The sequence below is a fragment of the Phyllostomus discolor genome, chromosome 11 (assembly GCF_004126475.2).
Source record: "Phyllostomus discolor isolate MPI-MPIP mPhyDis1 chromosome 11, mPhyDis1.pri.v3, whole genome shotgun sequence".
Lineage (NCBI taxonomy): Eukaryota > Metazoa > Chordata > Mammalia > Chiroptera > Phyllostomidae > Phyllostomus > Phyllostomus discolor.
In genome coordinates, this window is record NC_040913.2 from 40021518 (window position 1) to 40165696 (window position 144179).

Consider the following 144179-nt stretch of genomic DNA (forward strand, 5'->3'; position numbering starts at 1 on the left):
GCTCATTTTATAAGGCCATTTTATATAGGAAATTTTATCCTAATTTGAAAGCCAGATTAAGACACTACCACAAATTATAGGTCAATATTCCTGACAAACATAAGTACTAAAATTTTCAACACAGTATTAGTAAACTGGATCCAGTAATACATAAAAAAGGTCACACAATATGATCAAGTAGAATTCATTCCTAGGATACAATTTTGGTACAATATCAGCAAATCACAAATATGATATATCACATAAAATATAAAGGATAAAAATAATATGACTATATCAATAGATATAGAAAAAGCATTTGATAATATCCAACAATTTGTGATAAAAACTCTCAGCAAAGTGGAAATAAAAGGAGCGTACCTCAACATGAAAAAGACAATATATGATAAACCTACAGCTAACATTATATACAGTGGGCAAAACCAAAAGTATTTCCCTTAAGTTAGGGAACAAGACAGTGATGATTGCTTTCAGCACTATTATTAAACATAGTAATGGAAGTCCTAGCCACACAAATCAGACATTAAAAGTGAATCAAAGCATTCAAATTAGAAAGAAAGAAATAAACTGTCATCCTTTTAAGATGACATGAAAATGTATGTGGAGAACTCTAAACATTCCATAAAAATGCTAGAAATGATAACCGAATTCAGTGAAGTAGCAGGGTAAAAAAAATAGATATTCAAGAGTTGGTTGTACTTTTATACACCAATAATTATTTATCAAAAAGGGAAACTAAGAAAACTATCCCATTTGCATTTGCATAAAAAAAGAAGTAGTGAGGTATAATTTTCACCAATGATGTAAAAATGTGTACTTGGAAAATTATGACATTGAAAAAAGAAAACAAAGAAGATACAAATATGTAGAAGCATATGCCATGTTAATTGGTAAAAAGAATTAACATCATTAGAAGATCCATACTACCCCTCAAAAAATCTATAAGTTCATACAATTCCTATGAAGATACCAATGTCATATATCACGGAACTAGAAAAAATATCCAAACATTTATGTGGAACCACAATAGACCTTGAATAGCAACTGCAATCTAGTTGAGAAAGAAGGACAAAGATGGAGGAATCACACTGCCTGATATCAAACTATACTATAAGATCATAGTGTTCAAGACAGCATGGTACTGACATAAAAAAGACATACAAATCAGTGGAACAAAATAGATAGTCTAGAAATAAACTCATACCTTTATGTTCTATTAATATTTGACAAAGTAGGCAAAACATACAATGAGGCAAAAAGAGTCTACTCAAATGTTGGAAAAAACTTCACAGATACATGCAAAAAATAAACAAATATACTACATCAAATTAAAAAAAGTTATTTATAGAAAAGGACACAAGCTTCTGAATGAGAGAATATATTTGCCAATGATATATATGATAAGGGGTAAATATCCAAAATTAATAAGGAACTTGACAACACCAAAAAAACAAACAATATAATAAATGGGCATAGGACCTGAATAGGCTCTCCAAAGAAGACATACAGGTTGCAATAGACATATGAAAAAAATGCTCAGCATCCATAATCACCAGGAAAGTGCAAATTAAATCACAAGAAGCTATTACCTGACACCTGTTAGAATGGCTATATCAACATATCAACAAACAAGTGTTGGCAAGGGTGTAGAAAAAAGGGAAGCCTCATGCACTGTTGGGGGTACTGCAGACCAGTGAAGCCACTGTTGGAAACAGTATGGAGTTTCCTCAAAAAACTAAAAAATTGGAAGTACCTTATGGCACAGTGATTCCATTTCTGGAAATATATGTGAAGAAACCCAAAACACTAAATGAAAAGAATATGTGCACCCCTATATTCACTGCAACATTATTTATAATAGCCAGGACATGGAAGCAACTCAAGTGGATCAATGGAATGTTACTCAGCTGTAAAATGAAAGAAATATTATTTTTTGCAACAGCATCGATGGACCTAGATAGTGTTGTGTTAAGTGAAATAAATCAGTGAGAGAAAGACAGGTACCATATGATTTGACCTATATGTGGAATCTAATGTGAAAAATAAACAAACAAAATAGAAACAGATTCAAAGATACAGAGAACAAACAGGCTGACAACTGACAAAGTGGAGGGAAGTTGGGAGATTAAGAGAAAAATGAAGGAATTAAGCAAGAAAAAATAAACACAGAAAAAAAGCAGCATGGTATTGGCATAAAACCCAACACACCAACCAACGGAACAGAATTGAGAGCATAGAAAACAACTCACATCACATGGGGAAATAATATATGTAAGGGGAATGAAAATATACACTGGAGAAAAGAAAACCTCTTCAATAAATGGTGCTAGGAACATTGAAAGGACACATGCAAAAGACTGAAACTAGACTGCTGTTGGTCCCCATGTACAAAAATTAATGCAAAGTGGATCAAGACCTAAATATATGTCCTGAAAGAATAAATTACAGAGAAGTAAATATAGGTACTAAATTTATGGACCTTCACCTGGAGAAGATTTTATGAATTTGACTTCAACGGCAAGGAAAATAAAGGAAAAATAAATGAATGTGACTATATCAAACTAAAAAGCTTCTGCACAGAAAAATAAACTTCCAACAAAACAAAAGGCAACAATAAAATGGGAGAAGATATTTTCAAACAACAGCATAAACTAGGGGTTACTATCCAAATTATATAAAGAACTGATACAACTCAACTGCAAACAATTAAAAATGGGCAGAGGACCTGAGCACATACATCTCCCCCAAACATGCAAACAACCAACAGATACATAAAAAGATGCTCAACATCACTAGATATTAGAGAAATGCAAGTCAAAACTACAATGAGATACCACCTTACACCTCTTAGAATAACTATTAATAAGATAAGTGATATCAAGTGTTGGAGGGGTTGTGGAGAGAAAGGAACCTTCATTCTGCTGCTGGGGGGAGGTAAACTGGTACAGCCACTATGGAAATCACTATGGAGGTTCCTCAAAAATTAAGAATAGATTCACCATAAGACACACCAACCCCTCATCTGGGTATCCACTAAAAAATTTTTTAAACATTTGTGTGCAAATATGAGGTCTGTCCAGAAAACTTCCAGCCATTGTTATTATAATGAGAATGGTTTGTGCAACATTGATGTAACCTGGCAGCCAAGGAGAGAGGACTGGAATGTGCACATATGAACAATGACAACTTTACAGCATTAGTCAGTATGTGCAGTAGACACCACTGAGTGAGCATGTGTACTGTGTAGCAATTGCATTAAAAATGACTGATGAGTAGAGCAATGAATCTGCATCAAATTTTATATCAAGCTTGAACATTCCTCCATGGAAACTATTTGGATGATTCAGAAGGCTTTTGGGCAAGATGCAATGAGTACACCACAAATAAAAGGGTGGCACAAATGCTTCAAAGATGGGAGAGAATCTGTTGAAAGTGATCCACATTCTGGAAGGCCTGTAACAAGCAGAACACCTGAGAACGCTGAATGTGTACGGGCTGCAATCAACAAAGATTGGCGACTGATAGTGCAAGAACTAAAAGCTGATCTGGAGCCACCAAAAACTATTGTGTCTGAAATATTGATTCAGGACCTTGGCATGAACCATGTCATGGCAAAATTGCAAAATTCATTCTTAGACTTTTGCTACCAGAGCAGAAGGAATATTGTGCTACAGTTGCTACTGACTTGATTGAAAACTCTACCAACAAACCATATTTCCTTAAGAAAGTCATAACTTTGAAGGGGACTGAGGCATCATTGTCCTATGTACAATTTTTATTGTATCTTGGATCTTCTTTGATAATTGTCTCTATTTTTCATCTGATATGGCTAGATACATCCTGATAGGCTTCAGTATATGTGGCAAAATTGATGTGGAGCCTGTATTGTTTTTTCTTTTAAACAAAAGAAAGCAAATTATTTCTGAACTTATTGGGAAATTACCATAATTATGGCAAAAAGAAATAAATAAAAATTTTAAAAAGAGACTGAGATTAAAAAAATAGAAAAGTCCCCCCAAAAGAGAAAATTTAATTGTTTCTTTTTAACAATGATACTATATTTTCTTTCTTTTATAGTTTATCTTTACTGTATTTTTTTCCATTACCATATATCCCTGTTATACCTGCTTCCATCTCTACTCACTTCCCTTCTTCTCGTAATCACCACAATGTTGTCTTTGTTCATAGTCCTTTTTCTTTTTTGGCTTGATCCCTCCACTCCCAACCCCCTACAAGAGCTGCTTTATCAGTCTGTCTCTATTTTGCCAGCCTGCTCTATGAGTCTGTCTCTAGTTTGCTTGTTTTCCCAGTGTGTTCATTAGATTTCACATATGAATGAAATCATATAATACTTCTCTTTCTCTGACTTATTTCACTTAGCATAATGTGATCCCAGTCCATCTGTGCTGTTGTAAAAGGTAAAATTTTCAAACCAAGAAATAAATTAAATGTAAGAAATTAAGTTATATTAAGAAAATGTATACATATCATAGAATTTATCTTTAAACAGTTGTTTCTAAAATCATCTTTGGGTGTATTACTTGCAGTGTAGTTATTATTTTGTTAAAGGATATATAATGCTTTTGGTAAAGAGTAACTATGGGGCAAGATGGGTACTAGACTCATGGTGATCACCTTGTGAGGCATATGATTGCCTAATTACTATGATGTACACTGCAAACTAAAACAATACTGGAGATCAACTATTAAAAAATTTTACATGCATCCTAAAGTCTAACACCTTGGGACCTATTCACCACCATACAGTGTCAGTAGGTCAAGTTGTAATAACAGCCACTTAGATAAACATATTTTACCTCCTAAGAGATGAAATTACAAAGTACGATATGCAAGGAGACAAGTTAAAGATTAAACATTCTAGCACACTCAAAAGTATTACAAATTTAAGCAAAGACAAATTGTTTTCTTGTGGTGCTCTGCAATGAGGCACCAGTTCAATGAAGTAATATGCTATTGAAATGTAGTGGCACAGTAAATCCTACTCATTACCAATAAACTGAAGATGAAAACAATCAACTAAGCTTCACTGGTAATAAATTGAAAGTCAGTGGAGCATGAAAAGTATTACTGGTAGAATTAATTTTGGCACAAACCATTGTTGAGTTTTCACCTTTTCTTAACACAAATCAACCCCATGCGAAGAGTTAATAAATTGTTCGAAGGTAAACTCAGTGTGCTCATAGTATACCGAAGGAATTTTATATTTGATCTTTAGCAGAACATAATTACTTAGGCTCCATTTTATATGTATTTTGAATAATTTTTATGATAGTTTCATGATTAAAGTATATCCTAAAAAGTTTTATGGGAGGGAAGATAGCAGCATGGTAGGAGGGAGTAGATTCCACTTCTCCCTACACATGGGAGAAAAATGTAACCAATCTACAGAGGAACAGAGCAAACAGCCAACAGCACCACAGCATATATGAAAATAGGAGATCAAAAATTGCAGCAGACATCAAAAAACCAGACAGTAAGGAGAGTGCTTCAAGACAATAAGGGCCCAGGGATCAGCACGGGGACCAGGGAGGCTGCAGTCCCAGGTCCCACATTCCCTGGATCTGACACAGAGCTATTGGGAGAGATCTGGGTCAACCGCTCCCTTCCCAGCCAAATAAGGTTTGAGCAGCACCGGGGGAGGCCTGATTGCTTGAAGGCGCAGAGAAGGGAGTGAGGACTGAGTGGCAATATACAGGGGTTGTAAGCACCAACACATAGCCCTAGGAAGAGTGTGTGCCAGAGCCTATGTGACCAAGGGCAGTCTGACCCGCGCCCACACCCCCAAAACAAGGAGAGTTTCCGTTGTGGAACACCCGGAGCTGCCACCCATAAACATGGGGAAAACGTGGGCTCTCCACAGGAACCCTCGAGCCCACAACCATAAACCTGGGGAAGGTGCACGCTCAGCAAGAGACCTGCAGCTTTCACCCATTAACCTGGGGAGGTGTGGTTGGGAGGGCCAGGATCCCACATCCAGGGCCCTGCAAAGAGGCTCTGCACTGGCTCTGGGGAGAGTATGGACCAGGCAGACGGAGTGCTTAACAGGAAGGGAGAAAAGTGAAATCAATTGCCCCTCAGCCTGTTGCAGCCAGCAAGACCAGAAAAACTGGTTTATCCAGTTTGAAACCAACAGGGTTTTTTTGTTTGTTTTACTGATTGATTTTTTAAAAGTAATTTTTTATTTTTAATATCTATTATTTTTATATCTCTCAATTCCTTTTGCTTCTCTTTCCTTCTCTCTAGTTTTATTCCTTCTTACTGTCTTTCCAATTTTATCTCTTTTTCCTTTCCCTTTCTACTTATTTTTTTCTTTTTAAATACCCACAAGTGACAAAAAAACCCCCCAAACTGTAAAAAGATCAGAGTTGGACCCAAATAGGGGAATCCCAACAGCTGAGACAGTGGGACAGAACTCACTTTACTATTACAGAGAATCTGCAAGTTATTGCATATTTGTATTATTATTTTTTCATTATTCTTACATCTTTTATTTTAAGAGTATTTTTGTATTCCTCCTCTTTCTGTATAGTTTTCTTTGCTTGGCCAGTTATATTGTCTGGTTTGACAGTTTTCCCCTGTTATCTCATTCACAGTGTCTTGCTAATTTACTGTCCTTCACTTCATTTGTGTTCCATTAGTACACTACTCAGGGTTCTATATTCCCTATTCTTGTTATCTAGATCTCATAGATTCGGTTAAATGATTCTTGCTCTACTATTACTGTAAATAATAGCTATTCCACACAATTGTAAATACTACACAACACCCCCTCCAAACTTAGCCCACATCACAATTTATTAAAATTTATTACTGTAGTGACTCTGTTCTCTCACACACTACACCTACTTATTATCCTTTACTCTCACCTTACCTCACCTTACTTTCAGAATCTGACCTCCCACAACCTCACTGCTTTCTAGATCCAATTCACAATCCTTCCCTCCCCACCAAGAGTCTTGTCTTCTTTCTATCCTTTCTAAAAAGTGGCTACTTGGGTGGAATATCACAGTTAAAACTATACATAGCCAAAGGATCTCCTATCTCTTCTCTACCGGATGCTACTGTAAATATCATAGAATACTCTCTTGCTGTCTTAAACCATTTTGCCTTATGCCTCCAACTGATCACAAAAAACAGTAGAGGGAAGCTGTGAACAACAGGATACATGAAAGACACTGTGACATTGAATATCACAGATATTCTACCACAGAAGTTCACACCATAAACTCAGGGATCCAGAACAGATCAACTTAAGAGGCAGAGGCTAACAAGAAGAGTCTCACAAACAATGGGAAGACAAAGAAACAATCCCCAAATGAAGGGAAAGGAGGAAGCCTCAAAAGAATGCTAAATGAAATAGAGGTAACTCAACTAACAGATATTGAGTTCAAAGCAATCAAGAAGCTCAATGAGCTCACAATGAACAACCAGAAACTACAGGGAAGCTGCAATGAACTCACTGAAAACTATATCAACATGAAAAAGGAAATAAAAACTATCAACAAGGGCCAAAAAGAAATGAAGATGACAATTTCTGAAGTGAAGAACAAAGTAGAAGGACTCAAAAGCAGGATGGATGAAGCAGAAGATCAGATCAGCGAGCTAGAGGACAAAGTAGAAGAAAACAGCCAGAAAGAGAAAGAAAAGGAAAAGAGGCTCAGAAAGAATGAAAAGGGTTTAAGAGAAAAAGAAGACAATATGAAATGTAATAATATGTGTATAATAGGGATACCAGAAGGAGAAGAGCAAAGGATAGAAAACCTATTTGAAAAAGTAATGATGGAAAATGTCCCTAATTTGATGACAGAAAAAGTGACACAAATCCAGGAAACACAGAGAGTCCCAATCAAGAGGAACCCAAAGAGGACCACTTCAAGACATATCATAATTAAAATGGCAAAATACCAAGACAAAGAGAGAATCTTAAAAGCAGCAAGGAAGAAACAGAAAGTAACGTACAAGGGAGCTCCAATAAGGTTAGCAGCTAAATTCTCAATGGAAACACTCCAAGACAGAAGAGATTGGCAAGAAATATTCCAAGTAATGAGAACCAGAGGCCTGCAACCAAGACTACTTTACTTAGGAAGGCTCTCAATTGAAATGGAAGGCCAAATAAGGGGCTTCCCAGACAAAAGAAGTCTAATAGAATACATATCCACCGAACCAGAACTGCAAGAGATGCTAAAGGGACTGATCTAAGGAAAGGAAGGAAAAGAGAGAGAGAGAGGAACATGGGTATGTAAATGACAATGAATAAGTACCTATCAATAATAAACTTAAACATAAATGGATTAAATGCTCCAATCAAAAGACATAGAATAGCTGAATGGATAAGAAAGCATGACCCACACATATGCTGCCTACAAGAGACCCACCTCAGGACAGAAGATCTACACAGACTAAAAGTGAAGCACTGGAAACAAATTTTCCAAGCAAACGAACAGGGGAAAAAAAGCTAGGGTAGCAATACTCATATCTGACAAAATAAACTTCCAAAAAAGGGCCATAAAAAGAGACCCAGAAGGTCACTTCATAATACTCAAGGGAAGAATCCACCAAGAAGACATAAACATTGTAAATCTATAGGCACCCAACTTAGGAACACCTAAATACATAAAGAAAATCTTGGAGGACTTCAAGAAAGATACTAACAGAAACACAATTATAGTAGGGGATTTCAAAAGCCCATTGTCAAAAATGGACAGATCTCCCAAACAAAATATCAACAAAGATATTGTGGCATCTGGCATTGAAGAATGTCCTAGATCAAATGGACTTAACTGATATATGGAGAAACTTTCATCCCAAAGAAGCTAAATATCCATTCTTTTCAAGTGCACATGGAACATTTTCAAAGATAGACCACATGATAGGACACAAAACAAGCCTCAACAAATTCAAGAAAATTGAAATCATACCAAGCACCTTCTCAGATCACAAGGGAATGAAACTACAAAACAACCCCAAGGGAAAAAAACCCAAACACTCAAAATGGTAGAGATTGAATAGCATGCTATTAAACAATGAATGGGTCAAGAATGAAATTAGGGAATGAATCAAAAAGTTTCTGGAAACAAATAAAAATGAACTCACAATAACCCGAAACTTAAGGGACACAGCGAAGACAGTACTGAGAGGGAAGTTCATAGCAATATAGGCCTTTGTAAAATAGACAGAAACATTTCAAACAAACAACCTAACCCTACATCTACAAGAACTCAAGGAACAACAACAAAGACAACCCAGAGCAAGCTGAAGGAAAGACATAACCAAGATCAGAGCAGAATTAAGTCACATAGAGATTAAAAGCACAATTCTAAGGATCAATGAGTCCAGGAGCTAGTTCTCTGAAAAGATAAACAAAATGAACAAGCCTTTAAGCAGGCTCATCAAGAAAACAATAGAAAAGACACAAATAAACACAATCAGAAATGAAAGAGGAGAGATTATAACTGATACCACAGAAATACAAAGAATTGTAAGAAATTACTATGAAGAACTGTATGCCAAGAAATTTGAAAACCAGGGTGAAATGGACAAATTTCTAGTAAAATATAATCTTCCAAAACTCAGTGAAGAAAAAGCAGAAGGCCTGAACAGACCAATAACAACTGATAAAATTAAAGCAGTAATCAAAAAACTCCCCCTACACAAAAGCCCAGGTCTGGATGGTTTCACAGGAGAATTCTACAAAGCATTTAAGGAAGAGCTAACCCTTATCTTTCACAGACTATTCCAAAAAATCCAAAATGATGGAAGACTCCCAAACTCTTTTTATGAAGCCAGCATCATCCTAATCCCAAAACCAGATAAAGACACAACAATGAAAGACAACTTCAGGCCAATATCACTGATGAACATAGATGCTAAAATTCTTAACAAAATATTGGCAAACCACATCCAACAATACAGTAAAAAGATCATACACCACGATGCAGTGGGATTCATCCCAGGGATGCAAGGATGGTACAATATTCAAAATCAGTATGTCCTAGGAAGTTGTTTAGATAGTGAGAGCATTTATAGACATACAACATGGTACCAAATGAAGTAGGCTGACATGTTTTAAAGGTACAGCAATGGAAGAGCTAAGCTCACACCTGGTGCTGAACGTAAAGATTCTAGGTGAGAATCTCAGAGCTGAGGCAAGTTAATAGCTCCTCTACTACAGGTTATCACCAAACACTACTTGTTTCTATTTTTTTTTCTGCTTTAAACTAACAGTTGAATAGTGTCAATTTTAAGAATTTTGTATTGTTCGACTGTTATAATAATAATTAACTATGTAGTCACTGATGAGGAGGGAATCCATCCATATTTAGGTGATAATATTCTTCTCCAATATGTAAGAGAATAAACATATTTTTAATATTTATTATTAATTAACAAAACCTGATCAAGCAATGTATAAAGAAGTTGCTTGGCCACATCTTTTTCTCAAAGGCTTTATACAAGTGTAGAGATTTCTAAGTACATAACTCAGTTTCCATTGACCCATGTTCCCTAGGCCATAAAAATCACATGAGACCATGTTTAAGGTTCATAAACATGCCGTAAGAGTCTTTGTGCATCTCACTATAACCACGGGATAAATCATGAGTCTCTCAGATGTTGTATGCTACACTGCCTGAGCAAGATTTGCATTTAACTATCAGTACAAAAAAAAAAGCCTTCAGCAATCAGAAAAAGTGTGCTTAATTTTTCTTATCATATCACTTTGGGAAATTAAGACTGTTATTGAAAAATTCTTAAACATTATACTGAGAGATTTTATTACAGAAGTGCATCGATTTTCATAATAAGAAATTTTCACTGAATAGCTCCCATCAGAATAAAGTAACTGCTTAAAATTATCTAGTGACAGAATCAGAATTGTGCCTCAAATCTCCTTAACTCATACAAAGGTTTCTTAGCTACAAAGCATCACTTATGTAGTAATGTTTATTTTAAGGTTATCTGAAACCTTTGATAGTACTTGCTTTTTCATAACAGATGTTTATAATACATAATTTGTCTTCAAATTAATTTTTTCTCGTCTATAAAGCTGAGTCTGTTGTCTATAAGGCTCAGAGAAACTTGCTATCATTAGGTAAATCCATTTGAAATCATTTATAATTTTGTTTATTATATCTACCAAGTTAAAGATGCTCCTTAATCCATGTAAAAGGTGACTTTCATAATTACATAAGGACATCATTTAGTAATAAAAGCATCACCCTTCTTAGAGATATAAAGTGAGGTTTATTCACTTATTAATAGTGGGTACCATAGTTAGTCATAAATAATCCTTACCAAAAGTATTCTGTAAAGGAAATAATATTCTTGGCTTTCCTCAGTATCTAAATGTTATGGCCCAATGAAATATGTAAAATTTACCTGCACCTATAAGAAATCATTAATCAGCAGCTTTGTTGAGTTGGTTTAAATTACCTTTTAAGAATGAGTCCACAATCTGGTGTTGGTAATGATACTAATGATAATAATAGCTATCAATAATAAGATTAATTTATCCTACTTATGTATAGATGGGTTTCCCTGTGTTCTGCTTGGTATAATTTTCAAGCAATCACTTTAACAAATAAATAAACACATATTCAAAAATCAAATAAATATATTCCTACTAATTAATAACTACTAAAAAATATTAGTAGGTAAGATTGTTTATACTAATTGTAGGTACTTCACAGCATTTTTGAATCATATATTTTAAGCAAGATATTAACATAGACTAATATATATTATTGTAATAACATATAATAATATATAATACATATAATTGTATAATATTATCAATCACAATAATCATAATTATATATTATATCAATACCTAATAATGATATATAATATTAGATATTATGGTATGCCTTCAGCATTTGGTAATTTTTATTTTTGTATTTGAGTCTTTATTTATTTAATCAAACTGTATTTTTTCATTTTTAATTGTTGTTAAAGTACAGTTGTCTCCATTTCCACCCCTCCACTCCCCTTCATCCCAGCCAACTCCACCTCCACCCTTGATCCTACCACCCTTTGGTGTTGTCCATGTATCCTTTATACATTTTCCTGAAACACCCCCTTTTTCCCCCTTTACCCCTCCCACCTCTCCTCTGGTTACTTTCAATTTATTCTTAATTTCATTGTCTCTGGTTATATCTTGACAAATACTGTATGATCTTACTTATAAGTGGAAACTAATCAACAAAACAAACAAGCAAGCAAAATATAAACAAACCATAAATGTTTTAGAGAGAGTGTAAATCATTGAAATAACTATAAGATTTTTAAAAAATCATATAAGTAATGCTAGCAAGGCATTAAGAGAAAGATCAAATTCACTACTATTGAAATGAAAGGCTAAAATGAGTGTATTTGAACAAAGAACAATAAAAATGAGATTAGAGATGAGATAAAGAGCAAAATGTGATAAGGTTAATCAAATGAAATACTTGATATTATAATCATATGTGGAAGCATGTAACATGTAAAAATGGTGTTATAACTGTGAATATTACAACAAACTACATCTTGTTCTAATAGTACATCCTCTTTATATTTTCATTGGACAAAAGTATGTGTATTGTATCGTATAGGCCATCAACACACCACTTTCATAGACTCTACTTGTGAATTTCTAAGCTAGTGTTTGATCACTTTGCTCTCTCGAGAGTGTGAAGAATGTACTCCATAAGTCTCAAGCTTGAAAAACAAATCAATGTGCCCCCAAAACAAAATTTATTATATTCTTAAAATTGTATAAGTAAGTACTCATTCAAATCCACAGAACATGTTACCACAGGTATAGTTGATTACACTAATACCAATCATAATCATGAATTAATACGTTTGTTAATAACATTGTTTGGTGTTCTGACTACACATTTCAGTTCCTCCTTACCTAACATTTGGTGATAGGAAATTATAGCATACCTTAACAAATGTAGTTAGGAAAAAATTACACATTCTGCAAATACCTTTCTCCAAAGTTCAGTAGATCTTCCTGATTGTACTTTACTACAGAGTAGGTACAAGGATAAGATGCATTTTTTATTTAGTGTCTTTATTTGGAAGAATCACCTAGTCATGTCATTTGTCATAGCTGTGTATGTTGTGAATGATACAAGGTAGCTTTTAGGTATGGTTTTAAACAAATTGTTTTTTATGAGCTTTGTTCTTATCCAATAAATAATGAAAAGGTTGACTTTCTTTATTAACCATGAAGGCACAATTTGCTTCTCTTTTTCCATAATATCTAAGAGTTCATTGTCTTATGTGCTATATCTGTGCTATTATCAATCAGCATCCTTTCAGGTGAAGAGCGCTTATCAACTCTTTCTTATTTTGAAATCACGAAATGCAATTTCATTGCTTGATCTTCTCAGTAGAAAGAGGTACACCCTAAGATCTCAGCTAAAAAGTGATGTTTGAATTGTTGATTGGCATATTTGTGCAATATGATATAACAAATCATACTGGTAACAGTATTTCAGTTATTATTATTATATTATTTTATGCTCAGTATCATGTGATCTGCACTTAGATACATCCCCTACATTTAATAGTTCTTAATGAAGGATATTTTAGCTTAAGCATGGCTCATAGTCTATTCAATAGTAGACACAAAATCCCTTGGAAGCATACAGAATACATATCTTACAATAAAATTCATTCATTCTGCAATTATGTATCTCATTCATTGGGTTCATGTACACATTTACACACATCCACTTATTCACATGCAAGAGAAGAAGAAACAGTAATAAACACATACAAACTGAGCAACATCTTAAATAAGTTCAATGAAAACACTAAAGAGAGTGATGTGGTAATGATTAAACAGAAAGTAATTTAAATTAAATTCTAAAGAAAGATTTTTGGGAAAGCTGCCATTTTGGTAGCTTAAGGTACCATAAGGCTGGTACCTTACAAAGAGGTCACTAAGATAAAAAAAAAAAAATCTTAAAGCAGAGCATTTCAGATTAAACAAATAATGTATAAATAAATATATATGTCAAATATATGTTTAAGCAAGTAATTAAATCAATATAACATAAATAATCGAGAGTAGGAGTTCTATCACTCTTTGGCTCTTAATCCATTTTACAAGGTATTTATCATTAAACCCATATGGCAATATAAATATTTTGTTAATCTATCTGGTGAAGGTAACAGCTCTCAGATGAGAGTCTGTTCTCTGATTTCTGATTTTGGTCTTTAGAGCTTTGGTTTTTCCCATCTTACTTAGATTGGTATAACTATGAATCAGGTCACCATTCTCTAAACACTATATATCCCTGGATGCACTCACAGCTGAAGAACTTTGCTTGTTGCAGTCACTTCCCTCCACTTCATTACAAGAAATTGTAGTGATATTTTATGGAATAAGATACAAAGTCTTTCATTTTAGCAACTACAAAAATGTAATATATATGCAAAATGCATCTTGATCAAGTGACAATCATCCAGCAAATGAAAGTTTTAAATGCTTGAAAATAAATAGAGGCACTTTACTATGTCAACACATGGTAGGGGGGAAGCATAATTATCCAATAAGAATAAAAAATGTGTTTGATAAAATTCACTAGTCATTTGTTATAGAATTTCTCAGTAAACAAATAATAGAGGAACATTTCTTTAAATTAATAAGGTAGTTTTATAAAACATGCGTAGGTTATATCATCTTTAATAGTTTAAGACTCAATGTTTTTCCCCCAAATCTGCATGTCTACTCTTAGCAATTCTATTCAACATTATGTGGAGATTCCATCCAGTGCAATAAAGAAAGAAAAAGAAATAATAGGTATACATACCGAAGTGACAGAAATAAAAATATGATTTTTTTACAAACAATATGATGCTCTACTTACAAAAAATGCTTAATAATCTAAAGAAAATCTACGGCATTTAGGAGGTTCAAGATGGTAGCATAGGTAAACACAGACTGCTTCCTCCCACAACTACATCAAAATTACAACTAAACTATAGAACAACCATCATTCAGAACTGTCAGAAATCAAGCTGAATAGAAGTCCTACAACTAGAAAATTAAAGAGGAAACTTCATCCACACTGCTAGGAGGGGTGGATATATGAAACAGGCAGGTCCAACACCTACATGTGGTGGATAAAAAATAGGAGCAAGGGGTCCTATCTCCACCCACCCCCAAGCCCAGGGTCCCAGTGCCAGAAAGGTAAATAACTTCTGGCTGTAAAAACCAGTGGGGACTGTGGTTGTGGAAGACAAATTGCTAGAGTCTCAACCAGTTCCTCTTCAAGGGCCCATGCACAGACTTACTCAGACTCACCCCTCTAAGCTCCAGCACAGGAGCAGAAACTTGAAATGCATCAGAGACATATAAAGAAGAACTGAGTTGTCTGGCACCAGGGAGAAAGATGGGGGTCATCTTTCTCACAGACAAATGTGCTAGCAGGTGCCATTGTTCCTTTTTTGAGCACTCTTCCCACCCCAAAGAACCATGGAGTAGACAGGTGGGTGCCTTATTTGACACTCCATCAACCTGGGTCATACTGTTTGCCCTGACAAACTGATTCTCTGAGGCTCTTCCCTACCCAACTTTTGGGACCACACAGGCTATTTCTGGTGGCTTTTCCATGCAAATGGCTTATGATTCAGATCTTCCTAACTCCTCTCAAACAAATAGCATCTGGCCTCAGTATGTTCCATACCTATTTTTAAGTGGCTCCAGGACCAGTAGCAGTAGCTAGCCTTGGTTTACAGCTTGGAATCATTTGGGCAACTCCAAGGCCAGCACAAATAAGAGCCATCTGAAGATTGCTTTGTAGCTTATTTGGGTGGCCAAAGGCAGAACACAGGGATGGCTGACCTTGGCATTCACCTCCCAGGAGGCTCCAAAGACTATACACCCAGTGGACAGCTACAGGCCATGTCAGAGCATCATCACTCAACCACCTCCACAAGAGACACACTCAAGGGGTAAATTCAGTGGGCACCAGAGCTCCACTAAAGTAAGGCCTGCTCTGTGGAGTACAGCCCTATACAGCTGATCATCCATGGGGTTCAGAGGTTGATGGTCAGTGGTCACTGCCAGTTCTTGCAGCTAATTGGCCCAGGTAAATCCTTCTGATTGACTGGCCACAAACAATCAGTCTCAGTTGCAGGAGTGGTGTATATGCAGCTGCAACACAGTAGTTGCAACTTGAGTATCCAGCTTGGGTGATTAGGGAGGCTGTGCAACTGAAACCTATGGGACACTTACTACATTAGGACACTCTTCCAAGCCAGGGAGTCATAATAGCTCTACCTAACACATGAAACCAAACACAAGGCACATGCCAAAATAAGCAGTCAATGAAACATGGCCCAAGTAAAGAAACAAAGCAAAACTCCAGAGGGAGAACTAAACACAATGAAAACAAACTGTTCTCTAGAGACAGAGTTTAAAATGCTGGTTATAAAGATGCTCAGTGAACTTAGGACCTCAACATAAAAATGATAATGGAAACCATTTAAAAATCCAGTCAAAAATGAAGGATACATTAACCTAAATGAAGAACAATTTTCAGGGACTCAACACTAGAGGGAATGGAGTCATTAATCAAATCAGAGGTTTAGAATATAAGGAAGAAAAAACAGCCATTCAGAATAACAAGAGAAAAAAGAATCTAAAAGAAATGAGGATAGTTTAAGGAGCCTCTGGGACAACTTCAAGTGTAGCAGAATTTGCATCGTGGTGATATGGAAGGAGAAGAAAGAAAGAAAAAAATGGAAATCTATTTAACAAAAATAATAACAGAATTGTTCCCTCATTTGGTGAAGGAAATAGACTTATAAGACCAGGAAGCAGAGGAAATCCCAGATAAGATGGATGCAAAGAAGCCTACACCAAGGCACATAATTAAAATGCCAAAGATTAAAGACAAAGAGAGAATCTTAAAAGCCACAAGAGAAATGCAGTTAGTTACTCACAAAGGAGTTGCCATAAGACTGTCAGCTGATTTTTCAAAAGAAACTTTGCAGGGTAAAATGAATTGCCAAGAAATATTCAAAGTGATGAAAAGCAAGGACTTAAAACCAAGCAAATCCAGCAAAAGCTATCTGGCCTCTATTCAGAAAAGCTATCATTTAGAATTTCAGAACAGATAAAAAGCTTCCAAGACAGGGGAAAAATGCTAAATAATTTTATCATCACCAAACCATTATTATACAAAGTGTTAAAAGTTCTTTAAAAAGAATAGGAAGATCAAAAATACAAACAATCGCCCTGGCTGGCATAGCTCTGTGGATTGAGTGTGGGCTGGGAACCAAAGTGTCCCAGGTTTGATTCCCAGCCAGGGTACATACCTTGGTTGCAGGCCATGACCCTCAGCAACCGCACTGATGTTTCTCTCTCTCTCTCTCTCTCTCTCTCTCTATCTCCCTCCCTTCTCTCTCTAAAATAAAATCTTAAAAAAATACAAACAATAAAATGATAATAAATATATATCTATCAATAATTGAACCTAAAAAAGCAAAATAAATGAACAAGCAGAACAGAAAAAAAAATCATAGATACAGAGAAATTTTTGATGTTTGCCAGATGGGAAAGGTGTTGTGGGGACAGGTGAAAATAGTATAGAGATTAAAAAATACAAATTGGTAGCTACAAAATAGTCATGGGGATGTAAAGTATACCATAGAGAATAGAGTAGCCAAAGAACATGTATGCATGACCCATGAATATGGGCAATTGGATGGGAATTGCCTGAAAGAATGGGGGTTCTGAGTAGAGGGTGGCAAAGGGGAAAAATCTGTGACAATTGTAATAGCATAAACATAAAAAAATAAAGAAAATCTACTCAGACTCAATAGCAAATTCAACAAATCATAAAATACTACATTAGTGTATATAAATCAACTATTTCCACATATTAACATTAAAATATTAAAAGTAAACTAAAACAAATATAATTTACAATACCATCAATACAATAAAAAACAGATAAAGAAAGGCAGAAGTTATATGTTGCAAGCTATAATAATCTTACTAGAGATTCAAAGACAACCTAAAAATCGGTGATACGTGCCATGTTTATTGGTTTATATAAAGATTTTTTATATGGGAGATCATGTTTCCTTAAAAAAGGAAATAATCAAAACTAAAAGCTGTGGTCTTTGTAACAGATTCTATAATTCTAAGATGTTATGTGTGTAATGTAAAACAAATGATTCATTATAGAACTTTCTAATTATACCATTTATTTCATTTAAATCAGAATTATATAGAAAAATGAAAAAGTATATGGAATAATAAAGTGGTTAAAGAAAAGCCTTCTAGTGCTGACTGTGAATGATTAGTTGCCAAATGAAACCATATTGTTTTTTAACCTATAAATGTGTTATTATGTATATGTATTGATTTATATATCTATATGTCTATGTATTTTTATCATATATAATATATATATGGATCCTAACTCTCTTTAACAGAGACTAGAGGAACACATGGACAGTGTTCTGTAATTACCTGCAAATTCTTATTTTTTACATGTAATTTATTGATTATGCTATTATAGTTGTCTCATTTTTTCTCGCTGTTATTCCCCTCTACCCTGCACCCACCTTCATTCAACATTTCCCCCACCCTTAGTTCACGTCCATGGGTCATATCTATAAATTCTTTGGCTTCTCCAAAATTCTTATTTCTTTTCATCTGGTTATAAGGGTGTTGGCCTTATAGGAACTCATAAAACTATATATTTGTTTTGTTTACTTTATTACATTTATATATTTTTTAATAGCAGGAATAAAAATGTCTAAGGTTTTCTACCATAGTGAATAAGCCATACTATCAATTACATGCTTCCAGTATTTTTATTACTTCATTTTTCCATTCTGACTTAATACTGAAATAATTCATGTGATTAACCTCTGAGCTGCAGAATATGTCCTGGTGTCGTGTCGACACTAGAGGAATCCACTTGAATAAGATCGTCAGAGGTTACACCAAAAGGTCACACTAAAACTAATGACATCTCAAAAGACACCATGATTTCTAAGCATAGTTGTCTTTATATATTGGAAAATATTTATTTTTAAATAATAACTGAGTACCTACTAATTTGGACTAATTTATTTTCTGTGAATTCTAAGAAAGAATTAAAACATCATTTCTCCTCTTTCTTCAGTGGCCTAATATTCATTAAGTTTTACTTTAGCCAACAAATAAACTTAGAAATTAGAAAACTGTCCAACCCCAAAGAAAAATAAAATCAAAGAAATACAAAAATGGACTGTGCCTAATAAATCCAAACCTGTATTGAGAGCCAATAAAGAAAACTAATTTTAACTATAAGCCCCTTTAACCAAACCAAACGTCCTTTAAAATTTATTTTTTAGATATGTTTTACTAAAAATTATACAAGTATAACAATGGCCTTAAAATAAAAGTATTATTTTTACAGTGATATGACCTACAATAATGTACAGTATAAAATGTGTAAAGTATTCAATGTCATGATTTGTCTGGATAATGGCAAATACCTTTAGAGCCATGAAATATAGGTCTAGAATCTGCAACTCTAGTAATTTGCCTTCTTTCCAGATACTGGAAAATATTCCTTGACCTAATAAGTCTTGCTAATATTAAGTCAGAGAGAAGCATTGCTTCAAAATAGAAATTGTTTTATATTCTTACAATAGATTAAATTTTGTAATACAGCAAATAGACATATTATTCAATTTATGAATTGATTTCTAAGCAAGTATCACAGTAGATTGAATTGTGGGGAATGGATTATAAAATATGACTCAATTTATAACACCAAAATGTGTATTTCTTATCCCATACTAGTTTTATTCTAAACTAGTAACTCATTTGAAGCTCATTAAAAAAAGGGGGGAGGGAAGCTGTCAGTGTTTTATAGCTGCATTTCCTTAAGGGATTAAATTTAGTTATAAAAAGCTGACTTGCTTAAATTTCTGATTTAAACATTTGAACAATTGTTAGCATAGCTTTGTCTTTTACCATTCCTGTCTTGCAGTGCTAATCTCAATTCTGGGACCCTTAACAATTTAACATTCCAAGTTCTATCAGTTGGTGAAATATATAATTAAGGATGGCAGCAATAAGAGTATCTCAGAAAGGACTTAGCAATGAATTGGAATTTTCTGAAACTTTATTAAACTTAACATGTATCTGTCCTAAAATATCTGCATACTTCAGAAAATGTAGACATAAGTTCTGTTAATATATTCACTTACAGCCAAATCAATCAAAAAACAGCAATTATTAAATAATGTGCTTTCTATGTAGGAACTATCATAAATGTAAATTCTCAATTTTAACATGTTTGTGTTTTGTAAGTCTCAAAAGCCTTTATATGTTTTCCAAGAAAGTTAAAACATTTATTTGTGGGAAGGTTAAAACATTTATTTATCAAATATAACTTTTCACTGAATCTTTTAACTATCATTCTTTGAGGGGATTTTATTAGTAATTTATAAAAAGAAAGCTCCTATTTAAGTTTCTGAGATCACAGATACTGCCTATCAGCTCTAAGCTCCATTAGAAAACTTGAAGGAAACATCAAAGTGAGAATTAGAAAAGTAGATTTGCAGGGGGGGCATTCACAGGCAAGATATATGGTCCCCAGGGATGGGTGCCACAGCAAGCACTGTATTTCAGGAATGTGATGAGTTAAAGAAAAGTTTGAATGGAGAAAAATGCACACAGACTATTGTTTCTACCAAGTCAAATATTCATTCAGACTGTGATTCTTAAAAATTCCAGCATTATGATGGATTTGGGGAGGGAAAAATACTTTTGTGTTTTGTGAAAAATACTTCACTTTGGCAAATAAAGGAGATAATAAGCTAAAAATTTCATGTCTAAATATGCTGAAGTCTTGCTATATCATGACCTATTAGAAGATGAATTTCTGTCTGAGGCATTTCTATCTCATATCTTTTCCAAAGGAATTCATTAGAGTAAGCAGCAACAGAATCTAGTTGTAACATTTTTTAACTTATAACAGAGTAATGTAGTGTTGACCATGCTGTAAACTACAAGGGCTTTAAAAAAAATAAGGTCAGTGGATTTTTAAAAATTATAGCCAAAGAAGTATTTATAAGATCAACATATAAGGTTTATTTATTAATATGTTCCTTATCCACTGGTCACATCACACAATTTTAGTTGCTATATGTATTTCACAAAACATAAAAAAAATAAAATTATAGTGAGAATCCTTAATGAAGGTATCTTTATAAACAAAGTGAAATAAAAAATGAAGAGAATGTTTTGTTCTTGTTTTGTTTTTTGTTCTTTTTTTAAACTTAAAAACATACACCGGAGAAAAGAATGCCTCTTCAATAAATGGTGCTAGGAAAATTTGAAATCCATATGCAAAAGAATGAAACTAGACTATGGTTTGTCCCCATGTACAAAAAATAACTCAAAATGAATCAGAGATCTAAATATAAGATCTGAAACAATAAATTATATAGAAGAAAACATAGGTACTAAAATTATGGACCTTTGAAGGAAACATTTTATGAATTTGACCCCAAAGGCAAGGAAACTATAGGCAAAAATAAATGAATGAGACTATATCAAACCATAAAGCCTCTGCACAGCAAATGAAACGCCAACAAAACAAAATTGCAAGCAACCTAATGGGAGAAGATATTTTCAAACAACATCTTCAACAAAGGATTAATATCCAAAATATATAAAGAACTCATACAGCTCAACACCAAACAAACTATCCGATTAAAAGAAAATGGGCGGAGGACTGAACAGACACTTCCTCCAAGACAAACAAATGACCATTGAATATGTAAAAAGATGCTCAACTGCACTATTAGAGAAATGCAAATCAAAACTACAAGACACCACCTCAAACATGTTAGGATGGCTAATATTAACAAGTATTACCAAGTGCTAAAGAGCTTGTGGAGAAAAGGGTGCCCTCATTCACTGCTCAAGAATGTAAATTGGTCAGCCACTATGGAATATAATATGGAAGTTCCTTAAAAAATTAAGAATAGAGTTACCATATGACCCAGCAACCTGTCTTCTGGATATCTACCCCCCAAAATTTGAAGACATCTGTTTACAAAGATATGTGCACTCCTATCTTCATTGCAGCATTATTCACAGTGACCAAGACATGGAGACAACTAAAGTGCCCTTCTATAGATGAATGAATAAAGAAGATGTGGTATGTATGTACAATAGAATACTACTCAGCCATAAGAAAAGATGAAATGCTGCCATTTGTGACAACACGGATACATCTTGAGAATTTCATGCTAAGTGAAATAACTCAGTCAGAAAAAGTTAAGAACAATGCAAATTAAAACCACAATAATATACCACTTCACACCAGTCAGAATGACCATCATAAACAAAGCAACAAACAACAAGTGTTGGAGAGGTTGTGGAGAAAAGGGAACACTAGTGCACTGTTGGTGGGATTGCAGACTGGTACAACCACTATGGAAAACAGTATGAAATTTCCTTAGAAAACTAAAAATGGAACTGCCTTTTGACCCAGCAATTCCATTGGTAGGATTATATCCTAAGAACCCTGAAACACCAATCTAAAAGAACCTATGCACCCCAATGTTCATAGCAGCACAACTGACAATAGCCAAGGGTTGGAAGCAACCTGGGTGCCCATCAGTAAATGAATGCATCAAGAAACTACAGTATATTTACACAATACAGCAAATAGAAAGGAATTCTATGCAGCAGAAAGAAAGAAGGAGCTCCTACCCTTTGAGACAGCATGGATAGAACTGGACAGCATCATGCTAAGCAAAATAAGCCAGGCAGTGAAAGATAAATACCATATGAGTTCACCTTTAACAGGAACCTAATCAACAAAACAAGCAAACAAGCAAAATATAACCAAAGACACTGAAATAGAAAACAGGCTGACAGTGACCATAGGGGAGAGGAGAGGGAATTTTAGGGTGAAAGGGGAAGGGTTTGCAGGAACAAGTATAAAGGACACATGGACAATAACAAAGGGGGTGGAAATGGGAGGAAGGTGGGGAGGGATGATAGAGTGAGCTGGGATGGGAGTAAAAGGGAGAAAACTGTACTTGGACAACAATTAAAATAAAATAAAATCTTAAAAAAGAAAAGAAAAGAAAAAGCTGAGAACCATATGATTTTACTCAGATGTGGGGTATAATACTGAAATTCATAGACACAGACAACAGTATGGTGGTTACTAGAGGACAAAAGGGTAGAGTGTAGTAAGGTTTACAGGAGGTCAAATAAATACTGAAGGAAAATGATTTGACTTTAGGTGGGGGGCACACAATGGAATATACAGATCATATATTATAGAAATGTACACTTGAAACCTATATATTCTTTAATGTCATCTCAATAAATTTATTTTCTTTGATTTAAAAAAATGAGCCACTTTTCATGAGTGCAGAGCTAATTAATCTTAGTTCTCAGTTATGCTCAAATCTTCAATGAATGAGGTAAATTGAACATATGTAAGGTGAGCAATTATTCTAGCAATATATAAAATTTTTAAAATATTCTTAATGAAAATTATAATATTGATGCTTAATACCTAAGATAGTTTTAGGAATGGAACATAGCATTCAGGCTTTCTCTTATGCAAAGTAAGAAAAAGAAATTAATGCTTATTTATACTGTACACAACAAAAAGAAAAAGCATGTGAGGTTTATGTAGATGACCTGTCAAAACCATTAAACAAATAAATACTTTGTAGAAAAATGTTATTTTTCAATGTTTTATTGTGAAATTTTTACAGAATGTACCCATGGGGTGGTGAATGATAAACTATTACCAAATGGACCCTTCCCTTATTCCCCTGGGGTCCCCCTGTACTAGGTCCACCTTGCCTGTCACCAGGGAATGATGTCTCTCAATGCCAGAGATTGGTGAAAAGGAAAGGAATTATTTATTCAAAGTTTATACAGATTTAAGAGTAATGACTTAATGTCTTCATTGAGTTCCCAAAGTCTCTTAGAATACCCACAAATTCACACAGTCCTTCCTTCCCCCTCTGCCCAGCTTGGGATAGAAATCCGTGGCACAGGTGGCCTCCAGTTCTATCCAGTAACCTGTGCTTGGCTGGCTGACTTCCCTCAGTTCTCAGCACCATCAGCTGTGTCACCTCCTTGATCTCCAGTTCTTAATCCAAACCCATGTGGCACCTTCTCAGGGCCCACCAGCAAGAGTCCTTTCATCCCTTTACTTCCCACAGTGCCTCTCCTGTGTTCTTCCAAACTGCTAAAAGAGAGCTCTGCATTGTTGTGGGTAGGGGTGGGGGCTCTTCCCATAGGATCTTCCAACCCCCTGTCTGCCACAGATAAGCATAAGTCTATCAAGACATGATCTACCTGGGGAGGAACGGTGGCCAAACTCTCAAAGGAGAAGGACTAGGGTCCTGTTCCTTAATGGGCTGTTATTGGGTTTAATTTGCATAGGAATACAGGGCATTTTTGTAAAGCTCCTCAATCATTGTCAGGCAGTAATGATCAAACAATAGATAACATTCAAAGAACTATGAGGGCTTATTTTGAGTCAGGGTCAGATAGCTAAAGGGCCATAAAACTTTGGGGAAACAAACTCATTTCATGGTTGGACCCTTATTATTTAAATTGAGGGTATTAGCAAAGCAGGTTTCATAGCATTTTATGCATTCTTTCTTAGGACTGATTGCCCTAGGGAACCCGCCCTTTCCAGCACAGAGTTGCACCCACCTCCTGCATTGTTTCAGGCTTACGGCATTTTTCAGGCTTAAGTTGGTAGGGGAAGTAAGGCAGCCAGGAGATTAGGAAACTTCTTGCAGACAGAATGAGGACTCGGGATGTGTCAAAGCTGAGGAGTGAGTGTCCATCAACCCCTTTTTCTATAACCCTCCACATCCTTCTCTGAGGGCCCCTTCAAGACCATGCCTGTCATAGGTCAGCCCTCCTTTGAGGCGTCTTACCCTTCATTGGCTAACCAGTCATCTACCTGGGGCCAAGCAAGGTGAAGCAAAAGGGGGCAGAGGTGGCACTCCAACAAGGAAGGTAAGTTTTGTCTCTTTAATGGCTTCTGGCCCCAAGGTCTTTTTAGTCAGCCTTAGCCACAGGGGATTACAGCTTTTGAAACCAGGCAGGGGGTTTCCAGCACATTGTTGCTGCTACATCTTGCTTTCCAGCTTTCTACCTGTGTCTCAAAGGGATCCCCCAAACCATGAGGTCCCTCCTACTCCAAGTTCTCAGGCAAGAGCTGTAACCAGGGTGAGTTGCCTCCGAGCTACATCATGGGTTGAAGTTATTCCCGTCTCTGTGACTCAAAGTATGGCCACAGCTATTTAACATATTCATGAAAACAGTTAAAACATATAGATATGCTAAATGACCATGCCAGAGGTTAGTTGCAAAACCATTGCTATGCAAAACAACCCTCAATGTCCTCGATCCATGTGTCCCATTCCCCAGTTCAGACTTGTGGTGGTGAGGACATCCTATATTTTTAAATATTTCCTGGACACCCTGAGGTCTGGACCCTATTACAAATCCTTATTTGGGGTTCCCCTGGCTGCAGCCTGTTACAAAATGAATGTCAATGATCATGCAATCTTTTTGGATAACTGTTTCTCAGATTCACCACAGTCCTGGCTCAGTAGTGCCATTCTGCTTAGTACTAAACTGTCGTCAGTTGTGGAACTAGTTCAGAGCCTCCTTGTATTAAAAAATGTGTGGCTACTTTCAAATTGTTTGCTGCATAAAGAAGCACCTATTCTGATGATAGGGGCTAAGATGGCGTCGGAGTAGGAAGGAGCAGATTCAGCTTTCCTCTGCTCAAGGGAGAAAATCCTGACCGATCTATGGAGTAGAGAGGCAAGCAACCAACATACTTCAGCATTTTTTAAAATAGGGGACCAAGGATTGTGGCAGAACCGAAAGACCAAAGAACAGATCCTAAGGGGAGTGCTGCAACAAGGTAGGGTCCCAGGACCAGCCTGTGGTCCCGGGGCTGCAGCCCCAGCCCTGGGGCCCGCTGCTGGGTTTGCCATAGGGTCCTTGGGAGAGAGCCACGTCAACTGCTCCCTCCCCAGCCAAACAAGGTCTGAGCGGCTCTGGGAGGAATCCAGGTGCTGGCAAACACACGGGGGCTGTGAGCACCTTTGGAGGCGGTGGACACTGGAGGGGCTGAGTCGCGCAGCGGACCCGGATCCCCATGGTCACCGGTCTGGCTGGAGCATTTGGCAGTGGGAGAAGCCAGGCCATGGTGGGAGAAGCCAGGCCACTGTGGGGAGCGGCAGGCTTGAACGGGAGGATTTCTCAAGAGGAAGGAGTGAATAGACACAGACACTGTTTGGGGAATTCTCCTAAAGTGATCAGTGGCTCCAGCCTCCCTGGTACCCAGCAGTGGGCATGCTGGTGCACCGGCGCACGGGCACATGGGCACAAGTGCAGGGAGAGCATCCCCGCATCCCAGTCCACAGCAGTAACCCTGGGGAAAGACCTGATTCCCACACCCAGGGCGCAAGGCTGAGGAGCCAGTGTGAGCTCCTCTGGCCGAGGAAGAAAAGCCAAACTAATCATCCTTCAGCCTGCCTCAGCCAGCAAGAGCAGAAAAACCAGTTTGGCCACTTTGAAACCAAGAGACTTTTTAATTTGATTCTATTTTTATTTTTTTAACAATTTTTAATTTTTTAATTTTTATTGTTTTTATTCTCTTTTGATTTCTTTTTCCTCTCTTACCTGATTTTTCGTTTTATTCCTTCCTCCTTCCTGTCCTCCAATTTTATCTCTTCTTCCTTCCTTCATCTGCCTTTTCTATTTTTACTTTTTAAAATTTTTTCTAAATACCTACAAGTGAGACAAAATCCTGAATCTGTGGAAAGACCAAAGTTGAACCCAAAGAAGGGGCATCACAACAGCTGGGACAGTGAGATAAATTTCACTCTGCTATTACAGAGAACCTGCAAGTTATTGCATATTTGTATTATTATTATTTTTCCAGTATTCCTACATCTTTTTTTTAAATAGTATTTTTATATCCCTCTTCTTTTTGTATAGTCTGCTTTCCTAGGCTGGATATATTGTAGGACCTGACAGCTTTCCCCTGATATCTCTTTCTATACTGTATTGCTAATCTACTGTCCTTTAACTCACCTGTGTCCCATTAGCACACTACTCCAGGTTCTGTACTCCCTATTCTTCTTACCTAGATCTCATAGACTCTGTCATATGATTGCTGCCATAATATTATTGTAAATAACTGCTGTTCCATGCAATTGTAATTACTTCACAACACCCCCTGCCCAGATCTTAGCCCATTTCAAAGTTTCCTGAACTCTATTACTGTAGTGGTTAACTCTATTCTCTCACACACTACACGTATTTACTATCCTTTACTCTCACCTTACACCAGAATCTGACTCCCACAACCTCCCTGCTTTATAGATCCAACTCACAATCCTTCCTTCCCCAACAAGAGTCTTATCTTCTTTCCATCCTTTCTAAAAATCAGCTAGCTGGGTGGAAGATCACAGTTAACACTATACATAGTCAAAGGATCTCCTATCTCTTCCCTACTTGCTACTACTGTAAATAGCATAGAATTCTCTGTTGCTGTCTTAAACCATTTTGCCTTCCCCTTCCAACTGATGACAAAAAATAATAGGTGGAGGAAGTGAACACCAGGATACCCACTGGAAGAGGAAACCCAACAATAAAGGAACCACTAACAGATAACAACAGAAGAAAGTGAAGGAGGGAGTAGTAACCACACAAACCTCAATCTAGGACCTATCTGGAAATACAACTAAACAGTGGAGACAGTACCCAATACAAACAACTGAACAAGATTTCTTTAAACCTTATACACACAGAAGAACGAGCTTCAACACAACCTGCCCTCACCAGCAAAACAAAATACAGGAAGTGGTGGACAGAGTGACTCTCACTTAACCAGCTGGTGGGAAGGAACCACCAAAGAAGGACTCAACAACAATCAAAACCAAAAGGCAAACACAAAGCCAACTTAAATGACAGCCCAAGACCAGTGAGCTTGGGAGTTCAAGGAAACTGTGCCACTGAAACTCACTGCTATTCTACTAAAGAAGTTCAAAACATAAACCCAGGGAGCCAGAACAGATCAATATAAGAAGCTGAGGCGAACAAGAAGAGTCTCACAAACAATGGGAAGACAAAGAAACAATCCCCAAATGAAAGGAAAGGAGGAAGCCTCAGAAAGAATGCTAAATGAAATAGAGCAATTCAACTATCAGATATTGAGTTCAAAGCAATGATTGTCAAGAAGCTCTATGAGCTCACAATGAGCTACCAGACTACAGGGAAGCTACAATGAACTCAATGAAAACTACATCAGCATGAAAAAGGAAATAGAAACTCTCAACAAGGGCCAAGAGGAAATGAAGAATACAATTTCTGAACTGAAGAACACAGTAGAAGGAATGAAAAGCAGGACCGATGAAGCAGAAGATCAGATCAGTGAGCTAGAGGACAAAGTAGAAGAAAACAGCTAGAAAGAGCAAGGAAAGGAAAAGAGGCTCAGAAAGAACAAAGAGAGCTTAAGAGAAATGCAAGACAATATGAAATGTAATATATCCATATAATCGGGATACCAGAAGGAGAAGAAGAAGAACAAGGGATAGAAAACCTATTTGAAAAAGTAATGATGGAAAACTTACCTAATTTGATGAGAGAAAAAGTCATACAAATCCAGGAAACACAGAGAGTCCCAATCAAGAGGAACCCAAAGAGGCCCACCTCAAGACACATCATAATTAAAATGGCAAAATTTCAAGACAAAGAGAGAATCTTAAAGGCAGCGAGGGGAAAACAGGAAGTAACTTACAAGGGAGCCCCAATAAGGCCAACAGCTGACTTCTCAATGGAAGTACTCCAAGCCAGAAGAGAATGGCAAGAAATAATCCAAGTAATGAGAACCAGAGGCCTGCAACCACGACTACTTTACCCAGCAAGCCTCTCAATCAAGATAGAAGGCCAAATAAGAAGCTTCTCAGACAAAAGAAGTCTGAAAGAATACACCTCCACTAAACCAGCTCTGCAAGAGATGCTAAAGGGACTGCTTTAAGGAAAGAAAGGAAAAGAGAGAGTGAGAGAGGAACACACGTACATAAAAGTCAAAGAATAAGTACCTATCAATAATAACCTTAAACGTAAATGGATTAAATGCTCCAATCAAAAGACATAGAATAGCTGATTGGATAAGAAAACAGGACACACACATATGCTGCCTACAAGAGACCCACCTCAGGATAAAAGATCTGCACAGGCTGAAAGCGAAGGGCTGGAAACAAATTTTCCAAGCAAATGGACAGGAAAAAAAAAAAAAAGCCGGGGTAGCAATACTCATATCTGACAAAATAGACTTCCAAAAAAAGACCAAAAAGAGTGACCCAGAAGGTCATTTCATAATACTCAAGGAAAGAATACACCAAGAAGACACAAATATTGTAAATATATATTCACCCAACATAGGAGCACGCAAATACATAAAGAAAATCTGAAAGGATTTCAAGAAAGATATTGACAGCAACAATTATTGTGGGGGATTTTAACACCCCACTCTCAAAAATGAACAGATCTTCCAAACAAAATATCAACGAAGATATTGTGGCACTGAACAATACCCTAGATGAAATGGGCTTTACTGATATATGCAGAACCCTCCATCCCAACGAAGCTAAATACACATTTTTTTTCAAATGTACATGGAACATTTTCAAAGACTGACCACATGATAGGACACAAAACAAGCCTCAACAATTTCAAAAAAATTGAAATCATACCAAGCATTTTCTCAGATCACAAGGGACTGAAACTAGAAACCAACCCCAAGGAAAAAAAACAAAAACACTTAAATTCATGGAGATTAAATAGCATGCTATTAAACAATGAATGGGTCAAGAATGATATTAGGGAAGAAATCAAAAGGTTTCTGGAAACAAATGAAAACGAACTCACAACAACCCAAAACTTATGGGACACAGCCAAGGCAGTCCTGAGAAGGAAGTTCATAGTGATACAGGCCCACCTAAAAAAGTTAGAAACATTTCAAACAAACAACCTAACCCTACGTTTACAAGAACTCAAGGAACAACAACAAAGACAGCCCAGAGCAAGCAGAAGGAAGGAAATAACCAAGATCAGAGCAGAATTAAATGACATAGACACTAAAAGCACAATTCTAAGCATTAATGAATCCAAGAGCTGGTTCTTTGAAAGGATAAACAAAATCAACAAGCCTTTAAGCAGACTCATCAAGAAAAAAAGAGAGAAGACCCAAGTAAACACAGTCAGAAATGAAAGAGGAGAGATTACAACAGATACCACAGAAATACAAAGGATTGTAAGAAATTACTATGAAGAACTGTATGCCAAGAAGTTTGAAAATCTAGATGAAATGGACAAATTTCTGGAAAAATATAATCTTCCAAAACTCAATAAAAAATAAGCAGAAAGCCTGAATAAACCAATAACAGCAAAAGAAATTGAAGCAGTAATCAAAAAACTCCCAACACACAAAAGCCCTAGACCAGATGGTTTCACAGGAGAATTCTACAAAGAATTTAAGGAAGAGCTAACCCCTATCCTTCACAGACTATTTCAAAAAATCCAAAAAGATGGGAGACTCCCAAACTCTTTTTATGAGGCCGACATCATCCTAATTCCAAAACCAGATAAAGACACAACAAAGAAAGAGAACTTCAGGCCAATATCACTGATGACCATTGACGCTACAATCCTCAACAAGATACTGGGAAAACACATCCAATAGTACATTAAGAAGATCATACACCATGACCAAGTGTGATTCATTGCAGGTATGCAAGGATGATACAATATTCACAAATCAGTAAATGTAATACATCACATAAACAAAAGCAAAACAAAAATCACATGATCATATCAATAGATGCAGAAAAAGCATTTGATAAGTTACAGCATATGATAAGAACACTCAGCAAAGTGGGAATAGAGGGAGCATTCCTCAACATAATAAAGGCCATGTATGAGAAACCTACAGCCAACATTATACACAATGGGCAAAAATTAAAATCTTTTCCACTAAGATCAGGAACAAGACAAGGATGTCCACTTTCACCACTTCTATTCAATACAGTACTGGAAGTTTTAGCCACAGCAATCAGACAAGAAAAAGAAATAAAAGGAATCCAAATCAGAAAGGAGGAAACAAAACTGTCACTGTTTGCAGATGACATGATAGTGTACATAGAAAATCCTATAGAATCCACCAAAAAACTGCTTGACCTAATAAATTAATTTGGCAAAACAGCGGGATACAAAGTCAATATCCAGAAATCAAAGGCATTTCTGCACACCAACAATGAAACAGCAGGAGCAGAAATCAAGAAAAAAATCCCATTTGAAATAGCAGAAAGAAAAATAAAATACCTAGGAATAAACCTAACCAAAGAGGTAAAAGACCTGTATTCAGAAAAACTACATAACACTGAGGAGAGAAATCAAGGAAGACACAAACAAATGGAAACATATACCGTGTTCATGGACTGGAAGAATTAATATCATCAAAATGTCCATACTACCAAAAGCAATTTACACATTCATTGCAATACTTATTAAAGTACCAATGGCATATTTCAGAGACATACAACAAACATTTCAACAATTTATATGGAACCATAAATGATCCTGAATAGCTGCTGCAATTTTGAGAAAGAAGAGTAAAGTAGGAGGGATAATAATACCTGACACTAAACTATACTACAAGGCCACTGTAATCAAAACAGCCTGGTACTGGCATAAAAACAGGCATATCGACCAATGGAACAGAACAGAGAACTCAGAAATAAACCCAAGTCTCTACGGGCAATTAATATTTGACAAAGGAAGCAGCAACATAAAATGTAATAAAAATAGCCTCTTCAGCAAATGGTGTTGGGAGAACTGGACAGCTACCTGCAAAAAAATGAAACTCGAGCACCAACTTACACCTTATACAAAAATAAATTCAAGGTGGATAAAAGACTTAAATATAAACCGTGACACCATTAAAGTCCTAGAAGAGAACATAGGCAGGAAAATCTCAGATATTTCACGCAGAAACTTTTTTACTGACATGTCTCCTAGAGCAAGGGACATAAAGGAAAGAATAAACAAATGGGGCCTCATCAAAATAACAAGCTTTTGCACAGCTAAAGAAAACAGTATCAAAATAAAAAGAGAACCAACTGTATGGGAAAACATATTTGCCAATGATACCTCAGAGAAGAGTTTAATCTCCAAAATATATAAAGAACTTACACGACTCCACTGTAAGAAGACAAGTAACCCAATTAAAAAGTGGGCAAAGGCCCTGGCTGGCGTAGCTCAGTGGATTGAGCGCGGGCTGGGAACCAAAGTGTCCCAGGTTCGATTCCCAGCCAGGGTACATTCCTGGGTTGCAGGCCATAACCCCCAGCAACCGCACATTGATGTTTCTCTCTCTCTCTCTCTCTCTCCCTCTCTCTCTTCCCTCTCTAAAAATAAATAAATAAAATCTTAAAAAAAAAAAAAAAGTGGGCAAAGGACTTGAACAGACACTTCTCCAAGGAGGACATACAGAAAATCCAAAGAAACATTAAACGATGCTCAATATCGCTAGCCATCAGAGAGATGCAGATTAAAGCCACAATGAGATACCACTTCACACCAGTCAGAATGGCCATCATAAACAAAGCAACAAACAACAAATGTTGGAGAGGTTGTGGAGAAATGGGACCCTAGTGCACTGTTGGTGGGACTGCAGACTGGTACAACCACTATGGAAAGCAGTATGGAACTTCCTCAGAAAACTAAAAATGGATCTGCCTTTTGACCCAGTGATTCCACTGCTGGGACTATATCCTAAGAACACTTAAACACCAATACAAAAGAACCTTTGCACCCCGATGTTCATAGCAGCACAATTTACAATAGCTAGGTGCTGGAAGTAACCTAGATGCCCATCAGTAAATGAATGGATCAAAAAACTATGGTACATTTACACAATGGAATTCTATGCAGCAGAAAGAAAGAAGGAGCTCCTACCCTTTGCAACAGCCTGGATGGAGCTGGAAAGCATTATGTTAAGCAAAATAAGCCAGGCAGTGAAAGACAAATACCACATGATATCACCTTTAAGAGGAACCTAAACAACAAAACAAAGAAAGAAGCAAAATATAACCAAAGACACTGAAACAGGGGACAGACTGACAGTGACCAGAGGGCAGAGATGAGGGCATTTCAGGGGGGAATTGGTAGGGTTTACAGGAACAAATTTGGAGGACACATGGACAAAATCTAGGGGTGGGGGGTAATGGGGGGAAGAAGGGAGGGTTGGGTGGGTGGGCTGGAATGGGAGTAAGTGGGAGAAAACTGTACTTGAACAATGATTAAAATAAAATAAAAAAAAGAAACACCTATTCCTAGATTTTATTTTTTTTATTGTTTTACAAAAAATGATTGAAATGTTATCTAGTGCATTTATTTGCAAAAGGTTGCATTACTGAAAAAAGTCATATTTTGTTTGTAATATTATGGTTTAAGGATTTAATGCATAAATTAGCAGATATTTTTATGTATTCCTACCTGAAACACTACCAGATGGTACTGTGCTTGTCTAGGTTAATAATTTTGTGAGAGACCTGGGCTCACAGCCAGGCGAACACACCATTGACTGAGAGAAAACAATGTAATGCTGAACCATACATAAAAATCACAATTGGCACTTTTGTAATTTAAACAGACATATGCTTTCTTATATCATGTTTATCTGATACACACACACATTTTTCTGATTTGATCTAGTTATAAAACTGTTACAGAACAAAAAAGGGGGAGCTGGGACGATATACTATTATTGAAAAAAAAAGGCCCCAGGTCTGTTATGTCCGCAGCCAGAGGAAAGACGTCTCTCAATGCCAGAGATTTGTGAAAAAGAAAGGAAATGTTTATTTAATGCTATACAGACTTAAAGTAGTGACCTAATGTCTTCACCAAAATCCCAAAGTCCCTTAAAACACCCACAAACAGACACAGTCCTTCCTTCCTTCCCCCTTTGCCCAGTCCAGAGTACCATATCTCAGGAAAGGAAATAGAAGTCCATGTCTCAGGCAGTCCTCTGGTTATTCCCAGTTAGTACTCCGTCATGACTGGGAGACCTCCCTGGGTTCCCGGCACCCTCAGCTGAGTCGCCGGGATCTCTGCTAAAACGAGGTGGGGGTCCCCCCTTCTAAAGCTGTGGGGGTCCCCACTCTGGCAAAGGCACGTGGTTCTCTATCCCAGGGCCATGGGAGTCTCCACTCAGCCAAAACCACGTGGTTCTCCCTTGCAGGGCTGCAGGAGTCTTCACTCTGTCAAGGCTGTGTGGTTCTCTCCCTCAGGACCACAGGAGTCTCCACTCTGCTAAAACTGTGTGGTTCTCTGTCTTTCAATGGCTGCCGCCTCTGGGTTTAAATCCCCACGCCAATCTTCCTCTGCAGCCCCATTTCCAACTCCTCCTACACTCAGCCTCACATGCCAGAACTCACACCCTTCCAGCTTTACTGGACTGCCATCATGAGTCTGGGCAGGTGTGGCCCCATGTCGTGGAGCCAATCTTCTCCAAGCTCCCATGCAGGCACTGTAACTCGGGGGACCTGTCCCCCAGTTACACCTTCATGGCGTAGTTACTTCCATTCCCCTGGCTCAGAGTACAGCCACAGCTATTTTACATATCTAAGCGACCAAGCAAAGTCTATAGATATGTTAAATGACTATGCCAGAGGTTAGCTAGAAGGCTGTTGCTATGCGAAACAGCTCTCAAAGGCCCTGCTCCATTTGTCCCTTCTCCCAACCCACACCTGGGGAGTGGGAGTGAGGACATCCAAAAATCCCCTGGACACCTTGAGTTCTGGACCCCATTTTAAATGCCCATTTAGGGTCCCCCCTCTTGGCTGCACCCTGTAACAAAACCGAAGGTAAGAGAGTAATTAAAAAATATGTGTAGTCGAGATATCTGATATGTGTATATATAAATACAAACATTATATAGATATTTATCAATTTAGATATCAGCTGTTCCTATATATGTGTGAATTTCTTATACACACACATACACATTTACCTATAATATACATTAGAGTACAAAAATTTTCAGCATTTCTCTGAGATCTCTCCATTTGTTTCTTACGCCTTCACTGATATTTCCTCAGCTTAACCAAGTCATCAACTAAATGCAATGCATGGGTCAGTACCCAGCTTTTCGACTGGGAGTTCTTTTATTTGCTCTGTGAAAAACATTTCCAAAGACAGTTTCTCATTTGCAAGTTTTTGAAAGTTCAAATGTTTGTATTTTACTAAATGAAAAGAAATTTGCTCTCTCTTTTTCTCTCCCTCTCTGTCTTTCCTCTCCCCCCTTTGTTGTTTTCCTCTATTTCCTCCCTCCCTCCTCCCTTCCCTCTCTCCTTCCCTCTCTTCTTTTCTTCTCTGTTCTTTTTCTTTCTTCTTTTTTTCTTTTCTTTTTTTCTGGGCTGCGGGAGTTGAATATATCCTCAATAGCATCTATGACTTTTTAAATTTCATTGGGCATAATTGTTATCCAGATCTTAAGCAGTACAGGCCTCAGGGATTTTGTTTTATGTCTTTCTCTTCTTCTACCCCTTCATCTTCAAGTCTCTCTTGAATTTTTGACCACTAATAATATAGATATGAGAACATAATAGTGTTAGTTAGTGTTCTACATAATAACTGCTGGCAGATTTTATAATTCATGGAAGACATTTTAACAAGAATACAAGCATCACAAGAAACTTTTTAACTTTATGTTAGTTAATTATGCGAAGTTCCTTTACTTTGCAAATATTACATAAGTGATTTGATTAACTTCATGGAACCTAAATTTCTCAAGTGCACATATTTTTTATTACCTTCTTAAGTTCAGTTTTGTGACTGGATCAAATAGAAAACAAGTATATATTATGAAGCTTTACAGAGGGCACAAAAATCATTTGTAGTGTTAAGTACTTAATATTTGCATGGTAATATAAGTACAACTTAAAAGGGGAATTAACCTTTAGGTAGATACAATCTTTTCTGAAGACTTTCAGCTTATGAGGGCTGGTTACAGGAACAAATAACCTAGGTTCCTTTTAGGATCTCTGCAATTATTAGTTTCTGCTTATGGTAGGTTAAACTAATAGGTTTTTATACACAAAAGCTTACATCATATTACACATATTACACCCTGCATACTATGTGCTCTAAATTATATATGTTCATATATGCACATATAGATAATCATGTGTATATGTGTGTTTGTGTATACATATATATAAATATCTTCTTACTTTCCTCCAGTCACATGAAGGTTTTAGTTATGATATGTGATAGAGAGAAAACAGTACTATGTATTAAAAACTTTTAGCTAGGTAGTTTTTTTTTTTTTTAAGGAGCCTTTAGAAAGTGACATGTATAAAGGACACATGGACAAAGCCAAAGGGGGGTAGGATTGGTGTGGGAGGTGGGGATGGCTGGGGTGGGTGGGAGTGGTGGAGGGAAAATGGAGTCAACAGTACTTGAACAGCAATAAAAAATTGTAAAAATAAATAAATAAATAAATAAAAAGAAAAAAGTGCTCTTTAAAAATGTTGTCTGAAGAACTTTCATTTTCTACAGTTAAGGTTCAAATTTATGCAATAAACAGAGGAAGTCTGTTTTAATAATTGAAAAATGACATTACTTTCAAGATTTAAAATTGTAATTGGAAACTCTAAAATTCAGAGACAAAATGGAAACAGCACTATATTTGTTAAATATTAGTTAATAGCTCTATTGTCTACTACTTGAAAGATCCGGCATGTCTTTTCTAGGGTATTGTTTCTACCTATTATTTAAAGAGCAGAAAATATATTTTGGAAATATTAATCTAGCATATACAAACTGGTTAACAGGGAATTGAGAAATTACTTTGGTTTTCCCATTTCTGTTTGAAAGCAAAAGAAAGCCCAAACACAATTGTTCAATAAATATTTCAAGTGGATGAATGACTAGAATAATGCAGCATATCACCCTTCAGAACTACTAAGGTACGTTTATTCTTATCTATGGTAATTTCTGCAAAATAAAAAATGCTGTAAAACACGGTGAAAGAAGATTATGGTGGAAAAAAGCTGATTTTGGACCACTTTGAAAATTGGAGGAAGATGACAATGTTAATTCTGACTTGATAAATCTCTTTAGTATTTTTGCATTGCTTGGGTATCTACTATACTAATATAATTAAAATCCCATAATAAAATACTATGTGGTTAATGCTGTCCTTATTACAATTTAATAAATGAGAACCTGAAATTACAAAAGGTCATGACATCACAGAACCTTTATCTAGCAAGGAAAATAGCCATGCTGAGAATACGGGTTACTTATTTTTTCTTTATTTCAAAGCCAGCATTCTTTTCTCCTTTCAAAGGTATTTATGGCTTTTACCTGAATTTATAAATAATCATCTTAAATATTTATTTTGTTTTTTAAAAGCATGGCATATTTTTAGAAATGAAGATTTAAAACCACTTAAATGTTTTTTTTTATTTCAAAATATATTTTATTGAAAAGCTTCTAAATATTGCATATGATGTTTAATTTTTGCATGACCAGTTCTTGGTGTCCCATTGCTTGTCCCTTCCCCTTCCCCTTCTTTCCCTGTTATCCCCTTCTCCCCTTGCCTCTGGTCACTGTTGGTTGGTTCATTATTTCCAAGTCTGGTTCTACTGTACTCATTTGTCTGTTTTGTTGATTAGGTTCTACTTATAGATGAGAACATATGGTATTTAACTTTCACTTAGCACAATTCTCTCCAGTTCCATCCATGTTGTTGAAGGGAAGGAGTTCCTTCTTTCTTTCTGCTATAGTATTCCATTGTGTAAACATACCATAGTTTTTTGATCCACTCATTTACTGATGCACACTTAGGCTGTTTCCAGCACTTGGGTACTGTAAAGAATGCTGCTATGAGCATTGGGGTGTATAGGTTCTTCTGAATTGGTGCTTCAGGATACTTAGGGTATAGTCCCAGCAGTGGGAACACTGTACCAAAAAGTAGTCCCATCTTTACTTTTCTGAGGAAATTCCATACTGTTTTCCATAGTGGCTGCCCCAGTCTGCATTCCCAGCAAAAGTATACTAGCATTCCTTTTCTCTCCAGCTTCACCAGCACTTGTTGCTTGTTCATTTGTTAATGATGGCCATTCTGACCAGCATGATGTAGTCTCATATGGTTTTAATCTGCATCTCTCTAATGGCTAGTGATGTTGAGCATTTTTTCATGTGTCTATGGGTCCTCTGTGTGTCCTCCTTGGAGAAATGTCTGTTCAGGTCCTTTGACCATTTTTTAAATTGAATTGCTTGTCTTCTTGGAGTGGAATCATATGAATTCGTTATATAACTTGGATATCAAATCCTTGTTTGAGGTATCTTTGGCAACTATGTTTCCCATGTGGTGGGGTCCCTTTTCATTTTGCTGTTTTTTTCTTTAGCTGTGCAGAAGCTTTTTAATTTGATATAGTCCCATTTGTTTATTATTTCCTTTATATACCTTGCCCTAGGGGAGGTATCAGTGAAAATATTGTTGTGTAGTATATTTGAAAATTTCTTGACTGTTTTTCCCTCTAGGATTTTTATGGTGCCACATGGGATTCATCCCAGAGATGCAAGGATGGTACAATATAATACACCACATAAACAATATAAAAGAATAAAACACATGATCATATCAATATATGCTGAAAAAGTATTTGATAAAGTACAGCACCCATTTATGATAAAAACACTCAGCAAAATGGGAATAGAGGGAGCATTCCTCAACATAATAAAGGTCATATACAAGAAACCTACAGCCAACGTCATATTCAATGGGCAAAAATTAACTGCTTTCTCCCTAAGATCAGGCACAAGACAAGGATGTCCACTTTCACCACTTCTGTTCAACATAGTATTGGAAGTTCTAGCCACAGCAATCAGACAATAAAAAGAAATAAAAGACATCCAGATTGGAAAGGAGGAAGTAAAGTTGTCATTGTTTGCAGATGACATCATGATATTTACAGAAAACCTTATAGAATTTACCAACAAACTAGTCAACTTAATAAATGAATTTAGCAAAACAGCAAGGTACAAAGTCAACATTCAGAAATAAAAAGCATTTTTGTATACCAACAATGACATATCAGAAACAGAAATTAGGGGAAAATACCATTTGCTATAGCAACAAGACAAATAAAGTACTTAGGAATAAACTTAACAAAGGAGGTAAAAGACCTGTACTCAGAAAACTTCAGAACACTGAAGAAAGAAATTAAGGAAGACACAAATAAATGGAAGCATATACCATATTCATGGATTGGGAGAATTAACATCATGAAAATGACCTTACTACCCAGAGCAATCTATTGACTCAATGCTATCCCTATCAAAATACCAATGACATATTTCTCAGATACAGGACAAGTATTTCAAGTATTTATATGGAACCATATATGATTCCAAATAATCTCCAAAATTTTGAGAAAGAAGAACAAAGTAAGAGGGATCACAATTTCTGATACCAAACTATATTACAATGCCATGGTAATCCAAACAGTCTGGTACTGGCATAAGAACAGACACACAGATCAATGGAACAGAATAGAGAGCCCATAAATAAACTCATGTCAATACAGTCAGTTAATATTTGACAAAGGGGGCAGGAACATAAAATGGAGTGAAAAAAAGCCTCTTCAATAAATGGTGTTGGGAGACCTGGACAAATACATGCAAAAAAATGAAACTAGACCATCAACCTATACTATACACCAAAGTAAAGATGGGTAAAAGACTTGAATATAAGGTGTGGCATCATAAAAATAATAGAACAGGTTTTATAAGCCTCTTTACTATACAGGAATTTGGTCTTTAGAAATGGGCCTTGTGATCATTATTTCCAGACTTTATTTATAAGTCCTCCTATAGTCCAAAATTTTTTTCTTAATTTATTAGATTTAAAGTGAAGGGATAATAGAACTAATTATAAATAGTAATAAAATGCTTATTTTCATTTTCTTAGGAGAATTGCAAATCATTCACAAGTAATATAAAGTCTTAGCTGCTGGGAGAGAGCTCTCAGTGATAAGGGTCCACTCTGGCAAGTTCCTTCACCAGGAATACTCAATTCTGTCCAGGCCAGCTCACCTCCATGAATTATCAGCTCCTTTGATTCTAAGTCACTCATTCCATTACACATGTTCCTCAATTTCAGCTGAATTTTTCCTGCCCTTCACAAAGCTATTCTTTCTCTTCACTACCTTTTCTCCCTAAACTAATGAATGGTGTTACTGATATACATACATACATACATACATATAGTATATCTGGGTTAGTGTTTATCCCTACATCATCTACACATGGTTGTTTCTGCCACAGTAACTCATTTCCTAAATCAATACTAAGCTAGATATTTCTAGCATAAATGTTTCTGAGGAAACACTCAAAATTCAAATGGTGGTAAATTTTGACTGTTGAAAAAGTATTTGTCTATGTGTTGATAAGTTTTATATCAGTTGGTAGTTTAAAAAATGACATATTATCTTCTGAAAGTTTTTTTTTAGAAATAAGACTCATGCTTGGAAATCATGTAAAAACAGTAGGTTCAAGGAAATAGTTCCTATTAAATGACAAGTTAAGTTTTCACTAGGAGGAATAGTTGAACCTGTCTTCTTAGATTGCTAAAAATAATAACTCTAAGTAGGAATATGGCAATTAGAAGCAGGTTGTTTTCCCTGTTTTAGTTTATGGGTTTAGGATGGAGAAAATGTATGGAATCTAATGAACAAAATAAACCAAATAAAACCAGAAGCATAGGTACAGGTAACAGGTTGACATGTCTCAGAGGGTATTGGGGTGGAGAGCACTGGATAAAAGAAGGTGAAAGGATTAGCCAAAGAACATACATGCATAGCCTGTGGGTACAGACAATAGTATGGTGAAGGCTGAGGAGGGGTGCAGGGGCTAGGTGGAGGTGGGAAAAAAAGGTGGAGGTTGGTAATAGGGAACAGCTATAATAGTGTCAACAGTGAAAAAAGTCAGTGAGAGATATTAAAAGTTTAAAGCACAGAAAAGAAGAAAGAATAAGAAAGTAAGATCCACAGATTCTGTTCTTTTATTTTAGTTGTTCTTCCAAATGTCATTACAATATTAATGCCATAGTCTTCAGGATCATGGAAACAAAAAATGTTATCTTAGATAATATGTAAAATATTTTATAGACAATTCAAATAAAATTCTGAGAAGTCTCCAGGATTAGCATCTTAATTACTGACAGAGCTTGCAGAGTTACATCAGAATCCAAGTTTAAGGTCTTTTTCATCATGACAGTCTTTTCATGTAACTCAAGTTCACTTTAATTTAAAAAAATAATTTTATTAATAAATAATTGTCTTTATTTCATTCTATATCTAACAAGTAGAATATTTTCTGAAAGAAATACAAATTTAGTGTTAGGTAGCTTCACTGTGAGGTTTCTATGCAAAAATATTAAATAAGAATTTGAATAGATTACTTTAATTTTATAATTGAGATCTTTCCCCAAAGTCCTTAACATGCCCATGATATTGAGAACCACAGACACTAATGAAGACATCTGAGGGTAGAGTTAATGTAAAGAGAGTGGCTAGAAGAATGTCATGAGGAACTCTTCTTTTAATTATTTTAGAACTCTAAATCACTAGGACCTAGAAGCATGTGTTATTGAATAATGAACCAATGGATGAAATAACTATAGTCCATTAAAAGAGGAAGACCCAGCATATGAAAATAAGCAGGAAGAGATGAAGGTAAAAAGAATACTAGTAGAGTCTAGTGTCACAGAATCCAAAGGAAGAAAGGCATTCAAGGGGAGAATGACAAGGCAAAGTGCTACTGAGATTCACATGGTGAACTTGAACAATTCACACTCAATATACTGACCTCCAGAACCCTTAGTAACATGTATATAGGTAAAATGGAGATTAAAAACAAGATTACAGAAATAAATAATTATCCTGGCCTGAAGGTATTTATACTACAATGGGAAAAGAAAAAATAGAAAACTAAATGAAATATAATAGATTGAGACAATGCTAAAAAGGTAAAACACAGGGTACTGTATGATTGATAAAAGGACTTCTTGGAGAAAGTGATGCCTGAGTTGAGTCTTAAAGACCAGAGAGATAAACAATGGTAGTACAGTTATAGATGAGTAATAAGAATGGTTACTAGTGCATTTCAGGTACTAGAGGTACATGCACAAAAACTGAAATATGAACTCAAGTGTTTCTTTGAAATACTAGTTTACATGAGTAATCATAGTGCCAAGAACTTTCTGGCTTTCTGGCTTACCTCTCACTATTCCAATCAATTTATTTAACTAAAATAAAAATGTGGCTTTATTTCTAAAGTTTCTGACTAACTTTGAGTTGTAGCTAATTAAAATTTTCTTTACATAGAAAATAAATTATATATAAAAAAGATTAGTGTCTTCCAAACTTACAGAAATAAATGTAAATAAACACATGCTTTATTTAGGCTCTTCATATATAGATATATAAAATCAGGCAAAGATAATGATCCTAATAGTAGAAAACACATACAAGAGCAACACTTGCACATTTTAGGAGTAGTTTCAGTGATACTTAGAGTATTTTTACTCATCTGTCAGAGTTTGTGTTAAATGGTTTTCCCATCAGTTTATAGTTACTGGCTAAAAAAAGAAAATTTAAGAATGACCCATAGTTATGAGGAGAGCTATTTTAGAAATGGTATCCTTATTATAGAATTGTGGGATACAACAGTGGAACAAACTTGCATTTATTTTAAGGTGAGGTATTAAAAAAATTTGTAGAAAAAAATTCATAAAAACTCATAAGTTGGTAATTGGTAGAGAAAAATGGACAAATATTTTTGTAATGGAAAATAAATAAAATGTAAGTTTAAAAATAAGTATCTTACAAAAATATATTATACAGCTAGATATCTTGGGCACATATTTAAGTATTTATATATTGAATTTGATATTAGAATTATAACTGTGGATTTGAAGATGGTATGCTTTACATATATTCAACAAGAATATGTAAATTTTATGTCCATCAGCTGTGCATTGCTTAAGGAAAGTAAATATTTGGCTGCATTTACAAAGAAAATCTTTGTGTAAACATTTGAAAGATAAACAAGCAATGAATATCTCTGAATATCTAAGCACAAAAATGGGAAACTGTGCCTCCCATGTTCTAAGCCAGTCACAAATTACTATATTATTTCCACTCCGATCTGACATTTAACAAAAACCCAGTATTCCAAGATCAAATGTTTATTTTAGAATACCTAATATATACAGCACTTTACAAAGCCAAATCAATGAAGTTAAACTCTTCACTGAGAGAAATTACATGTAGCCAATGAAAGAGACCACTCACCTCTAATAGAAATGATTGTAGATAATAGGTTTAGGTTTTGACTTTTGTAAGACAAATAAAGGACTTAAAACTTAGAAATATTTTAAGGGGAATAAAATAAAATAAAATAAAATAAAATAAAACAGAAAGTTATTATTATTTTGGTATGCTACTATAAGTGATACCAAGAAAAAACACACAGGGATGAATGGGTGGTATTAAATTTAATTTTTAGAAAATTGAGAAACATATGGTGAAAAGACATGAAAAAACATGGAAATAAAATCTGAGAATTTTACTTAACTGTGAGTAATGTAGCACCAATTAAAATATACTAAAAATTCTATATATTTATGTTATCTTTCTGTCAGTAAAAAATTATATACTTGAGGTTTTGAAGGGAGAAAATTATCCAATAGTGTCATGTAGTCATTAGATCTTAAGTGGAGTAACATGTTCACTTCTGGGTAACAGATGGTTTAAATGATTTAAAATTATACAAAAGTATTAAAAATTAAATTCAGTGATTGAGTTAAATTATCTGCTTTTCACTTAAGTAGATTAATTTTATTAGTTGCAAAGATGCATACAACAGAATCTTTATTCTTATAGAACTTTTTTAATGAGGGATGATAGATACACAGACAAATAACTCTTCAGCATGTGACCAATACTATAAAAGACGTATACGCTAATAGTGAGTGTACTTGACTCTGGAAAACACAACACACACAAAAGTAACTGAAGGTGTTACTATTACTAGACTTATCCTCTAATCTACTATATTTCTGATCTCCATGAAGTGCTGGAATAATGTCATGAGGACAAATAAAGCTCAGTTGGTATTATCAAGTCTTAGTAAATGAAAAGACTCTATAATGCTGATAGTACTAAGGAAGCAGGCAAAGCAAACATACCTATTCAAAAGAATAAGTTTATAGATAATTACATATGTTTTCTGAGAACACTGCATTATTTTTCTTAGTTCATAGTGGAAACTTACTTATTTTAAAAAATCATCAGGAATAATTAGAAGTGTCGTCCTACAAATGCAAACTTTGTCTCCAGTTTGGAGCTGTTTATTCTCAATAATTTCATTAAGTCAGTAATTTATAATCCTGTGGGATCTGGTATCTTGAAGCATGTCACCAGCACGAGAATTCTAAAATTCCTATTTTTTTCAAATTTAACAAGAAAACATATTTCCTACTTAATGTACAATGTCAGATAAATACAACCATTTTAAATGTATACAAATCTGTTTTATATAAATATCCACAAAGCATAAAAGTATTTAACATTTTAAAAAATCAAAGAAATAATTTATGAGTATTCTGTTTGAAGAATAGAGAGGAAATTAATAGAAGCAAAGCAGATATAGTCCATAACCCTGTCTCCTTATGGGGGCATCAAACGTGGTTCATCCTCATCCATTCGTTTACTTGTTATTTTAGAACTCTTGCCAATTGAGGGAATTGTATATATTTAAATTATAAAACATAAAGTCAAAATTTAATACTTTTCTTAAACTATTTGAAGATGTTCATCTTAAAAAGGGATGTTGCCCTGGCTGGCATAGCTCAGTGGATTGAGCACAGGCTGTGAACCAAAGCATCGCAGGTTCAATTCCCAGTCAGGGCACATGCCTGGGTTGTGGGTCAGGTCCCCATTGGGGACCACATGAGAGGCAACCACACATTGATGTTTCTCTCTCTCTCTCTGTCTCCCTCCCTTCACCTTTCTAAAAATAAATAAAATCTTAAAAAAGGGATGTTGATATATTTCATAATGGAATATATACCAAAATACAAAAAACTATAAAAATATTGCTTAGAGACAGATATCAGATTTTATAAGGTGGAACATAATAAGGATTACAATTGTATACCAAACATACTTTTTCCCCCAGAAACAATCAGCACCTGATCACTGGAAATATTCAAACACACATGGTCTACTTGCCATTTTAGAGTGGTTTAGAAAATATTTCCAAATTAGAGGAAAAGGCAGATAGACTCTAAGAGAACTTCTAAAAGGATATATGTATACATATATGCATGTGCACATATGTATATATGTATACATACACATATTTTTATATAAACATATAATGAATATATATAAATATATACATATATGTGTTATGTAGTATATATTCATGTATTGTATACATAGCACACATATAGTATATGGTATATGGCACAGCATACCTAGTATATATTTATATATAAATATATAATATATACACACACATATATATAAATAAATATGTTCATACACACACATACATATATATTTCCTTAAATACTGGATGAAGAAAATAAAGCAATGGATTTCCTTTATCAATGCTTCATTATTTCTAGAAACATGTGAAAATGTTATCTATTACTGTTATTGTTCTTTTTCAAACATGATGAAACAGTAAATTTTTAGTAATTTAACCTAACTAGAATGGTGTTTCAACTCAGTGAGATTGGCCTAAAAATTATGTAGAAGAGGTGAATAAAGAGTTATTAAAGAAAATTAATGGAATCATGAACTGCAAGAGAATAGTCATATTATTTGAGAAGCATATTCCTCTCAGAGCTGCTATTGCAATGGTTAGCAACCACGATCATAGACAGAACTCCTGACTCTACCCATTAGCCAGCTAAGAGACCTTGAACAAGCTTCTGAGTCTCTCTAGGGCTCAATTCTTTCATTTGTGGCTGAATAAATTTAATTAAGATAAACTCTAAGATTATTTTCATCCTTATGGCTTTGTTATTTAGGTATCACATAGAACCATAGCAAATGGAAGATAACATTTATTGATTTTGGTAGCTTTATTATAAATAATGAATTGCATTAAAATTTCTCTGTCATTAATTTTTTCATATTATCAAAAAAGATGAAAATACAACTCTATAAACCAGTTTGGTTTATAGGCTTTAGTGGGAGAAAGTATTTCATGAGAAGAGGTTATAACAGATATAAAGTTATATATTTTTAGATAGTTTCCATCCAATCTCAGCTATAAATGTCTTTATCACGTACAGTTATCTTTGGAATTAAATCTTTTGAAAGATGAATGCTGTGTAGACTATTTAATGCTTCAGCAGGTTTAGATGCTTGTAATTTGTGAAACCTTAACATATTTTTCCACTTATTGCATATCCATTCTAAATCTTCATTGTTGTTTTTTAAACAGATAATTTAGAAACCAAAAGGATTTGTCACATTTAAACTGGGATCACAAATTCTTTTTATCCCTCCCATCAAGAAGTGTTAGCTGGAACTTTCTCTCTTGAAGCTCTTAGGCACCCTGTGAGAAATGCCACCACATTGAGATGGTCGCCATACTGGAAAGGTCACCTGCATAAATTCTGGTGGATGAAGCCAAGCTTAAGCTTCCTATCACTCCCAAAGAAGCATTATGTGACTAAAGTTGTTTTGGACCCTCCATTCTAATTCGTCAGTCAGCTGAAAACTCCTGAAGGACTTTGTCAAACCTACATGAAAGAGAAAAATCACCCATTTGAATGTTTACAAATTACTGATTCATAAAATTATGAATAATTGTTATTTTAAGCTACTACATTTATTTTTTAATATAGCAGTAGATTAACAGAATTAAGCACCTGAAATTGAGGTGCTAACATTACAAAACCTAAATTGTGTGACATGATTTGGGAACAGGACAACAGGCAAAAGCCTGACAAACTTTGAAGTAACTAGTACAGAGGACCTGAAAGAGATAAAAAAACAAACAAACCAAAAACAAAAACATACATTGGGAGCTAGCAGAAAGTTTGGTAATACTGCTACCTGAGTAACCTGGGAGATATAAAATGTTCTTAATGAGTTTGATAATGTAGCTAAGATGAGTTCTGGGCAAGGTATTGAAGGCATCACCTGGTTTCTTCCAACTGACTAATAACATGAGAGAAAGGAAGAGATGAACTAAATAATCAACTGTGAATGTAAAGGGAATGTAAAGAGATTAGGACAAACTTTCCAACCAGGAAGTTCTCCAAGTAAGAGATGGGCTCAGGGTAAAGATCAAATCTAGGGCTCTGCCAGAAGAGCACAGCCTCAGTGAATGCAGGCTGCAGCTGTAAAATCCTTTTTAAGACTTCAGAGGAATTTAGGGAGTTAATGCTCTATCTTAGTTACAAAAAGAAAGAGTCCATGCCCTGTAGGTTTCCTAGGACAGATAATAGTGATTTGTGTATAGTCAAACAACAGCCTCACAAAGAAACCAAGATAGAGAAGGATTTATCTCAAGAAGATTTATAGGTATGGTTCAGTCTAATGAAATAGGTTAGGAATTGGCACGGAAGAGGCTCACAGATTTTAAATGAACTATATTAGCCTAAATTGAAAGGAAAAAAAAGAGCAAAAAAAATTTAAGAAGGCATTGAGCTAACCAAACTATACACAGGAAGCAATTAAAAAAAAAACAAACTAGATTTCATGAAAACTGTATTGTATGGAAAAGCCTACATTCTGCTAAAGGATTTAGAGGGCAGAGAGAGAGAGATATCAATCTGCGGTTGCTGGGAGCCATGGCCTGCAACCCAGGCATGTGCTCTGACTGGGAATCGAACCTGTGATGCCTGGTTCGCAGCCCACATTCAATCCACTGAGCTACACCTGCCAGGGCAGCTAAAACTGATTTAGATGGTGAAATCCTGGAAGCTGTGCCTGAGCTTCCTAGCATAACACAGTGAGACTTTTGTGGCCCTTGCATGATGAAAAAGGGTCAATAAATTTGTGGACTGCAGTGGTTTTAGGCACAGAAGCAAATTATATGAAACTTGTCTCATGGCTATTCAAGTCTGTAATTGTGCCCCTTGAATACAGGGTGGGGAAAAATGCAGGTTTAACAGTTGTGCAAATAGAAGATAATATAGTAATTAATAAATAATAATACAAAAATAAACTCTGTGTTTCACATACTCACAACTGTAAACCTAATTTTGCCTCACTCTGTATGTGCATGGTTGGGACTGCTTCAACCAGTAAAGTATGGTGAAAATAGTACTACATTATATAACACTATACAACTTCTGCCTTCTTCACTGGAAAAACTACTAGTGACCTCCTGACCCACCATGTAAAAAATCTGACCACCTGAGGTCATTATATTGAATAAACCAATTTAGGTATTCCACTGACAGTTCCAGCTGAACTCAGCCTTTCAGATACAGCCTCCAAGTCACCATATGTGTAAGTATGAAATTTCCACCTTCTAATCCAGACCATTTAACAATTACATATCATCAAATATCTTTCATTATGCCACTTGGAACAATTGGATTTTTCAACTGGGTTCTGCTGGAAGTCCTGGCCTACAAAATTGGTGATCTACACAATTAAACAGTGGACAGAAGACTTGAATCGACACTTCTCCAAAGAAAACATACAGATGACAAACAGACATATGGACAGATGCTCAATGCCACTAATCATCAAAGAAAAACAAATTAAAACTACTATGAGATATCATCTCACACCTATCAGAATGGCTATCATCAATAAATCAACAAACAGGTATTGCCAAGGATGTGTAAAAAAAGCTAACCCATTTGCATTGCTGCTGTGATTGCAAATTGGTGCAGCCACTATGAAAATAGCATGGAGTTTCTTCAAAACGTTCAAGATGGACTACCAACAAATGACCAGCAATTCCAATTTTGGGTATACCATATTTTTCAGACCATAAGAGGCACATGGGTTTTAGAGGAAGAAAATAGGAAAAAAATTTTGAAGCAAAAATGTAGTAAAATATTTAATAACACAACATAATATTTGACCAATGTAAATGTAAAAAGAACTCAACAGCAGCATTAACAACCATTATTCCTCCCACATTTGGGGATGGGGGGGGGGGAGTGTGCCTTATAGTCCAAAAAATACTATGTATCCAAAGCAAACCAAAATGCCTCTTTGAAAACATACATGTACCACTGTTTATTGCCTCATTATTTACAACAGGCAAGATAACAGAAGTAACTTAAATGCCTATCAACAGGTGAATGGATAAAACAGTAGTGATATATATACACAGTGAAATATTACCCATCCATAAAAAAGAATTAAATCTTACCATTTGTGACAGTATGGATGGACCTAGAGGGAATTATGCTAAGTGAAGTAAGTCAGCAGAATAAAACAAATACCATATGATTTCACTTAAATGCAAACTCTAAAGAACGCAATAAATGAACAAACAAAATAGAGATAGACTCGTAGATATAGTGAACAAACTGATGGTTGCCAGAGGAGAGAGTCTTTGGTGGATGGGTGAAAAAGGTGAAGAGATTGAGAAGTTTAAATTAGTAGTTACAAAATAGTCATGGGAATGTAAAGTATAGCATAGAGAATATAGTGAATAATATTGTAAAAACTATATGTGGTACCTGGTGGATATTTAGAATATCTGGGGGAACATTTTGTAAAGCATATGATTATCTAACTATTGTGCTATACACCTAAAACTAAAAGAAAATAGTATTGAATTCAAATTGTAACTGAAAAATAAAATTTTAAAAGTTCGTGGTATACAGTAGAATGCTTGTAGAATTTTTATCACTAAGTTTTGTGGTCATTTGTTCCATAGAAATAGGTAGGTGGAACACCAACCTTCTCTCTTAAGAGATAAATTTTTAATAGGTATAGTTATGGCAAGGAGAAATGAAGTGATTTGCACAAGTGCATACAATTATATGGGGAAAGGAGTCTGGAATACTGCACAAACAGTATCTATGTTTTCCTTCTACTTCCACTACATGTCATTATCCTAAAAAGTGCATTCTTTATATATTGCTGTAGTGTATAATATTTAGAAGTTAAATAATCATCTGTAAAATTCAAATATGTTTCTTATTAGTCCTTTTTTGTTTCATTTTATTTCATCATCTTCTGCTGTTTTTCACAATACAAGAGACTTTGGCCACATATGAAGATGATAAACAGCAGTGAATACTATTCTTAGTGGACTTTAAAATAAGGATCCATTATTTCTGTGATGAAGATTGAATGTTCTATCTAGTTCCCTGCCCTTATGCACTGTCATACGTTATAACTGTAACTAGAAACATTTAATTTCACACCACCCTCCTAAAAAAAGTAAATCCAGCCCCAGGATCAAGAAAGATCCTAGACAAATAGATTTTAAAAGCTCTAATCCAGCAAATCAGCATTTCCACACTAAGGTAGTTTTTGCTAACTCTACTCTTTTCTTGTAGCCATGTTCACCTTCCTGGATTTGTTCTTGAGGTAAGACATCCTGTGTTTGATGTCAAGTAATTGAGTTTCTCTCCCCTGTTTAATCTCATGCCTGAGTCTTGGTTTGAATTTTCTGAACATTTTCATTATCCACTCAGGATTTTAGTTCTTGGATACTCTGCATTCTAATCCATCTTGAAATTTTTAGCTCTGAAACAGGATTTATACTACTTGTCTTTAAATTCTTTGGCATTCCGCCCTGGCTGGTATATCTCAGTGGATTGAGTTCAGGCTGCAAACTGAATGGTCACCAGTTCGATACCTGGTCAGGGCACATGCTTGGGTTGCAGACCAGGTCCCCAGTGGGGGGCTTATGAGAGGCAACCACACACTGATATTTCTCTCCCTCTCTTCTTCCCTCCCCCTCTCTCTAAGTATAAATAAATAAAATCTTTAAAAAATATTCTTTGGCAATCCTATTATCCTCCCTAGATTCATTAGCTGACTTAAATTAATTTAGTTACTTAATACCTAACTCTTAACACTCTTGCTGGTCTTCCTGGCATCAGGGTGATGATCTGCCTGTCTATTCACCGGTCTTAACCATGATCCCCTAACACTCCCTATTGTAGTCTCCAGAAAGAATGCTTCAACTGGATGGCTGCACTTCCATCACTAGATTCTTGTTCAATTTCCAAGAGCAGGTTTCATTTCAATGTTGGTTTTTAGACACCCATTTCTATCCAATCTAAGCTCTCTCTTCTACTACCAAGTCCTAGGTTGGTTAGAAAACAATTGCTGTACAATAGCTAATAAGCAAGTATGCTACTCTAATTAAAAAATACTGTACATTGTAAATCAGCTGTGCTAGTATATTTTAATAAAATGTACCTTTCTATATAGCTTTTAAGAAAATACTTATGCTGGGGTTTCTTTCTAGTTTTTGATAAGAATAATAACTGAGGGCCATAAATTTAGAAATTGAATTTCAATGTGCAAAGCATTCTCGTTATATTAACAATGGTTGGTATTTTCTGAGCAGACCTCATATGTACATATCAACTATTACAATCATTTACAAAGTGAAAAATGTTGCAAGTTTTTAAATGTTATTTATTTTATTGTACGTGGACTACTCATTGGCCTGGGTCAAATCAGGAAAGCCACACAGTAATTTAAATAGAAATTTAATATAAAGAATTATTAAACTATGAGGAAATCCTAACTGGAAAGATGAAAAGAGAACTCTAAAGTATACTCTATAGGATTTCCCTGCCTTTTCTTAGAAGTAAAGAAGTGTACTTAGGAAGGACATACTTAGGACCTATTCCACCCCCATTCTATCCCTTCCCTTCTAGGATAGTGTTCAGACCTTTCCTAGAAGTTGTCAGATTGCCTGGGCCAAAGCTAGTATAGAAATATCAGGCAAGCAGGGAAAAAGCTCTGGTGCTGTGTGCTCTGTGTGACTGGATGGGACAGACATTTTGCTCATTGCCAGAAAGTATGGCAGTAGCCAGAGAGCCACAAAATATCATTTCTCCTAAACTGGAGTGAAGCCCTCCTTCCCCTCTACTGCCAAAGCTTGAAATCATGCTCATTGTAGGAGCTTGAAGGGCCTACTATCGCAAGTAAATTTATACACAGACACACAGATATACATACTTACATGTATGTAATAAGTTTACTATATATATAGTAAGCTTACTATATATACACTATTTATATATATACAGTAAAATTGATATATGTCATTTCACTTAAAGTTGCTGAATCTATTCATGACATTAAGGACTTACTATATTATCAGTGTGAATGAAAAAGTAATAATAAGTATAAATAAACATTTAAAAATGTAGATAGATACACAATACTCTAGATCTTGTAAAACGTTTCTTTCCAAATTGAACCTGATAATAGCCTTTTTTCTATATAAGCTTCTCTGTGCTGCCAGAAACATTTAAAATTATTTTTTGACTTTACCACAATCTTTATATTTGGCTTTTATACATGTAAAAATGGACTAATGTGTTTTCCTTTGTTTTAATTTCCATATTAGTAATCAAATACATGGCAGTAGCAACAATTCACAGAAATTAATGCTAAATTGTGGCACAGTTTACAGCTAATGCCTATCCCCAGATTGCCACAAGTGAGCATTTTCACCTGAAGTGGTTGGAGTCTTAGGTAATCTTTTTGTGCTCAGAAGAAATTATGTTTACTTGTTCCAACATTGACACATGAGAGCCCTGTTGGACAGTAGCCACTTTTTGTACTGCACAAAATAAAGATAATTTTAGAAAACATGACTCTCTTGTAATTATCTACCATTATTTTGTATGGGAAATTAAAATTCTTCTGGAAGAGCATGTCTATGCTGAGTGTGCACCACTTTGATCTTCTTATATTAACAATAATACATTGACTAATTTAATGTAGTTTTGCCTTACCAAAAATTAAGGAATTATTTATATTGGTGATCATTAACAATATCTTTAAGCCAAAAATGTATTGCTAAATATCTTAATCTTCCAGGAGCAATTGGAACTCATCTTAGAATTAATTTGTGTCCCTCATGTTCATTTGAGCTAAGTGTTTTTGTTGCAGAAGGTTAGTCATGTAGTTAGCCTAACTTACTGGTTAAAAACATATAGTCTAGAGTCAAAATTTCAAATTTTGCCATTGAATTTTAGATTGATCTATTCACTTACCTACTAACTTTCAGTCAGTACAAAGCCCTATGCTACATAATGGAGATAGAGTAGTGAGAAAGGCAGACAACCACCACCATCATAGACTTTATAGCCTAGTCATATTATACACACATTAAATCAATAAATAGTAGGCTGTTGAAATTTTTGGTAAGTAGTATGAAGAAGCACACAGTGTACCATAAATGATAGTAGAAAAGTCTAATCTCTCTTGCATGTTAGGGAAGTCTTACCAAGGCAAATTACACTTGACTTGAGGTCTGCAAAATGAGTAGGAATTAGTAAAGTTTGCAGTTTGAGAGAGATGAGGAAGGCACTATTTAAGTACACATGAATTCTAAATATACATATAAATAAATAGATGAGATAACTAGAATGTATACATTTTGGTACACCAATGCTTGAGTATTTCAGTAAATACATAATTTAGATCCTATTTTAGAGAATTGCAACCTTAGGTATCATTCTATTAAAAAGATTTTTGGAGCCATGGAAAGTACAGTTAGCCATGTAACATCTATTATGACTTTCCTCACTGGGCTAGCAAAATTGCTTGAGTTTAAGGTACTTTCCAGTATTCAGTTATATAACCTTGAAGTTTTTAATGAACGCTGTTCCTAGTTGTCAAGGTAACCTGACCTCATTTTCAAGGGGAACTGAAACACCTCAGGAAGGTATCATGGTGTTCAATAGCTCCCCAGTAAGCATTTTATTATTTGTGTTGTCAGAAGCAAAGCTTGAAGTGGACATAATTGTTTTTCACTTTTACCTTTTTAAATGAAAGTTATAAAAAGCTGTTAAACATCACTTCTACCTTTGCATTTATATTTTTCCCCTCAGGGAGCATTTTAACTGATATGTTCTCTTCATTTTCCCTTTCCCATTTAGATTTGTCCCTCTAGGGTATTCTTCTCTTTAAGTTGTGTTTTATACACAAAACTGACAGCTCTGGCCTTGCTAAAAGGATCCATTGTCTGTTTTTCTCTGGTGAAAATACTTGCCCAATACTCTACTGACCTTTTGAATTTTCCCTTTTTACCTCTACTGTATCCTGTTTGCAACATGAGCTTTCTTTTCACAATACCCTATAAAAATACTTGTATAATAATAGAAAAAAATGTCAGAAACATGAAAACCAGGTGCTGTGATTTGGTTCTGTTCTACTGTGAAAGTCTAACCTCTGTCGTCCTTCAAAGAATATATGTGGTATTTTTCAAGAGAACTGAAAAGGAAAACATTTCAGAAATATTTATTGAAATATTAGAAATAGCCTCATCAATTTCTTAGGGATGCCAGAGAAAGATTAGCATTCATGTGTATTTGGGTGGTAAAATATATTTATGGTCAAGACCACATAGCCACATATCAGAAATGATCTGGTTAAGCCTGTCATTTACAGCTTTTGAGTAATTTGTCCAAGGACATCCTTGGTGGCAGAGCTGCAACAGTGGAAGGATTTTATACCCTGGAGTAGATTTCCCTTCAGCAGACCACTGGAATGCTACTCAGCAGAGAGAAAGAAGGAGCTCCTACCCCTTGTGACAGCATGGATGGAACTGGAAAGCATTATGCTAAGTGAAATAAGACAGGTGGTGAGGGACAAATACCATTTGACCTCATCTTTAACTGGAACCTAATCCACAAAAGAAAAAAAAAAAAACAAGCAAAATATAACCAGAGACATTGAAATTAAGAACAATCTGACAGTAACCAGAGGGGAGGTGAGAGGGGATTATGGAGGCAAGGATTTTCAAGAACAACTACAAAGGACGCATAGACAAAACCAAGGGGGAGGTGGAAGTAAGAGAGGGAGGTGGGTTTGAATGGGGTGGGGGGCACTGGTGGGGGGTAAATGCAGACAACTGTAATTGAACAACAATAAAATAATTTTAAAACAACTACCCTTTTGGCCTTTTTGTTCATTTTGTCTTTATTTTTTTAGTGTCTCCCTCTATAGTAGATATTAGCAAGTTTTAAAGAGAACACTAAATTATGAGTAATTCATGAACACTGTGTCTTTTCTTGTTTAGGGATTACAGGATGCTATGGAAATGACTACAAGGGCAATTAACAAGTTAAAATATGAGGCTTAATTTTCCCTGTTAAAATGCCCTATTTCTTAGAGTATTTACATGAGAAAACTTGTAAGTACTTCTCATACTTTGAAATGTATATAAATCCTTTTGAAAACAAGATAGATCTTTATGAGCCAGAAACATTCATCCCAAAAACTTAGGGAATATCTCTTTGAAATATAAATATTAAGACAAGATGCATAACTATTTCCCCCTTTCTACAGGAGGGTAGGAGTTTGACATGGTGGGTAGCTTGCTCTAATTTGGAAAAATACCTCCTGTAATGAAGATATGAGAAGGTTATTTTTTATCCAGTAGCCAATGAGCTAACACAGCTGGTCACCCCAATTACCAGGTAAAGTTAGGATAGACATGTGTGACAAATGATACAGTCAAATCTTCTTGAGGACTAGTTGGTATCTTGAAAACATGTATGTGATTAATTGCATTTGCTTGGCTGTATAGGGGGCTGAGTATTCTTTCTGTCTTTGAATTCTCCTAGAGGATTGTCTCTGATGCACATCAGATTCTCATTTAATGCTTATTCAATAATAAAAGTGTTTTTTTCTTTCTCTATTACCTTTGTGGAGAAGATTTCTGGGTTTGGAGATTTTGTTTTTAATCGTATTTTCCAACACAACATTTTTAAAACAAATGGACACCCTTTTAAATAAGTACTATGCATAGCCATCAACCAGGAAAAATAGAAAAGGGCCAAAAGTCTCCTATCTGAATTAAGTTTACTTCAGTCTTTTCAAGGTTTTCTCTATAGATAAGGAAAAACTTGTGTAGCACTGGAAAATCTAACCTATAACATCAAGAAACTTTCCAAGACAGATAGAAAGCCTATTTATCTTCATCATTATGATTCTTTTTCTGAACCTGTAATTATAGTTGGATTAGTTGTGAATAAAGAAGTAAACATAGTTAGTGACAACATAAAAGGATTTTCAAGGTATAGTTAAATAATACATTTCAAGAAGGTCATTAGGTATCTTCTATTCCATCTTTCTGACTTTTAGAAGTTCTAAGAAATAAGACCTCTTTTTCAATAAGTAGAATTTGACAAAAATTTTAATAAAATGTACCATATGATGCTATTTCCAAATCAGTGTTCATAGTACTATATCCATGAGACCATATGTACACTTCCTCACTAAGTGGAAGAGAGTGGTGGGTATTATAAAAAATGGTTTGGTATTTATTTAACTATTTTTACTATTGATACATAAACAGAATGTATTTGATTAAATTAAACAGACATGTCTGACATGACAATTATGAAATGGTAAACAATGATAATATTTAGTTGTAATGCAGCCATGGGAGTGTAGAATGGCAGAGACAAGGAGGACAAAAGGGCTGTGTGTGTCCAGCATTGATAAATTTCTAGTGAGAATTTTTCATGTTGGACTCTCCCAAGGAAGCTTTCTAACCACAACCTTAGTAAAATAATGGTATTTAATCACCTCATTCACATAAAACAGGGAATCAAGAGATCACAATATAATTACGCTTTCTTATAGTCATGGAATAATTATATAATATATTTACAGAGAGATGCAATGTTCATCTATTATATCTTCCTGATTGAATGAAAGATTCTGAAAAATGGGTGCTATGAATAGCATTCTGGTCTAAACCTGTCATTTACAGATGTTGAGTGAGTAGATCCTGAACATGGCCCAGGCTAGCTGACACTATGGAGAATCTTGGAGGAATCATAGACTGGCAAATTTAATTATTAATAAATTCTCTCAAATAAGGGATATTTTATACTTTTGTAAACTAGCATGGACTGACCAACAAGGTTATAGAACCTGAGAAGACAAAGGAAAAGGCAGTTTAGAGCTAACAAATAGATATACTTACCTTAAAGTGTACTGAATATTTCCAGAATAAAGTGTCATCAGTAAGAGACTGCACTGTCTTCTTCATTACTTCTCCAGGACCTCAGACTTGGTAAATTTGTGTTCAGAATCCTAACAATACATACCACATATGGAGCTGTCTCTTCTCCTCCAAGCAGAAATGTGACTTGTTTTTTAGTACTTAGTCTAGAATAAGTATTCTCCATGGCCTACCCTTGCTGACATCTCTTGAGGGCATATGAAGAGTGTACTGACATTATATGTTTGAACAGCACTAAGTACTGTTTCGCAGTGAAGCATTGGGTGTTTGCACTTTCTCAGCACCTCCATGATTGGTGTCATGTCTGCCTGCATCACGTCTATCTCACTCAGTGAGGGTATTGTGAGTGGCAGTTTTGCTCCTTAACCTAATTTATCTATCAGTTTAGGGATGGTGAATCATGGAGTGGGGTTAGGGGTGGCAGCAGAGTGACACCTCTGCTTATATTGGTTCTAGGGCCTGTCTCATACACAGTTAGGGACAATTGGATGTGACATTAAAGTTGAAGATTCTAGATGAGATAAGAATACAGGGCCCATGTGGTAATCCCCTGGCTTTTCTGTTTGTCATGGTACACTTCTAATCTCTAGCATTTCTAAGTTATAGAAAATTCACCAGAGGAATCAACCTGTTCCTCAAGCCCAGTTGGCCTCTGTGGCTTATAATAAAGAAATGATAATTATCTCTCAGATCCTATGGGGAGCAGGAGGTATTGAGTACATTTGTCCCTTCCTTGTTTTTATACTTTCTTACCTATTATTCTCCAATGAAAATTATACTTCACTCTGATGAAAGCCCAAACATTAAATAGGACCCAGTGAATTTGATCTTATCCAACCAATTATGTATGATTCAACTTCTGGTTCTTAATAGAAGCATTTGGGTAAATATTAGAAAGCCTTGCAAATATGGGAAAAAGAAGAAATCATGACCTTTCATAAGGAAAACTGTAGATAAAGGAGGACATACCTACTTTCTGTGCTGTAGTTGGTTCTCTCCTAAAATATCAGAAATCAATCAAACACGTTTGCCACAGCAATACAATGCCATGTTTTTTGAAGATACATATTCGATCTATGTGGGAAATTTCTCTATCTTTTATTGTCAAAACTTGGTCCATTTCTTACCAAGTAAATTTGATCTTAGAGTTTATTTGTCTCCTCTTTACTATAGGTTATATTATAAACCTTTTCATAGAAAAAAGATAAGTAGCATTATGTCCAGAATCCTTTTATTTTATCCATACATTTCTTTTTCATTGAGGAGTGAATGATCACATTACAGTTTTCAAGCACTGATGTAATGTGCTTTTATACATTAATTCATGTTTATGTTAACTATTTCTTTATTTCTTAAGACAAAGTTAAGGTCCTTCTATTTTCTGGGTAAAGTTGTACTTTGAATCTTTTAATTATAATAAAAGGAACATTCTATGATAATAAGAGACATAAACCTGTCAAAAGGACTGTATTTACCCTTTTATTTTCTTTTGATTTCAATAGGCAGAATGTACTTAAATAAAATCTACACTCCTTTAATCACTCTGCATGACAGGAGGATATTTTGCTTGTCAGAGAATCGTCAACCCTGAGCCTGGCATTGTTCCTTTGTAATTAAGGGCTGACAAGAAGAGAGCACCAAGGCACGGGAAGAGACTATCTAGGCTATATTGCTCTAAGAAAATAGAGAGGGTGTCTTATTTGTTTTTATTTTGTATCCTAGGGAGAAATAGCCATCATTTAACTCTACCCACAACTTCAACCAATAGAATAATTCTATTAACCACTCTCATGCAAAATTCCTTCTCTTACTAAGGGATGCATCTCTCTAAGTAGATTAGAGAGATAAACATTCAAGTAGAGCATTCATATGCATTATTTATTTTTCTATACTGCCTGTAACTTATAAAGAAGGGTGTGATGATTTTAATTGGAATAATGACCACAGTTCAGTAGTCATTTCTGTTACCTTCAAAAGGAGACATCATTGCATGATGGATGCTAAAGAGATAGTCTCAGGAGCAATTCTCTGAGGGTCTACCATAATCTATTTAACAAACTGTATTTACTTTTACCTATATAGTCTAAATTGCATTATTGTCATTAATGTTTTTTATTATCTTTATAATGTCCCAAAAAATTTTGAATGATTTTGTAATATTATTCTAGACAGAATATTCAAGCAGTAGATCTCTACTAACAATTATGCCCCAAATCCTAAAGTTCTATGTTACCAGTTTAACATGATGCCTCACAAAAAATAATTTCTGTATGGTGGTGTCACGTTATTCCTAAGACCTTACACTAATGACTGCAGGGGATATAAAATGATCAAGACACCATCATTGTGCCACCCCAAATCTGAATCTATGAAAAAAATTAGACAAGTACAGAAATAAATTTAATAATATTTAGGATCATATCTGTGTGTGCTATATTTGCAATAAAGATCTACACACAAACACAAAATTGCTTCATTTTGTAATTATTCAGAAAGAAAGAAATGGCATCCTAGAGGCATTTATGTGGTCAACAAATCTCCTGGTAATGAATAGTTAGTTAATTTTAAGTTATTTACGTGTTTGGGGGCTTAAAAATAACAGATAGTTTTCATTAGGGATGATTTGGTAAGGATTGCATTATTCTTGAAACAAAAGAATGGCCAAAAGATGTAGGGGTACAAAAGCCCAGTGTTTGTTTTGGGAAAAGCGGTAAGCCAGTTTAGCTAGAGTTTAGAGTTGTAGAATAAAAGACCCAGAAAGAAAAAAAAAAAGCTTGTATCTTTAAAATAAAGGGGTCATTAAATACAAAGAAAAGGTGTTTATGCTTGATTTCAGGAGTTTTGGTAAATTATAAATATTATTGAGCAAGGAATTAACAAGACTGAACTATGCACAATGAAAATAATCTGGCACCACTGTAGTAAGTGAGGAATGCCAAAAAAGAAGTTGGGTTGAGTAGTGTCTCACGAAAATCAGTACCAACCTGAAACTCAGAATATGATGTTATTTAGAAGACATTATTAATTTAGGATCTCAAAATGAAATCACCCTGGGTTTACAATGGATTCTCAATGTTATGAACAGAGTTCTAATAAGAAGAGGAGAAGACAAAGAGAGATAGAGAAGAAGATAACATGAAATAGAGGCAGAGATTGGAATGATGGCACTACAAGCCAAGCAGTGTGATGGATTATTTGTAGCCACTGGAAGCTAGAAGATGGGCAGGAGATGATTTCTCTCTCAGAGACTTCAGAAGGAACCAACCTTGCTGGCACCTTGATCCCAAGCTTCTATTATTTCTGTCCTCATGAAATAATAGAGAATAAATCCTGTTTTAAGCCACCCAATTTGTGGAACAGTAATTCATTATGGCATCCCTAGAAGATCAATACAAGGGTCTAAGCAGACACCCAACTGAAGCTTAATGCAGGTAGAAAGTAGAGATGGAGGAAGTGGAGACAGGATTCACCATAAAGTTCATGTGTTGGAGACCCTAATTTGCACAGCCTCCTCCATGGCCTGCACCAAATTGTGTAATAATTTTAAATTATGAATTCAAAAATTATTCATTATTTTGAATAATGAATAATTTTGAATTATTTATTTAAGTAAAACCACCATATAATATAAATTACTAATTGTATAAAGGCTACACTAGCCCCCTAATATAAATACCAGTTTCCATGCTAGAAAACAGAAAACAACTTACACAATTTTGCAAAAAGGATATTTTCAGTTTCTTAAACATAAAAAAGACAACCACTTACCTGTACATATGACATAGCAACTAACCTATTCACATAAGTTGCCATCTAAGAGAGAGTTCCTCATTACCAGTTCAATAATCTAATAGGATGGTGGTATCCTTTACAAGAATTGGCAGATTTAAACTTAGAGAAAGAGCTCTCTTCAAAGTAAACAAAAATCATATTTTCTAACGAATTTAATCTATTTATTCTTTAAGACCCAGTCCACTGCTGGATTTGGCCTGCATTCTGTGGTTTGCTGGCCTTTGATACAAAGGAATGGCTGTAATGAAATGTAGTAAGTGGTATAAATAGGACTACATGTATAATGTGAAATGGGCACAGAGTGCGGAAGCAGTTTACTGCCACAGTGTGTTAGGAGAGCCCATCTAGCTTCTTTCGTGAATTGAGTCTACTTGACCTTTTTCAGGGAAAAAAGTTTGTTGACCTGTGGTTTAGACCATAATGTTCCAGGAAGAGGTCCCATTGTTTTTTCATCTTTGTATTCACAGTGTTGAGTACAGAGGATATCAAATAGTAGTTGGAGAACCTGAATCTTGGGTACTGATTACCTATCTAAATGAAGATGTAAGGCAGCTATGAAAAATATGGGTCTTAATTTCAGGGAAAATATTGGAGCTAGCTACACGGATTTAGGTAGTCAACACGGATGCAATTGCTGAAACCAGAGCTGACTGAGAGCTTTGAGGAAAGGAGGTGAAGAACAAAACCTGCGGATAAACTTTGATAAAGACACATACTATGATGACTGCTGTGATGAGTACAGATGGGCATCTAAATATACTAACTATAGAGTCAAAGAAATACTTTAAATAAATATATCAATAAATTGGTGAACTGAAACTTTTTTGTAACTCTGACTTTCTCTGGCTTTTTCTTGTTTGGCCCATCACTTATAAGAAATGTCAAGTGATTCTGAAGACCACCTGGAGTTGTTTTAACTTCAATCCCCTGAGAAGCCTCAAAAGGTCAAGTATCATCTTTTACTGCTTCTCAGATTCCTTTACATTGTATTTAGTTCCTAGTTAATCTTTGCCAGTTGTGTAAAATTCACATGTGTCCATGCTCTAGGTTGAAATAACACATTTTCTTTCTATTTTGAAAACAGCTTTTTCTCATAGACTCAAGGGGATAATCCCACATTTTAAAAATGGATTTAAAAATACTGAAAGCTATAAAGATTAAAATAGCTCTTTGAAAATTCCCTGAAAGCACATTATGCATTAATAATGTACAATGTTTCAAAAATATAGGAATTTCAATTTCAAAAATAAAATAAGAAATATTTAAGTAAATTTAGATAGAATTTACTAAAAAGTAAATTTTTAGATTAAGTAAATTTAAAAATAGATACTGATGTTATAGTATTGTAGTATTCAATCCTGATATTATAGAATTTAAAAATCCATGTATGCATATAGAAACCAAAATGCACACATGTGCACACAAATACTATGTGTGCTGATTACTGGTAATAGCTCAACAAAAGTAATGAAAGCTTTCACTGCGATCTTACTGTATGATGAGGATGAACTAAATCACTCCAAATATTAGCTTATTTATCCTCCCAATAACCCTATGAAGTAAATAATATTATTTTTACATTTCAATTACTGCTTTGTATAGCCACCATAAATGAAATCCCAAGGGAGACTCAAACCAAAAGCTTATTCTTCTATTTAACTCAATAAATTATTTATTTAGCACCTTCTACCTGCTAGTCAGTGTGCCACATGCTTAGATAAAATACCTTACTTCTACCTAAGAAGAGATACATTAATGTAATTGTGGACATCAAAGGAGCTGCTTACCCCCCAATATAAATATCAGTCTCCATGTGAGAAGGCACAAAACAACCTTCACAATTTTGCAAAAAGGATATTTTCAATTTCTTAAAAATAAAAAAAGACAACCTGTTACCATGTGAAAACTGTTGTTTTTCCTTATTTTTCTTTTGTCTTCTTGCTTTCATGACTTGGCCCTATATTTTCTATTTCAAATACACCTTGGTTTACTTCCAAGTAACCTTCAGATTTATTCCTTGCTATTCCCAAGACATGCTTTTAATTCCTGTTCAGTTTTAAGAACATCATTGCTAATAACTTTGGGGGGGAAGATGGGGAGAGAGAGAGGGAGAGAGAGAGAGAGAGAGAGATGGGAGACGGGAAGCCCCTGATCCCTGGGTGAGCTTCTGGATGCCAGCACATATATCCTTTACCTGTGTGATGCTGGGTCCTATGCCCCCTGGACCGAGTACTCCCATATCCTTAGGGCAGCCCTTACACCGGCAACTTTAGGAAAGGTTGGGACCTAGGCTGGTGGTGGAGTCAGGATACCAAGAACTAAGTCCTGCAATGCAGTGATCCTAGGCAGCTGGTGTTGGAAGTCACCAGGGAATCTTTCTGGAATCTCCACTGTGAGGACCTGATGGGTTGTAGAAAGTAAAGCCCGCAGAAGTCTGGGGCCCCCTGAGACTGCATCCCTGGAGTTTCTCACTTTCACTCTAGTCCATTAACAGCTTCCAGCACCATTTTCTGGACACAGTAACTTCTGTTCCAAGAAATTAAAAATGGTCTTTCAGCTATGCTAAGTATATAATGGATGTGTCACAGTTTGTTATTTCTGTTACAGAAGCCTTTTTATCAACTGTGACTGAGACAATTTTGCTTTGTTTCATTTTAATTTCAGTGAAGTGACTGAGTTGCTTAAGAATTTGCTCATAAAGATGATAGGGAACAAGAGTGAGAAAATTTTAGTTTCAGGTAACAGTTAATGCATGTAAAAAGCTACTGTTTCAGGAACTGCAAGTACCTGACTTCAAGAGGCCACAAGTGATTGACCTTTGTGGTCCAGAAGAAACCATGAGCAATCAAGGTGGAAGTTGAGCCATTGTGTTCCAGGGACAGCCAATTGCCACCCAGGGCACAGGACACAGGACACAGGACACAGGTAAAGAAAATCACAGGTTGGCGAATGAAAGAATACTAGGGAAATTGCCAGACTACAGTTTTTATCTGATTAACCTCTTTCCTAAATTCCAAATCCCTTACCTACACTTTTTCCCCTTATAAATAAAAAAGGCTGACTTGGAAGAAAATGCAAGATGGTCTGTTAGAGTACAACCCACCATCTTCTCAGATTGCTAGCCATTTGAATAAAGTACCCATAAAGATTCAATACTGAGGGTGGGAGATGGGGGTGGGTTGGGAGGGGTAAAGTGGTGATGGGAAAATGGAGACAACTGTACTTGAACAATAATTAATAATATATAAAAATAAAATTTTAAAAACAAACAAATAAAAAAAACAGGACTTTTGGCCAAGGTGGAGGCATAGGTAGATATATTGTGCCTCATTGCACAACCAAAAGAAGGACAACCACAAATTTAAAAACAAAAAACAACCAGAACTGTCAGAAAATCAAACTGTATGGAAATCCAAAAACCAAGGAGTTAAAGAAACATTCACCTAGACCAGTAGGAAAGGTAGAGACTGGCAGCTGGGGTAGAGAGAACTCACTGCAAGGCTGCAGCTGGTAGGCTAGGCCAGGCAGTGGCTGGAGGAGCAGGCAGTCCCACATCTGCATGCAGATAAACCAGGAGGAACAATTGAGGAGCAAAGCAGACTGCACAACCCAGGGTTCCAGTGCGGGGAAATAAAGCCTCAAAGCCTCTGACTGAAAAAACCTGTGTGCATTGAGGCACTGGGACAAAATCTCAGCCTCACAAGAGAGTTCATTGGAGAGATCCACAGGGTCTCTTGAACATACACAAAACCACCTGCCTGCGAATCAGCACAAGAAGAGCCCAATTTGTTTATGGGTAGCAAAGGAAGTGACAGAAAGCTGGCCAAGATCTGAGCAAGCGACAAAGTTCCCTCTCAGACTCCTCCCCCACCTATATGCCACAACACAGCTATATGGGTTGCCCTGCCCTGGATAATAGCTATAGTTCTGCCCCTTACTATGTAACAGGTGAACCAAGATTTAAAAAATACGGCCCAAATGAAAGAATGGATCAAAGCTCTAGAAAAAATAGAACTAAGCTGCAAAGAAATAGCCAACCTATCAGATACATAGTTCAAAACACTGGTAATCAGGATTCTCACAGAAATGGTTGAGTATGGTTGCAAAACAAAGGAAAAACTAAAGGTTATACAAAGTGAAATAAAGGAAAATGTACAGGAAAAGAAGGAAGCAGGGACTCAAATCAGCAGTTTGGACCAGAAGGGAAAAAAAATACATGCAACCAGAACAGAATGAAGAATCAAGAATTCAGAGAAAATGAGGAGAGGCCTAGGAAACTCCAGGGCAGCTTCTAACATCCAAATCACAGGGGTGCCAGAAGGACAAGAGGAAGAGCAAGAAATGGAAAACTTATTTGAAAACATAATGAAGGAGAACTTCCTCAATTTGGCAAAGGAAATAGACTTCTAGGAAGTCCAGGAAGCTCAGAGTCCCGAAGAGGTTGGACCCAAGGTAACACACACCAATGTACATCATAATTACATTACTCAAGGTGAAAGATAAGGAGAAAATCTTAAAAGCAGCAAGAATAAAGGACAGAGTTACCTACAAAAGAGTTCCCATAAGAATATCAGCTAGTTTCTTAAAAGAAACTTTGCAGGCTAGAAGGGGCTGGCAAGAAGTATTCAAAGTCATGAAAGGCAAGGACCTACATCCAAGATTACTCTATCCAGCAAAGCTATCATTTAGAATAAAAGGATAGATAAAGTGTTTCCCAGATAAGGTCAAGTTAAAGGAGTTCCTCATCACCAAGCCCTTATTATATGAAATGTTAAGTGGACTTATCTAAGAAAAAGAAGAAGATCAAAAGTACACAGTAAAATGACAACAAACTCAAAACTATCAACAACCAAACCTAAAAAAAAACAAAAATGAACTAAGCAAACAACTAGAACAGGAACAGAATCACAGACATGGAGACTACATGGAGGGTTATCAGTGGGGAGGAGAGTGGAGGGAATGGGGGAAAAGGTACAGGGAATAAGAAGCATAAATGATAGTTACAAAATAGACAGGGGAAGGTTACGAGTAGTATTGGAAGTATAGAAGCCAAAGAACTTATATGTACGTCCCATGGACATGAACCAAGGGGGTTAATGAGGATGGGAGACAGTGCAGGGCAAAGGGGGATAAATGGAATAAAAAATGAGACAACTGTAATAGTATAATCAATAAAATATATTAAAAAAACAAAAAAACAAAATATACTAACTACTATAGAAGGTTGAAGAAGATCCAATAAAGATCTGATTTTCCCTCAAAAAAGAAAAGCTGGAAGAAAAAAATATTCTATCCCTGTCTCTGCTTATTGGGTCTGGTAGGTGATGGGGAGCCCGGATGCCTACTTTTTCAGTTTTAAAGGGATGTGGACCCCATGACCATTCACTCTACATTCTATCCCTGTTTCATTCAAGCTCCAAGTCCAATATTAGAGTTACAACTCAAAGGAAACAAAATTATGATACTGAAGATTCTAAAAAGGCAATTGGAAATTCTCTTCCGAATTAGATACAATTTCTTAATGAAGGTATCAGGAACTCAAATACTTAGACAGAAACATGCCTTTTAATATGCTTATTAGTAACCTTGACAGACACAAGGACTATAGCACCTGAAGTCTTACCTCACTGGTTGGCCAGTCATTTGTTTTATTTGTTTCTACAATGAGGCTGTTACTGACCCTTCTGGGTCAGGGATTAAACCAAAGTTTTTCTGTCCAGTGTGATCTCACCAATAGAAAGAGACTGAGTTTGGAAAAGCGGAGCAGAAACTTTATTCTTTGATAAAACCAGGAATGGAGAATGTTCAGTTCATTCTCCCCAACTGGGAAAGAGCCTTCCGTATTTATTGGCTACGATATGGAGAGATTAAATTCTTTTAGGTAAGCTAGATATTTTTCTGTTACACTCAGCCCTTTTGTGCAGAGTCCTTTTTGCACATTATGCTCCATCTGAATGGCAGCTTGGTCTTTGTGCTTGGGAATCCTTTTCAGTTCCTATAAGAAAGTATAGCTGGTGACATAGCTTAATATTGAGATATATCAGGGTCTTTGGATGATAGCCCTGTGACAAAGCTTTGTCTGCTTTTTTGTCACTTAGGACAGTGAACAAAATTACAGACCACACACCAGCACAACATCTTCGTGAAATCGTCTTCAAGGAAAATGATAGTGACTTCAATGGTTTGATAAGAGCTAGATAATTATTATAAAAATACTTCACTGGAAATATTTAAGTAATAAGACATGGAGAGTGTGAAGGATTGATTCTAGGAAAACTCAATGGAGCAGCCCTGCTACCAAAGTCCTGGGGTTTCTGGAAAGCCACTGTGAAGTGAATGTGATATGGTTGCAGCCCTTGCTAGCTGTCAACTGGAGGACCTGCAGGCCTGGGTTGCCATTGATTAATATCTGTGTAGACACTCACCTACAGCTAACCCCCTGTGGTACCGGGATGATTCAGCTGGGAACTATACTTTAAATGAGATGTTGTTCTCTGACACAGACACTGGCCTGCAGTGTCTGAGGCATCATGGATAAGACATGAGACATTCACATGGACTCCCGAGTCTTGTGTGGAGGAAAAGGGACGGCACAGCTACCCTCTCAAGGGAAGGGCACCTCGGAGTGGCCTGGCCACTCTTTCAAGAGGAGAACGCCCCGATCCTTCCTTCACAGGGTTTTTATTGGCTTTTTATTTGCCCAAGAACACAGGTAAAGTTCATTAATCATTGTCAGGCAGTAAGGGTCAAACAATAGACAGCATACAAAGAACTCTGAGGGCCTATTTTGAGTCAGGGTCTGTTAGCTAATGGGCTACAAAACTCTGGGAAACAAACTAATTCCCTGCCCTTAGGAATTTAGTTTAGGATAGTTTAATTTAGGATAAATTAAATTTATCATTTAATTAAGAGCATTCTTAGTGAAACAGGTTTCACAGGAGTTTATGTATTCTTTCTCAGGCCTGATCACCCGGGGAAACCTCAGTTTCCAGCACAGGGCTGCACCACCCTCTGCCATTGTCTTAGAATTAAGTCAGGCAGGGGAAGTAAGGCAGCCAAGAGATAGGAGACTTCTTATAGGCAGAATGAACACTCAAGCTTTGTCAAGGCCGAGGGGTGAGGGTTCATCACCCCCTTTCTCCATAGCCCCCCAAGTCCTTCCCTGGGGCCTCCACTTGATCATGCCTGTCTTAGGTCGTTTCCCCCTTGGGGAATCTTACCCATCATTGGTTAACTGACCAAGCATTGGGGGCCAGTTATGAAAAGAGGAGCAGAAGTGGCACTCCTGCTGGGGAGATAAGCTTTGTCTCCTTAGTGGCTTCTGGTCCGAAGGTCACTCACTCAGCCTTAGCCATGGGGGGAGTTACAGCTCCTGAAAGCAGGCAGGGCAGTTCCCAACAGTTCTCATTTGTGATCTAGGAGGACCAGAAGAAACTACTGCACCACTAAAATCACCTACGATAGCTTTAGGATTGTTTGCCATGAACACTCTTTCCATGAATTGAACAGTATGACAGTGGCATGGATATTTGGGGAAAAGAAAATTTAGAAATGGCATTTAGAATCTGGAAGTAAGGAGATGAGTTCCTCATTATCTCTTGCTTTAGAGTAGGACATGATGTCCAGAAAAGGATTACACCCAGAGAATGTGAGTAAATGTTGACTTCACCAAAGATGGCAAGATACACAGCTGGCAAGGAAGATGATAAACTAAAACTGTGAAAATCAAATCACAAATTTTGTGGTGCATTTAAAATATATCTGAGAATAAGTAAATATATCAAATTGTTAGATCAATGAGTTTACAGCTATGGAAGCTATCAGCGCTGAAAATGGACTTCCAGGTCACTAATCTGGCAGAAAAATATTATACTACAAAACAATGAAATTTTTAAAAACACACTGTGGGATTTGCAGTGTAATGAGAGATTTATTAGAGTGTATTATATATAATCTTATGTTAGTCACTCCACTTTTGGTTCCCAACTTTCTCCTCATTAAAATTAGAAAATAAGGCTAAGAAGTTTTCCAACACTAGCATGCATTCTGAATGGATTTCATATTATTACTCTGTGCTGATCCCCATGTCTCCACCAAACTTTGAGACTATTCTTGTAATACACAACACTAGACTCAGTAAGGTCAATATAATAGGGATTTTTTAAAATGTCAATTTGCTATGGAATTGCTCATTGATGAATCAAGCTGCACTGGAAAAAGGTCATCACTAAACAATCTAAAAAGCTGCTCCTCCTGTAAGCTGGAAAATTTATTGTACTTCTGCTTCCCCTAAAACTGCTGTTATAAAATGAAGGAACCACCCCATGAAAGCCTAGCAGTCACTATACTACAGTTAGCTCTGCATTCTCATATCAATGTCTCCCAAGTTTGCTTTTCCCATGAGAGCTGCAGTCAGTTTCTAACATGTGACAGCACAAGTGGTGATATACAATACTCTCTCTTACACAGAATAGGTGCTAGTGATTTTTTAAAAAATTCAAACTTACTTGTTTATGCTAAAAGTTAAGGTGTATATTAACAGTGCTCAGCATGTGGTTCTGTGTTTAAGAGTGCCAGAGATCCTTTGAGTGTTGCTCACATCATTCCCGATTTGAACAACAACATTCTAACACCGAACAAGAACTTTGGGTAAACACAAATCAGAAAAATGACAGCAGGTTTTTGTTTGTTGGTTTTGTGTTTTTGATTATTTATTTATTTATTTTTAGACAGAGGGAAAGGGAGGGAAAAGGGGAGGGAGGGAAACATCAGTGTGTGGTTGCCTCTCACAAGCCCCCTACTGGGAACCTGGCCATCAATCCAGGTATGTGCCTTGACTCTGAGTTGAACTAGTGATCCTTTGGTTTGCATACCAGCACTCAATCCACTGAGCCACACCAGCCAGACCTGACAGCAGGTTTTCTAGAATCTTTTTTTTTTTAAGATTTTATTTTATTTATTTTTAGAGAGGGAAGGGAGGGAGAGAGAGAGAGAGAGAGAGAGAGAGAGGGAGAGAGAAAGAGAGAAACATCAATGTGCTGTTGCTGGGGGTTCTGGCCTGCAACCCAGAAATGTACCCTGGCTGGGAATTGAACCTGGGACACTTTGGTTTCCAGCCCGCGCTCAATCCACTGAGCTACACCAGCCAGGGCTGTTTTTTAGAATCTTGTGATCATATTTAAAAAACGAAGTAGCTTGGGTCACTACCTTCAAGTGTTTATTAAATAAATATGTCTCTCATCTTCTAATTACATAATTCTGTAATATGTTAAGTCCTGTTGCCAAATTAGAATCATGAATTTGAGAACATGGCAGTAAATTGTAATAGAAAATATGGGCAAAATCACATTTGAGAATAAGGAAAGTAAAACTGAATATAGGTGAACTTTTTTAAATGAGATGGATGAACATCTATGAATGAAATATTCAAGATGGCAGCAAACTGCCTCCAGAGGGGGAAAATAAATTCAATTTCATGAGTGAATTAAAATTAGAATCATAAGTCTCTAAAAGACACACACTCACATATACACATATACACATGTTTATATTTGGGTGTAAAAAATTGCAAAAAAATGATTACTAGTTAATAGATCTTTTACATCTATGTATGTCTTGCTACAATCATTGTCTGAATCATTATTTCTGGACAAGGTTGATCTTTTTTTCCTTTTAAATTTAGATACATTAATTCCATGTTACTTCCAAACCAAAAGTAAGTGTAGACATGTTGACTTTGTATATTTTTGAATAATTTATCACCTTGAGCAGCTGCACAAGTGTAAGTAAGTTTTAAAACCTCAACTGACAGAGAAGATACTCTGCAGTGACAGGATGTAGAGTCCAGAATTTTAAACAGTTTTATTCAATTCCATAAACTTGTTTCCCTTCTTTTTTTCCCTAATTAAATTGAATTACTTTTTAAATAAAATAATATTTTTCCTTTATTAATATTAATTTGTATACCAATAACAAAATAAAATAAACAGGCACATTCAATCCCTGATTCATAGCTTAGCTAAGTGTTTATTTATTTTTTATTTATTTTAAAGATTTTATTTATTTAATTTTAGAGAGAGAGGAAGGGAGGGAGAAAGAGAGGGAGAGAAACATTAATGTGTGGTTGCCTCTCATGTGCCCCCACTGGGGACCTGGCCCACAACCCAGGCATGTGCCCTGACTGGGAATCAAATGAACAACCCTTTGGTCTGCAGTCTCACTCAATCCACTGAGCCACACCAGCCAGGACAGCTAAGTATTTTTTTAAAGAAAAAATATTCTTTTGTCATTATAAAAGTATATATTTATGTTTCTTCATCAATTTGCTAGTAATTAAGTTGCTATATTATAAGAAACTACTGAACTAAGAACTTTACATAATTTTATGTCATCCTACAACATTCTTATAAGACAGATAAAATTATGATCTCCATGTTAGATATAAGAAACTGAGGCATAGAGAGGATGAGTAACTTGTCCAAGTTTATACAGATAAATAATAGAGTGAAAATTGAAAACTTCAGCTCTAAAGTTGGCCTTTCAACCACTGCTGCAAAAACCTGCAGTCAATTGTTAAATTTTTCAAACATTAAATGTATACTTTAGATAAATAACATGTAGTTTTCTCCAAAATGATACTAGACTTTCATAAAAGATACCCATAGGTATCAGAAAATTATGGTAAGTTTATATTAATGTCAGGGTGATACTTTATGACAAGAAAAATAGAAAAAACTGATGTATGGTGATAAACAGTGGCAATAAAATTAATCTTTTATCATTGATGAAGATTCTCTGCTTGACTAAACTTTAGTCACATTCCCCTCAGCCTTCCTCTTTGTCTAGACCTGGAACTTGTCCCTATGCTTGCTGAGCCTGTGTAGCCCAGTTTTATCAAGAATTCTGCCAAGTTAATTTAGAGAGAATCCCCCACTCTTGATACCTTATTACCCTCCATATCTGATAAAATTCCTCATCTCTCACCATCTCCCAAGAATCCTGTTAGGTCAGTTTAGCAAGAACTTCACCACAGCACCGTTGATGTTTCCATTTTGTAATTTTCCATTCACCCTGCTCGTTGGCCTGCTTCTTGTCCTTTTATTTAGAATTGAGCTCAGTTCTGTACTGAAGTCCTGTCCCCTCTTGCAATAATTCCTGAATAAAATCCATATTAACCACTTTACTCTTAAGCTCTATTTTTTTTTTCTGTAACACTGTAGATATGTGGGGCAGAGAAATAGGAGGAAAAGAGTGAGTTTTGAAGGTAATGACATTTTATACCCACAGTTTTTTTCTGCCTCTATTTAAAGGACACTTTGCATGAACATTTTTAGAAAGTGATCATTTGGTTCAAATGCTAGCATAGAAGTTGTGTCTATTTGTTTTGGCAATATTCCTAACTCAGCAGGAAAACGTGATTGTTTACTTAAGTTCTTCAAAATATTAACTTTGCCAAGTAAGGATGGTCTGCATCTTTTCATCTATCAGGGGCCAGTCTCCTACTACAAAATTACATAATCAACCTGAAGCAGGCTTTGGAGCTACTCCTTCCCACCAGTGCTCTGTAACTTTGATTGGGATTTACTGTGGCTAAAATAATACCCTTATCTTCCTGTTTTCTAGCTTTTATGAGTAGGAAATAACTTTGGAGGAGAAAAAAACAGTGTGATCCACAATCCTTTCTCCACAGGGTAAACCACTGTTATCATCGATAGTGTTCTTATGAAGTGAGATTGTATTGTTCAAAACAGCTTTCCATGAAACAGTCATAAAAGATTTTCAAATATTATCAAGTGAGCACTTTAAATGCTAGAATAACAAAAGCAGAGTTTATCTTTCATTTGATAACAAGTCTTTTGTGATTTCTATTGTGTACTAAGAAAAATCATTTACATCAAAGGCAGTAAAACAGTAACAACAAAACACCATTTAACAGCAGGTATTGGACAAATTTCTACCAGTAAAGTTAGCCCTTTTAAAAAACAAAATGTATAACTTGTAGCTTCATAGTTTTTTGCATTTTTATACTATGTGATTCATTTATAATTTTTGCAGGTCAGGGAAAACCCCTTCACTCCTATTAAAATGGTCTTAAAATAAGTCTCTGTGTTTTTCAATGACATGATTATGAAATGTATTCCATTGCCCGAGGTCCTACAGCTAAAGCTTTCCCATTATTTTCTACAAGACTCAATAGCGCATTCTTGATTTCAATCAGGTCAGACACCCTGTCAGAGTCCAATCTTGACACATCAATGACAAGGCATATCAGAGCAGTCAAAAGTTTACAACATGTAATGAAAACTGAACTAAAGTCAAGTATGCTATCCCCTTGTAGGCCCAGGGAGACTCTAGGCAACTAGTGATTTGTAGGCTCCATTACATCCCAAATGTTCGATGTATCTAGCCCTTGGCAGGGTGTCAAGGACAAGAAATAATCAGTCTTTAGAGATCACTTTTAAAATGCTATGCCCTCTACTTTCTTTAGGTGAATCATTCCTTCCATGTTGTCAGAATCTACTGATGAAAGCTGATGACTTTCAATAGCCTATGACAAGTGAGGTGTCCCCCTCTCCATAGGAGGAGAAAATGATACTGCACAATCAGCTTTGACCAGGCATGCAGTGAGTGATGACCTGCCGCACAACATCATCCTCGTGAACTGCTTTTCCAGTGTCAAAAGTAAAAACCAGAAGGATGTACGTGACCTTGTATACAAGAGCAGAATGATTACCAGAGGAGAATATAGGGGGGTATTTTTACATTTATTTATGGAAATTTTCTGCTTAGAAACCAAATTTCGTCATGTTGAACCTCTGGATTAGAAAGAGTGGACCAATGTAAGCAAGGTATATGAAAATAGTGTGAAAGTAAATGATGAAATTGGCGGCAGTGCTCACATTGCAATAACTATTAAATAGACATTCCTGACTTAATGTGACATTTAGTCTAGCTAATATATGCTAATATAGTTATAAAAAGAGTTGTTATTGATTTTTAAGCAGCAACTTTTTTTTCTTATGATAGGCTTAGTATTTTTCCCACTCACTAGAATCTCAACTATTTCAACAAAAAAATCACAACAATTTAAGTTTCTTCTAGAAATACCTATAATTTTATTGCAGTAATACTGATTTTTAAGAACTGATGACTCATTTTCTAATTAGAACTTCAATTTCAGCTTCTCTTTTCATATATAGTCTAGGTTTGGTTAATTTTCTATAATATAAGATTATAGACTAAGAATAATAAAAAATGTAAATTGCACCCCAAATTCACATTTTGGAGAAAGTGTGGGACAGTGTGCTGAGAGGGGAGACAAGAAACAAGAACCCAAATGTATCAATCAGTTACAGAGTCTAGTTGATAATTTCTGGTTTTATGTTAATGCAATTGTGTTAAAGTGAAGATATAACACACTGACTTTATTTTCCAAGTGTTCTGTTTTTTAACAGTTGCATAGATGAGAAAGTATTGAAACTTAATAACAGAGTGATATACATTCTCAATAGCTCATAAAAATTATACATATGTATAGTTATGTATAATCTGATATAAATATTTACTTGAAATATGTTTTACATTCTTACTGTATAAAATTTAGTAAACATTTTATAAAACATTAAAATTGTAGCATAGTAATATATTCTTCATGACAGAAAAATGGTTCTAAAGTGTTAGAATCAGGTTGAAAATCAAAGAAACTCCAATCTACCTTCTTTCTGCTACTGGATCATCTTTAATTATTAATTTTCAGGAATATAAAATATGTGTTTTTTATCACATGCTCAATGTTTCTTTTTAAAAAATATTTTCTATATACCTTTTAATGTTTCAGTTTAAGCACAATAACATTGACCCTCCCATCAGAGTTGTTCAGGACACATATGAACTCTAATTACAGACTTTTTGGTAGTATACACCATTTTTTAGATTTCTTACATAACTATTAAAATATATAAATGTATATGTGCATGTACATAAATATTTACACAAGCATATACACAGGTTTCTTTTGACATTAATTACCACATTTATATTTATCATTATAAAGGAATTTTTTCAAATATTCTCTCTATCAGGAACTTTGAAATGCCACCTATGCTTACATTCTGGTCCCAGTCTCTTATATTCTTTTTTCCTATTTTTTTCTTATTTCAAATCCACCCTCTACTCACACACACATAAAGTGTAGGTTACAATTTCTCCACTACTTAAAATATTTTTTTAATTCTACAATTACATCCTACTCATCTGAGCTAAAAAATATTAGTCAACAGAATCTAAATAAATATTATGTAGTAGATAGCTCAATCCACAACCTATTATAACATGAAAATACAAAAGGGTAATGCTTTTGAATGTATTATAAAATTAATGTTTCTTTGAACTGAAATGTCACAAATTGAATGCATGTATTTATTAATAATTCTTCCTCAGATCTAGGAAAACAGTAAAGAATTTTAAAGGGTGTATTCATCAATACAAAATAAACAAGAAAAATAGTGAAAACTAAATGTCAGCCAAATATGGAAGATGGCAAACTGACATAAAAGTGATACCAGACTTGGTAAAAAAGAAAATAATGATATTTACAGAACCACAGGAAAGAACCAACAGGAGGCAGACCTGTGAAAGGCTCAAGAATTTGAACAATAGTCAGCAATTAATGACAGTCTTTAGAAGGAGCAGTTGGACCTCCAAAAACCTGGAGCCCTTGCATTTGGCAACTGCCTTTATCAACAGTGAGGGAAAACAGGTTATCTATCTGGAGAAAGTTAGCCTGCACCTGGAGTTCAGGCAAGTTGAGAGTACAGGTGAGGATAGCAACTGAATATAGTAGCTTGAAGTAAAGGTCTCTATATTCACTTATAACCCAATGACCCAACCCAAAATATTAAAGAAAAGATCTACAGATCCCAGCATTTAGAGGATGTCCAATAGGTCTGCTAAGTCTCTGTTTTATCACCCTGGAATGAGGCCCGATAGAAACAAACTTGTCCACAGACAAAAAGCTTAAAATCACTTTTTCAGTGCCTGACACAAATCAGAATGGCAGATAATAATGAGTAGAAATTGGAGGAAAGCCATGGATATGAAAAAAAAGAAGACAAAACAAAAGACAATGCAATATCATGCAGACAAAAATACATAAAAGAAATGGAGCAATTTACAGGAAACAGGGACTTTGTAGGGAGTAGCAGGGAACTTGATGCCTATTAATCATCAGAGAGCTAGAAGATGACATTGCATAAATTCTACAACAAAAAGGAAAAACAGAAAAAGAAAATAGAGGCAAAAAGAAACAGCTCTTGAGAATTATAAGAAGAAGGACAAAACTTGAGAAACAACCACCATCTCCATCATTACCACCACAAAACTAGAGAAGAATGGAAGCTTAAGGTAGGGATAGACTTTAGAACGTTAGAAAGACACTAAAAGGTAAATGGAATTATATGAAGAAAAAAGATTTAAAAAATAATCAACTCATAAGTTTCAACATCCAACTAATATAGAAGTAAATCAGAGAAAAAAGAGGGGAAATCATAAAGAAATAATATAAAAATATGTCCTGAAACTAAAGGATGTAATTTTTCAGTGAAAAACCCCTCAGTGACTATCTGGCATACTAAATTTAATGAGTCCCTCACAAAAACATATCTTTAATAGAAATTCAGAATTACAAAATGAAAAATAAGACTAATTTCACAGAAAGAAAATACGCACATATTTGGGATCTAAAATGACAATAGCATCTAAATTTTTAATAGTATGACATCTAGAAGGCAATGAGAGTGCCTTCTTAATTATGAGAAAAAATGACTTTCAATCTAAAATTCTACATTAAAACAAACTGTCATCAAAGAGTAAGACATAATATTTCAAAATAGTTTCAGAAGACCAGCCAAGTAACTCCCTAAGGGAATTGGCCAAGAAGACCTTAACAGTCTCCTTAGGGACACTAAAATTTAGACAAGCTTCTTCCTTATTCTAGGTCCCTGACCCTTTCTTACAGCATTTACTTTTGAAAACTTAAAACTGTAAAGTATTCTCTGCTTCTCTGAGATGTAAATCTTCTTAAAAGACTTTTCACAGTTTTACAATGCAAGCATATCTTTCCCCAGGACCTGGTGGCCATCTCTTTGAAATGCAATAATCAAGAAAGATAGCACTACTGTGTTCCATTTCCCTGAAAGAGTTGGAGCCGAACTTAGGCAAGCACATCCCCAAGTTGCACAAGTACCTTTTGTCATAAAGATTTGGGGAGTTCATTTTTCTCTGGATAAAACCAGTTAGCTACCCAGAGATGGCCTATGATTCTTTCCACCTAACCAATGAAAATCTTTGTACCTTCTGTTGAAATGGAGTTGAGCACAGATAGAATGCTGCAACCACTTTGAAATAAAGTTTTTCTTGCCTGTTTAAATTTATGCAGGGCAATTTTTTTTCTTTGTAACAACTGTTAGATTGTGTTGCAATGGAAAGTACAAAAGATGACAGCCAAAATAAAACATGTAACAGGAAAACAGACAAGCAGAATCCCCAAGCTGATCATGGAAGGAATCCCAAATGAAGGCTGACAGAGTTCAAGATCATCAGAATACACTGGGATAGAAAGGTGGCAAATTTGAGAAAGGCAAGACAGACACATGGAAATAGTAAATTTATAGGTGAGTTTTACCATAATGAGAGGAGATGTCACTTCTGTCTGAAATTTGGTGCTGAATTAGTGCTAGGGTACTTAGAAAGTTCAGCCAAAAAGTATCTAAACAATTATTAACTCCAGTGAAAATGAAAAGCTGGACAAGAAAAAAGTATTTCTGCTTTGAGCAATATTTACATAGTAAACATAAAAGTTAAGATAGCAGGTATTATCTTCCAATATTTAAAAATTAAACCTAAATAAAATCCTACATAAAAGTTAAAACAACAAATCTTGTGTTAGAATTCCATCAGGAGAAGTGGGGTTGGGAACATACTGAGTAGTAGGCATGAGAGAGTTAAGTCTTCAGTGCCATCTTAGGAGTAAAAAGTTAATATTCAAACTTTCAGTGGATAAATACCAGCAGCAGTGTTTCAAACAAATAAAGCATTTGATTGTCAAGAGACTTGGGGTAAAAATGGCAAGTCTAGAAGATAATTGCTTTTCTTATAAGCCTGAAAGTATTATTTGACTTTTTAAATAGCAAATACAGAAATATATAAAAGCAGTTTATAAGAGGTAAAATCATATACTTTCTTAAAAAAGAAAAGAAAAAAATAATAAAATGAAGGGCAAAAGGAAGGAGAGGAAGAAAGTAAATTTTAAAAAGAAATGTAGGCCTTGGCCAGGTAGCTCAGTTGGTTAGAGCATCATTCCCACACCCCAAGGTTGTGGGTTTGATACCAAGTCAGGACATAAATAAAAATCAACAAATGTATGCATAGATAAATGAAACAACCAGTCTCTCTCTCTCTCTCTCCCTGTCTGCCTCTCTCTCACTCTCTTCCCTGTCTTTCTCTCTTCCCTCCTCCCTTCCTCACTCTCTCTCTAAAAAGTGATATAAATAAAAAAATAGTCCTGGCCAGGTGACTCAGTTGGTTGAAGCTTCATCCTGTACTCCAAAAGGTTGCAGGTTTGAATTTCAGTCAGGGAGCATACCTAGATTGCAGGTTCCACCCTGGCTGGGGTGCAAATGGGAGGCAACCAATCAATGTTCCTCTCTCTTTCTCTCTTCCCCACTTCTTCTCTTTCTAAAATCAATGAAAATATATCCTTAAGTGAAGATTATGAAGAAAAAATAAATAAAGGTAAAAAAGCAAAATGAAAAAAGAAAAGCTACCTTTTTTCATACTTATTTAATGGGATATTATTTCTGAACAAATATGTGAGTGATCATTGACCTTGCCCAGTCTGTGTTAGCAAACAGCAACTTAACTAGATTAAACACAACTGGAACTGCCAAATACTTCATTCATTTCCTAAATCACAAATTTAAACTACTCTGTGTTTTGTCACAACTTCCTTCTACCACCACCAGCAATTTCTCCTACATTTATGATCAAATACATTACAGAATTATTACAAGGTCTTCAAAATTGCACTGTGATGTTTTACATGCCAACCTTGTTTGTCTCAAATAAGCTATTTTAAGAATTCACCACCCTCCTTAAGTCCTTTAACCAGTCCCCACCACCCTCATTCTCAACAATTAACCTTACTTCTCACCTGACAAGAGACTTGAAACACCAACAGATTCCATCTCTCTTTTTCACTCTTAAATCCTACAGCTTCAAATGTATTCTAATTTTCACCTGTGTATTCTCTTTCTATCTCTTCTTGGGAGCTGTTTGAAAACTGAAACTTGTGCCTCACTTATATGCCCCTAGTGATCTCTCTAAATGTCTGGATGAAGTAGTAAATACCAAGGCCCATCCAGCTCTACTGACTATATAAATCCTGCCAGCGCCCAGGGAAAAGTGATAAAACTCCTCAAATCCAGCATTTAGAAAGATTTAGGTAGGCATTTATATTATTTAGGCATCTTTACATGTTGCACATTTTTTCCAACCCTCACAGTCCAATAACATTCTTCAACTCCACTATTGTGTGATGTTGTTAAGGAGAAAAATGGGACAGCTTTTGATTTTGCACATGAAGATAAAATCTTGTTGAGGGTGACTTTAGATACTCAGTTAGAAAATTCTGGCTATGTCTTAGTTTGAGAATCATTTTGATATTGGTATGCCTCATTGGTTCATGATTATTCTTTACAATAGACCTATTTTCTGATTCCAATTTCATTAATTTTTCATAGATCTCACTCAGGTTTACTTTTAACATGTCCATCTTTTTAGTTTCTTGTCCCTTTACATACATATATATTCAAGTATCACTCAAAATAAAACATAGTATTTCCACAACCCCCCTCTAGAAATGTTCCTTTCTCCAATAACTCCTGCATATTTCACATTGTTAATATCCCTTAAAGTCTCCTCTCATCTAAACCCTCATTACTGGACCATTTTAGTGATTGCATTAATCTGATTGTATTCCTAGTGAATTTCCCCTCTCCAACTCTATTTCACAAACATCTCTCTCTGAACCTACCCACATATCTAACTTAGACATATTCATTTGTTCATTGGACATATTCACTTGCATATCCCAGGGACATCTCAACTTAATATGTCCAAACCTAAAATCAGCTTTCTCTCACATACTTGCTCATTCTCCTCTTTGCTCTGAATCAGTGAATGTCACTGCACATAGTTGTCGAAACAGATATATATTTGACTATCCTTGAACTTATTCTCTTTCTTAATCACTACATCCTTACAGTCATCAAACTGTAAATATTCTGTTTCATAAATTGCCCTCAAATCTATCCACATCTCCGCATTCCCACTGGCTCCCTCTTTGTTTAGACAATGATTACCTCCCATCTGGATTTCAAAACAACCTCCTCACTGGTATATCTGCCCTCAGATCTGTCCCCCATCTGCCCATTCCCCTGTGGAGAATGCAATTCACTCACAGTAATTTTTATAAACTGCAAGCATGATTATATGCTTCCCCACCTAACATCATTTGATGGCTCCTCACCACCCTCAGACAAAGAGCAAACATCCTCAGCCTGACTTATAAGCACTAAAACAATTGCTATTATTCCGTCCTAGCTTAGTCTCTTGGTCCCACATCTTAATATTTCATCTTAAAATATCTTTTGTTATTTAAGTGCAAAATCTTCTTTCTTCTAGATATTTATTCATCTTGTTTTATTTTGCTGGAAATATTTCCTCCTTTTATCAACCATTCTCTTCAACTTTCTTTGGGTTTCAGTTAGATGCTCTATTAGACTCCTATGACTGCACTAACCGTATAGTATAAATGGATAACTTGAAACAAAAGAAATTTATCTCTTGCCATTTTAGAATCAAGCCCAAAATCAGAGTGTTGCAGGGCCCTGGTCCCTGAAGCCTCTAGGGAAAGCATTCCCTGCCCCTCTCCTCACTCCTGGTGGCTGATTACAGCCCGAGATTTTCTAGACTTATAGGTGGATCACTCTAACCCTTGTGTTCACCATCACATGGATTCTTCCCCTTGAGTGTGTCTGTCCTTTGACATGGCCACTTATAAGGATACCAGTTATTGAATTTAGGGCCCATCCTAACTCAGTATGACCTCATCTTAATTAATTACATCTGCAAAGATTCTATTTCTAAATACAGTCACATTCTGAGATTACAGTTGGACATGGATTTGGGAGGGATCTTTTTTAACCCAGTATTAACGCCCCTTTTTACATCTTCCCATTACAACCTGAACAGCCTTGTGTATCCCAGATATAACACTATGTTGAAACCTTATACTGATTTATTTTTTTCTCCATTCGTACAAGCACAGCAAACATTTTACCAGTTTACCATTTTTATATTTAGCATCTAATACAATGCATGACACAGAGAAGACTCTAAATAAATTTTTTAAAAGGAAGAAACAAAATGAATGCAAAATTTGAAAAGAGCTCTTCCTAATATTTTCACAGCCTTCACATAATTTTTAGGATAACTTGCTAAAGTAAAACAGTACAAGAGAAAGGCCCATGTTAAAATTTAAAATAACTCATTCTCTTTTCTCCTTACCTCTATCAGAGCAAACACAAACATAAAAAGAAACAAAATCTTAAACAAAAGTCATCTAAAGGTGGTATGCTGTTGCACTTTATTTGACTTTTTTTTGTATTGCCCTACTTTATACTCTTTGCTAACTCCTATTATTTTTCAAAACTAAGATCATTTAATTTTCCTATCAAAAGGGATATCAATTCTCCCCTGACCCCATTATTCTTTTGGAGTAGGTATGTTTCTGCACACCACTATAACAGATGCTGTCAGTAGCCTGACCATGCCTCCACCTCTCTGACAGTCCCTGCCATCTGGCTATGACTTATTGCAAGCACCTACAAGTGCCCGCCTGGCTACAGTGCCACAGAGCTAGAGTCCTTGAGATGCCTTAACAAGGACAAACATTGGCACTAGGATGAGCAATCTTAAAGCACACCACGCAATCTCTCAGATTTCAGTTCACCAAAACAGTGCCTTGCTCTTTAACACAGTCCACATCTTCCTCCTCCCCATGACTGTTTTATTTTCTCCCTGACCTACTGGTGTTTCTTAGGAACACTAACCAAATAAAGTACTAGCACTCCAATCTTTTCTCAGGAACTCTCTGTGGTTAGGCCCAAACTGAGGCATTTCCTAACACTCTTCTAATGCCACTGATTATACTCTGTAATCTACTTGTCTTTTGCTGCTACTACGCCACTCGGTTCCTGTGTAATAGTACTTTATTACTCACTAGCATAGTACTTACAGTATTGTAGGAACAAGTAAACATCTATGGTTCCATTTTTAGTGTATGAATAATTTCACAATTTCATATTATTTGGCCAAATGAATAAAAGGTATAGACACTATGGGAAGACATTTGATATAATATGTAATTTAGAACTTTATATTAAAATATCATTTTATAAGGAAAACACACTGAGTATAACTTTTATTTTTATTTTTTTGTCTTTTTATTTTTGCTTAACCCCTTCAGCTTTTTCATCCAGACACACAACCTCCCTCTCTTCTAACAGCTGTCAGTCTGTTCTCTGTATCTATGAGTCTTCAGATTTCACATAAAAGTGAAATCTGTGGCACTTTTCCTTTTCTGACTGCTTATTTCACATAGCATAATGCTCTCGAGGTCCAGCCAGGCTATTGCAAAAGCTAAAATTTCCTTCTTTGTTACAGCCAAGTAGTATTCCATTGTGTAAATGTACTACTGCTTTTTTTATTTACTTATCTACTGATGGGTTCAGGGGATGCTTCCAAATCTTGGTTGTTGTAAATAGCACTGATATGAACATGGGGGTCCATATATTTTGAATTATTGTTTTGGGTTTCTCTGGATATATTCCCAGATGTGGAATCACTGGGTCATAAAGCAGTTCTATTTTTAAATTTTTGAGGAAATCCATACTGTTTTCTACTACTTTACATTCCCACAACAGTGCCCAAAGTTTCCCTTTTCTCCACATCCTCGCCAATACATGTTGTTTGTTGATTTATTGATGGTGGCCATTCTGACAGGTATGAGATGATATCTTATTGTAATGTTATTTTTTAAATTTTTTTAAAGATTTTATTTATCTATTTTCAGAGAGGGAAGGGAGAGAGAAAGAGAGAGAGAGAAACATCAATGTGTGGTTGCTGGGGGCTGTGGCCTGCAACCCAGGCATGTGCCCTGGTTGGGAATCAAACCTGCGATGCTTTGGTTCTCAGCTCACACTCAATCCACTGAGCTATGCCAGCCAGGGCTTCATTATAGTTTTGATTTGCATTTATCTGATGATTAGTGACATTAAGTATCTTTTCATATGTCTGTTGGCCACATTAAGTATAAATTTTAAGACATAGGAATTTTTTAACATATTCTACAGTTCTCTTCAGTTTTGCAGATATTTATCATTTATACCGAATTTTTTTCTGACCCATTTTTAAGTTTATTTTAAAGTCTTGAGCATGCTTTTCAAATGTATTTTCCCTCTATATGGCTAAGTAATTCATTGCTTGATAAGCTACTAATAATTAACTCAACAATCTTATTCCAGATTCTAGCTAAAGTAACATCAAAAGGCACTTATCAAAAGTATTCATTTTACAAAACTGCAGTCATGTGCACCAATGCACCCATTTAATATTGATGGATCTCATACCATTCTTTGACAAAAAATATATATCTTGTATTTAGCTCACCTGTTTTCCAAACATTCAAAATGTAGTCTGAACAGATTATTTAAACAATAAACAATATCTTATTTTTTATTTCTTTGATGTTTATTCCTTTCAGCACTCTATTTTATTATTGAATTGCTTTTCCCTATTAGAGTGGCTAACACTGCATCGAAAGTAGGCATTGTTTTGAGATCAGAATTACCTGGTTTATACACAAAGTAATACAAAGTCTTGTATTTTCTCCGCTCCCCATTGCCTTGTGTCTTCTTACTATGTCTACTGCTGTGAGGAAGAATGGATCTCACAGCCTAATTCAGTCAGTCTTAACAACATGATGCAACATATTTAAGTTTTATAATATGCATTGTGGGAATATTTATGAAAATATCCTACTTGAAATATTCTAATATACTTACTGTTAAAATTAGAACATGCTTTAAAGAAAAGTAATGTTTTCTAATGATAGAAATAACTATAAAATGGAAAACATTGCTTTAATCTTCAGTTATTAAAACATTGAAGAAAATATTTTTTCTTATTTAGGAAATAGTTCATTTTTTAGCATTTTTTTACTGTTGTTCACATACCGTTGTCTCCATTTTTCCACCACCACTTTCCCCCACCCCACCAACCCCCCCCAACCTACCACCCTCAATCCTACCCCACTTTGGCTTTGCCCCATGGGTCCTTAGCAACCCTTTCCTTTCTTCCCCCATTATCTCTTCTTTTTAAAATTTTCCTCTAAATTTGCATTTTGAAAGACACTTGAAATTAATCCTATACTACACTATAACTTATACAAGACAATCCAAAAATACGAAAAATTATATTCTCTCAAAGGTTTGAATCTGTGCCCATTATTAGTTTACTGCTTCTCCAATTACAGGAAAATGTAGAAGAAATTATATATATTTAGTCTCATTTTATATACATTGGAGATAATAATTACCAATAACTACTAGATAACATAAGGCATTTCCTTGTTGGAAAAAAATGAATAATTTTTACTTATAGCTAGATTTTATGGCTGAAATGAATTGATAATTTCCTAAAATAATTTAGTATTGCTATTAAGAAGGCAGCATTTTATTGATAGTGTATAAATGTTTTTCAAGTTGATTATCTGTCTTTTTATTATCCATAGAATTTTTTAGATTCTACCCTTTAAGTTTCTAACAATTATTTTAGGTCTGTGGGGTTTTGTTTCTCTTTACAATTCTCTGAAAAAGTTAATTAATTTTTTATCTATTTGAGTGCTATTAGTCTCATGTGTCAATAGACACACCATTTTTCCTTGAACATGCCTTTACCCTGAATTTAATTTGGATCATTTAAGCCTACCTTACCTCTGTAGGAGAGGAATGTGGACTTTTCTTTTGTTGTTATTGTTTATTTTCTTTTGTTTTTCTTTTTGCTATGTTTTATTTTCCTAGCTGAAATAATTTGCAGAGCAACATTATATCGATTTAGTGTGTGTAAAATGGGTGTGAAATCTGTGCCCCAATATTGGTCTTTAAGCCTGTGTTTTAATAAATATTTTTTATTCAACAGCTTTGTCAGTTTTGTATAAGTGAAAATGAGTATCAGTTAAACTTCCAAACCAGAAAGCAATTCGACTATATACGTTCTGTATTTATTTTAAAATCTATTTGTAGACAGCTAGGTCTTTTCTGAGCTCATCTCTCTTGGTATATCCTGGAAAGTGCAGCCAACAGGAACAAACTCGTGCTACTAACATTGCTTTTTCACCTCTTCATTTGCAGATAAAGCTTAGTAAGTAGAGTATCTATCTTCTGAGTTATGATATGATATTTTTTCTAAGTGTTTAACCACTGCCATGATGCATCCTCATCCCTCTAGCCTCTGGTAAAAATTTCCTTGCCACCAAATACTTGGCCTCAAAGCCAATACCACATATTTTAGGTGATCTGTTAAGGAAGCACCTCTGATCCAATACTAATTTTTATATTAAGCATGATAGGCCCAGTTATTTTGTAGAAGAGGAAAACTTAAAAATATCAGTGTCTTAAAGCAATACAGTAGTCTCCTTTTATCTCTGTGGAATATGTCCCTAGACCCCCAGTGTATGCCTGAAATGTGGATAGTAACAAATCCTGTATAGACTATGTTTTCCTCTCTACATACATACCTGTGATAAAGGTTAATTTATAAATTAGGCACAGTAATAGATCAACAACCATCCATAAGTAATAATAAAATAGAACAACTATAACAGCATACTGTAATAAAAGTTATATAGTCTGTGCCTCAAAATATGTTATTATACCATCTCACCTTTTCATGTAAAGAAAGCACTTTATGGATTCTCTTTGTCAATCTGAATTGCCAGCATCACTACTCTTATGTTTTGGGGCCATTATTAAATAAAATAAAGGTTACTTGAACATAAGCACTGTGGTACTTTGGCAGATCTGATAACAGAGATGGCTACTGGCTAATGGGTGTGTAGCATAAGTAGTGTGCATGTGTTCAGCAAAGGGATGATTCACATCCAGGGCAGGATGAGTGTGATGAAGTAAGATTTCATCACAGTACTTAGAATGGAGGACAATTAAAAATGTATCAATTGTTTATTTATGGAATTTTCCATTTATTATTTTTTGCCTGCATTCCTCTGTGGGTAACAGAAAACACAGAACTCACAGCTGAGGATAAGGCATGACCACTGTAATGTCTTATTTCAGTCATAAGATTGTTACATCACATGTCACCACAGGGGCTCTTTTGCAGGTTGATGAAGAATCCATTTGAATACATGGGCAAAGTCAGGAGAAAAATAAGACGGCATAGCAAGTCCAATGTTAGATCTTAAACTTTAAAGCTAGCATTCAGGGCCAACTTCTGCTCACATTTGATTGATTAAAGTAGGTAATGTGGGGTACTGGGTTTATTATAGTGTCCCCTATCTCTTCCCCCAAATTATGTCTATCTGTAACATCAGAATGTGACCTTATTTGGAAATAAGGTCTTTGCAGTTGCAAATCCATGAGAAGAAAATACTGGATTAGAATAGGGCATACAGCTAATGACGGATGTCCTTATGAAGGCCATGGGAAGATAGACACACAGGGAGTGAGACTCACACAGGGAGTGAGACTCACACAGGGAGTGAGATGGATGCAGATTAGGGTGATATAGCTACAAAGGAACACCAAGGATTGCGGACAACCACCAGAAGCCAGGAGTAAGTCATGGACCAGTTTCTCCCTCAGAGCCTCCAAAAGGAGCCAAGCTTGCTGACTCCTTAGTTGCAGCCTTCTGGAATGTGAGAGAATAAAGTTCTGTTCTTTTAAGATACCCAGTTGCGATAATTTGTTATAGCAGCCCTAACAACCTAATACACATGGGATGCTTGAATTCAAGAGAATGCAGCTGTGTACTCCTCCCATAGATGGGAACTGAATATAGCACAAATTCTAAACATAGTTTATTTCCACATAAACATGACTATAATTACAGGATTTTTTAAAACACATTTTCTTATTTTAGGCATAAATTTTGAGGTGATGGTCATAATCTCGGTTGCTTATTTCTGGGGGGAAAAAAAACTGAATTAAGCCAGGTTGATTCACAGAAATGGTCCAGTAGACACAAATAAACAGAATTTACAGAAGCCCAGAGATATTTGAGAAAACAAAAAAATATTTCCACGTTGAGAGGTTTGTTTGTTTTTATGTAACTCAACCAAGCATTCTGAGAGTAAATAAGCTCAACAAATAAGCTTGCTTCTAGCTCTTTTTTCCACGTCATTTTTTTAGTTGCTATTAGGAAGTAAGATATGCAACCTTTGGATTATTCTGATTCTTAATTATAATATGTTCATTTTTACAAGACCTGCTCTTATAAAAATTGGAGTACTTATTTTGCTGAAAGATACAATTAAAAATAAAAACAAATGAAGACCCAGAATCATACAGATGGACAAATCAGGCCAGATAAGAATTTTTTCTATTTAGGTAACAAACCAATTCCAATCAAATTTTAATCCTGTTTATTAGTATGTCAAAAACTATTATTTTAGAGACAAAATTATTATGAGCATTATTTCTTTGGAACAGCTCCTGCAAAAAAGCAAATGCAATATCATAAACTGTTCATATTTTAGTTAGGAAAGTAGTATATTGGGAAATTACATATCCTTTCACTATTATTTATCACTTATCCTTCCATTGCTTATTGTTTGGGGTTGATGTCACTTACCATGATGGAGGTAGAGCTTGGAAATGCAATTGTAAAACATATATTCCATTAATATTGGTGGCTATTACACAAACTAATAAATCAGTCACCATAATCCTAAATGGTCTATTCTGTCCTATAAACCTTGTTACCAAGAAATTAGCAAGAACAATTCTCATAATACAGTGAAGAAAATTGCTTTTTTTAACTGCTGTGCAAATGGGACAAGGTAAAAGAATAGTGCACTGAGTCACAGACTAGAAGATGGACTGTTCAAGGAAGACAGAAAAAGGTTCATTTTGTGTAAATAATTTTCTAGGAATTTTACTAGGGAAAATAAAAATAATCTTGGGCCAAAATGTTTGGTTCTTCAGTGCTGGGAAATGTTTTTAAAATAATAATTAGAATTGGGGAAGATAAGTACATTTGTGAGAAACAAAGGTTATTCAAAGCCCATGTAGAAAATCTACCAAATGTTATATTTGCAAAAGATGAAATCAATTAGAGGGTTTTACAATATAGCATAGAAAAATTATAAAGTCAAAGATGGTAGTCTTTTAGAAATGAAGCACAGAACTGGGAGGGTGGGGTTAAGGGGAATATAGGGAAACACATTGCTGGGTGACGGAAAATGGTAGCTTTAAGGTTCTGTCCATTAGCATCCACATGTGACCACTCTGTAGACTATCTGGAATTTCCATTTCAGGATGAGCTGAACCAGCTCATGAGAACCATCATGAGAACCAGGCTTTGATTCTCAATGGCTTGAATTACTCCTGGTGATACCTCTTCTCCCTTCAACTGTGCTCCAAGGGAAGATGCTTAGGTGAGTGAGCTTAATCAGGCTAAATTTCAATTAACAGAACAAGATTTGGGGGAAAATTTGTATATGATACTTTTGAAAGAGAAGGAGAAATCAAATGCCCTGAATAAGAGAAGAGTAACAAAATCTGAAAAGCCATCTTAATTCAAATCATTTCCAGTATGTAAATGTTAGAAAGTATTAGACTCTATAATTTGCTTTATTGAACAGCAAAAGGCATTAATAATAAATTTTTATACTTAAAAGTATGCTTTTTGTCTACATAAAATTATACAAGTTCTTAAATGTATTTAATGTCTGGTGAATATATATGATATTTGTACATATACAGATAATTGTGTTAATATTTAAACTATTTGAAATGCATTGTATAGTGGCCTATTCATCAATCAAGACTTATAATCAAGAAGTAATTAAATAAGGACCTCTGAAAAGTAAAAAAAAAAAGATATTAAAAACACAATGTATATACAGATGATGTATCAGAGAATGTTACACTGTAAACCTATATAATTTTATTAACCAAAGTCACCCCCAGTAAATTTAATACAAAAATTGTGCGCTAAAGCTTATACACTCATATTTTTAAAACAATTTTGTGATAATGCTGTCAAATGAGTACTTTGTCAGACTGAGACTAAAAGAAGGTGCAAACATTGATCATATGGTTTACAAGGGCAGGAAAATAAAATGTCTTAATTATATTTTTCTTTTGATTATGGTTAAGAACATATGCATTGAGATCTCAAAAACCTAAGTTCAAACTTCTCTTTCAAAAGTGTCCAGCTGCATAATTTTGGGGAATTTATTTAACCCCATCTGAATACATTCCTATTTGAAAATGGAAATATTTTTTAACCATCAAATTTTTTAAAGGAGATAACTAATCTGAAGTGCTTATCACAGACATAAGTGTACAGGGGTGGGAAAAAGTAGGTTTACAGTTGTAAGTATGCAAAACAAAGAGTTTATTCTTGTATTTTTATTTATTGGTTATTGTAATATTTACTTATATTGCAATGGTAAACCTGCTTTTGCCTACCACTATATAATGAGCATTCACTGTATATCTTGATCTCCTGTCAAAATAAACTCACAACTAGGAGAGGTGAAATAACATTGAGGAAAAGAAACTGGAGCCTAACAAAAATGCCATGTTCTTTAATTTGCTGCATTTAAATGAAAAAAGATAGACTTTACTACATTGCCTTGAGACAGTCTACATTACACATTACAATTTCAGTCAAGGAAAATATTAAAAAGCCACTAATAATTGGCCCTCCCATTACATTTCCCACAATTATATGCACAAAGGTGGCATGGTGTTCTGGGTTTCATTAACATTTATTTTTCTTTTGTATGTCAAATATAATTTGACATGCTCTTTAACATTTATTATTCTAGTATCATTTGGTGTTCCAATTTACTCTGTATGTCAACAACTAATTTATTACTTGTCTTTTCAAGAGTTGGGTAAAAATCCTGGAAACTTTGTTTCTTTCAACACTGCTACAGATTTGGGAACCGGCAGAATCAAAGGAGTTGGTATGCTGCTCATTACTAAACTGTGAGCTCTAAATTTATTGAATTACTGCCAGAAAATATTTGCACTCTATAGTCATAGACTTTATATTTTTGTCAATCAGATCTACAGTGGACTACATGACCATGGTTAATGCTTCCCAATGATCTTCCTAGGAACTGAGAAATCCGTGTCAATCTCAGTATAGCTCTGCCCTTTAAAAGTGGTGTGCTGGGGCCAATAAAGCAGGTAGGTATTTCTGCTGAATAAATAGCTCATCAAAAGTCTGAGAACAGAAGGCTCGAATGTATCAAAGCAATTGGCACAGTTGTTCACTAGTTAATTAGGAACACAAAGGCACTTTCGTCAAGCTGCCCAGACCAGGGGCCATCTGCGTGACAGCATTGCCTCTCTGATGCTATGTACAAATAAAGCTTAGCTGGAGCTCTCCAGGGAAGGCTCACTGACCTTCCCGCTTTAAAATATATATAAAGCATATGGAAAAATTGACTATAATTATAGAATGAACCCCACTTCTAGTGGTTATTCTTCTGAAGAATTTTCTAGGGACTTATGTCCTATCTATGTTGGTTTTGATAATTGCTTTATTACACTACTACATATTTTAGTAATAGATATAATTACTCCCAAGTCGATGGAGGTCAGAACACTTTAATGTAATAACATATAATGTATGATAGTTGCTTTTTAAGCTTTCTTCCTCCTCCATTGTCTATATGTTTGTGAATATAGGAACCATATCTATTTTCTTGAAGTTTATGTCCCCTTTACCTAGGAAAGTTTGGGAATGTGGTAAATAATGTGATAACATTGGAAAGTTTCCTTTTTTGGAGGAATAATCTTTTTGATTTACTCTGACTTTCTGGAAACCATATACCCATATTCATGCACCCACATTCAGCTTTGAAACCAAGCACATTAGTGTCTGCAGTTACTTTAGGACAGGTATTAATATTTTTGTTTGTTATCACTCTTATACCTGAATAGGGGAGAAAGCTACTGAAATATCTTCTCTATCACACTGATATGAAAATTTGAATATAATGCCTCTTTGTTAATTCTTTCTTTTATTGTATTATCTGGGTTGCTATCACCATTAAACACCATATAGCTGTTCCAAAAAAAAGAATTGGTCTCATTCCCAAGGCTCATAGTGGGTTATCTACACATTAACAAGACAAATAGAACTAATGCACCTGTGTCATCACCTATGTCACTTACTTCCTTTCTGTATTATTTTTTATTTTATTTTAATTGTTGTTCAAGTACAATTTTCTATCCTTTCTGTATTCTTGGTACAAGTATATCTTCTCACTTTTTGTCACAAAAGCTCCTCATAGTTCAATTATGGACCTATGAATTTGCATGTCTACTTGCACAAATAGTGAATTTAGAAACCAAGGGCCATATCTTATTTCTCATTGCATGTTTAAGTTGAGTGCACTTTAGTCAAGGATACATAAGACATGAACAAAAACAACATGGGTGATGCTTAATGAATGCTTGATACATCGTGGTTCTAATTAATCAAATAGAGATTAAAATGAGATGACAAAAACATTATGTACATATTTTGCTGACACTTTTTGGAACTAAGGAAATTCTCATTCAGCCTTCTGTTCTTAGTAAAAGAAGAAAGCAGGCTTTCTATAAATAAAGTCTTCTATTTAAATAAACTCTATATTTATCTTTAATCACAAATGTTTTATCTTTTGTCCTTTAGAAGTCATTTATTTCTTTCTAAATCACTTAAGGTACATGGCTCACATCTTTTCCTATCATTTACCTTTTGCCAAGAGCTATCAGAAGTATAGACTCTATAGATCTCTAATTCTGCTTTACTTTAACAATGCTTTATGGACACAAACATACAACACAAATAAATAAATAGCTTTTCTTCTTATTTTTTAAAGTTTTTCTTCTAAAATTATTTACTTCCTTTTTCCACGTGTTTTTTCTTTTCTTTTCTACCTTTTTATTGAAATGACTAACCTCACCCTTGATGATTTGTTAGAAGGGCGCACAAAACTCAGAAAAAGTCATTATACTCACAGTTATAATTTATTATCACCAAAGGATACAGACCAAAATCAGCAAAAGGGGAAAAAACCCATGATCGAGTTCTTGAAGAACATAGGTACTAGTCTTTGTGCATCTCCTCCCAGTGGATTCAATGGTGGGTGCACTTAGTTTTCCTAACAATGATATTTAATAAAACATGCAAAGTCTTGCCAACCAGTGAAGCCCAACCAAGACTTGCTGTCCAGAATTTTTTATGGGGGTTAGTAACGTAGGCATATAACACCTATAGGACTGACCTCAGCTCTCAGGCTCTAACTGCCAGCCTTCAACCCGAGAGTGAAGGAGACATTCACCATAAATCACATTGTTAAGTAAACTTATTTAGTCAAACTGATATAGCATGGCCCAAAACCTCAGGCATACAAAAGCAGGCACTCATCATAAACACTGCTAGGCCCAAAGCTTCAGGCACACAAAATCTCATATCAAGATGAATACGCTAAGAGTTCAGAAGTTATCTTCCAAGAGTGGACTGAGAGTTAATCCTGAAGAGGCCCACTTGTGCAGATTTTGAGCAACCTCAAACATGCTGAATTTATTCTTTCCATCCAACAGTTGCAGAGTAAATTACTAAATACACTAACTTTAAAGTAAGAATTAAATACATATTTACATATGGTACACCTATGTAGCCACCACCCAGATACAGATATGGTTAATTTTTATTGTTAATTGTCTACATTTATATGTTATAACTCAAGTGAGTTTACTATAAATTTCACTTAGCCAATCAGGTTATCTTAGTATTTGAGTTGGTGTGACTTAGAGATAGTTTCCACTTGACCAATGTGTCTATGAGATCATGGGAAATTAGACAAAGTTATATGTGAGATGTATGAACTATCTCTAACTCCCTACATATGAACATACATAAAAGTATTTTCCTTGAACTTAGTCCCATTTTTTCTTTCTGATATTAAAATATGAATCATTTATTAAACTAGATATTTCTACATAGATGAGGGCAATGCTCCAGGCAATGGCCAGCCAACAAAGTAGAAAGAATACATGCCATGAAGCATCACTTCCCTCTGACTGACCTCCCAGTTTAGTCTGGCCACAACACTATGTAAAAAAATAAATAAACTCTTATTATACTTAAATCATTATGTTTTGCTGCCATTTTTTCCAGATAACATGATAGTGTACACAGAAAACCCTATGGAATCCAACAAAAAACTGTTCTACCTAATAATTGAATTTGGCAAAATAGTGGGATACAAAGTCAATATTCAGAAACTGAAGGCATTTCTGTATAGCAACAATGAAATATCAGAAACAGATATCAGGAAAAAAATACCATTTGCTATAGCAACAAGAAAACGAAAGTACTTAGGAATAAACCTAACCAAGGAGGTAAAAGACCTGTATACAGAAACCTATTAAACACTGAAGAAAGAAATTAAGGGAGACACAAATAAATGGAAGCATATACCATGTTCATGGATTGGAAGAATTAACATCATCAAAATGTCCATACTACCCAAAGCAATTTATAGATTCAACAAAATCTCTATTAAAATATCAATGACACATATAAAAGATATACAACAAACATTTCAAAAATTTATATGGAACCATAAATAACTCCAAATAACTACAGCAATTATGAGAAAGAAGAAAGTAGAAGGAATCACAGTATCTGATATCAAACTATATTATAAGGCCACTATAATCAAAACATTCTGGCACTGGCATAAGAATAGACACATAGATCAATGGAACAGAACAGAGATCCCAGAAATAAGCCCAAGTATCTATGGTCAATTAATATTTGACAAAAGGAACAGAAACATAAAATGGAATAAAAATAGCCTCTTCAACAAATGGTGTTGGGAGATCTGGACAGCTACATGCAAAAAAGTGAAATTCAATCACCAATTTATACCAGACACAAAAATAAACTTAATACGGATAAAAGAGTTAAATATAAGTCATGACACCATAAAAGTCCTAGAGGAGAAGTTAGGCAGTAAAATGTTAGATATTCCATGCAGTAATATTTTCACCGATATGTCCGCTAGAGCAAGAGATATGAAGAAAAGAATAAATAAATCAGACTACATCAAATTAAAAAGCTTCTGAATGGCTAAAGTAAACATCAACAAAATGGAAAGGAAACCAACTGTATGGGAAAATATACTTCCCAATGATACCTCAGACAAGAGTTTGATCTCCAAAACATATAAAGAACTCTCATGACTTCACACCAGGAAGACAAAAAATAAAAAAAAAATTGGCAATGGACCTGAACAGACACTTCTCCTAGGAGGACATACAGAGGGCAGAGAGACATATGAAAGGGTGCTCAGCATTACTAGCCATCAGAGAGATGCAAATTAAAACCACAGTGAGATACCACTTCACACCAGTCAGAATGACCATCATAAACAAATCAACAAACAAGTGCTGATGAGGTTGTGGAGAAAAGGGAACTGTTAGTGGGAATGCAAACTGGTGCAGCCAGTGTGGAAAGCAGTATAGAGTTTCCTAAACAAAACTAAAAATTAAATTGCCTTTTGACCTGGCAGTTCCACTGCTGTGATTATACCTTAAGAATCCTGAAACACCTATTCAAAAATAACCTGTGCACCTCAATGTTCACAGCAATGTTATTTATAATAGCCAAGTGCTGGAAACAGCCTAAGCCCCATTAGTAAATGAGTGGATCAAAAAATGGTGGTACATTTATACAATGGAATACTATGCAGCAGAAAGAAAAAAAGGAACTCCTACCCTTCAAGGCAGCATGGATGGAACTAGAGAGTATTATGCTAAGTGAAATAAGTCAGGTGATAAGAGACAAATACCATATGATCTCACCTGTAATTGGAACCTAATCAACAAAACAAATAAGCAAGTAAAATAGAACCAGAGACATGAACATAAAGAATAAACTGAGTAGAGGGGAGTAGAGGGGAGAGGAAAGAGGGTAATGAGGGGAATGAAGGAGAAGGGTCAAGTGAAGGAATGTGTATAAAGGACCCATGGACAAAGACAATGCGGGGGGAGGATTGAGTGTGGAAGGTGGTGGGTTGGTAGGGCAAGGGAGAGTATTGGGGGTAAAATGGGGACAACTATAATTAAATGAAAACAATTTTTAAAAAATCATTGTGCTTTGTGGGGTTTTAAATGCCATTTAGCTTTTAATTTACACAAATAATAACTAGCATCATTTATTTAAAAGATTATTTAAAATTAGATATATTAGATGCTGTCATAGCTTGTAAGATAAATGTATCTACTCTTATTATGCATAGATACATTTAATATACCAACCTTTTACATCTTAAGTGACAACGTTGGAATACCTACTCTCTCTTTTGGCCCAGTAAGTAGACTTTTTAAACTGAAAATATCCCGTATTTTCACACTAAAAAGATAATGATTGATTTAAAGTAACAGAGATAGAGTACCCTCCTAATACATCCTATTTTTGAATATATGTCATCTGTGTTACCTCTCAAATCTCACCGAGGTCCTACCCAGTGTCACAATGCAGCAGTCAGGGTTTCACCAGCCCTGCACACATGACAAGTGGGGACTTAAATTTGCTGAGCAAAGATACCACATACATGGGTAAAATAGTAAACAAGTTACTAAAAGTGAAATTTTATGTTCATACATCGCTTGTTATTCTTTTTCTTTTCATACTATCTTTGACTGGAAACAATATCATATTAATGTTGATGAATCGAGAAGTAATTTCTCTTTAATTTTCTGTAAAAAATTGTAGAATAGTAATATTAATTAATCTTTAAATGTTAGGTAGATTTATCCAGTGGAACAATCTGGGTGTTCAGATTTATTTTTCAGGGGGTTTTAAAGTACGAATTCAATTTCTTTAATGATTTTAGGTCTATGACAATTATCTATTTCATATTTTTTGATTTGGTAGTTTGTTGATTTCAAAGAATTGACCTTTTGTTTTCTAGTTTATGTGTATGAAGTTGTTCAAAGTATCCCCTAAGCTTTTTAATGACTGATAACTCTAGTAGTATCTTCTAGTTGATTCCTGATATTCATGGTTTCTTTCTCCCTCTGTTTTTTTTTTCAGTATTGCTACATGCTTATCAGTTTTATTGTTTAGACTGAATGGTAATGGAAAAAAATTTAAAAATACAATAAAGATTAAATCAGCAAATAAAATAAAAATAAATAAAGTTTGGCTTTTTGATTCATTGTTTTCTATTTTGTGATATTATTTTTTATTTTAGTCCATATTACTTTTACCTTTATTTTTTTCATCTGCTTGTTTGGGGTGTATTTCTCTCTCCATTTTTTGAAGTAGGAGTTTAAATTATTCACAATCTTTCCTCATTTCTAATGTAAGAATTTAGTGTCTCAAATTGCCCTCTCAGCATTGATTTGTAAACATCACTTATAATTATCTATAGAAGGTATTTTCAATGTTATTTAGTTCCATGTAATTTTTTATTTTCTTTAAAACTTTATGACCCATAGGCTTTTTAGTTTTTTTAAATATTCATATATTTTGACATTTTTTGTTGTTTTCTCTTATTGACTTCTATGTTGACTCCAAGGTTATTTAAATCAAGTGTAACTTCTATCAATATTTTGTATACATCAAGTATTGGCAAGGATATAAAGAAACAGGAATTTCACATACTGCTGCTCAGAAAGTAAAATGATGCAGCTACATTGGAAAATAGTTTGATTCTTCCTCAAGAAGTTAAACACAGAATTATCATATGACCCAGCAATTAACTCCTAGTTTTATACCAAAGAGAAATGAAAATATATGTTCACAAAACTTGCACACACATATTTATAGCAGCATTGCATATATAGTAGTGAAAAGGTACAAACAAGCCATATGTCCATTACTGGGTGAATGTATAGTAGGCAGTTAGGCATGAACAGAGTAGGAATGGTGCCTCAGGTATGGGATGTTACTATGACAGAAAGCCCTGGGTACCTAGCAATAGGACACACTGGGAAAACAAGGGCTTCATCCCCAGGGTAAGTTTTTCTCCCCTACTTATCACTGGTCATGCATTTTAGACCCACTGACCTTTCATATCACTGATCTTGCGGTTCAGTCCTTCCCTGATCTTGCGGTTCAGTCCTTCCCCTGACCTTTCTTCCCTTGGCATGTCACATGTCAGGGGTAGACTCCATGAGAGGAAAAACAAGAGGGTTAGAGGGTTGGAGACTAGCCTCATATGACTCCCATACAAGCACTTGAACAACTACCCCCTTAAAACTTATGCCCTCAGGACAATGAGGTTCTGACCCACATCAAATAATCTAGGGGGAAAAGCCTCAGGTTTGTTGACAATATAGAGTTTGCTCAAACTACAGATACACAACTACGCCTCAGTTGTGTTTCAGTTCCAGGGCCAAGAAAGCAGTAAGGCCAGGCAGGGCAGTGTCAGGCTGACACCAGGACGAGCTGCTTTGACTAATGACCCCATCCTGGAGCCAACCCTACCTCTGAAAGGACACACCTGGCAATGGGATGAATATTTCATTGAGATCCTCCCCTGGGACCTTCCCTAAGATCCCCACCTATAAACAGAGAATATAACCCTCAGGAAGCAGGACTCAGCATACCTAAACCTTTCCTAACCCCTTCCCCCAGGTACATTTCCTTTGCCTCTCTCTTTCTCCTAAGCTCCAAGGCCCTTGTTTTGCCCCTGTAACTTGTTTCCTGAGCTCATTTCTTCTACCACTCACTTCTACCTCTGCAATTTTCCAAATAAACTTTCAAATATATTGTAGTCAAAAACAGGCAAATCCAGAGAAGTAGGAATGAAACTAGGAGTTCCACGGAATGGGGGATTGAGAAGTAGTGACTCCATAGGTAATGGGTATTTTTATGTGAAGATGGAATACTTTGGAAACTGGATAGAAATGGTTATTGCACAACATTGTGAATACACTTAATATCATGCAAATGTATTACTCTAAAATGGTTACTTGTATTTTATGTGAATTTCACCTCAATAAAGATACATATTTTAAAGGTGATTAAGAAGCAATGAGTTGATTACAAACTTCTTATATCTCAGCCAAGTGCTAGCAACTGAGCAGCTGAACATAACTCCTACTATACAGGGAAAAGCCAGTGTGTGATGTTATTGAGCCAAGAGCAACCTAAAGGACAACTGACTAAAGCAATAACCAAAACATACCATAGCCATTCTTTCAAGATGCCTGTGTCCATGAATTACAATTGAATATTCAAAAGTCAGGAAAAAATTCTCAAAAGAATGCTGGCAACTTTTACTGTCTGGCAGGAGCTGCCCTACCAGTCCCTGTCATGGCTGTGGCTGTTCACCTGCAGTGACTGGCATTTGAGAGGAACGGTAACTAGAAATACTGCTGCCACCTAGAAGTGAATTCCCCTAGGCTTTTCATGTTTGGGAAATTTTCTCTAGGTCAGCAGTTGTAGCAGGGCTCCTACACCTAAGAAAGCAGTACACCATTTTCAGAATGTCATTACCATGGCAGAAAAATCGTAAAATTAGGATACACAAGTATCTATCCTGCAACTTAATGCCAAACAAAATTGTTCCCTACAGCATATTTTCAAGTGCTTTGGTGCTGTCTAATTTTAAATAATTCAGCTTCTACATTTTTTTTCTTTTTTAATGCCTAGTGTGGCACCCAGTGATTTAGAGTGTGCAGCTTTGCTGTTTCTGATGTTTACTGGAGGACACAGTTTGTCCCTGTCTGAATAAAACAAATGCTCTCATTTACATAAGAATAGCCTCCCAAAGGAGTGTGGGCACTCGGCCTTTGCTGTCTCTCTTTAAAAAGAGGCACTCTGTGTTGCAGTATAGAAAAAAAAAGGAGAGAGAAAATAAACAGTGTAAAGTGACTCTAATTGGGACTAGGTTTCTGTCCCCCTGACAGTACAATGTTTCAAACTGGGAACTATGTGGGTATGTGAGGCATTGCCTACTCCTCCCGGAGACTATTTCAGTGAACAGGCCACCATACGACTCCACTTGTCATCTCCTAGGTTGATACTCTGTGTCCTTGGGCACAGCTTAATTTTCCAAATCCATTTTAGTTATCGATATGTTTCCCTCTTGCTTAGGGAGTGTTGGGAAAATACCAGGCAATGCTGATTTCTGGTTATATAACATAAATAATGTAAGAAACAGGAAGATAATATAGATGAGTCTATTCAAAATTATTCCAGTGTGAAAGTGCAGCTGCTTTTTACTTACAGCACAAGGTTCTAGGGATAGAAAATGTGTATAACATGCCATCCTTATCCGAGTAACTGCTCCTGGAGAACCTCGGCAAGAAAATGAAAAAATATACTACCTTTAATACAAGGGGGTTATGAGCAATTGAATAAAAGGTAGCTGTGGTAAGGAATCTGACTATCTATAAGCCAAAGAAAAGCTAAAATCAGGGGGCTCCCAATGGAGGGAGAACTAAGGGAATAAAAAAATAAACCAATGGAAGGGGTGTGGTTTTGTTTCTGTGGCTTTTCCCCAGAAGGAGTGACGTGTGACAGATGTGCAAATTAACATTTACAACTTGCTTCACTGAGCCATATTTCTTTGAGATGCTATTTTTTTTTTGTTGGTAGTGGTGATATATGTTTTTTTCCTGTGTAAATTATTACCCTTTCATCCAAGGCACCCTTCAAGATCCTGGATGATTTTGTTTTATTTGTTAATTAAGAATCTTTTTTAGAGAGAAGAATCACACATATTTAGAAAGAACTCACCACAAAGCTACAGATATTGTTTGTTTTTTTTTAAGCTTTAGAAAGTTTAGGCAGATTGTGTGTGGTTGACGCCCACCCAACAGTGCTGTAGGATTTTGGAAGGCCTCTCCCGTCACACTCTCAGTCAGGTGGGGGAACGCCTATCCCCAGGGTCCTTGAATAGCCACCTCTGCCAGACACTTGACTAAGGCTGTCGAGCTCAGGGCACAGTTCATTGCTTCTGCTCAGCATACTTCATTGTTTTTTCTCCAACATGTTCTCTTTAGCATCAATCACCACACTACATGACCTTCCGTTCATTTTTTGTCATAGACCATGTTAGTTTCTCTTAAAACATTTAGAAAAATCCAAGAAGATGATTTCCAAATTGGGTTGCTATATAATTTTAAGATTATAAAAGGTTATCGTGGATTTGTGTACGATGTATAGGGTGAGTACCGTATTCTGCCCAGTGTCATCATTTTATATTTACCTGCAACATCCAACAATGAAGACTGCAGAACATGAATGGTATCTTACCTGTTATATGCACTTTAAGGTCATAGAAATGTACCTCATTTTATTTCATTAAAATTTGATTCTTGAATTTGAATAACAGTAGTCAAGAAATAATATAATGAACCACCCATATTAAGTTATCAGACACATGGCCAAGTGAGTCTATTTAGAAATGTACATCAAACTACATTGATGAAAGTGGTGGGAAATCAATAAGACAAAAGTACAGAAGAGTTGTAGAGTTCAGCATGCTGACCATGACTTGCACTTTACTAAAAATGCCAATAGAATTTAGGAAAATTGAAATGGACAGGTCAGAGTTAATGATTTCATTGTACTTTTGCAATGGTCATGAAAATGTATTCAATTTTGACTTTTGTGTTGTGAAAGACTTGAAGGCTGAACAGACTTCAGAGAGGAGAGGCAAATAAGATAGAAAAGATGGGGGTATCAAAGACTCTTAGAAATTGGGTAGGGACAACTTAACCTGTCAATCAACCAGTCAAGTGATATCATATAATTCAACAAAAAGGCTTGTTTTTTTAAACATAATGGGCAATTTAGCCTATGAAGGAAGAAGCTAAATTATTATTTACTAGCTAATTGCAAGTGTATAATTATGGGTGTACGGACACAGCAGAAAAAAGGCAGACTAAGAAAGAACATAAAAGAAATGGTTATCGCTAATATCCACTAGGGGAAATAAGCAAAGTTAAATTATGTATTAAGGGATTGTGGAGAAATAAGGTCATTATAATTTAAATTCAAAGAGCAATGTCAATTTTCAGCTCTTAAGATGTTATTTCCTATCATTTTGATGGCTGCATGGTGGATCTGTATGTGATGGGACTTGAATAGATGACTTCTTGAAGTAGATTACATTTAGTAGCCCTTCAGTGAGTTTATGGGGATTTACTTTTAGAGTTGCTAGCCATTGGAAACCAGGTTTGGTGATCAAACTAAGACAAACAGATGCGTATTCAGATATAATTATAAAAATACTTCACAGATGTGTGATTTTTCACACAAAAATATTCTGGATATAAGATTCACCATATGATTAGCTTCCATTTCAACCACAAACTTTCTACTAATATTTTACATTTTCTGATTTTATAGGTTTCCCAAGCCAGTAACTTTTCTCCAGCTACTTTAATAAGTGCTAGAAACATAGCAAATAGGATCATTAGTAGTTTTGCCTTCAGCTCAGAGCCTCACTTATTTGTGTTCCTGACCTAGTCAATATTGTTGAATCTGCACAAACCAAATGGAACTAAAGTGCCAGGATTCCAAAGAGCTAGAATGGAGGGAAAGAATCATCCAAACTTGCCTTACATAGTGGGTATGGAAAGATGGAGGATTGTCAAGGGGGCCAAAGTCATGGTAGTGGTGTTAATACCATACTTCACAGCCAACTGACAAGGACAAGAATGTATAGTGGAGTGGAAAGGGAGAGTCCAGAAACGGTCAGAAGCTATATTAAGCATGGTTTGAGATGAGCTGTCTACACTAGCAGTGTGCTTGCTGGTCGTAGGTACCCCTAATTTCTGTTTACATGGTGTCAATGCATATTTTAGGGTTAGATTTAGCCACTCTAACTGGATGCTTTCCAATAGTGTGTTTCATAATCTTATTATTATTTTATTGTTTTCTTTGTTTTAATAGCAAATACTTCTGTCAAATCAGAAATTACTTAGAATATCATTATGGAAGTTAATAAATATTGGAGAGTTTGGTTGAGTCACAATGGTTTATTTATTTTCTTACCCAATTTATATTCTGTTACTTTGGAGATACTTCCATTTTGTGGTGTTATTGCTATGCATTTTGAAAGGTGGATAACACTGACCCTTCAAAGAAAGAATTAGTCACATCTTTCAAACCCTTTATTTTTGGTAAATCTCTCCAATTGGAGATAGCATTAATTCTTCCAAGATTGTATTACTTTATTCTTCTTTTTCCTTAATGTTCATTTCCCATAAGATCCCTCAAATTTATGTGGTCACGATCAACAAACTTAGATATATTTGAATAGGAAACATCTTGCCAAGACTATTAGTTCTGGCTGAAGAAACTGCTTTGTTTGAAGTTGGCTGCCTCCTGCCACTTCAGATAATAATCAACTATCAAAAAGAAGCCCTCCAGCAATGTCACAGAGATGAACAGCTAGATATAAAGAAAGCAGTTCAGTACACTTGGAATAACTGATAGACTCGAATTTTCCTCATAGACTGACGACTCATTACCATTACAGATGTGAATAAATCATGAATTCTACTTCTCTGTGAAGGCTGTTGCTACGCCTGCAGAGTCCATATTCAAGGTAGTTTACCAGATAATGTAGAAAAAAGAAAAAATATACACTACTTTGCTTCAATTAGTATGATATTTAAAGCGAATGGCTGGAAGAATTTTTTGCTTACAATATCAACACAATAACTTCCTCCTCCTTCTTGCTTAGTGTATAGAAACAGAAACAATTTTCAAAAAAGGTATTGTTTTTTCTCAGTGGACTTGCAAAAGAGACATCAGAGTAGCTTCTGGGTATGTTACAGAAATGCAAAGGAACTATAAAAAATAATTGAAACTTGCAGAGTGGTTTTTAGTTTATTCACTGCTGAAGTTTGCAAACTTGGTCATTTCTCTACTAGAACTTACAGAACTAAACAATTTTCCTAGAATTTCTCAAGGTCACATTTGATTCCAGGGAACACTTGGATCACAATTTAGGGTAAAATAATGGTATCATAATGGTTTGTGTGTCCACTAGTTCTCAGCCTTGCTGCATACTGGAATCACCTGGGGAGTATTTAAAATCAGTGCTGCCTGGGTTTCACCTGAATCTTTTTTTAAAAACTCCCCAGGTAATCCTAGTGCAAAACTAGGGTTAAGAACCATTGACCTAATCAATATCCTAGGAGAATTTTATTTAATTTCTAATCATGAAATTCAACCTAGTGTACTTGTCATATTGAAACTAAATTAATAACCCAATTCACCTTAATGCAGAAAGCCTCAGAAAATAAACTTGGGCAATGTAGAGACTGATGGATCCTTCTTTTTGTCAATCTCCATGTTTTCCAGCCTTCCTGTCTGAAGTCTAGTAGTTGTCTTATTGCATAAAATAAGGATCTGGGTAAGAGATACATCTGTAATCATACCTCACTATAGGGGTAGATGTGAGATTAGTCTTATTTACGTGGGCCTACTATTTTGTCCCAAATCTAGACATTCATCATAATGTATCAGTTCCCCTACTTAATGCTCCAGTGCTCTTCCCTACATCTAAGTCTGATTACCGAGTTTTGGTCATCCTACTTGTCTTTTACTAACCACACATAAAAGATTCTTCAACACATCACCATAGTCACTCCTTAGTGTCTTGTTAATGGATCAATCACCTAAAATTGATTTCACAGGGTCTACATGCCTCTTGGTATTGTGTTGCACTAATTCCTGCTCTCATGGTTCTTACTTGGTCCCAGCCTGCTTGAAGGATACCCAAGCTAACCATGCCTTAAGGACATTTAACTTGTACTTTCCAGATATCCCTTCACAGAGCAATATTTTCACCAGCCCACAGTTTGCTGTCTTGGTTTTCTTGCTTCCCACACTGCTTTGTTTTGCAGAGATCCCATCTTACCTTATACTTTTTTTTATCATGAATCTAAAGTTTTATAATATTGATTTTCAAGACTAGTAGTTAACCTCGCTTTTATTTTGTTTCTTATCTTCACCAGTATGTACAAATCCGTATATTATTAATTTGCTTACTACTACTTGTAGATTACAAGAGGTACCATATGTGTTGACAATCTGAAATTTCTGTAATCTTAAAAAAAAGAGAGAGAGTTTCCAAATGAAAGAAAAAGCCTACCAAAGGCAACACCCTAAAGATCAAACAGTGTCTAGTCATTATGTCTAGGGCATTCCACATGCCTTATAGCAACTTGTTTTTTCTCATTTAAAATTAATTGAACTTGCAAAATGTTTTGCTTCCAAATTATATACTGGATCTAATTATTTAATATTATATCATTGGGTTCTAAAAGAAAATTCATGGAAAGCAAAGAAATACATGAATCTTGGTATGGGAACAAAGCCTGTTTAATTTTGAGAAATATTCATATTGTTTTAATACAATATAAAAATTAATTTAATTTCTTTTATGCTTATGACAATGTTAAAAAATGAACTTAAAAAATGTCCATGGATTATTATAACTATTTACTGTGTTTTTTCCAGTAACACATAGGAGGATTCCTTCTATTATAAAATGCATATTAAATAATAAAAACAAAATTCTCAAGATAAGTTAAGGGATTTCAATAAGAAAAATGTTGATACTTATTTCATAATAATGATATATCATAAACTCAGTACATTTAATGTAGTGGTAATAGTTTTATCTTATGATGACCATTACTCTATTTTTCCCTGGAATTTAATATTCTACTCTTCTTTAAGAATAAATGCCTACACATAACCATTCGAAAGAAAGATTGGTGTTGCATACATTTCTGTCTTTAGATATATCTTAACTATAAATCCTTAGCATCATGCAGAATGCTACAGAATACTACAGTGTCAGCCCTGGCTGGCGTAGCTCAGTGGATTGAGCATGGGCTGGGAACCAAAGTGTCCCAGGTTCGATTCCCAGCCAGGGTAGATTCCTGGGTTGCAGGCCAGAACCCCCAGCAACCGCACATTGATCTCTCTCTCTCTCTCTCTCTCCCCTCCCCTTCCCTCTCTAAAAATAAATAAATAAAATCTTTAAAAAAAAAAAAAAAAAAAAAGAATACTACAGTGTCAAAATGACTCAGCATGAAACAAACAATGTTGCAAGAACTAACCAACTATGATGGTGTATTTTTAATTAATTTCTATGCATAGTTTAAATATTAAACATATTTCTTGACTGTTATTTCTGGTTCTCTGAACTCCAAGTGCACCAATGAAAGATGAAAGAACTTCAAATTCTTGTCAGTTTGACCCCAGTCACTTTTCCACATTGGAGTTCTAGAAAGCTGGCAGATAGGCTTATATACAAAAGGAAGGAAAATTAAAAAGAAAAACAAACATTATTTCATTCAAAAAGCAGAGATCTGCTTTTGGGGAAGGTCATCAAAAAGACACGTCTGCTGATTTGAGCTGAGAGCTGGGCTTGGCCATTGGAGGCTCCCCAATTGCCCTCTCTATGCTTGAAATGTGCATTCTGCTCTCTTTCCCAGATCCCAGAAGCTTCTCTGGTAATATAGTGTTGAGATAGAAATAAGGAATTAAGATTATCTGGACTGGGTATGTTACTGAAACCAGTTAGGATTTCTATATAAACTTTTAAGATTTTGGTAGGTATGGAGATTTGCTTGTCTTGCTATCACCATGCAAACCTCATAATTAAGTCAACTTATTTATTAAACATGCCACCTACCAAACTGTAGTGGTCTACCTTTTTTTTTTTTTGGTCACTCCCAGCCATCTGCATACAGGGGTCAGTTTCAGATCTCATCTGGAAAGCTCCCAAAGAGGTTGCAACCCAACAACTACAACTACTGAAAAGAGATCACTAACAAAATGGTTTGGTCTCACTGCTTGATTCCCTGTTGGTAGGTGGAATAATGGATCCCAAAGATATCTAGATTCTTGTATAATGTCAATATGTTACCATAAACATCAATAAAGGGGGAGTTATAAATGTGGTAAATTTGAGGATCATAAATTAAAGATAAGAAAAGTATCCTGGAGAGAAGAAGATGGTGAAAGAGTAAATGGAGCTCACACAAACCTCCTCCCAGGGTCAGTCTGGAAATACAACTCAATTGTGTAGAAACACCTAGACAAACAAGGGATAAATAGTGAGAGAGTGGTAGTATAACTTCAGACAAACAGAAAAATCAGCTTTGGCACAACCTGTCTGCACTTTCATAAGAACACACAAGTTGTGGTGGGCAGAGTGACCCTCAGTCAACCAGCTGGAGGGAAGCTCCCAACAAAGAAAGACCCAACAACAACAAAGACCCAAATACATCCAGAGAACCAGCATAAAAAGCATAAAAGGCATCCCAAGAGCATCAGATTCAGGTGATCAAAGAGACTGCACAATTGAATGTCACAGGTCTCCTACCATAGAAGTTCACACCACAAAGTCAGAGTCAAAACAGATTAATTTCAGGAACAGAAGCAAACAAGAAGAGTCCCACAAATAATGGGGAGACAAAGAAACAACCTTCAATCAAAAGGAAAGGAGGAATTCTCAGAAATAATGCTAAATGAAATATAGACAAGTCAACTATCAGATGCTAAGTTCAAAACAATGGTTATAGGCTCAATTAGGTCTGTATGAATTATCAAAAACCATAGGGAATCTATGAGGATCTTACTGCAAATCATATTAGCATGAAAAAGGACATAGAAACAGTTAACAAAGTCCTGGAGGAAAGGAAGAATACAATTTCTGAGTTGAAGAACATAGTAGAAGGAATCAAAAGCAGGCTAGATGAAGCAGAGGATTGAATCAGTGAGCTGGAGGACAAGGTAGAAAAAAAACTCCTAAAAAAGACAAAGAAAGGGGAAAAAGACTCAAAAAGAACAAAGAAGGGTTAAGAGGAATGCAGGACAAAATGAAATGGAATAATATCTATATAATAGGGATACCAGAAGGAGAAGAAGAAGAGCAAGAGATAGAAAACTTGTTTGAAAAAGTAATGATGGAAACTTCCATAATTTGATGAGAGAAGATCCCACACAAATCCAGGAAGCAGAGAGCATCCCAATCAAGAGGAACCCAGAGAGACCCATTGCAAGACATATCACAATAAGAACAGCAAAAAATCAAAGACAAAGTGAGAATCTTAAAGGCAGCAAAGGAGAAACAGGAAGTAACATACAAGGGGGCCCTGATATGGCTGGTAACTGACTTCTCTATGGAAATGTTCCAAGACAGAAGAGAATGGCAAGAAATATTACAAGTAATGAAAAGCAAAGGCCTGCAACCAAGACTATCCAGCAAGGATCCCAATTAAAGTGGAAGGTGAAATAAGGAGTTTCCCAGACATAACAAGGCTATAAGAATACACCTCTTCCAAATGAGCACAACAAGATATGCTAAAAAGATTGCTTTAGGAAGGGGAAGAAAAACAGTGAGAGAGAGAAAAACAAAGGTACAAAGGAAGCAAAATGGCAATGAATGAGTGCCTACCAATAATAACCTTAAATGTAAATGGATTAAATGTTCCAATCAAAACACATAGAGTAGCTGAATTGATAAGAAAACATGACCCACACATATGCTGCCTACAAGAGACCCACCTCAGAACAAAACACTTACACAGGCTGAGAGTAAAGGCTTAGAAAAAATATTCTAAGAAAACAGACAGGAAAAAAAAGGTGAGGTAACAATGCTTATATCTGATAAAATGGACTTCAAAACAAAAGCCATAAAAGGAGACCCACAAGGTCACTTCATAATATTCAAGGGAAGAATCCATCAAGAAGACATAAATATAAGCATATATACACCCAATATAAGGCCACCCAAATACAGATATAGAAATAGAAAGATATAGACAGCAACAAGATTATAGTAGGGGATTTTAACACCCTACTGTCAACAAAGGATAGATCTTCCCAACAAAATATCAACAAGGATATCCTGTAATAGAACAATACATAACATCAAATGGACATAACTGATATATATATAGAGAGAGAACCTTTCATCCCAAGGAAGCAAAATACACATTCTTTTCAAATATACGTGGAACATTTTCAAAGATAGACCACATGATAGGTAACAAAACAAGCATAAACAAATTCAAGGAAATTGAAACCATACCACACATTTTCTCAGATGACAAGGGCTTAAAACAAGCAACCAACCTCAAGAAAAAATTTAAAAATATTCAAACTCATGTAGAGTGAATAGCATGCTATTAAACAATGAATGGGTTAATAATAAGATCAAGGAAGGAATCAAAAAGTTTCTGGAAACAAATGAAAATGAATACACAGCAGTCTGAAACCTATAGGACACACCAAAGGCAATCTTGAGTAGGAAGTTCATAGCAATACAGGTCTACCTAAAAAAGATAGAAACATTTCAAATAAACAACCTAACCTTACATCTACAAGAATTGAAATAATAAAAACAAAGAAAGCCCAGAGCAAGTAGAAGGAAAAATATAATCAAGATCAGAGAAGAATTTAATGACATAACAACTAAGACAACAATTTAAAGGATCAATAAATCCAGTAACTTGTTCTTTGATAAGATAAAGAAAATCAACAAGCCTTTAACCAGATTTATCAAGAAAAGAGTGAGGGCCCTAATAAATAATATCAGAAATGAAAGAGGAGAAATTACAACTGATACTACAAATATACAAAGGATTGTAAAAAATTACTACCAAAAACTATATGCCAAGAAATTTGAAAACATGGATTAAATGGACACATTTCTAGAAAAATGTAGTGTTCCAACACTGAACCAAGAAGAAGCAGGAAGCCTAAACAAACCAACAGCTAGTGAATATGAAGCAGTAGTCAAAAAACTGCCAGGACACAAAAGCCCTGGACCAGGTGGTTTCACAGGAGAATTTTGCAAAACATTAAAGGAGGCACTAACCCCTATCCTTCACAGACTATTCCAAAAGTTCCAGGAAGAGGGAAGACTCCCAAACTCTTTTTGTGAAGCCAGCATCATCCTAATCCCAAAACCAGAGAAATACACAACAATGAAAAAAAAAAAACTACAGACCAATATTGCTAATGAACATATACACTACAATACTTAAGAAAGTCCTGGAAAACATCATCCAGCAATACATCAAAAAGATCATACAACATGATCAAGTGGGATTTATCCTGGAGATGCAAGGGTGGTACAATATTGGCAAATCAATAAACTGAATACATCACATAAACAAAAGCAAAGACAAAAATCACATGATCATATTGATAGATGTGGAAAAACATTTGGTAAGATACAGCACCCATTTATGATAAAACAATCAGCAAAGTGGGAATACAGGGAGCATTCCTCAACATAATAAAGACCATATATGAGAGACCTACAACCACATCATACTCAACAGAGAAAAACTAAAGGTTTTCCCACTAAGATCAGGTACAAGACAAGGATATCCACTTTCACCACTTCTATTCAACATAGTACTAGAAGTCCTAGCCAGAGCAATCAGACAGGCAAAAGAAATAAAAGGCAAACAAATTGGAAAGGAGGAAGTAAAATTGTCATTGTTTGCAGATGACATCATAATGTACATAGAAAAACCTATAGATTCCACCAAAAAAACTACTTGATTTAATAAGTATATTTGGCAAAACAGAGGGATACAAAGTCAATATCCAGAAGTCAAAGGCATTTTTGTATGCTGACAATGAAATATAGAACAGAAATCAGGGGAAAAAATCTCATTTGCTATAACAACAAGAAAAACAAGGTACCAAGGAATAAAATTACCAAGGAGGTAAAAGACCTGTACTTAGAAAACTATACAATACTGAAAAATAAATTAAAGAAGACACAAATAAATGGAAGCATATACCATATTCATGGATTGGAAGAATTAACATCATCAAAATGTCCATACTGCACAAAGAAATTTATATATTCAATGCAATCCTTATTAAAATATCAGTGACATATTTCACAGATATTGAACAAACATTTCAAAAATTTATATAGAACCATAAAGGAATCTGAATAGCTATAGCAATTCTGAGAAAGAAGAACAAAGTAGGAGAGATCACCATACCTGACATGAAACTATATTTCAAGGCCACAGTAATCAAAACAGTCTGGTACTGGAAGAATAGACAAATAGACCCATGGAACAGAGTAGAGATTCCAGCAATAAACCAATGTCTCTGTGTATTATTCAACAAAGGGGGCAGGAGCATACAATGGAATAAAAATAGCTTCTTTAGCAAATGGTGTTCAGAGGTCTGGATAGCTACATACACAAAATGAAACTTGACCACCAATTTACACCCTACACAAAAACAAACCCAAGATGGGTAATAGACTTAAATATAAGTCATGATACCATTAAAGTCCTAGGAGAGAACATAGGTAGGAAAATCTCAGATAGTCCATGTAGCAACATTTTTACTGATATGTCTCCTAGAGCAGGACACATAAAAGAAAGAATAAAGAAAAGGGACTTCATCAAAATAAAAAGCTTCTGCATGGCCAAAGAAAACATTAGCAAAATGAAAAGGGAACCAACTGTATGGAGAAACATATTTGCCAGTGATACCTCAGACAAAGTTTGTTCTCCAAAATATATAAAGAACTCACTGGACCCCACTCCAGGAAGAAAAACAACCCAATTAAAAATGGGCAAAGGACCTGAACAGACACTTCTCTAAGGAGGGCATACATAAGACCCAAAGACTTATGAAAGGATGCTCAGCATCACTAGCCATTAAAGAGATGCAAATTAAAACCACAGTTAGATACCAATTTCACACAGGTAAGAATGACCATCATAACCAAATCAATAAACAAGCATTGCAGGGTTTGTGGAGAAAAGGGATCCCTAGTGCACTGTTGGTGGGATTTCAGACTGGTAAACCAATATGGAAAACAGTATGGAATTTTCTCAGAAAACTAAAAATGGATCTCCCTTTTGACCCAGCAATTCCACTGCTAGAATGATATCCTAAGAACTCTGAAACACCAATCCAAAAGAACCTGTGCACTCCAATGTTCATAGCAACATAATTTACAATAGCCAAGTGTTGGAAGCAGCCGAGGTGCTCATCAGTAAATGAGTGGATCAAAAACCTGTGGTACATTTACACAATGAAATACTATGCAGCAGAAAGAAAGAAGGATCTCCTGTCCTTCACAGCAGCATAGATGGATCTGTAGAGCATTACACTAAATGAAATAAGCCAGATGGTGAAAGACAAACACCATATGATCTCACCTATAAGTGAAACCTAATCAATAAAACAAATAAACAAGCAAAATATAACCAGAGACAGTGAAATAAAGAACAAACTGGCAGTCACCAGAGGGGAGGTAGAAGGAGATAATGGAGGAAAAGTGGGAAGGGTCATCAAGGAACATGTATAAAGGACACAAGGATAAAGCCAAAGGTGGATAGGATGGAGAGTGGGATATGAGGATGGCTGGTTTGCGGGGGGAATAAAGGGGGAGGAATGGAGATAATTGTACTTGAACAACAATAAAAAAATAACTGTGGTATATATACATTATGGAATACTATGCAGCAAAAAAAGAACTCTTCCCATTCAAGACAGCATGGATGGAACTGGAGAGTATTATGCTAGGTGAAATAAGCAAGGTGGCAAAAGACAAATACCATGTGATCTCACCTATAAGTGGAACCTAATCAACAAAACAAATAAGTAAGCAAAACAGAACCAGAGACATGGAAATAAAGAACTGACAGTGACCAGAGGGGAGGAGTGAGGGGGATGACAGGGTAAAGAAGGGGAAGGATTAAGTCAAGGAACATGTATAAAGGACCCATGGACAAAGACAATATGTGGGGGGTTGGACTGAATGTGGTAGGTGGGGGATGGGTAGGGCAGGGGAGAGTAATAGGGGAAAATGGGGAAAACTGTAACTGAACAACAATAATTGTTTTAATTAAAAAAAGAAAAAGAAAATTATCCTATGTTATCCAAGTGGCATCAATTTGGTCACATTTACTCCTCAAAGCAGATAAACATCACTGGCAGAAGTTAGTGGGGGATGTGACAATAAAAGAATGTTCAGAACTATGTGATAGGAAAAGAACTTGACCCACCCACCACTGCTGGATTTGATGATGAAAAAAGAGGTCCAGAACCAAGGAATGTGGGTGGTCTCTTTCTAGAAGGTAGAAAAAAGCAGCAAATGAATTCTTTCTTTGAGTCTCCAGAAGGCAACATGACTGTCCCAACACCTAGATTTTAGCCCAGTGAGACTTGTGCTGGACTTCTAGCTTGTAAACTGCAGTACAATAAATCTGTGTTCCTTCAGCCACTGAGTTTGAGGTAATTTGTTATGGCAGGAATTGGAAACTAATACATTCCCCTTCACAACCCTTCATTCAAAAAGCCATGCCACACCCATGGCTTTCAGTCTGCATGTAGTTCCTCACTTGAAGATTTGAACAGAAGTCCTAGAATGCCAAGCATGTTAAAGGAAAGCCTCTAATATGAGTAAAAGAGAACAGAATGAACAAAGGAGAGCTACACTGAAAAAACAAGACAGGAAATAAAGTAAAAATCAAAGAAAAGGAAACTAAAATTATTCTGGTAAGCAGAAGAAAATTTTTCATCCATGTTATAAAAAACAAAGTTCTTACAAATTAAAATTACATTCAGAAAACAAGTTATATATATATAATATAAATATGAAGTACTTATATTTATATTTATAATATATAAATACATATACTTATATATTTATATATATTTATATATATTTGAGGAAATCTCTCAGAATATGGATGAAAATAATCAAGAAATAGAAAAAAAGTAGAGAATTTTTCCAGAAGCTTCATTATTCTCCTGTCTATTATCTTACTTTGTAAGAGAAGTCCCAGAAATAGGATTGGAGAAAACAAGAGAAAGAAATTATCAAAGAAATATTAGATAAAAAAGAACATGACTTTATATATTGAAATAATTTATCAAAGGCCCAGAATAATAAATGAAAAATGACCCACACAAAAGCACATCATCAGGAAATTTCCAAATAATTAGAAATAAAAAGGAGATTTCCAGGACAACAATAGAAAGGACAACAACAACAAAAACAAACCCTCACATCCTCTAACTAAAACACAATAGAATTAGTCTTCTCAATAGAAAAAAGATAGATAATAATAAAACACCATTAACAAAATTTTAGGTAATATGATTTCAAACAACATTCAATACCCAGTTAAACTTTCAGGCATGTGTGAAATTAAAAAGATAATTCAAGTATACATAATTTTAAAGCTTCTCTCATTCACCCATTTTAAGAATAAACAGTGCTATGTGTTCTCTAAAATAGTAATAATAATAATAATATAGCAACATAATATAGCATAATAATATAATAGTAGGAGACGGCAAAAGTCATTTCCAAGTGACAGTATATAGCACACCTAGAAAGCAACTGGTCCACACAGGAGAAGATATAAAATCTCTAGAAGGAACACAGACAAAAAATAATGTCTGACAGATTACGTGGTATTTTTTTAATGTATTGAACAGAAATTTATACTTTTCTTACAGAGTTTTAGGCTGAATACTGTTAGTGACAAAGAAAATGAAGCAAATGATAAGACAAGCAATTATTACCAACAATGTCAACAGAAATGTTGACTATATTGCAAAAGCAAATATAGTTATAGTGAATTGTATGACTTAGTGTCAAATAATATTTACATTGTGTTAATAATGTAGTCACTAGATATTTCTTCAAGCAAAAATTGGTAAAATTATTTAAGGATCATAGGAGCAAGGGTAGTGTGTGGAGATACATACATATGCACATAGAGAAATGTGCATATGCATTGTCACTGAGTGATAATAGAGGATGGGGTCTAGAGTTAAACCCATAACTTTCATAAAAGGAAATTAGTAGATGATATAGTTTTTAAAATAATAAAAACACAACAGATGACACACACTAATTAGAAATATATGAGTAAATTTTACAAGTGAAAATAGCCAAAAAAGTTGAAAGTAATTCTCAATTTCCCATATGGTGTGGGAGGAAGGGAAAAGGAATGATCAGGAGACTGATTTTTCCCCCTAATTCTGTTAAAATTTTTGGATTTTAGTTTCTTAAATAACAAACTTTACATATAAGAAGTGTTCTGTATGAAAAGATATGGTAAAGATAATAATGGAAAGTTATGCTATAATTTTTCATTGAAAAGTCACTATAACATAATATACTTTAATATCAGGTAATTTGACTAAAATTTTAGCAAGCAGAAACTACTTTATAATCTGCACATAGGTTATGAAATAATCAAACAGATAATATTAAACCATTTCTTCTCACCTGCCAATGTAATTCATTAAGTCTCCTGATAATAAATTAATATTGACTTTCCAATTTAATGAGTTCATTACAATAGTCATTAATTCAGAATGAAATGTAAACTCAATTTAAGTAAGATACCTAGATTGTACAATTAACCAATGACTACTTCAGAAAGTGTACTCATACAGACTATGTCTGTTATCAGTGCTTCTATTACAATAAATAGTTCATATCGCTAATATATTTTACCAAGTTTTATTGGTATGATAGATATGGGCCTTTCTTGATTTTTTAATTATTTTAAAATCTTTACAAATAGGACTGTGAAGATTTTATCCACATATTGAGTTATTCCACTACTGTATCCCACAACTTTCCCACATATATGACTTCCTAGTTTTGCATAATTAGAGGTGATGCTTCAAGACTATTATTCACTGGAAACAATACCAACAGGTACTTTCCTAAATAAGAACTTACTGACAAGTCCTTTGTCAACACAAACTGTGAGGAATAACATGTAGGCAGAGAGGAGTTTAACAGTCACTAGCATTCCGCATTGTCACTGGACAGCTGTCCGTTCATCCAAGAGGTTGACGCAACTCAAGTTTCAGCTTCTTTAGAGAAATCTATAAACTGCTATTTTCAAGTAAGTAAAAAGATAATTAGTTTTTTATCAAATCAGTAGTAGCATTTATATAAGTATTGCCCTTGAACATTGACACATAATCTAAATCTACCTGGTCACTTAATTTGTTTCTAATTGTGGATATCTATATCACTAAACCTAGAGGAAATTTAGTAAAATATATAAATTATTCTGTAGATCTGTATAGTGAGTTTCACTCTAGGAGGTCCAAATCACACTTGACCAGTGGCCACACAAATGTCCTTGGTGTTTTCTAATTCTGGGATGTATACTACCAAAGTCAACAAAGAGTTTCATTTGCCTAAAAACGTAACAGTCACTCAGAACTCTCTCCCATCGTAGTTGCATTTTATGTCAAACATGTAAATATTCCCAGACAATGAGAAAACTATTTGATTTCTTAAAGGATTTTGTAGTCAGTTAAATTATGTTTTACCTTATATTCAGAGACACAGTATTTAACAACCTGATTCGTGTACTCCAGAAAAGTTAACTTTCTTCTTCAAGGTGTCACAGGCAGATTTGAATTCAACTCAACACCAAACCTTTCAAGTAAGTTTATGTCTTAAACAGACTTGGGAATGCTACTGACTTCATCAGTGGAGCTTTCTGGACATTAGCTAGATCTCAATCCTTCCTTTTCTTGGGGAAGAAATAGGATAGATTGATAGAATAATTGCCCCTATTACAAATGTTCCCTGCTCAGAGATAATTTATCTTTGTTGTTTACCAGGGGAAAGAAGTAATACAAATTGTTTCTTCTACCCCTCTTCCAACTAAATTTTTTTACTATTACATACAAATATTTATTTTGGAGAATACATCCTTGCCTTCAGTGTTTTAAGAAGAGGAGAGATGTAATAATTGGATGTCATTTCTGTCGAATTAACTCTGTCTCTGGGAAGATTACAGAGATCCCATTAGAAACATTTACCACAGAGTGGTCATTAAACTTGACTTTGGCAAACCTGTTTGTCAACCCCATTTGTTTTGAAAAAATTCCAGAAAAGATACTTGAAAAAATCTTCCAAATCATTTTTGTTTCTTAATATTCTAAACATTCAGCTTACAGCTTTGAAAAAGTAAACAATTAATTAATAGAGAAATTTTAAAAAGAATGATCTCCCCCTGGTTTTGGCAAGGTCTCAAAAGAACATGGACTAGTAGTATTAGGAATTACAGCAGGGGTCTAAGAACATTAAGTTCGTTTAAGCCATTACAGGTTATGAAAGCATAAGAAATGTGACAATGTGTAGGTTTCCCATTAAGGCTGGCACATAAGGCTGTGCTTTGTGTCCTGCACAATGGTGCCTGGCTGAGAGCCCAAAGGTGGGTAGAAACTTCTTCTTGGGCAAGCTAGCTCAGTTTTGCACTTGGAAATGAACTGCATCCCCTGAAGGATGAATGCTTTTTTCTATTTAATCTACCCAGTTAGGATGCCTTTGGCAAGGTGCATTCATACTCAGTAAGTGCTAGCAGTGGGTCTTGCTGTACATTCAGAGGAACATGACAATAAATAAAAATCAGAAACAGAGGAGCACTGCCCAGTTAGACTACAAAGATATCTCTAGAATTTGGCTCCAGCTTACTTTGTGAGAATGCAGTACCCATGAAAATCAGCAGTGGCAATGGTTAAGAGAGGGAGCCCTGGGGGGAAATGTGGTTAGGGTGGCGATGATTATGCAGGTATGCCACACAAAAAGGACTAATGACAGAGCCTGGAAACCTGTGTGGGAGTGGACATGCTGTGCCCACTGCCCCCACCCACTGGTGCCTTTTGATTGGCTACTTTTCATGCCTGGATACGTAGCCATTTCTCCTTCCTTGACATTTATGCTTGCCTTAAATTACAACGTCCATGACTTTTGATTTCAAGGCTATTCGATAGCTAAAATTAAAATTAGAAGTTATTCAATTATGAACAATTCAGTTGTATTTATGCACACACATGCATACTTATAAATGTACATGAGACAAACATATGACAATCATGTGTGTCGGTGTGTAGTATCTGTGTGTGTGTGTGTTTCCTACACTTGGACTTCTGTGTTTGGCCTGAGCAGAAAGACGGACTTTGGAGGAAACCATGCTGTAGTAATGTCTCTTGGGTGTGTCAGCAAGAGTTGTTTCTGGATCCATAATTAACCAAATTGTAGTTTATGGTAAAAAAAACACAACCTGTAGACCAAAACCCTGATGTGTGTGTGTGTGTGTGTGTGTGTGTGTGTGTGTAATTTCCAAAATGTTTTAATTAAGTGATATTTTTTACCCTGGCTGGTGTGGCTCAGTTTGTTGCAATCTCATTGAGTGAACAGAAAGGCCACAGGTTTGAATGGGTTGGGTGGGTTTGATTTCCAATCAGGGCACATACCCAGGTCTAGGTGCATACATGAAGGCAGCCGATTGATGTTTCTCACATCAATGCCTCTCTCTCTGTGTTTCCCTCTATCTGTCTCTTTCTCTATATATCTTCCTCTGTCTCGCTCTAAAAGTGATGAAACAATGTCTGTGGGTGACAAAAACAAAAGATGATATTTTTGGACTGACATATGATTTCCTCAATCACAGTAAGAAAATTTAGTGTCTAAAACAAAATATAACATGGATTCTATCCTAATAAGATGCTACCATAATTTCTGTGGAGACTGACAACAGGTACTTACAACAACAGTAGGCCAAAAGAACAAAAAAACAGCTAACGCTTGAGCCAACACTAGGCTGGTGGGCACACATGTGTAAAGCTGTAACATGGCCTTACGTCTAACCTGCCAAAGCTACATCCTATAGTGGGTGAAATATTAAAGGAGCAGGGAATCCAGCAAGTATAAGGTGTCAGGCTAATGTGTAAATTCAGTTTATCAAAAGGCATTGATTGCTCAGGTCTTCTAATTCTAATTCTCTAACTGTAGTTTTTATATCATTGGTGAAAATTTTATAATAATGACTTACTAGTTTATTTTAATTGGCAGGGAAGCATATATTTATGTTTATAACATGAGAAAAATATTTTTAAATATTCTAATTGGTAAAATGTATTATATGCAAGAAAATGTGATTGCTTTAACATATCAATCTATCTATGAATATATAGAGTTGGGGAAATTTTATGGATAAACCAAACATGTCTAAATATAGAAAATCATACCCAATCATGCAGAAGGCAAATTAGCTACAACCATTTGTGAATTTTAAATGTAGTAGTGATGGATATTTATATAGAAAAGGAAGAAAAGGTGGAACAGTGGCATTATGGATCAAAGTTTTCAAAATGAGCCTTCACTGGTGTGGTTCAATGGATTGAGTGTGGCCTGCGAACCAAAAGGTTATCAGTTCAATTCCTTGTCAGGACACATCCTTGGGTTGAGGGCCAGGTTTCCAGCTGGGAGCATGTGTGAGGCAACTGACTGATGTGTTTTTCAGACATTGATGTTTATTTCCCTTCCTTTCTCCCTTCCCCCCTCTCTGAAAATAAAGAAAATATTAAAAAATGTTTTTCAAAATGACACTGATATATTTTGACTGAAGAAAGAAATAGTAAAATACTCTAAGAACAGTTAAAAGTGAAAAATAAAAGAAATTTGTATCATGCTCCCTAGGCAGCAGACTGGAGGTCAGTACAGTTATATATTTATGAGTGAGAATTATTTGTCAATTTTGTAGAGCACTGCTCCAACCAGGGTGCCATGGTACCCATGGGTGGTCCTGGAGGGAGCACTGATTCCACAGAGTCATCGGTTGGTTGTTTTACTTAATCATGTAAAACAGAAATGACTAGTTTCTGACAATTCACTCCACACAATTTTTATTCAGAGTTATCACTTGGGTGGAATCTGATTTGCAAGTGGATGCAATTTCACCCCTTTTAATTAATACATTAGTGAATTTAATGTATTATATTATATTTATATTATATTATATATGTATCTATTATATTTAAAGTAAATATAATAGTCAAAGATCATATAAAGTTTCAGTAGTGAAAGTATGAAACTCACAATTAGAGAGTTCTATGCATGATTCTTTGTGATAAGGACAACATTATCCTGAAGGATACTTAACTTAGCCCAGATAACCACAAAAAAAAAAACATCAAGGAGTGAAGTCAACATGTAAAATGCACTTGTATTTTTGTCTCTAGAAAAAAGATAAAATTCTAACAAAAAACTATTTAGTGAATCTATATAAGTTATCATTTCTTAGTAAATGTAGCATGAGCACCTATGAATATTGTAAATTTCATTCTTAATTCATAATATTGAGTGACTACTTGAAGCGAAATACTGTTCAAAAAACACTCTAAAATCTATTAATCCTCATGAAATCCCTCTTGATATAATATACTGGATGATAGAAGTACTATATTTACATATTTTATAAGTGAAGAAATTCAAATTTAGGGAGTTTCAATTACTTGTTCAAAATTTCTCAGAAAGCAAGTAGCAGGCATGGTATTCAAACCCTACTTGAATTAACCCCAAAACCATAATATTATATAAAGTGTTATGACCTAATACAGAAAGAGTGCTAGTGCCATAACTTTTAACATTTAATTGAGGCAGCAAGTTTGGATTGGAAGCTTGTCTGTATCTACCTAGAAAGGAAATGTATACACTATGGAACATGATAACTATATTTCGAATTAACTAGCTAAAGAGAAAGAGACAGATATTGTGGCTACCAATAAAGGCCTTTAGGGTATAGTTTGGTTTAAAAAATAGCTATGAATGTTTTGGAAAATTTTAACTTTGGAAAATGTAACGGGAGAAAAATCCTCTTTCAATAATACAAAATGTGGTTTGACAACTTGGTTCATTGTCATTCAACTTACTTAAGTTAGGGGACTTTGTTTCAATTTTGTCTTATATATGCTGTTAATGCCCTGTCTTTAGATCATTAGAGTAACAGTGAAGCTCAAGTGTCCTGCGAGATTCAATAATAAAGGCATCCCATGTGGCAAATTTCCCATAGACATCTAAGCATATGTTCAAGCATATGGTAGTAGTTCACTAGTCATCACATCAGGTAGCACTTCCAATGTTGTAAGAAGCCATTATTATCTTGCAGCTCACATCTCTCTGTATCTCTCAGTGTTAAGATGACACCAATGACTTATAGTATCCAAATGATTTAGATGTCTATCAACTCAGCTCATTTCCATTTACTGTATAAGTTCTTTTTTAAAACTTTATTTTATTTTAATTGTTGTTCAAGTACAGTTTTCTGTCTTTTATCCCCATCCCAGCCCACCCCCAGCCATCCGCACCTCCCTCCCATTTCCACCCACCCTTGTTATTGTCCATGTGTCCTTTATACTTGTTCCTACATACCCTTCCCCTTTCCCCCTGAAATGCCCTCCCCTCTCCCTTCTGTTCACTGTCAGCCTGTTCTCAATTTTGGTTCTTTGAGTCACATTTCTAGAGCCATCAAAGAAAATGCAAACTCATTTTCCACTGTTACACAAGTCCCTGAGAGTATATTGGTGTGGGAAGCAGGCAGGCTGAGAACATGAATTGCTTAAAATCTTTCCCACCAACTTGGTGTCAAAAGTAAGCCAGTGTCTTGTTGCTAAGATAACAATGATAAAATCTCCTATCTGGTTATGTGAATGTAGTGGCAACTTAATGAAACAAGTCAGTTCTTCAGTGCTTTTCTTTTTTGTTAAACCTACCCTATGACAGATATAGATACTGATGAGATCTCTAAGCTGCAAAACTATCAAGGATGCTATCAGTTCTCATGGATCTCCTAGAAGCTTTATAGTCTTTTATTACCCAGGCAGAAGAAAGTGTTTCATTATGCACATTATTTGGACCAGTCAGGGTAAGTGACTACAGCTGTGACAAGGAACCCTGAAAATGTAGCTGCTTAAACTCACAGAGCTTGCTGTGTGATCCATTACAATCAAAGCAAAGATCATCTAGCAACTCTTTCGAGGCTAGTACTATTTCTATGTTTGCCTAATGTGCTCTGTCTAGTTCCAGAGATATGCCAGGGAGTTTTACTTTATGGGAAACTTAAAATACAATTCCATATTCCTGACATAAAATCCCCAGGAAACAAATCAAATGGGGAAATAGCATCAGTTTGTAAATAGAATGTTTTTATATATTTGGGGGGGAGGTTTAGAGAAAGAGAAAGGGAGGGAGGGAAGGAGGAAAGCAGAAAGAGAGAGGTGGGGGGAGAGAGAGACAAAGAAAGAGAGACAGACAGACAGACAGAGTTGTTATCCCACTTTTACATGCATTCATTGGTTGCCTCTGATATGTACCTGACTGGGGACCGGTTCCTCAACCTTGGCTAACAGGATGACACTCCATCCAAAGGAGCTATCCAGCCAGGGCTGGAACTCTTCTTATTTGCACTCATGACATGGAGAAGAAATTACTTTTTAGCTTTGAGGTCCAGCCCTTAAAACGTTTAAGTAATTTCTCTACCAGCGTGTGTTCACTGTTCAGATGACTTTAGAACCAGTGCTTTTTAAAAACATTTTCTTTATTGTTTATGCTGCTACAGTTGTTACCACTTTTTTCCCTTTCCCCACCTCCACCCAGTCCCACCATCTTCCCATCCCAAGCTAGTCCCCATATTGTTGCCCATGTCCGAATGTCCATAGGCCATGCATAAATGTTCTTTGGTTAATCCCCTCACCATCTTTCATCTCTTCCCCACCCCTCTGGCAGCTGTCAGTCTGTTTCATGTGTTTAAGCTTCTGTTACTATTTTGTTCATTAGTTTATTGTGTTCATTAGGTTCCACATATAAGTGAGATTATGTGATATTTTTCTTTTACTGATTGTATTAATTCACTTAGTATAATTTTTCCCAGGTCCATCCAACACTTTGGCTACCACTAAATGGCATGCATGCCACTCACTGGAAATGTAGTATAGATTCTCTTGTGAAAAGTCAATTCCCAAGTTTAAAATATCCAAAACCATGTTGATGGTTAGAAGAAAATGGAATTCATTATATAATGATAACCTTTATACTATACATATTCTAAAAGTGATGCATGTTGGAGAAGCACCATATTGATCTACCAGTGAATTTTGGCCACTTTGGTTCTAATTCTTCCGGATTAAGGGGATGTAACAATATTGATTAGAAACAGTAAGCATCTTATCTGTAAATAAGTTTTGCTGTTCCTGTCCTGTATTTTTCAATGAGTGAAAAAGCCATAAAACAGGGGCAAGGAGGCAGGTATCACACTGATAGTCTATGACTGGGAAGAAATAAGAATTGAACAGGAAAGTTGAGGTTTTAGAAACAAAAAAGAAATCTGACATATTAAATCATGTAAATAAATTTTCTACATTAAAGTGACATTTTGAAAATGCTAATACAAACTGTAGTAGTAAAATGAGTAATTTGAAGCGATGAGATGGTTTTTTTGTGAGGGAAGGTGCATTTTCTCAGTACACTAGAGCTTATATCCAAGGAAAGGATCATATGCTGATTGTGTTTCAGAATACAATATCCCATATCTGGAACTTTTATGTTCTCCATACTATGATGCTGTTCACCTGTTACTTGTCATTTACCGGAAACTTCTATCTCATCTCCCAAAATAATTACTTGATCCCTTATCCACCCCACAATAATACCCTTTCCTTCATTTAATCACTCCTAATGTTTTCAGCACAGAATTTAACATCTAATTATATATCACAATGTATAATGCCTATCTTTGTCATTTCTGTTTCTCCAGATTAACCATGCAGCATCTCAATGGCAATGACAAATAACATTTACCCATATAGATAGTGATATAAGGACTATGGATGTAGAGTAAACACTTGCTCATGAAATTGATATTATTATATTTCATTAAGATTTGATGTTTTATCTTGTTTTATGCAAGAATCTCCTATTTAATAAAATTCTTATGAACTTGATATTCTTTAATTCTGGATGGATAGACTCTTAGAGATAAGCTCTAGAGACAAGCTCTAGAGATAAGTCCTTTCAGTTTCAGGTTCAAGGAGACCTCACTGCCTCTTAATCTACCCCAAAGAAAAGTGTGTGATCCACCAGAACATGAGAACAGATACTGTTCTTCTCTTGTGTGTTCTTCCAATCACTGTCCCAATTTACCTGGATTAGTACATAGTATAGCTTTTAATATACATGTTTTTCTCAGGATCTCCTTAAGAACTACAAGGCATTACAACACTGGGAGTCTAGGAGCGGGAAATTAAACTACCACGTCACCCACAGTACAAAAAAAAACAGGTATGAGGGTTTCAGGGTAAGAGCGGGGGGCAGGGAAGGAGAGAGGATAGAGAAGTAGGGGAAACAAGGCTTTACTTTTTTGGATTTTTTGCATAGATCCTCCCTTGAAACCCTTACTCTCTATTTTCCTAATTCTTGTTTTAGATTCCCCCATAGTTCCTACTGTCCTTCTAATTTTAGTTTCAACTCTTGAAGTCTCAGCTTTAACCCTTCCTTTTGTAACTTCTTCCAAGCTGTCCCCACAATAATGAAGACCCAGTCTTATCTTTATCTTCATGCTCTAAAAACACACTAGCTTTCAACCAGAGGTTAAAGGCATTTACCTCTTTCTGGCTGGTCTTCTGAAGTCTCCTAAAAAGAAAGTGTGAATTCTGGTGTCACAGTACATAGGTAGTCTTCACTGGAAATGGCTGTGGTTAGATATCTTCTAAATTGCATATGGAAAACACCCAACACAACATGAGTATTAACTCTCTATGACTTCAGAGGCTACTTTATGTGAGATGTACAGATAAATATATAAATATATATTCTTCCTTTTACAATGTATTTGACTCTATTCTTGATCTATAACAAATGAGTATTCACTGATCTCCAAACCTATTTTAGTGACAAAGAAACACAATATTAATTGGAAATGCTATTAAATCTATCTGAATGATCTGATATGTTCTTATTAATATTTTCTAACTGCCAATATATATTCTTTTTTATTTTTATTTCTTGATATATTTTTATTGATTTTCTCATACAGTTGTCTCCATTTTCCCACAACTTTCCCTCAATAGTAATGGAGGGCTCCCCTCAAAATCAATATATAGTACTCACTCTACCATTCTCCAATTCAAAATCTTTGAGTCTTATTATCTCTATAATTAGCATCAATATCCTCATCTTGCCTTCCATGATTATTCATTACCTGGCCTAAATTCACATTTCCCAGAATATTTCTCTCTAAAATTTTGGCCATACATCACTTAACCTTCACAAACTTATCATGCTCATCATGACTATTGCTGCTATTACTCATCTCTTATTTCTAAATGGAATTATGCCATTCCTTGTCTCCACAACCCCATAAAGACTGCAGAGTTTAAAGGTAAAAGACCAGTCTTGCTTTAAATTTTCTAAGTAAAAAGTCACTTCTCTTGACACATTTATATGTACTGTCTTACATTTTTGCTTAAATGTTTTCTGTCATCCGTTTCTGTTGCAGAGTAGGATGATTTCTTCTCAGTAAGAAAATGTTGGGGTTTTGTTTACTGATTTTGTATCACTCATGTGTTGAATGTAACACAACTTGAAAGTTCTATGCCAGATATATTGGAAATGTGTTTAACATTGTAAAGAATCTATGACAATTTTACTACTTCTCTACAACCTTTATTCATTCACCTAAAAAAATTTACATATATTTCCACTATTGACTTATTAAAACATATTAGAACCGACTGCTCAAAATTTAGACTGTAGATCTTTCACTATAATAAGCAGTTATGGAATGCTTCACAATAAGGTAAGAACAAGAAATGACAGAGAACACTCATAGAGCCAAAATGGGAATACAAAGAAACAGACCACAAATTAAAGAACAAGAGAATTCTCCAGAAGAACTAGATGAAATGGAGACAAGTAATTTATCAGATAGAGAGTTTAGAGTAATGATTATGAAGATACACAACAGAATGAAAAAAGACATAAAAATTAAAAGCTTCTGCACAGCTAAAGAAAATATCAGCAACATGAAAAGGGAACCAACCATTAGGGAAAATATATTTGAAAATGATACCTAGGACAAGAATTTGATCTCTCAAGTATATAAAGATGACACACAATGCCACTCCAGGAAGAAAAAAAAAAACAATTAAAAATGGGCAAAGGGCCTGAAAAGACATTCTCCAAGGAGGTCATACAGAGGGGCCCAGAGACAGATGAAAAGATGTTCAGCATCCCTAGCTATCAGAGAGATGTAAATTAAAACCACAGTGAGATACCATTTGACACCAGTAAGAATGGCCATCATAGCCAAATCAGTAAACAAGTATTGAAGAGGTTGTGGAGAAAAGGGAACCCTAGTACACTGTTAGTGGGAATGCAGACTAGTACAGCCACTATGGAAAACAGTATGGAATTTCCTCAGAAAAATAAAAATAGAACTGCCTTTTGACTCAGTAATGTCATTGCTTGGATTATACCCTAAGAATCCTAAAACACCAATTCAAAAGTACATGTGTATGGCAATATTCACAGCAGCACAATTTACAATAGCCAAGCACTGGAAACAACCTAAGTGCCCAGCAGTAAATGAGTGGATCAAAAAACTGTGATACATTTACACAGTGGAATTCTATGCAGCAGAAAGAAAGAAGGAGCTCCTACCCTCTGCAATAGCATGGCTGGTATTAGAGAGCATTATGCTAAGTGAAATAAGCCAGGTGGTGAGGGACAAATACCATATGATCTCACCTTTAACTGGAACATAACCAACAAAAGAAAAAAATCAAACAAAATATAACCAGAGACATTGAAATTAAGAACAATCTAAAATAGCCAGAGGGGAGTGGGGGAGGGACAGTGGGGAGAAGGGTTTTCAGGAACTACTATAAAGGACACGTGGACAAAACCAAGGGGGAGGGTGGAAGCAAGGGAGGGAGGTGTGTTTGGCTGGGATGAGGGAGAGTGGTGGGGAGAAATTGCAGACAAATGTAATTGAACAATAATAAAATATTTTTTATTTATAAAAAATTATTTATAAAAAATAAAATAAAACAAAAAGATTCCAATGATGTATTTCACAACACAGAATACTAACCACTCTATAATCATGGGGCGTTATCCAGGATCCTCAATGACATATTTCACAGAACTATAACAAATATTAAAAAAAATTATATGTAAACACAAAAGGCTTCTAATAGCAACAACAATCCTGAGAAAGAACAAAATTGGAGGAATCATGCGACCTAATGTGAAATTATAGTACAAGGCCATAGTAGTTAAAACAAATTGCTATTAGCATAAAAAGAGACACATAGATCAATGGACCAGAATAGAGAGCCCAAATATAAGCCCACACCTTTAGAGTCAATTAACATTTGATATAGGAAGCAAGCACATACAATGGGCTAAATATAGTTTATTCAATAAATAGTGTTGGGAAAATTGGAAGGATGTGAGCAGAAAAATAAAACTAGATGACCTTTTAACACCACACATGAGTATAAATTCAAAATGGATCAAAGACTTAAATGTTAGACCCGAAACCGTAAAAATCATAGTAGAAAACATAGGCAGCAAAATTTCAGGTGTTGCTCATCATATTATTTTATCATATACATTTCCCCAGGCAGGGAAAACAAAAGAACAAATAAGCAAATAGGACTACATCAAACTAAAAAGTTTTTCCAACCAAGGAGACCAGTAATAAAATAAAAAGACAACCCATGAAATGAGATAACATATTTGCCAATATAACTGATAAGGGTTTAACATTCAAAATGTATGAAGTACTTAGAAAACTCAACACCAAAAAAAAAATAACAACAACAACAAATATTTCAATTAAATAATGGGCAATGTATGTAAATAGATACTTATCCTAAGAGGACATACAGATAGCCAATAGACATATGAAAAGATGCTTAACATCACTAATAATCAGAGAAATGCAAATTAAAACCACAATGAGATATCACTGCACACCTGTTAGAGTGGCTACCATCAATAAATCAACAAACAAAGGCTGGTGAGGATGTAGAGAAAGGGGAACCTTTTTCCATTGTTGATGAGAATGCAGACAAGTGCATTCACTTTGAAAGCGCTATGGAGATAGCTCAAAAAATTAAAAATAAAACTGCGTTTTGACCCAGCGATCCCACTTTTGGAAATACATCTGAAGAAACCCAAAACTCTATTTTGAAAGAACATAAGCATCTCTATGTTTATTGCAATGTTATTTACAATCGCCAATATATGCAAGCAGCCTAAGTGCCCATCAGTAGATGAGTGGATGAAACAATGATGGAACATTTATGCAATGGCATACTACTTAGCCATAAAATAGAAGAATATTTTACCCTTTGAGACTGTATGGATGGACCTGGAGAAAATTATACTAAATGAAATAAGCTAGTCAGAGAAAGACAAATACCAAATGATTTCATTCATATTTGGAATATAATGAACAAAATTGAACTAATAAGGGAAATTGAGACAGACTTATTGATGGAGAGAAGGATACAGCTAAGGGCGGATGTTAAGAGGTGAAGGAATTGGGCAAGAAATAAAAAAGGACTTATGGACATGGACAATATTATGGTGATTGCTGGGGGGAAGGGGTATAAGAGGACCAAACTATTACAGAAAAATACAATAAAGATTAAAGAAAAATGAAAGCACATAAATGTTTATAGCAACTTGACAGAGTAATTTAACATTTGTTTAATTTCGTAATACTAACAAAATAAAACTGGTCCAATTGTTTTGTATGTTTTCTTTTATTTATTTCATTTTCATAGGAACTAACTTAGTATATGTGTACTCAGGACAGTCCAGGATATAATCTCTGGAAAATTTCCAGCCATTGTTAATATAATGAGAACAGTTTGCACAACATTGATGTAAACTGGCAGTCAAGGAAAGCAGACTAGAATACCCATGTGTGAACAATGATGACTTCACTGTACTAGTCAGTGGGGGTGGTAGATGCTGTTGGGTGAGCACGTGTACTGTATTGTCTCATTCAAAAATAACTGAATGAGTAGAGCAATGAATTTGCAACAGATTTTGCTTTAAGCTTGAACATGCCTTCATGGAAAGTACTCAAATAATTCAGAAGGCTGCAATTATGGACAACTGGTAATTTGCAGCTTCATCTCAACAGCTTGCCCGTTCATGCATTACATCTTGTGCAGAAAATTTTTGGCAAAATGTCAAATTACTGAGGTGATTCAACCCCCTACAGCTCAGATTTGGTGCCCTGTGACTTCTGGCCCTTCCCAAAATTAAAATCACTTTTGAAAGGCAAGAGATTTCAGACCATTGATGAGATTCAGGAAAATGTGAAAGAGCAACTGACAGCAATTGAAAGAGCTGTGTGAGGACCCAAGGTGCCTACTTTGAAGGGGAGTGAGGCCTCATTGTTCTGTGTACAATGTTTTTTGTATCTTGTATCTTCTTCAAAAAATGTGTCCATTTTTCATATCACATGACTGGATAATTTCTGAATAGACCTTGTATATATCCCAGAAGAGCTGATGATGGAATAGTTCCACTCCAATTTCGAAGGCCTGAGACTGGGAGAACCAACTGTGTGATACCAGGCTGAATGCCACCAGACTTTCGATTCAGGAAGAGCTGATGGTCCAGTTAAAGTCTAAAGGCAGGAAAACACTGATGTCCCAGCTCAAAAGCAGTCCATCAAGAGATATTTCCTCTCATTTGGGGAAGGGTCAGGTTTTTCGTTGTATTTAGGCCTTTATCTGATTGGGGAGGCCCACTCACATTAGGAAGGGACAATTTGTTTCACTGAGTCTACCAGTGTAAGTGTTAATCTCATCCCCAAAACATCTTCACCTAAATGCCCCAACATAATGTTTGACCAAGTATCTGAACACTCCATGACCCAGTTAGGTTGACATATAAAGTTAACTATTATGGTATAATTCTTTAAAGTATCCATCATAAATTAGAAATTTAAAAAAAGCGAAACAGACAGATAAACTGGTATTTCAACAGAGATACTCTCACTTCCTCGAATCAGCCAAGCCAGCACTGGGCTTCAGAGCTAATACACTTGGAGTCCAAAAGTTTCCAAATGAAAAACTCTCTGGCAAAAAGGAAAAGATGTAAATCCCTCCCAAATCAGGTGATCTATGTATGGGAAGATTATTGGCATTACCAGAAATAGAGCTTTGGTAAGTCAGTACCAAATCCAAATCACAGAAAAACATGTTTGTTTATTTTTTTCTGGAGGAACTGGGACCGTTATTCCAAACTAAAACTAAAGGCATCAGGACCTAAAATAAAACTGAATTCTGAGCTAGCACACGTGCAACCAAGAGTCTGAATTCAGATCAGAAGAAAACTGAGCAGGAAGAGTGTCCCTGCTATAATACCCACTCTGTTCCAGCATCCTCAGACTGCAGCCCTCTACTGGTTAAACTGATCATTGCTCAGATCAGCTGTTACAATGAAACATGACAATGGCGTGATTGAACTATTTTAGAACTGTATTACCTAAGCCAATTAAAGAGTTAATGGAAAAAAAGAGTTAATAGTAAAAATATAGAACAGTATTCTTTGTAATAAGAAATATATTTGTATTTCATTATGGTATTACATGAATATGTCAAGATCTATTTTTAAATAAGGCATCTACTATTGCTTTTATATTGAGTTCTAAACATCAAATTTTCACTATGTTTTCAAGCAAAATAAATTCATCTCTTTTCTTAAGTACCTTTGCAATGTAGTGTTAATAATCTTGAGTTCTATAAAATGTCTTTTTAAAATACAACATGGGGATTGAGTTTAAACATACTAATATTTATTAAGAGACAAGTGCAGGTTTTGGCAAAAGCAGGTTTACCGTTGTTCTTGTGGAAACTAAGACAATAATTACTAAATAATAATACAAAAATAAATTCTGTGTACTGCATACTCACAGCTGTAAACCTGCTTTTGCCCCACCCTATATTTTCCAGATACTATGCTAAATATCTTAGTACTTCCATACACAATTTTAATTAATCTTTAAAGCAACACTATGAAGCAAATCTGTTTTAACTTCATTTTACAGTTGAAGATATTAAAGTTCAGAAAGTTATATATTTTGCCTCAGCTGCTTAGAAATTAAGTACCAAAATCAAGTTTTGAATCCAGGTCAGCGCCATCCATTGCTATGCTCTTTACACTATGACAGGGCAAGAGTGAGACCAAAAATGAGAGAGAATAAGGGACTACCTTCAGATACCCTATCACAATCTGTTGCTCTGAGCTGTTGACCCTATTTTATGAAAATAAGGATATGATTATAAGATTCTAAAACCCAAATCATCTAAATTAATTTCAAGTTGGTTTACAGAGCACATATTCTTGAAAGGGCTGAGTAAAATGGTTGTCACCTGGTAAGAATAAACTTGTCATGATTTCTCCTGGAGAGCTGCCAAAATTCAAAATGTACTTTCTCATTGTATGTGAAAAAACAAAAAGGAATTGCATATCTTTAATTAGACATGCTGTTGTCCCAGTGATATTAATCTTATCAGCAAGAATAAGAGTGAGAGAAGGTAGGTATCTTCTATGCCTGGCTGGTTTAATGTTGGACAGAGTTGGTGTTTTATCACCCCACTGAGAAGGTTTCATCATGTAGGTATACAGGAATCACTCAGGTAAACGTCAATCCACTTAAGGCCAAAGGGCTTGTGCATTCTATAAATCAGTGAGTGAGTCTTTACCATTTCTTTAGCTTCAGCAATATGCTCCTTGGTAAATTAAAAAAAAAATAAAAGCAGTATACCTAGGTGAAATGAAAGAAGACACTTGACTGATGATAGTGGCTCTGGTTCTTACCAATAAACTTTATCTGGACTTATTTTGTAATGCTTCCTCTCACCATGTATATTTATTGACAGTTGCATAGAGCCCTTACTCTGGTTATCATCAAAGCATTGAATATATTAAGAAAGCTATCTCAGGCCAACAGAGTTTCTGAAGGTTGAAAGAGGTCTATTTAAGAAAATAACATCATTTTTGAACTTAAGCTTCTTCTGTCAAAGCTTTGATAACAAGTGGAAATATGCTTCACTTTTATTTGCATAAGGACAGTAGTCACTAGTATTGTAAAGAAGAACCATTTATTCAGATAGAGTGTAGAAAATCAAGGGGACTAACAAATAGTAATCACTCTCTATTTTATGTTTGGTTAAATAATAAACAATTTATTTGAGTAGAGTGGACCAGTGCTTGCCTAATATTGTCATTTAAGGGAAATTAAGTTAATAGCTACTTTTGTTTATGTATATCTGCATTATTTTTTTCTATTCCTTTATGTATGTCAAGCCTTCACAACATTTTTGTAAAACTACATAGCTAAGTAAACAATAATCCATACTTAATAGAACATGGAAGTCAGTAGTAGAAATGAACTAACAGTCCAGAGCCTCATCTGTTAAGTACTAGTTGATATAGAAGACATTTTAAGATTTATCATTTAGAATCTGTAAATCTTTTTAGTGGGTGTTATTATTGTCATTTATCTGAAATTTGTCTTATAATTCCAACAGTGTTTACTGGCAGGAATGTTTTCAGAAACCTCAATCTAAAATTTAACTTCCATGTTTATTAATCTATTTGTTCAATTTTAGTCTGCTTGGCCTGCTATAAGATATATATCTGCTATAAGAAATATCTCAAAGTGGGTGGCTTAAGCAACAGAAATTTACTTTCTCACAGTTCTAGAGGCTGGAAGTCTAAGCTCAAGGTATTAGCAGCCTGGGTTTTTTTCTGAGGCCTCACTCCTTGGCTTGCAGATGGCCCCCTCATTACTGTGTCTGCACATATCTTTTCTCTGTTCAGGAACATCTCTCATGTCCTAATTTCCACTTCTTTTAAGGACACCAGTCAGGGTCCTTAAGTTGAAGTAGGGTCATGCTAATGCCCTTATTTGAACTTAATTCTCTCTTTAAAAGCCCTATCTCCAAATACAGTTGCATTTTGAAGTAGTGGGGACAGAGCTTAACCTTTTGGATCTCCACAGTAGTGGAGAACACAATTCAGTCCATAACATCCCTATTCAGCAAATTTTATGTGATTTAATCCTGTTGAATATAATCTTGCTTTTGGTACTCAGGCCTACCACAGAACATCTTTTTGTTTATTTGTTTAAGATCAATTTTTATACTTTTTCTTCTAATCTTCACTCTCCCCTTTTTTAAAGGGCATGTAAGATGTCTAATTCCACAAGACAGTATGAGTACAGGTGTTTCTAAGTAAAACAGAAATAATTTAAGAGTGAATGCTAAATTTTTTAAATTAATTTGATATAAGATAATGTAGTCATTCTTGTTGAGGTATGGAATAAGTTCTAAGAGCAAAACTGTCAAAGCAAAAGAAAAAATGTTAAAATATTAAACATTTGATTATAACAAACCTAAGCACTTGTGCCCAGTGTAGAGGTATTAGAAGCAAAGATAACAGATTATAGGTTGAAAAATTATTTTTGCAAGGCCTAATAATGGTGAGGGGTAATTAATGAACTTCGATATATCAACTTGTGTGTAGTATCTTATTAGAAAAATGAAGCATGCACTTTATAGCATTCTTGCTAAATGGCTAACAACACATTGCAGGTATGCTTAAATTTACTTATCAAATTAATAATTAAATCATTGAAAATTAAAAAATGAGAAATCACTGTCCACCCTTCAGAAAGTTGTGCAGGATGGATATAGGACTGTCTACACATTGTTGATGACACAGAAGACTGAGACATCCATTTGGAGATCAAACTGTTCACTAATTTTATGAACACACATACCTATAAGCCAACAATGTTGCTTTTAGAAGATTCTCATGGAGATTTCTAATGGAAACATATAATAGTATTCAAGACATTCTTCTAAGTGTAGGGAATTAGAGGTAATTATAGAGTCCATCACTATTGAAATTAATAAAGAAAATGTAAATAATATGTTCCATGGAATTCAAACAGGAGTCAGAAGCAATGGAATATATCTACACATAAAAAACAGACAGAAAAACCCACCCCCCGCACTCGTCCTCAGGGCCACCAGTCACCCAGCCTTTGACCTGTGGGGACTGCCTGCAAGAGTGTCTGGGAAAAGATGGTGGAGGAGTGAATGAAAGTCACACTGACCTCCTCCCAGGACCAACCTGGAATTACAGTTCAATTGTGGAGAAACCACTTATAAGAAACAACAGAGCAATAGCCAGAGAAAAGCATATAATTTCAGACATACAGAACCAGCTTCGGCACAACCCCGTCTGGTAAGCAGTATAGTGAAGACTGGAGAGGGCTGCCTAGGCACCCACAGGTGGCAGCGCTGGTGGGATAATTAAGCCACCAGATGGATCCCCCAAAGAAGATTGGGGTTTAAATGCTAAGCTAGGATTCCCAGCCTAGAACACCAGAACCCAAAAAGTACACAGATAACACCCAGTGGAAAAAGCCGCAGGGTTGCTCTCTGCCAGACACAGGTGGTTGGAGATGCAAGGGATATTTAAAGGGCCTACACACAAATTTCCATTTGCAGCCACTTACCCATGGCTCAAGCAAAGGCAGGGGAAGTGTGGACAAGAGATGCTTGAGGAGAGACTGTGTACAGAGGCTTTGAAGAGAGAACTGAGAGAGTAGCCACCAGGATCATGATGCCCAGTCATCCCCCAGACAGCAGCAGCCTTTGTGCTCAGGCAGATCACTCCCCTCCAAGTGACAGTAACCTGTGGGGAAACCATAGCCATGACCCAGGGAGGGTCTCTGTCCATGCCCTTTGGTGCTTAAGCCTGACTGCTGAGTTCTAGAGACAGATAAACAACCGAAGGATACAGCCAAAGACAGTAGATCACCGGCAATGGAAAGGCAGAGTAGACTAGAGAGACATGAGGAGAGACTGGGGACAGAGATTTTGGGGAGAGAACTGAAAAAGTAGTCACTGGGATCCAGTGCAGAACCCATCCCCATATGCAGCAATTATCCTACTCCAGCAGACCACTCCCCTCCAAGAAGCAGCTACCTGAGGGGAAATAATAGCCCCCATACCAGGAGGGATTTGGTCCTGCCCTATGGTGCTTAAACCTGACTGCTGAGTGCAGAGGGACCATATTAACAATTGAAAGAGACAGCCAGTGACAGCAGATCTCTGGAAGTATCTAACAGGCTGCCTAGGTCAGACAGGGTCAATATCTGACATAACCAGATACGGATCCAGAAAGAAAAAAAAAATAGTGGTAAATACAAGAGACTACCAATTTGGAAGCCACTGTGGTCTCCTTCACGATTTGTGATACTTTATTTCCTGCATACCTTTATAACATTCATTTCTTGTCCAATGAATTTATATATAATAAGTCACTGGATTTTATACTACACTGCATTTCAATCCACATATTTTGCCCCTCCCTTCTCTTAGCCCAGCTTACCTTCCTCTTTCCTTGCAATATTCTCGTTTCAAATTTTGTTTTCTCTATAGCTACAACTTGTTTCCATTCCATACCCTTACTATTTCTCCCCTTCCCAGACACTCAAAATGAATTCTCTTGTCATTTCACTTCCTTTTGCCAGCTATTAAAATACCCATGCTTTCTGTATACCTGTAACAAACTTTGCTAGTTGGTTGTGGTTATGGTAGTTGTTGTTGCATTATTTTTTCAAGGTTATCTCTAGAGCTTTAATAATTATATATTTCAAATAACAAATTTTACTGCACCCCTTTCTTACTTTTTCTACTCAAATTTTAATTATGCCTTCTTAGCCTATTTTTCTGTTTTTTTTTCATTTTTGTCTCTTGTCTATTTCTCTTTCATCCTTTCCTTTTATTTTTTATTCTCTATTTTTTCTTTTCTTTCACATCCCACATTTTAATTTCTCACTCACTTAGTGTGGTTTTTGTTCCTCACTTTTAGTATTCCCTCTCCCTCTATCATTACAAAATCACTTCCCATTCCCCTAAACATCTTAGACTTTTCTTTGTTTCTTTTTTCCCTTTTATTCCCATACCACTTATATTAATTTAAGCTCATTTGTTGTTGATAGTACTCTGGTGGATCTTTCTCTCCAATTTGGTTCCTACACTTTTATTAATTATTTAATATTTTTTCATCTTTTTTTATTCTCTCCTTCAGTTTATTTTATTTTATACTATTTTAATTTCTGTTTAAACCTAATATTATATGCTACCCTTCTTATACTACATTCCACACTCTTCATTCCTTTCCTTTATTCATGAGGTAAACTTCACATTCTCTCCTCCCATTGCTCCAACTCCCAACTCTTATTAGTACCCCTCCATCTACCCTCTCAAAATTGTTTCTCTTTCAGTAGGTCATCTCATATCCACTCTCTTTTCTTATAATAGGCTTAATATTATTACACCATTATTAATACTGGTCATTTGCTATTGATAGTGGGATTGTTGGATGGGGTTGTATTTGCAGGTGTGGGATTGTTTCTTGGGCTCTGTGGTTTTGTTCAGTCGGTGCCTGCACAATAGCACACAAGACATGGTGGGTGAAGTGACCCTCAATCAACCAGCAACAGGGAAGGACCCATGAAAGAATGACCTAACAACAATCAAAATCCAATTACATCAAGAAAACCAGCATAATAAGCATAAAGGACATCCCAAGAACATCAAGTTCAAGTGATCAAGGAGCTGCACCACTATCTCACAAGCCTCCCACCATAGAAGTTCATACCACAAAGTAAGAAAGTCAAAACAGATCAATTTAAGAAAGAGAAGCAATAAGAAGAGACCCACAAAAATAAGAAGACAAAGAAACCACCCCCAATCTAAAAGAAAGGAGGGATACTCAGAAAGAATGCTAAATGAACAGAGGAAGGTCAACTACCAGATACTGAGTTCAAAACAATGATTATAAGGAAGCTCAACAAACTTAGTGCACAAATGACCAAAAACTACAGGGAAATTATGAGGAACATACTGCAAACTATATCAGCATAAAAAGGACATAGAAACAATGAACAAGGGCCAAGAAGAAATGAAGGATACAATTTCTGAATTAAAGAACACAATAGAAGGAATCAAAAACAGGCTCAATGAAGCAGAGGATCAAATCAATGAGCTGGAAGACAAAGTAGAAAAAAACCTCCCAAAAAGAGCAAGAAAAGAAAAAAAGACTGAAAAAAAAAATGAAGAGGGGTTAAGGGAGATGCTAGACAACAGGAAATAGAATAATATTCATATAAGAGGCATACCAGAAGGAGAAGAGGAACACAGGATAGAAAACCTGTTTGAGAAAGTAATGATGGAAAACTTTCATAATTTGATGAGAGAAGAAGCCAAGTGAATCCAGGAAGCAGAGAGGGTCCCAATCAGGAGGAATACAAAGAGGCCCACTGCAAGACACATCATAATTAAAATGATAAAATTTAAAGACAAATAGAGAATCCTAAAGTCAGCAACAGAGAAACAAGACGTAACATACAAGGGGGTCCTGATAAGGCTAGCAACTAACTTCTCGATAGAAATACTAAAAGCCAGAAGGGAATGGCAAGAAATATCCCAAGTAATGAAAGATAAAGGCCTGCAACCAAGACTACTTTATCCAGCAAGGCTCTCAATTAAATGAAAGGTGAAATAAGGAGATTCCCAGACAAAAGAAGACTCAAACAATACACCTCCACCAAACCAGTACTGCAAAATATGCTAAAGGACTGCTTAAAAAAAGGAAGAAAAAAAGTGAGAGAGAAAGGTACAAAGGGGTAAAATGACAATGAATAAGTACCTATCAATAATAACTTTAAATGTAAATGGATTAAATGCTCCAATCACAAGACACAGGGTAGCTGAATGGATAAAAACACATGACCCACACATATGCTGCCTACAAGAGACTCACCTTAAAACAAAAGACCTACACAGACTGAAAGTGAAGGGCTAGAAAAAATATTCCATGCAAACAGACAGAAAAAGGAAAGCCAGGGTAGCAATACTTATATCTGACAAAATAAACTTCAAAACAAAGGCTATAAAAAGTGTTCAGAAGGACAGTTCATAAATACTCAAGGGAAGAATCCATCAAGAAGACATAAATATAATAAACATATATGTACCCAACATAGAAGCACCCAAATACATAATGAAAATTTGGGAGGACTTCAAGAAAGATATAGACAGCAACACATTTACTGTAGAGAGTTTTGACACCCCACTGTCAAAGATGGATAGATCTTCCAAACAAAACATCAACAAGGATATTGCAGCATCGCATCGAACAATGTACTAGATCAAATGGACTTAACTGAATATATATATATATATATATATAAATTTTCATCCTAAAGAAGAAAAATACATATTCTTTTCAAATGCACATGGAATATTTTCAAAGATAGGCCACATGATAGGACACAAAAGAAGCCTCAAAAAATTCAAGGAAATTGAAATCATAGAAAGCAGATTCTCAGACCACAAGCCCTGAAACTAGATAGCAACCACAAGGAAAAAACTCAAAAACACTCAAACTGATGGAGATTGAATAGCATGCTATTAAACAATGAATTGGGTCAATAACGAGATCAGGGAAGAAATCAAAAAGTTTCTGGAAACAAATGAAAATGGACTCACAACAGTCCAAAACTTATGGGATGCAACAAAGGCAGTCCTGAGAGGTAAGTTCACAAGGATACAGGTCTATCTATAAAAGATAGAAACATTTCAAACAAATAACCTAACCCTACATCTACAAGAACTGGAGGAACAACAACAAAGACAGCTCAGAGCAAGTGGGAGGATGGAAATATCCAAGATCAGAGCAGAATTAAACAATATAGAGACTAAAGAAACAATTCTAAGGATCAATAAGTCCAGAAGCTGGTTCTTTTAAAAGATAACCCAAATTGACAAGCCTTTAAGCAGACTTATCAAGAAAAAAAAGAGAGAGGGCCCAAATAAACACAATCAGAAATGAAAGAGGATAAGTTACAACTGACACCACAGAAATATAAAGGATTGTAAGAAATTACTATGAAGAACTATATGTCAAGAAATTTGAAAACCTAGGTGAAATGGACAAATTTCTAGAATAATATAATCTTCCAAAACTGAATGAAGAAGAAGCAGAAAGCCTGAACAGACCTATAACAGCTGATGAAATTGAAGTAGTAATAAAAAAACTCCTAGCATACAAAAGCCCTGGACCAGATGGTTTCACAAGAGAGTTCTACCAAGCATTTAAGGAAGAGTTAACACCTATTCTTCACAGACTTCATAAAAATCCAAAAAGAGGGAAGGCTCCCAAATTCTTTTTATGAGGCCAGCATCATCCTAATCCCAAAACCAGATAAAGATACAACAAAGAAAGCAAACCTCAGGCCAATATTGCTGATGAACATAGACATTAAAATACTCAACAAAACATTGGCAGACTGCATCCAATGAAACATTAAAAAGATCATACACCATGACCAAGTGGGATTCATCCCAGGGATGCAAGGATGGTATAATATTTGCAAATCAATAAAAGTAATAAAACACATAAACAAAAGGAAAGACAAAAATCACATGATCATATCAATAGATGCAGAAAAAGCATTTGATAAGATACATCCCCCCACAAAGTGGGATTAAAGGGAGCATTCCTCAACATAATGAAGGCCATGTATGAGAGACCTACAACCAACATCATACTCAATGGTCAAAAGGAAAAAGTTTTCCCACTAAGATCAGGAACAAGACAAGGCTGTCCACTGTTACCACTTCTATTCAACATAGCATGTGGAGGATACCGGCTAGTAGTATTCATCCCTGCTGCAGATGCTCACTGAAACATGCGAGAAACATATACAGGGACAACCGAGTCCTGTGGGGAAATAGGGACCAAATGACCATTCTCTCTGGTGGAGAGTGCCCTGGCCGCCCTCCCTAGGGGAGAGTGCCTCGTTCACCCACCCAAGCAGGCTTTTATTAAACATTCCGATAGAGTTTGTCAATTACAGTCTAATAGGGAAGATAAAACAAGTAGTTAACTTTGAAAGGAAGTGGCAGATCTCCCACTGGGATTCTGAGATGTGGAGGTTTTATCATTTAAAAAGACTGCAGGACCTAAGAAGCTAGTTTCATTTCCTGCCCATGTCTTCATATCCTAATTAAAGAGCATCCTCCAGCAAGCAGGTCTTACAGGATCTTTCATATTCTATGTCTCAGGTCTGATTACCCCGGGGGTCCGCTGACTCTGGTGTGGACTGCACTACCCCTATTATTTCCACAAGCCTGAGTCAGGCAGAGGAGACAAAGGCAACCAGGAGACTTGGATTTCTCAAGGACTCAGGCTTTGGCAAAGCCAAGGGGGCAGGGGTGGATGTTGATCACCCCTTCATTTTCACAGCCCCAAATCCTTCCCTTAGGCCTCCACGTGATCATGCCTGTCTTAGGTGATTCCCCCCATGGGAAACCTCACCCATCGTTGGCTAACTGATCAAGCACTGGGGGCTGGCACAGAACAGGCAAAGTTCATGCCAGGGAAATAAGTTTTTGTCTCCTTAGTGTCTCCTGGTTCAGAGGCCTCTTACTCAGCCATAGTCATAGATGGTTACAGATTCCTGAGACAGGCAGGGCAAACCTCAACAATATAATTGAAAGTTCTGCCACAGAAATCAGACAAGGAGAAGAAATAAAATACATCTGAATTGGATAAGAGGAAGTAAAACTGTCACTGTTTGCAGATGACATGGTAGTGTACATAGAAAACCCTACAGACTCCATCAAAAAACTACTTGATCTGATCAGTGAATTTGGAAAAACAGCAGGATACAAAGTCAATATTCAGAAATCAAAGGCATTTTTGTACACCAACAATGAAATATCAGAAACAGAAAATCAGGGGAAAAAATCCCATTTGCTATAGCAAGAAGAAAAATAAAATACTCTGGAATAAACCTAACTAAGGAGGTAAAAGACCTGTATGCAGAAAACTGCACAACACTGAAGAAAGAAATCAAGGAAGACATAAATAAATGGAAGCATATAACATGTTCATGGATTGGAACAATTAACATCATCAAAATGTCTATACTACACAAAGCAATTTATAAATTCAACACAATCCCTATTAAAATACCAATGACATATTTCACAGATACAGAACAAACACTTCAAAAATTTATATGGAACCATAAATTACCCAAGATAGCTGCAGCAATTTTGAGAAAGAAGAACAAAGAAGATGAGGTCACCATACCTGGCATCAAAGTATATTATAAGATTATGGTATTCAAAACAGTCTGGTACTGGCATAAGAACACATAGATCAATCGAACAGAGTAGAGGTCCCAGAAATAAACCCAAGTCTCTATGGTCAATTAATATTCAACAAAGGGGGCAGAAACATAAAATGGAATAAAAATAGCCTCTTCAACAAATGGTGTTGGGAGACCTGGACAGCTACATGCAAAAAAAAAAAAATGAAACTCGACCACCAACTTATGCCATACACAAAAATAAAGTTAAGATGGATAAAAGAGTTAAATATAAGTCATGATGCCATGAAAGTCCTAGAAGAGAACATAGGTAGGAAAATAGCAGACATTCCATGCAGCAATATTTTCACTGATATGTCTGTCCCCTAGAGCAAGGGACATAAAGGAAAGAATAAACAAATGAGACTTAATCAAAATAAGCATGGTTAAAAAATTAGAAAAATGAAAAGGGAACCAACTGTATAAGGAAACATATTTGCCAATGATATCTTAGACAATGGTTTGATCTCCAAAATATATAAAGAACTCACAGGACTCCACATCAAGAAAACAAACAATCCAATGAAAAATTGGGCAATGGACCTAAACAGACACTTCATCAAGGAGGACATACAGAGGGTCCAGAGACATATGAAAGGATGCTCAGCATCACTAGCCATCAGAGAGATGCAAATTAAAGCCACAATGAGATACCACTTCACACGGGTCAGAATGACCATCATAAGCAAATCAACAAACAATAAGTGCTGGTGGAGTTGTGGAGAAAAAGAAACCCCAGTGCACTGTTGGTGGAATGCGAACTGGTACAACCACTATGGAAAACAATATGGAATTTCCTCAAGAAACTAAAAATGGACTTGCCTTTTGACCCAGCAATTCCACTTCTGGGTTTATAGACCCTAAGCCAAGAGGGTGATTCAAAAGAACCTATGCACTCCAATGTTCATAGCAGGGCAATTTACAATAGCCAAGAGCTGGAAGCAGCCTTGGTTCCCATAAATAAATGAGTGAATCAATAAACTATGGTACATTTACACAATGGAATATTATGCTGCAGTAAAAAAGAAGGAGCTCCTACCCTTCATGACAACATGGATGGAACTGGAAAGTATTATGATAAGTGAAGTAAGTCAAGCAGTGAAATACAAATACCAAATGATTTCACCAATAAGTGGAACTTAATTAACAAAACAAATGGACAAACAAAATATAGCAAAAGACATTGAAGTTGACAACAAACTGACAGTAACTAGAGTGGAGGGGAGAGGGAAATAACATGGTAAAGAAGGGAAAGGGATATAAGTGAACCTGAATGAGAAACCCATGGATGGATCCAAGGGTCGGGGCGGGATTGAGGGTGAGATGTGGGTGTGGGTAGGGCGGGGAAAGTGGTGGTGGGAAAATGGAGACAACTGTGGTTGAACATCAATTAAAAAAGAGAAAAAAGAGAGAGGGAAAAAACAGAAAGTAGAATGCTACATGGCAAAAATTTTAAAAAATTAAATATATAGCATAATCAACTTATGTACATTAAAATATGTAGTGTGTTGGGAGCTGCCCTGCCTGGTTTCAGGAGCTCTAACCCCTCCCTCCTCCCCCAACCCATGGCTAAGGCTGAGTGAGCAGCCTTCAGACCAGAAGCCACTAAGGAGACAAAGCTTATCTCCCTGGCAGGAGCACCACTTCTGTTTCTTTTTCCATAACTGGCCCCCAATGCTTGATCAGTTAGTCAATGATGGATAAGATTCCCCAAGGGGGGAGCAATCTAAGACAGGCATGATCACAAAGAGCCCCCAGGGAAGGACTTCAGAGGCTACAGCAAAAGAGGGTAATGGACCCTCACCCTCTTGGCTTTGACAAAGCCTGAGTCCTCCTTCTGTCTGTGAGAAGTCTCCTAATTTCTTGGCTGCCTTACTTCCCTTGCCTGACTTAAGCCTGAAACAAAGACAGAGGGTGGTACAGCCCTGTGCTGGAAAGGGCGAGCTCCCTGGGTGATCAAGCCTGAGAAAGAATACATAAACTCCTGTGAAACCTGCTTTGCTAAGAATGCTCTTAATTAAATGATAAAGGTCTAAGCAGGAAATGAGTTTGTTTCCCAAAGTTTTATAGCCCTTTAGCTAACAGACCCTGACACAGAATAAGCCCTAGTAGTTCTTTGTATGCTATCTATTGTTTGATCCTTACTGTCTGACAATGATTAATGAACTTTACCTGTATTCCTGTGCAAATTGATTCCAATAAAAACCTGTGAAGGAAAGGATCAGGGCGCTCTCCTTTGAGAGAGTGGCCAGGCCTCTCTGAGGCACTCTCCCCTTGAGAGTGCTGTCCCTTTTGCTCCACAGGACTCGGTAGTCCATGTGAATTTATCTCACATCTCATCCATAATGCCTCGGAACTGTGGGCCAGTGTCTGTGTCAGTAGTGTATTCACACACACAAAAAAAAATACACAAACTTAATAACACATAGAAGTTGCCAGTGGGTACAGGGAAAGGAAGAGTAGTTAGAATTAAAGGGAAATAAAGGAAATACAATGAGCACCATTTGGAAAGAGTATAATCAACTTAACAATCTGCCATAAAATATAATAGAACAAAAAAGAATTTCCAGGAAATATTTTTGCAAAGTTCAATTTATACCTGGGAAAATTCCTTTACAATAACATACATATTTTCTTATTTTCTGAAATCAACACAGTATGAGTATCTATAAAAAGAACTTTAATTGAAATAGTGACCACCATGACCTTTTGTCAAAGAGATAGTCTGTATCAATGAGTCTTTGTCTTCTAAATCACATTACTAAAACTTCTGTTCAACTGCACATACAGGCCTAGCACTCTTCAAAACACTTAAGTTTTGCACAGTACATCCTAAGTGTTATCATCTTTATCTCTATTTCTTTAATAATAGAGATTTGCTTATTTTCTTTAATTCACTCAAAATTAATTCATAATTAATTTATTTTTATGATATGGTGTTTTAGTCAAGTTGGAGATATGAAAAAATAAGACCTAGCATGCGAACTTTTATTTAAGACCCCAGGTTAGTTACTTAAGACACAAGTTCCATCTTTCCAACAAACTCCTAAAAATTACTATGAAGAAATAGATCCTAACTATACCAACCTCTCAAGCAAACAAACAAAAAAGCACACTAGAAAAAAATTTCAAGTGAAAAGCAACAAGTTTCTAATTTTTCTTCTTTTAGATCTATCCTACATGTTATTATTAGAATATTTATCCTTAAAATAAATTTTAGTCTTCACATATCCATGTGACTTTGATGGCTGCTTACATTGCTTAAGGAGCAAAGACCAGAGTATGTCTTCTAATGCTCATTGTTCCACTACATCAAATCTTTGTCTCAAGTTCCAACCCCAACAGAGGTCTCAAATTAGACTTAACAGAGAAGGAAAAATTTTTATATCTTCCCTAATGATAATTTCTCATTTTTGTTTTTTCAGTTACAGTTTACTGATAAAATGGTTTAAAAATAGTACATACAGATTCTTCTTTTTTAATGTTTCAAA